The 132,072-nt window shown below is 42.4% G+C and overlaps 1 protein-coding gene and 1 non-coding gene across 2 annotated transcripts; both read left to right on the top strand.

The window, feature by feature from the left end:
• The first annotated feature begins 10,878 nt into the window (after positions 1–10,878).
• On the top strand, positions 10,879–130,810 carry ulk2 (unc-51 like autophagy activating kinase 2). Its single transcript, XM_034169020.1, has 27 exons — positions 10,879–11,626; positions 16,283–16,375; positions 16,495–16,536; positions 37,987–38,019; positions 40,271–40,307; positions 45,704–45,877; positions 49,213–49,286; positions 49,400–49,501; positions 50,007–50,065; positions 50,280–50,362; positions 50,440–50,487; positions 50,603–50,691; positions 57,779–57,947; positions 65,015–65,072; positions 105,951–106,103; positions 108,533–108,678; positions 108,754–108,834; positions 109,966–110,228; positions 110,299–110,477; positions 110,809–110,918; positions 117,187–117,324; positions 121,119–121,360; positions 122,314–122,492; positions 122,638–122,756; positions 122,837–122,994; positions 126,873–127,008; positions 129,889–130,810. The coding sequence occupies exons 1-27, from the start codon at positions 11,537–11,539 to the stop codon at positions 129,951–129,953; spliced, it is 3,120 nt and encodes a 1,039-aa protein (XP_034024911.1). The 5' UTR covers positions 10,879–11,536; the 3' UTR covers positions 129,954–130,810.
• LOC117509681 lies at positions 29,167–29,427 on the top strand. The gene has a single exon (XR_004560473.1).
• Positions 130,811–132,072: the final 1,262 nt, after the last annotated feature.

The raw sequence follows: 132,072 nt of genomic DNA, 5'->3' as shown, positions 1-132,072 counted from the left end.
CACGACAACAGTGCTAAAAAATAAAATAAAAATCCACTGGACAGGCTGTGGAGCAGCACAGGTAACGCACGACAACAGTGCTAAAAAATAAAATAAAAAACCACTGGACAGGCTGTGGAGCAGCACAGGTAACGCACGACAACAGTGCTAAAAAATAAAATAAAAATCCACTGGACAGGCTGTGGAGCAGCACAGGTAACGCACGACAACAGTGCTAAAAAATAAAATAAAAATCCACTGGACAGGCTGTGGAGCAGCACAGGTAACGCACGACAACAGTGCTAAAAAATAAAATAAAAATCCACTGAACAGGCTGTGGAGCAGCACAGGTAACGCACGACAACAGTGCTAAAAAATAAAATAAAAATCCACTGAACAGGCTGTGGAGCAGCACAGGTAACGCACGACAACAGTGCTAAAAAATAAAATAAAAATCCACTGAACAGGCTGTGGAGCAGCACAGGTAACGCACGACAACAGTGCTAAAAAATAAAATAAAAATCCACTGAACAGGCTGTGGAGCAGCACAGGTAACACACGACAACAGTGCTAAAAAATAAAATAAAAATCCACTGGACAGGCTGTGGAACAGCACAGGTAACACACGACAACAGTGGTAAAAAATAAAATAAAAATCCACTGGACAGGCTGTGGAGCAGCACAGGTAACACATGACAACAGTGGTAAAAAATAAAATAAAAATCCACTGAACAGGCTGTGGAGCAGCACAGGTAACGCACGACAACAGTGCTAAAAAATAAAATAAAAATCCACTGGACAGGCTGTGGAGCAGCACAGGTAACACATGACAACAGTGGTAAAAAATAAAATAAAAATCCACTGAACAGGCTGTGGAGCAGCACAGGTAACACACGACAACAGTGCTAAAAAAAAAAAAATCAAAATCAAAATCCACTGGATAGGCTGTGGAGCAGCACAGGTAAAAATCCACTGAACAGGCTGTGGAGCAGCACAGGTAACGCACGACAACAGTGCTAAAAAATAAAATAAAAATCCACTGAACAGGCTGTGGAGCAGCACAGGTAACACACGACAACAGTGCTAAAAAATAAAATAAAAATCCACTGAACAGGCTGTGGAGCAGCACAGGTAACGCACGACAACAGTGCTAAAAAATAAAATAAAAATCCACTGAACAGGCTGTGGAGCAGCACAGGTAACACACGACAACAGTGCTAAAAAATAAAATAAAAATCCACTGGACAGGCTGTGGAGCAGCACAGGTAACGCACGACAACAGTGCTAAAAAATAAAATAAAAATCCACTGGACAGGCTGTGGAGCAGCACAGGTAACACACGACAACAGTGCTAAAAAAAATAAAATCAAAATCAAAATCCACTGGACAGGCTGTGGAGCAGCACAGGTAACGCACGACAACAGTGGTAAAAAATAAAATAAAAATCCACTGGACAGGCTGTGGAGCAGCACAGGTAACGCACGACAACAGTGGTAAAAAATAAAATAAAAATCCACTGGACAGGCTGTGGAGCAGCACAGGTAACACACGACAACAGTGCTAAAAAATAAAATAAAAATCCACTGGACAGGCTGTGGAGCAGCACAGGTAACGCACGACAACAGTGCTAAAAAAAAATAAAAATCCACTGGACAGGCTGTGGAGCAGCACAGGTAACGCACGACAACAGTGCTAAAAAATAAAATAAAAATCCACTGGACAGGCTGTGGAGCAGCACAGGTAACGCACGACAACAGTGCTAAAAAATAAAATAAAAATCCACTGGACAGGCTGTGGAGCAGCACAGGTAACGCACGACAACAGTGCTAAAAAATAAAATAAAAATCCACTGGACAGGCTGTGGAGCAGCACAGGTAACGCACGACAACAGTGCTAAAAAATAAAATAAAAATCCACTGGACAGGCTGTGGAGCAGCACAGGTAACGCACGACAACAGTGCTAAAAAATAAAATAAAAATCCACTGAACAGGCTGTGGAGCAGCACAGGTAACGCACGACAACAGTGCTAAAAAATAAAATAAAAATCCACTGAACAGGCTGTGGAGCAGCACAGGTAACGCACGACAACAGTGCTAAAAAATAAAATAAAAATCCACTGAACAGGCTGTGGAGCAGCACAGGTAACGCACGACAACAGTGCTAAAAAATAAAATAAAAATCCACTGAACAGGCTGTGGAGCAGCACAGGTAACACACGATAACAGTGCTAAAAAATAAAATAAAAATCCACTGAACAGGCTGTGGAGCAGCACAGGTAACACACGACAACAGTGCTAAAAAATAAAATAAAAATAAAAACGAAAGCGTTAGCAAGCTAGTTAGCTTGCCAACGCTGATGAAGGTTAGCTGATAAAAGAGCTCCGTCGCGATGCTTCGACCGTTAGAGGTCTTCTTTAGGCGTTGGAGCACGGTGAAAAAGTAAAAAAAAGTAAAAAAGTCTTGAAAAAGACTGTTAATTCAAAGAACTCAAACAGCTCAGTTCAAACAGCTAACAGATACAGCAGAACACCGCTGTGCTCCGGAACAGGAAGTGTTCACCAAATCCCTCATTCAGACAAGCTTGATCTCCAAGCTTGTCTGAATGAGGGAGACGTGGGCCGCTGAAGAGGAGAGTACCTCCTCTTCAGCGGCCCACACAACAGGGGCAACTGTTTGTTGTGATTTGGTGCTATATAAATAAAATTGATTTGATTTTATTTTGATTTGGTGCTATATAAATGAAATAAATTGAAAAATGGAAAAAAAATCTCTGGGATCACTAGTGCCCCCTAACATGAGGCAGGAGAACTGCGTGCCTCACTTGGTGCCTTTTTGCAGCCGTTTTGTGATCACTCAGCACAGGAAAAACACTGTACATTATGAACATCAGCTAAACGATGGAATTTAAGTTCATATAACCAAAGTGTTTGATCATTTTAATGGTGACATACAGAGAGACAGTCTGACTGCACAGCATGTCAGCAGCTGCCTCACCCCACGTCTCTGCTCAGTATTTGAATGGCAAATGTGAGAATTCAGCTTTTTTTGAATAAAAACAATCATCTAAAACTGCTGAAGTTAAAAGGAAAATAACTTTATAGTACAAATCACTGGATAAATATAACCATTTAATTCATTTCTTCATTTTACATTTTTTCTTTCCATGATGACAGGTGAGGCACACATGCCACTCAGTAGGTGGAGGACCGCAGCGATCCGCTCATTCGCTGGCTATTGCCAGAGCGACACCATCTTGGTTAACGTCAGACACTCAAACATCAATAGAAATCAATGTGGACATGATCAGTGTTTTCAAGAGAGTTTCACCATAAATCTGCATTTTCCGTGCTGTTACATTTATTCAAACTCAGTCCCACATTTGTACAGATGTCAGTATGAAGTTAAGTTAAAGATGTGAAATAATCAGGGGTCAAAGTAAGAACTGCACACGAACACATCATATTAACGATATTAATATTAAAGACTGATCTTAACGGCGCTTTTACTGAACAAAAATATCAAATAATACAAATAAATTAATGAAAACAGCTACTGGCAGGGTGAAAGTCAGATTATTGATTGAATCATTTCTGGACCAAGTTGAAAGAAATCTGCACTACACTGTTTACATGAAGTATTTCAGAGAGAAATTAATCTCATTGGTGTTTATTCTTATATTAGTAGAATATATAATGTCAGAGTGACTGTCATGTGACCCACCAAACTGAGAGAAAAATCATTTCCATTTTGATCTTCAATGATAAAAATGAATGGTAAAGAAACGTTTTTTCTAATGTTTTAAAATATCTCTGAATAAAATATCAGTAAAATAATCAAAACATAATTGGGGTATTCAATGTCATACAACTGTTGTGATTTTTTTAAACAAAATGTAGTTGTCCCACACTATTGCCGTAATTTCCACCACAACACTGTAATGTCCCTTTAAACAGTTTGTATGAAAGATTGTTTGGGTAGTTTCTATGGAGATAAACAGTGACATAAGAGCACATGTATATAGTGCCAAATCACAACAAACAGTTGCCCCAAGGCGCTTTATATTGTAAAGCAATGGTGTGGTGGAAATTACATTTACAAGGCCAATAGTGCCCGTAGTTAAAGAATCACCCAATCACTAAACGAATGGTGAGATATTTATCACCACAAAACATTCAGGCAGTAAAACTGAAGTCACTACTTTACAGAAAACAGACCAACACTAAAAATAAATAAGTTTCTAACCTTTATTCAGCAATTAGTCATTTCTCCACATCATTAATATTACATAGAAGGGATCGCGATGACGTCACGCGCTGGGTGGGGCCACACCGGTAGGGAGCAGCCACCGAGTGTGTGCACGTGCTGACAGATCAGCGCGTGCATTAAAAACACACATCACAAGACGGATGACAATCCGTTTGAAACATTTTCACTTTGCAGCGTTTAGTCTGGAGGAGCAGATGTGGTTTGGCTCAGAATTGTGTCCAGTTCAGGTGGAAGATCACATGAGCTCAGCCTGTGTTCAAACTCATCACATTAAAAACAAACCTCCCCTTCTGGATCTTTTTGTTTTTTCTTTTATTCCTTTGGTTTTCTTTGTGCAGTTCCACATTTAGGCCATAAACTGTGACTGAAGTTATGAGGGCTGCAAACTAACAACCATCTGATTTTTGGTTCATTCTTTTGAAACACAATCAGGGTTGGTGGCCAAGTGGTTAATGTGCTTTCTTTCAGTGCAGAAGGTTCTGGGTTCAAATCCCACCCCTGCCACATTTTTCCATGTAATGTGGAGTTGTGTCAGGAAGGGCATGCGGCGTAAAACCTGTGCCAATTCAACATGCAGATCCACCTTGGATTTTGCTGTGGCGACCCCGAGTGCAAACAAGGGAGCAGCCGAAGGTACTTACTTCTTTTGAAATCAAACAGACAAACACAAAGTGTAAAGTTGGACTCACTGGCATCAAAAGGATGTAAGCCACAGAAGAAATAAAACCAGTGACAAGAAACACAGAGGAGACTGGAACCCAGGGTTCAGTTCTAGCTGGTCTGGTGGCTTTCAGGTTGTTAAAGTGAACAGAACTGCTGCATTTAATGACTCTGTAACACAGGTGAGCTGCAGCCTGACGCACGACACGCACACCGGCCGGACTCTGCCGGAGTGTGTTTTATGGACCATGTTTAAAAAGTTCCTCAACTTCAGAGCCTGTCCTGCTGCTGCCCTCAGCCCACAGAGACCAGACAGCAGAAAGACCTCAGACAGACATCAGCAGCAGCGATCCCTCACGAGGCCACTGATAAAATAATTGGACACCTCCAAAAACTTGATTAAACTTGAGTAAAAAATTAAATCTTGGAGACGATGACATTTAATTTTTCACAATATCGCTTTCGGTCTTTGGGATCAAGAGTTGTGACATGTCGTCTGAAGTCATCTTCCTGTGTGTTTTCTCACCACATCTGCTTGGAGTTTTCTACCTACCGTCTGTGTGTGCATGTTCGGGAAAGGCAGATGTAAATAACAACAGTGTCCCTTCTATATAATACACACTTATGAAAGTTCACTCCACAATTTATTATTTTATTTATTTAACCAGCTGATAATCCTTTTGTCAGCTGGTTGTAGCACCTGAATGCTGCACAAAACAGCATTTTCAGATCACTTTAACCCAAGTTTAAGTCAGCAAATAATCTATTTCTATTTAATCTAACAAAGTGTATATTTTGCCAGATACGGCAAACACGCACCTAGCGATATTTGACCGGATCTCCTTGCTGATTGGCTAGTTCAAATGACGTCATCCTAGAGGGTATTTCAATATGGCGGCGTCCTCCACATTGAGTGCTGGTGCTAATTTTTCATCTTTAAATGCCGTTTTGGATGCCATGAAGTCACTTGAATCGGAACAGAAACTCACCTACTGCTGGAGGGATTCTCGGACGCTAAAAGCAGCTCAAAAATGTGGCATAGCAGTTGTTAGATATTATCTGGTAATTATTTGTTTTATGTTAGCTATCAAGTATTTGTGTTATTTGTTTGGAAGTTCTGAGAAATATGTTTTTTACTCTATCATCTGTCCAAGTTTCAGACACAGGGAGAGCTCCCCCTGTTGGTGAGAGCCAGTAACATTAGAAATGTGAGACTAAACCAGGGCTGGATCCAGAGTGAAAATCTGACAAATGCATTTTTGCCCAATGATAAAATAAAAATCATACACATCTTGTTATTCAATAATCTTCATTCTTTTATTTGTGTGCAACATACACTGTCACACTTCTTTTAATATCTTTATTATACTTCATGGACCATAGTGAACACTTCTTATTTGAAAATATGTCCTAAAAAACAACACCATAACAAAAATTGACTGTAAACAGGATCAAATTTATTGCCAAAATCTTTCAATTATACCTGAATCTATATATGATTTTTTTCAGTTGATAAAATCAATAAAAAGATGACTGCATATATTCTTAATAATAACATATTGAGATACAGACAGTTCACAGAAGACATTTTCCATTGATACCAATCAAAATTAGAAACAGTCCAGCAGGTAACAATATTCATCATGTCCATGACTAAATATACTAAAACAAATACATCACAATGTGATTTTGTTTGTTATTTGGCACTTTATAAGCCGATTAAATTGAAATTGAACATTTTATTGAGTCTTAAAGTAAATAAATATGAAATTGGTCACTGGATCCTTAAACTTTGAACATAATAAACTCTACATGGTGGATCCTTGATCTCTGGAAATAAATAGGAATAAACAAAATCTGTAGTTTTTGTCAAAAGCATTTCCTTTCAGACATTATTGGCATGAATGTCTTTCCATATATCTGAGCTGAGCTCTTGCTTCACTTCAGGATGTAATTTGTAAAGAAATACAGCACGTCAAATTTTGGGAGGAAAAAAACGTTTTAGTCAGTTGTAGTTTCTTGTCTGTATTACAACATTTGTAAGGGGTGTCATTTTATTTAAAGCGGCGATTCGTTTTGAAGTTATTCCGACCGGACTCTGTCTCGGCAGAGAGCCGCGCAGCGTTTGGAGCTGTGTGAACAGAACGGAGGACGATTCTCGTTTCTTGACTGCAATTTTTCAATTTCAATTATTTTCATTTATATAGCGCCAAATCACAACAGAGTTGCCTCAAAGCGCTTCACACAGGTAAGGTCTAACCTTACTAACCCCCAGAGCAACAGTGGTAAGAAAAACTCCCTCTGAGGAAGAAACCTCAAGCAGACCAGACTCAAAGGGGTGACCCTCTGCTTGGGCCATGATACAGACACAAATTACAGAACAATTCACAGAACAATTCACGGACAAATATACAAGAAATGCTGTTGGTGCACAGGACAGGAGGGTTTTCAGCACAAATACCACACCCATCTCTGGATGGAGCTGCACCTTAAACAGAGAAAAAACAGAATCAGGCATCAGAAAGACAAAAAATAATGTATAATTTGTCAGCATTAAACAACAAGAAAACAGAGAAATGCTAAGGTGATCGCCGGCTGCTAGCCCTAAACTTCACTAAAAGACCCAGAATTTAGGTAAAGTTGAGGCCGCGGCACACTCCAATTACTAATAACATGAATTAAAAGAGTAAAAAGCGTAAAACAAAACTGCAACAAGACAAGAGTCCCAGTTAGTGACTTTAATACATGCAAAAGTGACTCATGATATTTTAATGGCTTTGAGAGGGGTTAAGAAGCTGACTTACCGCTTCTGAAGAGCAGCAAATCGAAGAACCAGCGAGCTAGTGGATCGAAGCATTGCTTCAATGGTTCATGCTTCAAAGTGGAGTCGCGCTGCAGAAATGGTTGATTACAGACCCGCTGCAGACCAAATCCTGAATATCCGACTTTATTTGTATGTCCGTATGACTCTGAAACTCTGAAAAATCTGTATAATTTACGGACTATAGGTTGACATGAAAACCAAAGCTGTGTTCACCGCGGGGACACGTTCGGTACTATTCGGGATTATTCAAGATCTTTTTTTAACCGATGACGAACGATGCGTAAAAAAATTTGACAGATGCAACTGCATTGGTCCAAACTGGTCTGGATCCAGGCCTGACTAAACCACACCCATGTTAACACCCACAAGGTACAAAAAGAGTTGTATGACTCATTTTAGGGGCCTTTCACAAGATGGACACTGTCTGTGAGGGTCCCAGGCCTGGTTTCTAACGTGACCTTGAATAAATTCAAAATGAGGAATACAATGGTTTGTTTTTTGGTAAGGGGCAGAATCTTACATAAAAGAACCAGGTAGAAATAACAACTGGTGCTGAAACCCGGGATGTAATCTGTTCCTGGTGAATGGCGACGGTCCATGTGAACTTTTTACAACCAACAGGCCCGAAATTATTTCCACCGTGCTCAAAATTATGTCCACCACCGCTTTTCGCCACACGATGGAAATAATTTCGGGCACGGTGATAATAATTTTCATTGCACGGTAGAAGTCATTTATGCAGTCTTGGTAATTTTCTGTGTAGGGCGGGGATGATAAACAAAACCTGCAAATTCAAGACATCATAAAAACAAAAATACAGAAGTCCATGTCGGCATGGGTGTTTATCCTGTTTTTTAGTGTCTGCAAAACCTTCGATCAGTCCACTCCTGAAAATAGTGAATGGTAAAATATGCCAATTTTCAATAATGAAAATCACCAATATCGAGCTATCATGAATGTGAAATAAGGAGCTCTTAAACTCTGATCGCCTTTCTAAGTTCCTGCCTGACCGCGGCTGTTCCGTTCCGTCGTGAATAAATTTAGACGGCTGGCAAAACAGCGCAACCTGCCATTTTGCCGGTGCCACTTACGGCGAAATATCGTTCAGTTCAACTTTGCCGAGGGCGCCGCCATGTTGAAATAAACTCTACGATGATGTCATTTAAACTAGCCAATCAGCAAGGAGATCCGGTCAAATATTGCTAGGCGCGTTTGCTGTATCCGGCAAAATATACTCAAAAATATAAACGCAACACTTTTGGTTTTGCTCCCATTTTGTATGAGATGAACTCAAAGATCTAAAACTTTTTCCACATACACAATATCACCATTTCCCTCAAATATTGTTCACAAACCAGTCTAAATCTGTGATAGTGAGCACTTCTCCTTTGTTGAGATAATCCATCCCACCTCACAGGTGTGCCATATCAAGATGCTGATTAGACACCATGATTAGTGCACAGGTGTGCCTTAGACTGCCCACAATAAAAGGCCACTCTGAAAGGTGCAGTTTTATCACACAGCACAATGCCACAGATGTCGCAAGATTTGAGGGAGCGTGCAATTGGCATGCTGACAGCAGGAATGTCAACCAGAGCTGTTGCTCGTGTATTGAATGTTCATTTCTCTACCATAAGCCGTCTCCAAAGGCGTTTCAGAGAATTCTGCAGTACATCCAACCAGCATCACAACCGCAGACCACGTGTAACCACACCAGCCCAGGACCTCCACATCCAGCATGTTCACCTCCAAGATCGTCTGAGACCAGCCACTCGGACAGCTGCTGAATCAATCGGTTTGCATAACCAAAGAATTTCTGCACAAACTGTCAGAAACCATCTCAGGGAAGCTCATCTGCATGCTCGTCGTCCTCATCGGGGTCTCGACCTGACTCCAGTTCGTCGTCGCAACTTCGCACAGCCATTGAAGAGGAGTGGACCAACATTCCACAGGCCACAATTGACAACCTGATCAACTCTATGCGAAGGAGATGTGTTGCACTGCATGAGGCAAATGGTGGTCACACCAGATACTGACTGGTATCCCCCCCCAGTAAAACAAAACTGCACCTTTCAGAGTGGCCTTTTATTGTGGGCAGTCTAAGGCACACCTGTGCACTAATCATGGTGTCTAATCAGCATCTTGATATGGCACACCTGTGAGGTGGGATGGATTATCTCAGCAAAGGAGAAGTGCTCACTATCACAGATTTAGACTGGTTTGTGAACAATATTTGAGGGAAATGGTGATATTGTGTATGTGGAAAAAGTTTTAGATCTTTGAGTTCATCTCATACAAAATGGGAGCAAAACCAAAAGTGTTGCGTTTATATTTTTGTTGAGTGTATAACCTGCCTCAATCTAAAACCTGACGACGCAAAATAACGCTAAGCAAGATGGCGGCGCTCTGGCAGCAGCTCACAGGGGGTGAGAGCAATGCACGGGTTGAGTGTGCAATGTGCAGTGTCGGCACAAACCATTTGGTAAATGGGGTGTCAGCCCTCGGTGGCGAGTATCCACACTCTCACGAGCGCTACTAGCTTAGCTTACGGCAAGCTAAAAATGGACACTCTCGTTTTGGCCGAACAACTATCCAGTTTCTGGGTATTCTGTGTTAGTACGTGCCCGCGGCCGATGTCCTTGATGAATTCCTGCGCAAAAAGTAGTTCCCAGATAACTGTCATATTTCCTGTGAGATAATAAGTAAATCTCATCTAAATTGATTCTAAAATTTACCAGTAATAAAATTATAAAGAGAACTTAAGTTTTAAGAGTGGCCGTAATAAATATTTAAGAAACTTAAAGTTTATGAGCAACTTCACCTGTTATTGCTCAACCACATTGTAAACATTGACACGATGGAGTTTGATGCGGAAAAGTTCAGAAAGATACGATTGGAATGTTTTGATGACCATTTACAGTTGGTGATGAAAGAGTTGGGCGTTGTGTTAAAGTCAGAACAAGAGGCTGCACTTAAAGAGATCAATCTGGGACAAAGAGACACATTCTGCACGCTGAGCAGGGCGCTCTAGTGGTACAGAGGGACTAATGCCTGTGGCGGAGGGTTTGGTGTACAGCGGCTGCTGGCGGAAGACTGGCCCCATTAAAAGGACACTCGGTACTTCTTTCGGTATTGTTGTTCAGAGCAGCGGGACGGATGGAGCTTCGGTTTTACTGAATAAGACTTTAAAAATGCTGATAAAGTAACCTGACCGGAAAGTCATTCAGATGAAATCTGCTGTTTTTATACAACAACGCCATTTTTCTTACCGGATTCAACAACGTCCTGGCCAGATAAACAGCGACATTTTGTGTGTCGTTCGGATGTAATTAATGAGCGCTGAGTGGATTAATGTCATTATTTTTGTCTAAGAGGAGGTAAATACTGTTTATTTCTCTGGACATCTGGGAACCGACAAGGACACAAAATACGGACTAAGTCATGTTAATCCTTTAAAAAAATCCCCAGATATTCGCATTTTGACGGTATCGTGGCTGTAAATGTTTAAGATAGACTGTTCTGTAGCGATGCTAGCTGTGTTACGTCACCGTCAGGCTAACAGATAGCTCGTTCCTGCTGACGGTTCCTGCAGCTTTGGCATCATGTAGACTGACCTGGGACCAGCCATTAGCGGACTGTGTTAGTAATGCGAAGCTGAACTGCAGCCTCCGGAGAGCGGCAGCTCGTTCTGGATCAGTGGAGTTCAGGACTCGGCGTCATGTCTTACCGGCCCGTCGGAAGAGCCTGAAAGGAAGTGAAACAGCAGCAGCAGGAACTCTTGTGACAGCATCATCAGGACCAGCACCATGGAACCTGTGGGAGACTTTGAGTACAGCAGGAAGGACCTGGTTGGACACGGAGCCTTCGCTGTGGTGTTCAAAGGAAGACACAGGAAGGTAAACAAAGGCCCCAGAAAAACTGTGAAACCCCCAAACAATTAATAACAAAATTAATTACCATCTGGCATTTTCCAGAGCAACAGACTGATTGAAAAAAAAAAAATCAGAAACTGTAATGTCACAGTACACAAAACAAAGCTCGACTAGACCGCAAACCTCCACCAACACTAGTTTCCAATTTCACAAATTGTTACCTTGAAAAAATTTTCAAGGTCAAAGTTCTGTTAGAAGCAAGTTTTAATAAGTTAAAATATAATACAAATTATAGTTTAAAAGGGCTTTTCAATCCGGCCTTCAAATAACTGATTCTGTAGCCGTTGAGAGCAGTATGTTATAATTCAGTGTGTGTAGGTGTATATATATAATATAATATACATCTCACAGCAACAGCCACCTCTCTGAGAGCTTGCAAGCTTTTGTGGGCTCACAATAGGGTTAACTGATTGCCGGCTACGGAGAGTTTTCTTCCACCTGCAAAGTATAGCGAAGATTCGTCCCATCCTGTCTATGGCTGATGCTGAGACCCTGATCCATGTGTTTATCTCTCCTAGATTGGACTACTGCAGTGTTCTATTTTCTGGTTTACTGCTGTCCAGCATTAGGGGTCTCCAATTGTTTCAAAATGCTGCAGCCAGACACGAAGCAGAAAGTTTGACTACATTACACCCATTTTGGCGTCTCTTCACTGGCTTCCTGTCCCAGTGAGATCAGATTTTAAGGTTCTGCTACTAGTCTATAAAATTATTCATGGACTGGCACCTCCCTACCTAGCTGATCTAATTAAACCCTACGTACCAGCCCGGGCTTTGTGTTCTCAGGGTGCAGGACTACTTTGTGTCCCTAGGGTGAATAAGAAGTCTGCAGGTCACAGAGCTTTCTCTTATAGTTCCCCTGTTCTGTGGAATGATCTCCCTGCATCATTAAAAGTCAGATTCTTTACAGACTTAAGTCCAGACTTAAGACGCACTTAGTTTCCCTTTCGTATGGCTAGCATACTGGCATAGTATGTTACTATGCTTTTTACTCTTTTAAATTCATTTTATTAGGAAATGGAGCGTGCCGCGGCCTCAACTTTATCAAAAGTTTGGGTCTTTTAGTGAAGTTTAGGGCTAGTGGTCGGCGATCACCTTAGTATTTCTTCTGTTTTTCTTGTTGTTTAATGCTGACAAATTATACTGTATTTCTTGTCTTTCTGATGTCTGATTCTGTTTGTTTCTCTCTGTTTGAGGTGCAGCTCCAGCCAGAGGTGGGTGTGGTGTCTATTTCTGTAACCCTCCTGTCCTGTGCACCAACAGCTTTTCCTGTATATTCGTTTTCTGAATTGTTCTGTAATTTATGTCTGTAGCATGGCCCAAGCAGAGGGTCACCCCTTTGAGTCTGGTCTGCTTGAGGTTTCTTCCTCAAATCATCAGAGGGAGTTTTTTCTTACCACTGTTGCCTGTGTTCTTGCTCTGGTGAATATCAGTGAAATAAATTAGAGGGACAATGGTGGTCGTATGGTTTGGATGTGTGCAGAGGAGGGACCCAGGTTATATAGGGAGAAGGATGCTGAGGATGGAGCCACCAGGCAGGAGGAGAAGAGGGAGGACAAAGAGGAGGTTGGATGTGCTCTGGGAGGACATGCAGGTGGTTGGTGAAACAGAAGAAGATCCAGGGGACAGATGGAGACTTGACTTGCTGTGGTGCCCCCTAATGGAGCAGCTGAAAGAAGATTATAGTTTTGACAATCCAATAATTAAAACATATTTAGTTGGTTTTTAACAGCCTGTCACAATAACTTTCCTCCATTTGACATTAAAGTCCAGTTTCTCATAAGATCACAGATAAAACAAACAGTCTAAACTAGAGCACCGCACTCATAGAATGCAAACCTCCGGCAACAGGAGTTTACAATTCCACAAATATTTACCTTGGAAAACATTTTCAAGGTCAAAGTCTTGTTAGAAGTGGGTTTTCATAAGCTACAATATAATACAAAATATAGATCAAAGGGGCTTTTCATGTTTATCAAATATCTGCTAAATCCACAATATGGACCAGATGTGGATCAAACTTATGTTTATTGAGAGTGACAGTTTGCTCCTCATCATCACAAATGAGTGATTGAGGTTTAATTGGAATGGGCTTTTCAATATTAAATTCAAATGTGCACGAAATCCACAATCCAGCTCAGGTCCGGATCAGACTGTGTCAGGCGATAGTGAGTGTCAGTCTGCACCTCACTGACAAATACGAGAGTGATTGGGGCACATTTGATTAACATTTAATGGAAAATATACATGAAATGGGGTTTTCAATGTTAAATTTAAATGACCACAAAATCTGTAATCTGGATCAGATCTGGTGTCGCAGACCGAACCCCTAAAAATTGGTCCTCCTGATGATGCGGTTCACCGATTAACACCTTGTTTCTGCTTCAAACTGCCTCCAGTCATCATCTGTCTCAGCAACAGATATCTGAAGCTTTTCTACAACAATCATTTCCACATAAATTCAGCATTATTTCATCATAAAAAGGTGGCGGAAGCGATCAGAGTGCTGTGGCTACATGAGCTGCTAGCTAATTTGTTCACTGTGCGTTGGACATTTCAGAGTGTCACAGATTTTCGCCTCGTTTTTGCTTAAAACTGACTTTAGAATGATTTAAGATGTATTACCTTTATCATTTGATGGTTAATAATCCCATTAATCCATTTGATTGCTTTGGGTGAAGAGACTCTGTCTCACACGTGCTGCTGTGGTCCGAAATGACGCATGCGCAGATGCAAAAGGCAGACTATTGGGGGCAGACCATTCGGTCTGTGACACCGGATCAAACTTTGTCAGTTGATAAAGGAAACTATCCTACATAACGCTCTCAAATATGAAAGAAATGTGATCTTTTTTTGACAGAGGTATGAATGTTTGAAAATTTGTTCAGTGTTAAAGATAGAGATTTTTTCCCGTTGGTACCCATTGACATATGATCTTCAGTAAAAATGTCAGAAAAATTGTGTTACAGGCTGTTAACAAACAGCTTTGTTGGCGGAGGCACTTATGTTTGAAACCTGATTATATCAGTTTATCATCAGTTTGTAAGTTTAAAAAAATGAAAACCAAATTATCAACATGGAAAAAATAAAGAATTGAACAAAAAATATCACCCCATATTTTTCATGATAAATTACATTTATCAAAGTAATTTTTCAGTTACTGTAATTTCTGAACTATAGAGTGCACCTGAATATTAGCCACACCCACCAATTGTAAAAAGAAAAAATAAATTGTACATGAATAGGCCGCACTTGTCTATAAGCTGCAGGTCTCCACGTTGTAACATGAGATATTTACACAGATTTTTTAAAACTTTTAATTAAATACATACCGTAAGGGGAGGCGATGGTCTCAAGACCAGAAGATCCTTGGATCAAATCCCAGCCTGACTGGAAAATGGCTAAGGGCGCTTGGGCAAGGTCTTTAATCCCCTGTTGCTCCCAGTGTCTAGTGAGTACCTTGTATGGCAGCACCCTCACATCGGGGTGAATGTGGGGCGTTATTGTAAAGCGCTTTGTGCGTCTGATGCAGATGGAAAAGCGCTATATAAATGCAGTTCATTTACCATTTTTTTCCCCCTGAAGTGTTACACGTGAATATTGACACCCACGTTATCCAGCGCGCGTGCACGGTGTCTCTGCTCCACATGGAGAACTGAGTAATTTTAACTTTTTCTAACTTTGATCATCTGCAGCCAGGATCGGATCGGAGTCTGTGGTAAATGAGATGTTATTGAGGCACTGACTTTTTTGACTTTTTGCGCCAAGGCAGAGACTCGGTGTGGAAGGGTGGGGGGGAGAAGGCTCCGCTCCGCTAACTGATCTGATGGTGCAAAGTGCCGGAGAGGAACTTCTCTTCACTAAAATGAACGGGTAAGACCTTATATTTTCAGTGTGTGTCAATTTACACCGCATGAGGAGCACAGCTTTCAGGAAATCAATTGACAGCATCAATTCACGTATTTTGACTTATGAAAAATCCTGTAAAAATCCATAAATTTGCCGCATCATTGTAAAAATTGCAGCGTTCAAAGTGAGCGCGGGAAAACGTAGCAGCTTATAGTCTGGAAATTACGGTGTATGAATCCACTAATCAAATTGCTTTATGATGATGATCATCATCACAATCAGGACGGTGGTGTGAGAGGTTAGGATGCTTACTTCCCCAAATAACTGGTCCTTGGCTCAAGGCCACTGCTGCCCCATTTTCCCTGTACAACTGGATCCATAGTGTATCTGCTGTGGCAACCCTGAGCACATAGGAACAGCCAGAAGAAGGATGTAGGATAGTGGTTTGTCACATGAGCACTCGAGCTTTGCTTGCTGCAGCAGGTCATGTGGAAACATGTCATCTGAGCTGGAAAATAGGTCTGTGTCCTCCTCACACTTGACTTTAAATTGGGCTGCTCCTCGGAGTGTCATGTGAGCATCTCATATTCAAGCAGCCAGTCATAGGTGGGGTGGGTAAAGTTTCATCCGTCCTTCCAGCCACCTCCCACGCTGCCATGCTGACTGAGGCATCTTATTCAAGTCATTAAAACCCACCACATCTGAAGTTTATGCATCTATCAGGTTCACATGTGTCACAATCTGTCCCTTTGCTTTACATCCATTTTTTCAGAAGACAGACTGGGAGGTGGCTATCAAGAGCATCAACAAGAAGAACCTGTCCAAGTCCCAGATCCTTCTTGGCAAAGAAATTAAAATCCTCAAGGTGAGCATGTCACTTCTCATAAATGCACACACGGACCTGGTGATCTTTGACAGACTTATCAGTAGAACGGCTCCTATCAGCTGAGTTCATCCGCCTTCTCATGCTTTGTTTTTGTGCAGGAACTACAGCATGAAAACATTGTGGCACTTTATGACGTTCAGGTAAGCGCTTCTCTTCACTGGAATGACATCATTACAATTGCACTGAAATAAGATTTTTCTGACAATTGGGGAACGTTATATTAACAGTATTAACAGGCCACCTCAATAGCAGGGTGTAGTGGCTGGGTTAAGGCATGCTGGGATATGTTTAACCTAATGTCTTCTATTTTCTTAAAGTAATCCAAGAAATCTTGTGCTGTAAAAGGAGAGCGAACGACAGGTGGTTGTCCATGAATAAGTGGCGATTTCTCCTCTTACACACCAGTTCCCCTGCCTTAGAAAAAACTCTTTCACAGGGTACAGATGAAGTTGGTGAGCATAAAAATTTCAGTGTGACTTGATAAAGGTGTGGATATGTTTTCTGGTTATTCTTTCAGTATTGTAAAGGAGTACAAACATATCTAATTGGAAAAATAACAGTAAACAATGCCGAAATGAGAAAAAGATTTATCTTATTTGGCATCAAAAGATCAAAATGATTCCAGACTGGGGAAACATCTTTGAACGTGCCATGAAGTCAGTGGAGCAAGGTGAGGGCAAGCAAAAATCTACCAGTAAAACTCCAACAAATCCGCAACATGTCGATACAGTTTGTTTCCTTATAAACACAATTTGGCGCGGCGCAGCTGAATGACACAGTTCCTGTATCGGTCACGTGATTTTTTTCTTATGCGCACCGATACGGGGTTTCACTCTTGTGTGCTCGGCACAGTGTTGACGCACCAGTGTTGTTCATCCCATCACTAGTTCCTGCTTATTTCAGCAAGACAATGCCAAGCCACATTCTGCACGTGTTACAACAGTGTGGCTTTGTAATAAAAGAGTGCGGGTACTAGACTGGCCTGCCTGCAGTCTAGACCTGTCACCCATTGAAAATGTGTGGCGCATTATGAAGTGCAAAATATGACAACGGAGACACCGAACTGTTGAACAACTGAAGTCGTACATCAAGCAAGAATGGGAAAGAATTCCACCTACAAAGCTTCAACAATTAGTGTCCTCAGTTCCCAAACGCTTATTGAGTGTTAGAAGCTTTTTTGAAACATGTTGCAGGCATCCATTTCAAAATGAGCAAATATTTGCACAAAAACAATAAATTCTATCAGTTTGAACTAGGGCTGCCACAACTAGTTGACTAGTCTCAATTCATAGTTTTTGGCAGCGAGCCGTCCTGCCATCATTTGAATGTTGAAACTTGGATAAGACGGTGTATTAAAACAGTGGCCATCTTGTTCAACGCTGTCTAAAATGCGCAGTTTACTGGAGGAGCCGTTGGTGTGTGTGTGTGTGTGTGTGTGGGTGTGTGGGTGGGTGCGCGCCCGCGCAGAGTCAACTCGCTGCAGAGTGCAAACGGCGGCACGGGACATTACATTCTGCTGAGGACCATCAGTGCACATGAGACAGCGAGTGCGGAGCAGAGAGAGAAGTGAACATGTTTAAAAAAAAAAAAAAAAGAAAAAAAAAGAAAAAAAGAAAAGTGGAACTGCTTTTACTTTTCTCTGCTCTTTCTCTACCGGTATTTTTCTAATAGCACCATCCTGTTTACACCATGTGTGCATCGTATACTGAATTTATGAGATCATGAGATGAAATCAGCGGTCAAATATCCTTAAAAAATGAGAATATATAAATGAACTGTGGAAAAATTATGCACACACGGGTTAAAAACCCTGTTGTGGCGAAGCTGATGTTCAGAGGCACAGATCACAAAAAGCAGGTGAGAACTCTGAACTTTAACAGCTGTTATTTTCCAAAGGTATTGATTTGTTCAATCTAAGCTTAATGTAGTGTTCAAGCACAAAACGTGACTGATAACGACAAAAAAAATGACTTCATCACTCTAAAATGAACTGGAGTCAGAATAAAAATACAAGCTGCTGATTTTTGTTATTAGGTTATAAGCTGTAGCTATATGTTTTATTCATTTCAAAGTGAGTTACGTCTTATTTTATTCTGATTTATTTATACACAATATATGGGGAGTCAAATCAGCCTGCATTGTTCTGTTCAGTTTATATCAAAGTTTTCCTGCACGTCTGTGTATTTTTTCCTTCTTTATAAGAGTTTGGTGTTTGCATTTGCTCCACAAAGTTTTAAAACACAATAAAATGTTCACACTTTTCTTTAAAGCAGTTCTGTAATTTCAGAAATGCAACAGAAACAACCACAAATCAGAAAAAGTTGGGAGTATAAGTAAAATGAAGATAAAAATTAAAATGTTGCACTATTCCCAGTTTCTCCACTCACAGAAGTCAAAAGTTCTTCCAGAGTTGTGTCTTGGTGGCTTCCCTCACTTGTCTCCTTCCAGAATGGACATTTAGTTTTTGAGAACTGTCTACCTGACACAGATTTACCATAAAGTACCACACTGTTTGTGTTTCTGAATGATTGATGTAAATGAAGTCTAAGAAACAGTCACTGATTTGGAAATGTTCATGTTTTCATCCCGGTGTTTCTCGGAAAATACTGCAGGCCTTAATTTAGGAAATTATGTATAATCCGACTAGTCGACTAATCGCAGAAATAATCATTGACTAGTCGACTATCAAAATAGTCGTTTGTGGCAGCCCTAGTTTGAACATTAAATATCTTGTCTTTGTGGTGTATTCAGTTAAATATAGGTTGAAGAGGATTTGCAAATCATTGTATTCTGTTTTTATTTACATTTTACACAACGTCCTAACTTCATTGGAATTGGGGTTGTAGTTTCATCTTGTTTCCTCAAAGGACATCAAGTTCTCGGAGTTGGACATAAATAAATCTTACATAGTCTTCAATCCCTTTGAGGCCCATTGTTGAAAAACATGGTCTGCCCTCCCTGGGATAAAGTATTGATTTCCCCGAATTGGACTATACGTACAATGACAGTTTACAGGGCTCTTTAACATATTTGCGCACCTTAAATCAGATTGTAATCGTATCATCAGCCCCACATAATGCAGAATTGCAGCAAAACTTAGGAATAAGGAGTAATACTGAATTAAAAAAATTAGTTGTTAAAATATTATTAGGAGTAGTAGTAGTATGCAAAAAAAAAAAAAAGTCTTCAAAAGTGGGCCTTTACTCTTAGTTTTTGCATTCTGTCCTCTTTCCCTCTGGGTAAGACTCTGGTCTGCACAGTAAGCAGGAAGAATGGCATCTGTTATTTATATGGAAAATTCTACTTAATTATCAGGTGAGAAGGTTTTACTTATGCTTTTATCTTGTGCTATCCTCAGAAAAGAGACTGTGTATTTGGGGAGGGAAAAAATGCAAAGTGTTAGGTTTTTTTTTTGTTTGTTTGTTTATTTGTTTGGTGCTGGTGTGGTACTTTTCTATTTTTGTCTGCTGTTAACGTTGTGCTAACACCACCAGCAGATGTGCACAGAAAAGCAAAGTGTAAATGTGTTTCTAAAACTCACATGGTTGTGCTGTTCTTGTTTCTTGCATCGCGACTGCGCTGTGACATGATGCAAACATTTTGAAAGCTCTTGGAATTGCTCCATAAAACAGCATGGCTCGCCACATCCAGTGCTGATGTATTGACCATATGGGGACGGGATTTCTGGTGTGCACACAGAATGTCTTACACTGGTGCATCGATAATCCTGTGACCTGATATAAAGCCCTTTTGACCAGACAGTAGATATCTGAGAAACTGAGCATTCAAGTCATGCAGCTTTTAATGAAGCAATTGGCCGGGAGGCTTGTGTTCTTCATTGCATATTGTTCATTAATATGAAACATTTGTCACAAATTCAGTCTGTTTGTTTAGTAAGTCTGCAGGTGTATGAGTTTTCCTTTTTTGGCTGTTGGAGAAGCATTCTGAAAATTCTGGAAGAAAGAGGAAAATGAAGTGACATTGTTCTGAGATGTAAACGTAAAATGTTTTATCATAAAGGTCTGTGTTGATGATGTGGAGAAAATAAAGACGTTAACAGCTTGAAGCTACAAATTTGAACATCTGACTTGGACAGCATCATTAAAGGAGCGCTCCTGTTGTCTGAACAGAGTTTCTATTTGCCCTGGACAGGGGTTCATGTCAAAGCCCGTAAGGCTCTAAATGGGTCAGTGTGTCCTTCAGTTTCCACCACTTCAACACCACAACATTCAAGATGAGAGGAACAACAGGAGGGAGGGAGAGAATCGAGGTTGATCCAAGAACCCCTGGATTAACAACAACAACAAAACAAATATTGCTTTAAACTGTTGTTGGCTTTTTCTGTCAGTAAATTGAGGTTTTAAGGCTGCAGTGTCCACATGTGGTTTTTCTCTGAGAAACGATGTTCCATTGTGGAGAAGCTACAGGAGGAGGTGGATTGTTTACAAAGTGTTTCAGCTGGTGAGGCAATCAGGACCTGCTGACATTCAGCCTGATAAACAGAGTTCTGTTCTGCTCTACAGCTGAGGGCAGAGCCACGTGGAAGTGGAGCAGAAGGGGCTGGCACGTGTTCTGGAGCTCCGTCCTGCTTCCTAGAAAATCCAGTGTGACTGTTTTCCTGCACAGTGCTGTGCTTTTGAGACACTTTCCTGATTTGCAGGCTCAGAAGAACACGTCTGTCCGTTCTGACTGATCAGCACCTGCTGTGAACATTAAAACAAACACACTGTGGATTTCACGAGAAATCTGAGTGAAATTTAAGACCAGCTCAGAACTGTCACCTTAATAACCCCACCATGTATAAGTGACGTGTTGGAGCTGTGTGCTAACAAAATATGCAGTGGTCACACATCGGAATGATAAACACAAAGTAAAGTAACCCTACCCAGTAGCCAGTCCACAGTCTGAGCCGGACCAGGAGCTGTGCCGAGCCTCCGCGCCGTGTAACAACTTTAAATCCCCGTCCTCAGCTGTTTCAGTCTTTGTGATCTCACCAGCATGTGATGGTTCACAGTTTGCTGGATCAGGCAGAAGAACTCTGGCACTGGAGATGTTTGACATCTCAGCAGGAGGGCCAGCCTGATAACAGCTGCTTACAGAAGCTGGTCCTCCATGACGGGACTGACCCGTCTTCCACCATGTCTGCAGTGGGATGAGGTGCAGTTCTGGAGAACAGTGTGTTTGATTCCTCTGTGAACAGGTCATGGGTCAGTAAGATGAACATAACCGCACAGGACAACACACATTTTTGTGTTGCCTCATTTCTGTGCTCATTTCCTCGTTGCCCCCTCCCCCGGATGATGCTTATATAACCCGTGACGTCATGACTGAACCGCTTGCTGCTTCACATGACCTATTTATTTATTTGTATGAATTTGTGTTTGAACACTAACCCTGTAGAATCTGTTGTGAGGTCTGGAAGCTCAGTTGACCCTCAGTGACCTCCTCAGTCTCCTTTCTGTATGTCCTCCAGAATGCTGCTGTACAGTTTGAACAAAGATGAGAAAATTCAATCACATTGCTCCAGATTTAGTGGCACTTTACTGGTTTTGTGCTGTCACCAGTTTAGATTAGAAGGTGGTGTTTTTAATTAAAATACAGACCGGCGCAATACCCCCACCCATTTGTCTCGCCCCGTCAGTCCTTATGTCCCGCCTTCTCCCCGCTGTTCTGAATATGTAGGCCTAGTTGGTATTCTTCAGGTAGCAGCATCCTCTTTGCACTGCTCCACAGAGGAGCTGTTTGTGACGTCAGTCTAAGGATGCACAATTATATTGCAAAATATCAGCATCTTTGAGAAAAGCTTAAAGTTAATTATCTGCAGATCTGAAAGAACTGATAATGTTCAGGATGCAGCTTGTGTGATTCTCTTTCAGAGCAGGTCCAACCTCGGAGGGTTGTCGTCCCTTCACTGGCCTCCGGGCTCTTTGAGATCGAATTTTAAAGTGCTGTTATTGACTTACAAAATTTTTTATGGACTGGCACCTTCCTACCTGGCCGACCTGGTGAAGCCCTATGTACCCGCTCGGAACCTGTGTTCACAGGGTGCAGGTCTATTGTGTGTCCCTAGGGTGAATAAAAAGTTGGCAGGTTACAGAGCCTTTTCTTCCTGTGCCCCGGCTCTATGGAATGATCTGCCTGCGCAGATCTGTCCTTCGGACTCTGTGGAGATTATTAAATCTAAACTGAAGACACATTTTTTCCCCCTGTTTTATTACTAGCATTTTATACAACTGCGTGTCTTCTTTTATTCTTTATTTGTTTTTATTATTTTGTGTTTTTAATCTTTACTTCATTTCATTTTGCTTTTTAAATGTTGTCTGTGAAGCACCTTGATGCGACTTGTCGTGATTTGGCGCTATATAAATGAAAACATTTGATTTGTCATTGTTTTAAAGACACGTGACCTGCAACCTGCATTGTGATTTGTAGGGGAAGGCAGATAGATACATGTTTCAGTTTTGTTTCAGACTGTGGCTGACGAGTGAGATGAGCCACTTCAAGCAGAGTCACAGTGGATTTAATCCAAGCTATTGTTTTTAAAATGTTTAAATGTATGAAATTAGGCTTGCAGTTTTAATTAACTTATTAGGGCCCTTACAAGGACCCTATTGTAATTGCGCTGTTTATTATTATTATTTTTATTTATTATTATTATTATTATTATTATTCTTTACACTTTTCAAATCCAAATTTCGGCTCTTTCCCATGCTCAAAAACTCACCAAACTTTGCAAAGTTGTCTGGTCACATTTAAAATTTGATATTTTGGGTCGAAGTGAAACCACAAAATAGCATTCCCTAGAAATAAAAAAAAAAAACCCTCCGCATTGTTTTTTTTTTTTTTTTTTTTTTTTTTTTTGGTCGCAGCCTCACGAAATTCGGTACACATATTTACCATGCTGGGATGCACAAAAAGTCTCAACATCATGGTGAAATGTCGACAGGAAGTCGGCCATTTCAATTTTAAGTTTCAATTTTAAGGTAATTTTTGCCATTTTTGGCCATTTCCACTACTTACATTTGAACGAACTCGTCGTAGGGATTTCATCCAATCGTCTTCAAATTTGGTCAACATCATCATGACCACATGCTGATCAAAAGTTATCAAAAGAATTTCTGTAGGTTAAAAGGTGTGGCTGCTAGGGGTCGTCAAACTTTGGTGAGCGTTTCGGAGCACGCCGTTTCACTTCAAATGGCTGTCACACCCACATACATCATCGTAGATCCTTCAAACTTGCTGGACATGATGAGGGCTCTGCCCTGAATGTCTGCATATATTAACTTCCCACCTCCACCATTGCACCCCCCAGTGGTAACAGGTAATGTCCTATTTTTACTTTAACAGGTCCTGATGTCACATACTTAACCCCATCAACTTCATTCCACTTCTAAAACATGCAGAACGAGTTGGTGAATGTAGGCGATGAACGCCGTGAAGTTACGAGTAACAGCGTCCGTGTGGTGGCATGCCGAATATTGCCTCTTCACCATAAAATTATGCTCTTCATTTTGACAACTTTAATTTTGTCATATCATCATGAAAATCGATACACAGATCAAGCACAACAACCTCTTACAATTCATTGGGGCGTCGCCCATGGGCGGGGCAAAATGCCTCAATAGCGCGCCCCTGAAGCTTTCAAAAAAACCCTCCTCATAGGGGTTTTTTTTGGAGTAGGGAGATGAAAATTTCTCTATGTTGAAGGGTGTGGCCGCTATCGTGCCGCCATTTTGAATCTTCGCTGTGGAACATCAAGTCATGATAACTCCTTCATGCTTTGCCTGATTGACTTGAAACTTTGCATGTGTAATGAGTGTCAGCCCCTTAACACACCCCTCTGTTTGTGCACTGAGCGCCCCCTAGTGGATGAACAATCATCTTCTCATAACTCCTTCATGCATTGATGATTTGCTTGAAACTTGAACTGTGTAATAAGGGTCAGCCCCTGTATGCACCTGCCCACATCCAGTCACAAGGTGATGCGATGGCGTGGGTAGACGGCCATGCGGCACGAGGGCCCGTATATTACTGCTTGCAGTCCTAGTTCCAATTGAATTGTAAAAGCAGTAGTTTTTTTTTTTAACTGTGTGTCCTTCTTTGAGTGAGTTTGTGTAAGATTCATGCTCAGATCACATCAGTGTCCTCTTGTCTCCTGTCTCCAGTCTGTCTCTTGTTGTAGTAGTTAGTGACCCCTATGTAGTGTGTTGTTGTATTGTAAGCTCCTGTGATGTTTGTGTGTTTTTACTGCAAATTGTTAATTTTTACAGTCTGTCAGGGACTACAGATGGAAATTAGCCCATGGCTATAATATTTACACTTTGTGTTCATCAATATGTGTTGTCCCTTTTAAATGAAATGGTCCAGATGTCTGTGTAGAATTGTAGATGAGTGGGAGATTTGATAGGAGTCTGATTGTTTCGTCTGTCAGTTTTCAGAGAGCTGCTAAAGTTCCACTCTGTAGAGTTGTTTGTTGCCAGGACTTGTGTGTTCAGGGTTGAATCGTGGTTCACAGCTGCAGTCGTGCCTTGACTGTGTCCAGATCAGGACCTCGGGAAGATAAAGTCCTTCCTCCAGCTGACCTGCCTGCAGATTGGGCGATTGTGAAACGGCTTACACATCACATGACTGTCTGTCTGGGTTACGATGACCACGAGGCTTTTTTATATCCCAGCTGTTTGGAATCTTTTGAGCTGCGAGGGAATGTTTATTTGGCTTGTAGCCCTGTTCCGGCTGTGAGCCGCTGACGTGTGGCATTAGTGTGAACGGGACGTTCCAGAAGGATGTAAACAGTCCTATTGATAAGTCATAGATTTGTGTACTCGTTCAGCAGCGTTCTTCTCACATATCAGAATGAGACAACTGTACAAAACGTGAACGTAACTGTTATCAGGGAAAATATGACAAAAACATGTCAGGAACATGGTTAATGATTTCCTTATGAGTGATAACAAATATCTGTTATTTGATTATGCGAGCTGCTCGTGATCGCACACAGTCCGCAACGTTCCAAAAATCTGAAATCAGTCCATTTCCAGACTTGTCAGCTGTTCTGAATCACAGCTGAGCACATTTGAACTTTTTCTGCTTTGACACGTGGCTGATCTCTGGTGGCCACTCAGTTTGTCTTTTTTTTTTTCCCCCTTCAACTGGATTATGTTTAAATTGCTGGTTTCACACCATTTCACATTCAGAGTGTGGCTGGATGGCGGTGGCTCCTCCCCCCCTCACATTCAGAGTGTGGCTGGATGGCGGTGGCTCCTCCCCCCCTCACATTCAGAGTGTGGCTGGATGGCGGTGGCTCCTCCCCCCCTCACATTCAGAGTGTGGCTGGATGGCGGTGGCTCCTCCCCCCCTCACATTCAGAGTGTGGATGGATGGCGGTGGCGCCTCCCCCCCTCACATTCTGATGTTGTGTTCCAGCTGGCAGTACTTTTTGAATGAGAGCAGTTATCTGACACTCCACCACAGTGAGCTGGTTATGTTTATGCACGTGGTGACATCACAGACTGAACGTGTTCACATGGGACTTTGTGATGTATCATCTTTTGTCATGTGTTTTGGATGCAGTCTTCATAATGATACATCTGTGGTTTGCGTGCTGTAGCACAGATTACTGGCTTGGACAGAAAAGCTCTGGGTGAGAGTTAATTTATCCCAGTCAGCTTGTGTCAGCAATCACTCAGAAACAGTAAATGCTGTCATCTTGTAACTCACCAAACTGGTGATGTCATTTAATGGAGGTGAACTTCAATCAATCAATCAAATCAATTTTATTTATATAGCACCAAATCACAACAAACAGTTGCCCCAAGGCGCTTTATATTGTAAGGCAAGGCCATACAGTAATTACGGAAAAACCCCAACGGTCAAAACGACCCCCTGTGAGCAAGCACTTGGCGACAGTGGGAAGGAAAAACTCCCTTTTAACAGGAAGAAACCTCCAGCAGAACCAGGCTCAGGGAGGGGCAGTCTTCTGCTGGGACTGGTTGGGGCTGAGGGAGAGAACCAGGAAAAAGACATGCTGTGGAGGGGAGCAGAGATCAATCACTAATGATTAAATGCAGAGTGGTGCATACAGAGCAAAAAGAGAAAGAAACACTCAGTGCATCATGGGAACCCCCCAGCAGTCTAAGTCTATAGCAGCATAACTAAGGGATGGTTCAGGGTCACCTGATCCAGCCCTAACTATAAGCTTTAGCAAAAAGGAAAGTTTTAAGCCTAATCTTAAAAGTAGAGAGGGTGTCTGTCTCCCTGATCTGAATTGGGAGCTGGTTCCACAGGAGAGGAGCCTGAAAGCTGAAGGCTGTGCCTCCCATTCTACTCTTACAAACCCTAGGAACTACAAGTAAGCCTGCAGTCTGAGAGCGAAGCGCTCTATTCAACTTTGATGAACCCAGTCACTGAAAACCATCTTTGTTGGAAAAACTGCCTCAAACCCCTGTCACACTTTAGATTAGGTTACAGCTTTATTGATCCCTTGGGAAGACTCCCTCAGTGAAATTGAGTTTCCAGCAGCATTGTATAGCAGGACACAGGGTAAGAAGCACACAGAGTATCAAAAGTGAAAGTAAAAAAGAAAAACAGTTTGCAAATATAAATGCATTATATAAATACCAGACATGCCATGACAATTTAGCCAGTGTATGCCGAGCATATTTAAAAATGCTGGCGTACCTCTAATAAGTTATAGGCAAGTTTTCTATAAGTTATGTATTTATGATGTACGTCGAAAAAGTTTGGCCATTCACAATATTTTTGACGTATGACTCGTACATCCCACATACACGGGACATAAGTTGTAGGTAAGTGGTGATTGTTGACACACGTTTCTTGTAAGTTACTTATCAGTCAAAATACATCCATTGATGCTGTTCATTGATTGGCTGAATCCCGCAGTCCTCATGTGAACAGTCCAGACTGTTTTAAATATGAAAACCATTCACATACAGAGTAAATACAGTTGTATGTAAAAGTTTGGGCCCCCTGATAATTTCCATGATTTTCCTTTATGAATCATTGGTTGTTTGGATCAGAAATTTCAGTTAAATTTATCATATAGCAGACAATCACTGATATTTGAGAAGTGAAACGACGTTTATAGGATTTACAGAAAGTGTGCAATAATTCTTTAAACAAAATTAGGCAGGTGCATAAATTTGGGCAACCCAACAGAAAAAAATACATCAATATTTAGTAGATCCTCCTTTTGCAGAAATAACAGCCTCTAAATGCTTCCTATAGCTTCCAATGAGAGTCTGGGTTCTGGTTGAAGGTATTTTGGACCATTCTTCTTTATAAAACATCTCTAGTTCAGTCAGGTTTGTTGGTTTCTGAGCATGGACAGCTTATGATATGATATAATTAACCGAAATCTCTGATCCAGACAACCAATGATTTATAAAAGAAAATCATGGAAATTATCCGGTGTCCAAACTTTTGCATAGAATTGTATATCATATAGCAGCAACATATTTCAGAAATGAAATGACGTTTGTAGTATTTACAGAAAGTGTACAATAATTATGTAAACTAAATTAGGCAGGTGCATAAATTTGGGCACCCTTGTCATTTTATTGATTTGAATACATTTAACACTAATTATTGGAACACAAAATTGGTTTGGTAAGTTCACTGACCCTTGACCTCCTTATACAGGTGAATCCAATCATGAGAAAGGATATTTAAGGTGGCCATTTGCAAATGTGTCCCCTCTTTGCATCTCTTCGAATGAGTGGCAACATGGGAGCCTCTAAACAACTCTCAAATGACCTGAAAACAAAGACTGTTCAACATCATGGTTTAGGGGAAGGATACAAAAAGCTATCTCAGAGATTTCAGCTGTCAGTTTCCACTGTGAGGAACATAGTGAGGAAATGGAAGACCGCAAGCACAGTAATAGTTAAGACCTGAAGTGGCAGGCCAAGAAAAATCTCAGATAAGCTGAAGTGAAGGATGGTGAGAACAGTCATAGTCAACCCACAGACTTGCTCCAAAGACCTACAACATGATCTTGCTGCAGATAGTGTCTCTGTGCATCGTTCAACTATACAGCACACTTTGCACAAAGAGAGATGCTGTATGATGCTGTAATGCAGAGGAAGCCTTTTCTGCATACATGCCACAAACGGAGTTGCTTAAGGTATGCTAAAGCACATTTGGACAAGTCAGCTTCATTTTGGAATACCCAGAAACCCAAAAAGTTGAGAAAACCCCCCCCCCCCCCACACCTGACAACACCACAGGAAGCTTTGATGAAGGTGCGTGAACTAAATGCATCCTCCTGACATTTGATCACATCTAAGGCAGGAGTGGTGGCCAAGTGTTGGGTGGACTTGGTTTCACTGTGGAAGGATCCCGGTTCAAACCCCACCCCTCTTACATTTTTCCATGTAATGTGGAGTTGCATCAGCAAGGGCATCCAGCGTAAAACTTGTGCCAATTCAACATGCAGGTCCACCTTGGATTTGCTGTGGCGACCCCGAGTGCAAACAAGGGACCAGCTGAAACTTAGCTTATGAAAAGCCACTTCGAACAGGACTTTGACCTTGAACGTTTTTTCCAAGGTAAAAATTTGTGGAATTGGAAGCTAGTGTTGGCGGATGTTTGTGCCCTCTGGGTGCAGTGGTCTACAACAATCTGTATTTGAATCACAGCCCAAAATAAGTTAAACGGTGAAGTTAAGAACCGGTCTTTGGCACGATGACGGTTTAAATGTGTACAGATCTTGGTGTGAAGCTTGCAGCTTACATTTAGGATGAGGTGATGAAGGTCAGTGATGAACAGTAAAAGGTCTGATTACCCAGAATGCTCCTCCAGCTGGCTCCCAGCAGCTCCTGTCACCAGCGTGCTGGAGTCATGCAGCGCTGGCCAGAGGGGCTGCTGACACACAGGATGTGACATCACAGCCTGAGCCACGATCCAGGTACTTCTGGCTCAGTGTGATGGAAATCCAACAGAGCCAATCAACATGGAGCATCAGGCTGTGGGAGGAGCTCAAAGAGCTGATCTCAAGTTTTCAAGCTGAGACCTTCACGTCAGACACATGAATTGGTAATAAAACAAGTTATCTGTTGATTTATTTTTTTTTGTTATTTACTGAAGAAGAAAAATTGCCAAATATTTAGATAATTATTCTTTAACTCAACTATCCAACTAAAAAAAAAATCTCAAATGTAAAATTGTTCTTCGGTGTGGTTTTAAAATGGACACTTTCAAACCAACTTCACAGCAGATAGTGATGGATTTTAAACCGCTTTCAATCAATCAACTTTTTTCTTATATAGCGCCAAATCACAACAAACAGTTGCCCCAAGGCGCTCTATATTGTAAGGCAAGGCCATACAATAATTATGAAAAACCCCAACGGTCAAAACGACCCCCTATGAGCAAGCACTTGGCTACAGTGGGAAGGAAAAACTCCCTTTTAACAGGAAGAAACCTCCAGCAGAACCAGGCTCAGGGAGGGGCAGTCTTCTGCTGAGACTGGTTGGGGCTGAGGGAAAGAACCAGGAAAAAGACATGCTGTGAAGGGGGGCAGAGATCGATCACTAATGATTAAATGCAGAGTGATGCATACGGAGCAAAAAGAGAAAGAAACAGTGCATCATGGGAACCCCCCCACAGTCTACGTCTAAAGCAGCATAACCAAGGGATGGTCCAGGGTCACCTGATCCAGCCCTAACTATAAGCCTTAGCGAAAAGGAAAGTTTTAAGCCTAATCTTAAAAGTAGAGAGGGTATCTGTCTCCCTGATCTGAATTGGGAGCTGGTTCCACAGGAGAGGAGCCTGAAAGCTGAAGGCTCTGCCTCCCATTCTACTCTTACAAACCCTAGGAACTACAAGTAAGCCTGCAGTCTGAGAGCGAAGCGCTCTAATGGGGTAATATGGTACTATGAGGTCCCTAAGATAAGATGGGACCTGATTTTTCAAAACCTTATAAGTAAGAAGAAGAATTTTAAATTCTATTCTAGAATTAACAGGAAGCCAATGAAGAGAGGCCAACACGGGTGAGATATGCTCTCTCCTGCTAGTCCCCGTCACTACTCTAGCTGCAGCATTCTGAACCAACTGAAGGCTTTTTAGGGAACTTTTAGGACAACCTGATAATAATGAATTACAATAGTCCAGCCTAGAGGAAATAAATGCATGAATTAATTTTTCAGCATCACTCTGAGACAAGACCTTTCTAATTTTAGAGATATTGCGTAAATGCAAAAAGGCAGTCCTACATATTTGTTTAATATGCGCTTTGAATGACATATCCTGATCAAAAATGACTCCAAGATTTCTCACAGTATTACTAGAGATCAGGGAAATGCCATCCAGAGTAACGATCTGGTTAGATACCATGCTTCTAAGATTTGTGGGGCCAAGTACAATAACTTCAGTTTTATCTGAGTTTAAGAGCAGGAAATTAGAGGTCATCCATGTCTTTATGTCTGTAAGACAATCCTGCAGTTTAGCTAATTGGTGAGTATCCTCTGGCTTCATGGATAGATAAAGCTGGGTATCATCTGCGTAACAATGAAAATTTAAGCAATACCGTCTAATAATACTGCCTAAGGGAAGCATGTATAAAGTGAATAAAATTGGTCCTAGCACAGAACCTTGTGGAACTCCATAATTAACTTTAGTCTGTGAAGAAGATTCCCCATTTACATGAACAAACTGTAATCTATTAGACAAATATGATTCAAACCACCGCAGCGCAGTGCCTTTAATACCTATGACATGCTCTAATCTCTGTAATAAAATTTTATGGTCAACAGTATCAAAAGCAGCACTGAGGTCCAACAAAACAAGCACAGAGATAAGTCCACTGTCCGAAGCCATAAGAAGATCATTTGTAACCTTCACTAATGCTGTTTCTGTACTATGATGAATTCTAAAACCTGACTGAAACTCTTCAAATAGACCATTCCTCTGCAGGTGATCAGTTAGCTGTTTTACAACTACCCTCTCAAGAATCTTTGAGAGAAAAGGAAGGTTGGAGATTGGCCTATAATTAGCTAAGATAGCTGGGTCAAGTGGTGGCTTTTTAAGTAATGGTTTAATTACTGCCACCTTAAAAGCCTGTGGTACATAACCAACTAACAAAGATAGATTGATCATATTTAAGATTGAAGCATTGAATAATGGTAGGACTTCCTTGAGCAGCCTGGCAGGAATGGGGTCTAATAAACATGTTGATGGTTTGGATGAAGTAACTAATGAAAATAACTCAGACAGAACAATCGGAGAGAAAGAGTCTAACCAAATACCGGCATCACTGAAAGCAGCCAAAGATAACGATACATCTTTGGGATGGTTATGAGTAATTTTTTCTCTAATAGTCAAAATTTTGTTAGCAAAGAAAGTCATGAAGTCATTACTAGTTAAAGTTAATGGAATACTCAGCTCAATAGAGCTCTGACTCTTTGTCAGCCTGGCTACAGTGCTGAAAAGAAACCTGGGGTTGTTCTTATTTTCTTCAATTAGTGATGAGTAGAAAGATGTCCTAGCTTTACGGAGGGCTTTTTTATAGAGCAACAAACTCTTTTTCCAGGCTAAGTGAAGATCTTCTAAATTAGTGATACGCCATTTCCTCTCCAACTTACGGGTTATCTGCTTTAAGCTACGAGTTTGTGAGTTATACCACGGAGTCAGACACTTCTGATTTAAAGCTCTCTTTTTCAGAGGAGCTACAGCATCCAAGGTTGTCTTCAATGAGGATGTAAAACTATTGACGAGATACTCTAACTCCCTTACAGAGTTTAGGTAGCTACTCTGCTCTGTGTTGGTATATGACATTAGAGAACATAAAGAAGGAATCATATCCTTAAACCTAGTTACAGCGCTTTCTGAAAGACTTCTAGTGTAATGAAACGTATTCCCCACTGCAGGGTAGTCCATCAGGGTAAATGTAAATGTTATTAAAAAATGATCAGACAGAAGGGAGTTTTCAGGGAATACTGTTAAGTCTTCTATTTCCATACCATAAGTCAGAACAAGATCTAAGATATGATTAAAGTGGTGGGTGGACTCATTTACATTTTGAGCAAAGCCAATAGAGTCTAATAATAGATTAAATGCAGTGTTGAGGCTGTCATTCTCAGCATCTGTGTGGATGTTAAAATCGCCCACTATAATTATCTTATCTGAGCTAAGCACTAAGTCAGACAAAAGGTCTGAAAATTCACAGAGAAACTCACAGTAACGACCAGGTGGACGATAGATAATAACAAATAAAACTGGTTTTTGAGACTTCCAATTTGGATGGACAAGACTAAGAGACAAGCTTTCAAATGAATTAAAGCTCTGTCTAGGTTTTTGATTAATTAATAAGCTGGAATGGAAGATTGCTGCTAATCCTCCGCCCCGGCCCGTGCTACGAGCATTCTGACAGTTAGTGTGACTCGGGGGTGTTGACTCATTTAAACTAACATATTCATCCTGCTGTAACCAGGTTTCTGTTAGGCAGAATAAATCAATACGTTGATCAATTATTATATCATTTACCAACAGGGACTTAGAAGAGAGAGACCTAATGTTTAATAGACCACATTTAACTGTTTTAGTCTGTGGTGCAGTTGAAGGTGCTATATTATTTTTTCTTTTTGAATTTTTATGCTTAAATAGATTTTTGCTAGTTATTGGTGGCCTGGGAGCAGGCACCGTCTCTACGGGGATGGGGCAACGAGGGGACGGCAGGGGGAGAGAAGCTGCAGAGAGGTGTATAAGACCACAGCTCTGCCTCCTGGTCCCAACGCTAGACAGTCACAGTTTGGAGGATCCAAGAAAATTGGCCAGATTTCTAGAAATGAGAGCTGCTCCATCCAAAGTGGGATGGATGCCGTCTCTCCTAACAAGACCAGGTTTTCCCCAGAAGCTTTGCCAATTATCAATGAAGCCCACCTCATTTTTTGGACACCACTCAGACAGCCAGCAATTCAAGGAGAACATGCGGCTAAACATGTCACTCCCGGTCTGATTGGGGAGGGGCCCAGAGAAAACTACAGAGTCCGACATTGTTTTTGCAAAGTTACACACCGATTTAATGTTAATTTTAGTGACCTCCGATTGGCGTAACCGAGTGTCATTACTGCCGACGTGAATTACAATCTTACCAAATTTACGCTTAGCCTTAGCCAGCAATTTCAAATGTCCTTCGATGTCGCCTGCTCTGGCCCCCGGAAGACAATTGACAATGGTTGCTGGTGTCGCTAACTTCACATTTCTCAAAACAGAGTCGCCAATAACCAGAGTTTGATCCTCGGCGAGTGTATCGTCGAGTGGGGAAAAACGGTTAGAGATGTGAACGGGTTGGCGGTGTACACGGGGCTTCTGTTTAGGGCTACGCTTCCTCCTCACAGTCACCCAGTCAGCCTGCTTTCCCGACTGCCCGGGATCTGCCAGGGGGGAACTAACGGCGGCTAAGCTACCTTGGTCCGCACCGACTACAGGGGCCTGGCTAGCTGTAGAATTTTCCACGGTGCGGAGCCGAGTCTCCAATTCGCCCAGCCTGGCCTCCAAAGCTACGAATAAGCTGCACTTATTACAAGTACCGTTACTGCTAAAGGAGGCCGAGGAATAACTAAACATTTCACACCCAGAGCAGAAAAGTACGGGAGAGACAGGAGAAGCCGCCATGCTAAATCGGCTAAGAGCTAGTAGCTACCCAACCTAGCGGATTCCTAAAAACACACAAAGTGAATAATGTGTAAATAATTTAGAGGTGATTCAGCAGAAGGAGTGCTTTAGTTAAGGCACCAGACAGGCCATGAAGCAGCACAGGTAACGCACAACAACAGCGCTAAAATAAAATAAAAATCGACTAAACACGCTGTGGAGCAGCACAGGTAACGCACGACAACAGTGCTAAAAAAAAAATAAATAAAAAAAATAAAAACGAAAGCGTTAGCAAGCTAGTTAGCTTGCCAACGCTGATGAAAGTTAGCTGATAAAAGTGCTCCGTCGCGATGTTTCGACCGTTAGAGGTCTTCCTTAGGCGTTGGAGCACAGTAAAAAAGTAAAAAAAGTAAAAAGGTAAAAAAGTCTTGAAAAAGACTGTTAGTTCAAAGTCCAAAGCAGCAGGTAGCAGTCTCTGTGTAAACAGTCCCAACAGAGAGCCAAAATTCTGATGCAATCTCACTCCGAAGACAGGAAGTACCTCCAGCTACCAATGGCTTTAATGATTAAAGATAGCATAGCATGTCTTGTAGAATAAGTCCCTTAGGCTGCTCCCTTGTTTGCACTCTGGGTCGCCACAGCAGATCCAAGGTGGACCTGCATGTTGAATTGGCGCAAGTTTTACGCTGGATGCCCTGGCTGATGCAACTCCACATTGCATGGAGAAATGTACTAGGGGTGGGGTTTGAACCGGGAACCTTTCACAGTGAAACAAAGTCCACCCAACACTTTTCCACCACCCCTGCCACATAAATGTCTTGTATAGGCTCTAACATTCTACACTCTGTGTTTGTTGGTGAAACTAACAAGTTTGAAGTCTTTGATATAGTTGTATGCAAACGTTTGGGCACACCTGATACTTTCCATGATTTTCCTTTTATAAATCATTGGTTGTCTGGATCAGAAATTTCAGTTAAATATATCATTTAGCAAACAAACAGTGATATTTGAGAAGTGAAATGAAGTTTCTAGTATTTACAGAGAGTGTGTATTAATTATTTAAACAAAATTAGGCAGGTGCATAAATTTGGGCACCCTTGTCATTTTATTGATTTGAATACATTTAGCAGTAATTATTGGAACACAAATTTGGTTTGGTAAGCTCATTGACCCTTGACCTCCTTACACAGGTGAATCCAGTCATGAGAAAGGGTATTTAAGGTGGCCATTTGCAAATGTTGCCCCTCTTTGCATCTCTTCTAATGAGTGGCAACATGGGAGCCTCAACAACTCTCAAATGACCTGAAAACAAAGATTGTTCAACACCATGGTTTAGGGGAAGGATACAAAAAGCTATCTCAGATTTCAGCCGTCACTTTCCACTGTGAGGAACATAGTGAGGAAATGGAAGACCACAGGCACAGTACTAGTTAAGGCCCGAAGTGGCAGGCCAAGAAAAATGTCAGATAAGCTGAAGAAAAGAATGGTGAAAACAGTCATAGTCAACCCACAGACCTGCTCCAAAGACCTACAACATGATCTTGCTGTAGATGGTGTCTCTCTGCATTGTTCATCTATGCAGCACACTCTTCTGCATACACGCCACAAACAGAGTAGCTTGAGGTATGCTAAAGCACATTTGGACAAGCCAGCTTCATTTTGGAATAAGGTGCTGTGGACTGATGAAACTAAAATTGAGTTATTTGGACATAAGGGGCGGTAGGCATGGCTGAAAAAGAACACAGCATTCCAAGCAAAACACTTGCTACCTACAGTAAAATTTGGAGGTGGTTCCATCATGCTGTGGGTCTGTGAGGCCAGTGCAGGTACTGGAAATCTTGTTAAAGTTGAGGGTCACATGGATTCCAGTCAATATCAGCAGATTCTTGAGAACAATGTTCATGAATCAGTGACAAAGTTGAAGTTGGGCCGGGGCTGGATCTTTCAACAAGACAACGACCCTAAACACTGCTCAAAATCTATTAAGGCATGCATGCAGAGGAACAAGTACAACGTTCTGGAATGGCCATCTTAGTCCCCAGACCTGAATATTATTGAAAATCTGGGGTGTGATTTTAAGTGGGCTGTCCATGCTCGGAAACCAACAAACCTGAGATGTTTTGTAAAGAAGAATGGTCCAAAATACCTTCAGCAAAATCCAGGCTCTTATTGGAAGCTATAGGAAGTGTTTAGAGGCTGTTATTTCTGCAAAAGGAGGATATACTTAATATTGACTTTTTTTTTTTTTTTCCTGTTGGGGTGCCCAAATTTATGCACCTGCCTAATAATGTCTAAAGAATTATTGCACACTTTCTGTAAATCCTATAAACGTCATTTCACTTCTTAAATATCGGTGTTTGTCTGCTATATGATATATTTGACTGAAATGTCTGATCCAAACAACCAATAACTCATAAAGGAAAATCATGGAAATCATCAGGGGGCCCAAACTTTTACATACAACTGTGTAAAGTGTCAGTCTGACCTGTTCGTTTCAGTCGGCTTCATCATCACAGCCTGACAATAACATCCACATAAAGTGTCCTAATTTTGGAAAATACTTTAGTTCCTTGTCGTGGCTGACAAAATGTAGCATTTTTAAAGAAGTTCCTCTGTGGTTTCAAATCAACTTTATAAAGCACTTTAAAAATCAGCTGCAGCTGAAACAAAGTACTCTACACAAGGGGACATATAAAAGGTAACAAACCACAAAGTACAAATAAAAACAAGCCCAAAAAAAATTAAACTAAAACAAGTAAAAACAGTTAAAACAGCCAAAACAGATCGAGAATCTCATTCTGGGTTAAAAGCCAGTACATAAAAGTGGGTTTTAAGATTAGTTTTAAAAACAAAGTGAAGAGGCCTGCCTGATGTGGAGCGGTAACTCATTCCACATCTTTGGAGCCACAACAGAAAAAGCTCGGTCCCCTCTGAGCATACGCTTGCGTGTTTGTGTGTTTCTCAGCCTGAACCAGAGAACGTTGGCTCTTTGTGCCACAACAAGAAAATTAAGTCATTTTGAAAGTTAAGAGTCACAGTGCCTCATTCATTCACATCAACATTTACCACAGACATCAGTCAAGCAGTCTGCATGTGGTGAAAATAAATCCTGATCCTGATCCACCAAGACTAAAATAACACTTCAAAAATGTTAAATTACTCTCTTTGGCTTCCATGTGGAGAAGACACGCTGTGCGACGGCATATGTGTGCTCGATGGCATACTTGTCAATATTTACATGTTCTGCCAACCAAAGAAAAGGGTTCTGCCAGCAGTGGAAACGCAAACCAAGCCAGACTTAACTGTTCTGACCCACACAACACCATGCAGTACCGACCCGAAACGCTCAGTAGAAACGGGGCTGTCAGCATACGCCTCCTAAATTGTTAAGGTGTGACAGGGCCCTCAGGGATTTGTCAGGAAGAAACCTCAAGCAGACCAGAAACAGGGGCAACCCACCGCTTCGACCAAACGAACAGAAACAAGAATCTGAAGAAGTAAATACATCAAAGAATTGTCAAACATGCAAAACAAAAATGAATCAATTTGAAGTCCTTGAAGTCCACCTGGCAAAGTGGCCCAGTCCCACGATGGTCCAGTTCCCTTATTTTCTTGATTACTTATCCATTGGTCCAAAAAATGTCAGAAAAATCTGAAAAATGTTGATCACTTTCCCCAAAATACAAGATGACATCGTCAAATGTGTCATTTTCACAAACCAGAAATATTCTGTTTAGGAGAGAGGAAGTAAAGAAACCAGAAAGTATTCACATTTAAGAACCTAAAATCTGAAAAGTTTGACATTTAAGAAAAGGGCCCAAAACACCAAAATATTTGGCAGTTAATTTAATAATTAGATATTTCAGGATGACAGCATGGAGCTGTGACTCAGTGATCGTATCCTCCTGAATCTTATTTAGCATAATGTCATTATTGTCACATTATCATTTCATCATTTTTATTTTATTTCTCTCTTCCAGGAAACGCCAAACTCTGTTTTCCTGGTCATGGAGGTATGTAAATTTCATGTCTCAGTCTTTAACGTCTTCACTGTCATCACTGCTCCTCAGACGTTATTGTTAAAGTGATACGTTTGTCAACTTGTATGACAAACATTGCCCGTTTATGCCAAAAACTGGATATATGCAAAAAAAAAAAAAAACAAAAAAAAAGCGATAAACCTTGGGTTACAAAGGGAGTCCAGAATACATGTAAAAAGAAACTTTTTGTACAAGCAGTTTAAGAAGATGAAAGAAAATATAAGACATACAAAAACAAATTAACGAACATTATGTGATTGTGTAAGAGGCAGTATTACTGTGATTTATTGGATAAAAATAAAACATTAAAGGCACTTGGAAGATTTTAAATGAAATCATCATTAAAAATAAAAATGTTGTTAAAGATTATCCATCTTATTTTTATACAGATTCTGACAAAACAGTAAAAGAAAATAGTTATTGCTGATCATTTCTACAACTGTTTTGTTATTTGTTATTAACTTCTCAAATTCAATTGTATCCTCTAAAATATGCTCTTTGGACAACAGCAAAACAATTAATACAACTCTGGATTCAATATATATTAAAGAAACGGATGAAAATGAAATTATCATAGTTCGTAAGCTAAAAGGGAAAAAAAATCAACTGACAGTGACAACCTTGATAGGTTTTTGGTTTTTAAAAAAATAATATCAATTGTATTGTTAAACTGTTAACTTATGTTTATAATTTGTCATTGATGACTGGGAAATTTCCTTTCAAAATGAAAATGGCTAAGGTGATACCACTATTCAAATCTGGTGACAAACAGTGCTTTTCAAACTACAGGCCAATCTCATTGTTACCACAGTTTTCAAAAATTCTGGAAAAGATATTTGTGAAGAGGTTCAACAATTTTATAACTAAACATCATACTCAGTGAACAGCACTGTGGTTTTAGAAAAATCATACTACTTCACTGGCTTTAATTGATTTTGTTGAACAAGTCACAAATGCAGTAAAGAAGAAATACACCATAGGAGTTTTCTTTGATTTGCAGAAAGCATTTGATACCATAGATCACACTTTACTATTGGACAAATTACAGAAGTACAGCATTAGAGGACTGGCCCTTGATTGGATATTGTGTAAATGGATATTGTCTCTGCTTGTCTTTCTTTCTTTCTTTTTTGGTATTTGTTGTTATGAGTGTACATATATAAGTATATAGCAGCTGGTAAAAGTGTGTGGCGGGGGGGTTTATAAGCTTTTGCTTCAGCCTACAACCTTTCGGCCGCACAGAATTGGGAAATTGTTTGTTTTTATTTTCTTTTGTTTTGTATTATGAGAGATTCTTTTGTTCAGTATGTGTGTGCGTGCCAAATAAAATTCATTCATTCAAAGTATTTTCTTATTTTTTTTCTTAAAGTTGTCTTTTATCATTATATATAAAAATAAGTGATATTTCTTCAGTTTATTGCGTAAATTTTTCAGTTCTTTAATGTGCAGACAAACAGTGCAGGTACACACAGGTGTTGTAAATTATAATGCTGTCAACACATTTTACACACACAATAAAAAAAAATAGTTGGTGTTGGTATATTCATACAGAATTCGGTCTCTGGGCTTCATGTGTTCATTAAGGACACTTCACTGTGGTCGAGATCAGGTTGTTTTCTGTTGCTGCCCTCTTGATTTGCTTTCTTTGACACTTTAAGCCTCACACATTTCTCCACGTGTTGTTGGACATCGCTACTGGCTGCAGGATAGCAAACAGATGGTGACGCTACTCAACTGCAAATCCACCTCTCCATTTTCCAGGAAACACATGCTGTCAGTGACATTTCACGACATCATGTTTTGGTCTCATTACACCTGAAAACTAAACTACCTGAAAGAAAAAGGACTGTAGCTTTCTGAAAACTTTGACTCAGTTCAGTCAGTGAGGGTTTTTTTTTTTTTTTTAAGTAAAAGCCACATGTTGCTGTACTTCCTGTTGAACAGAGTGTAGCTCAGGTCTGGATAAACGCTCACACTGCTGGTTCCAGCAGACACAACAATGATGCTGAGACTTTTCTCTGTATGCCAACAAACTCTCAGATCACATGGTCGGTTGGGGGGGGGGCTCTTTACTTATACATCAGGCGAAAAACAGATCAGCAGCCTAAAAATTTCACAGCAGGAGAAGGAGCTGCTCATCTGTGATTGAGCCTTGTGGACCTGTGGATTGAACCAAAGAATGCGTTGAAGCTGACTGTGTGATTTTGTCTCCTCTCACATCCAGTACTGTAACGGAGGTGACCTCGCTGACTATCTGCAAGGTACATGTCCAACACACACAGACTGTTTTTCAAAGAAAAGCTACTAAAGTTGAGGAGAAGACATAGAAACACGACTGAAGCCATTCTGTCTTACTGACCGTGTGGAAGGACTCGGACACGGTGAAATAATGTGAGTCTGTAGTGAAGGCGGTACTAAACGTTCCTTCTTCCAGTTTATTGGGCTGATAGCTGTGTTCCAGATGGAAGCAAAGATTGTTTAATGCCACCTGAAGAAATTCATCTCCACAAAATCCTGCACCACTACTGCTTTCACTGACTGGAGGGTCACCAGCACCCACCGGAACTCTTACACTGGAGCATCACCAGCAACCACCAGAACCCTGCCACTGGAGTATCAGCTGTAATCATGCAGCTTGAAGTAGCCCTCCCAAAACTTTAATTCTGAAGAATCACTGGTCAGAACCATGCCATTACTAACCATGACTGCCTTGAAGTATAAGTGTGGATGAGAGTAATGCTCATCTGCAAACAGGCTGAGGGTCACTAGACCGCGGTTGAGGTGTCACTGCCTCACATTTTGGCCTAATCCTAATCCTTTTCCACACTCGGTTTCTTTTCAGCTCTCTGTGCAGCCTGGACATGTTGCCGTGTCATGTGCTGACCCTCCTCTGGATGAGGTGTCTGCTCCTGTGAACATTGAAAACTTGATCTCAGTCCCTGGTTGCCTTCTGGGACTTGTTGAAGAATGTCCACAATCCATTGGTCATTTCCATGTTGCACAATCCTAAAACAGCCTGGTCTTGGAATCTTTCCATACCATACCAACTTTATTTCTAAGGCACCTTAAAACAGCCAGCGCTAACACAAGGTGCTATACACTACAAACACAATACAAATGAAAACACATCCATCCATCCATCCATTTTCTTCCGCTTTATCCGGAGTCAGGTTGCGGGGGCAGCAGCTCAAGCAAAGCCGCCCAGACCTCCCAATCCACACACACCTCCCCCAGCTCCTCCAGGGGAACCCCAAGGCGTTCCCAAACCAGCTGAGAGATGTAGTCCCACCAGCGTGTCCTGGGTCTTCCCCGGGGCCTCCTCCCAGTGGGACATGCCCGGAACACCTCTCCAGCGAGGCGCACAGGTGGCATCCGGAAAAGATGCCCGAGCCACCTCAGCTGACTCCTTTCGACGTGGAGGAGCAGCGGCTCGACTCAGAGCTCCTCCCGAGTGACCGAGCTCCTCACCCTATCTCTAAGGGAGCGCCCAGCCACCCTGCGGAGGAAACCCGTCTCGGCCGCTTGTACTCGCGATCTCGTTCTTTCGGTCATGAGCCAAATCTCATGACCATAGGTGAGGATTGGAACGTAGATCAATCGGTAAATCGAGAGCTTCGCCCCCCTACTTAGCTCTCTCTTCACCACGACGGTCTGATACAGCGACCGCATCACTGCAGATGCTGCACTGATCCGTCTATCGATCTCACGCTCCATCCGTCCCTCACTCGTGAACAAGACCCCGAGATACTTAAACTCCTCCACTTGAGGCAAGGACACTCCACCGACCTGAAGAGGGCAAAGCACCTTTTTCCGGTCGAGAACCATGGCCTCGGATTTGGAGGTGCTGATTTTCATCCCGGACGCTTCACACTCGGCTGCAAACTGCCCCAGTGCACGCTGAAGGTCCTGATTTGACGAAGCCAACAGAACCACATCGTCCGCAAACAGCAGAGACGAGATTCTGTGGTTCCCAAACCAGACCCCCTTTACACCCTGGCTGCGCCTAGAAATTCTGTCCATAAAAATAATGAACAGAACCGGTGACAAAGGGCAGCCCTGGCGGAGGCCAACGTGCACTGGGAACAGGTTTGACTTACTACCGGCAATGCGAACCAAGCTCCTGCTGCGGTCGTACAGGGACTCCCGGAGCACTCCCCACAGGGTGACCCGAGGGACACGGTCGAACGCCTTCTCCAGATCCACAAAACACATGTGGACTGGTTGGGCGAACTCCCATGAACCCTCGAGCACCCGATGGAGCGTTTAGAGCTGGTCCAGTGTGCCACGACCAGGACGAAAACCACACTGCTCCTCCTGAATCCAAGGTTCGACCATCGGTCTAATTCTCCTCTCCAGTACTCTGGAATAGACCTTACCAGGGAGGCTGAGGAGCGTGATCCCCCTATAGTTGGAACACACCCTCCAGTCCCCCTTCTTAAACAGAGGGACCACCACCCCGGTCTGCCAATCCAGAGGCACTGTCCCTGATTGCCACGCGATGTTGCAGAGGCGTGTCAGCCAAGACAGTCCCACAACATCCAGAGACTTAAGGTAATCAGGACGGATTTTATCCCCCCCAGGAGCCTTGCCACCGAGGAGCTTTCTAACCACCTCTGAGACTTCGGCCTGGGTAATGGATGAGTCCGCCTCTGAGTCCCCAGTCTCTGCTTCCTCTTCGGAAGACGTGACGATGGGATTGAGGAGATCCTCGAAGTACTCCTTCCACCGCCCGACAACATCCCCAGTCAGGGTCAACAGCTCCCCACACGCACCGTATCAGTGCTGGTGGAGAGCTGCTTCCACCTCCTGAGGCGTCAGACGGTTTGCCAGAATCTCTTCGAGGCCGACCGATAGTCCTCCTCCATAGCCTCCCCGAACTCCTCCCAGACCCGAGTTTTTGCCTCTGCGACCGCACGGGCTGCGGCACGCTTGGCCTGCCGGTACCTGTCAGCTGCCTCTGGGGTCCCACCTACCAACAAAGATAAGTAGGACTCCTTCTTCAGCTTGACGGCATCCCGTACTTCCGATGTCCACCACCGGGTTTGGGGATTGCCACCGTGACAGGCACCAGAGACCTTGCGACCACAGCTATGAGCAGCCGCATTGACAATGGAGGTGGAGAACATGGTCCACTCAGACTCCATGTCTCCATGTACCAGAGCCCAAGCTGTGCGTGGAGGTGAGCCCGACTATAATAATAATAATAATAATACATTTTATGTGTAATGCACTTTACATTCCATGGAATCTCAAAGTGCTAAAAAAAACTATCAAACTAACTAACTAGACTATCTCTAGTTGGTATCTCTCAATCTCCCGCACAAGCTCAGGCTCCTTCCCCCCTAGCGAGGTGACATTCCACGTCCCAACAGCCAGGAGCTGTGAGCATGGGCCGGGCCGCCGGGCCACGCTCCCTCGACCGCCACCCAATCCTCTCTGCACCCGACCCACATGGCTCCCTCTGCAGGTGGTGATCCCACAGGAGGGCGGGCCCACGTCGCTCTTTCGGGCTAAGCCCGGCCGGGCCCCATGGGCTAAGGCCCGACCACCAGGAGCGAGCCCCAACCCCAGGCCTGGCTCCAGGGTGGGACCCCGGCTCCGCCATACCGGGCGACGTCTCGGTCCTTGATCTTTTACCGGTCATGGAGATTCTGAACTGTCCTTAGTCTGACCCGTCACCTAGGACCTGTTTGCCTTGGGAGACCCTACAGGGAGCACAAAGGCCGCGACAACATAGCTCCTAGGATCATCTGGGTACGCAAACTCCCCCACCACGATAAGGTGGCAGCTAGAGGGGGAGGAAATTTTTTCAAAATTAAAACACAATAAATTAAAAATAAAAAGAACCACTAAAATGCAATTTAAAACATTATCAAACTAAGCCTTGTTTGTGTCAAAAGACAAGTAAAAAAGATAGGTTTTTAATTGAATGTTAATAATGACCAAAGAGGGTACCTCCCTAACACCCAAAGGCAAGCTGTTCCACAGTTTGAGAGCCACAACAGAAAAAGCCGGTGTCCCCTGAACTTTCTTTTCGACCTTGCACTTGCAGGAGCAGCTGGTCAGCTGACCTGAGCGACCGACAAGGTACATAAGGCTAAAGAAGCCCAGAGAGGTACAATGGAGCTAAACCATGGAGGGACTTAAAAACAAACCTAAAATTTTTAAAATGAAGCCTAAACTGAACCGGCGGCCAGGACAGGAGTCATATGCTCCCTCCCCCAAACCCCTGTCAAAGCTGCGCCACAGCATTCTAGACCAACTGCAGACGGGAGAGAAGTACCTGAGTTACTCCCACAGAGTGAATTGCAGTAACCCACACAATATGACACAAAAGCACGAATAATCAACTCGAAATGTTGTCTGGAAAGAAAAGGTTTCATTGTTGCCAAATGCCGCAAATGCTAAAAACCAGATTTCACCACTGCTGCAGTTTGACTGTCCAATTTAAGATCACCATCCATTTTAAAACCAAGATTAGGAATAACTGGTTTAAAATATGCTCCCAGGGATCCCAAATTGACAGAGGACTCACAAAGACTACTAGGTCCAAAAACTGTCACCTCTGTTTTCTTTTCATTAAAACTTAGATAATTCAGGGCAAGTCAGGCTTTAATATCTTCTAAACACGCCAGGAGCCATTTCAATGACTGACCATCCCTCTGAGCCACAGGCAAATAAATCTGGCAGTCATTTGCTTAGCAGTGGAATAAAATCCCATGCCTTCTAAAAATAGTCCAGAGAGGCAATAAATGTAGAGAGAACAGAGGCCCCAAGATAGAGCCCTGTGGAACACCGTATGACAAAGGTACTATAGAAGATTCAAAGCCACCGACATTCATAGAAAACATCCTGTCTGTCAGATAGGACTGGAACTACTCAAGCACAGTACCACCAGTGCCTGCCAAGTGACGTAGTCGAGATAGTAAAATACTGTGGTCCAGCGGTGTCAAATCCGGCTTCAGAAAGTAAAAACCCTCCCATGTGTTGCTTCTACCTGTGCACCTAAAACAGGTGATCTCAATAATTAGCTCATCCACCTGCCTGAAGAGCTGAACTAATTACAGTCAGCTGGTTTATTGGCAAGATGGAACAAATATATGGCTGGACTTTTACTTTCTGAAGCTGGATTTGACACCCCTGCGGTGGTCAAGCGTTTCGAAAACCAGCTGTTAAATTGAGCAAAACCAAGATAAGAGTCTCCAGCATCAGATGTGAGAAAAATGTCATTAATGATCTTAAACACACCTGGCTTGTGACCATGAGAGGAAACAGTATTCGCCAAATATTCCCTTCTTCCCTCCTTTACTGTGATTTTATAACAGTGCCAACAGTTTTTCAAGGTTTGAAAAGAGTCCTGTAAGCTGTCCTTTTTCCAGTTACGCTCGGCTTGGAGACATTTCCTCCTGGCCTCACGAGTTCTGTCATTTAACCACGGCTCAGAATTAGCCATGGATCGCCGAGTCTTAAATGGAGCCATCAAATCCAAAATGGTTTGGTCCAGATGACTCCCGGAACACTGAACAGTCGACAGCCTGCTGTTGTTGTTTTTTAGATAATTATTTTTTTGTGAATCTGGTTTCTCTGTGATGTTTGAATACTTCTAGTTGAAATCATGTTGGCTGGTAAATGTTGAGTGATCGATGTTTCTCTTCAGCTAAGGGGACCCTGAGAGAAGACACACTGAGGATTTTTCTCCAGCAGATGGCTGCTGCCATGCGTGTCCTCAACAGCAAAGGAGTCATTCACCGTGACCTCAAACCCCAGAACATCCTGCTGTCTTACGTGGGCCGCAAGAAGTCCGGCATTAGTGGGATTCGCATCAAAATAGGTAAGAAGAGGTGTCTAGTATTGTCTCAACTTTCGGGGTTTCTCTTTACTCACGCTCAGTAACACATATTTTGAATAGTGGTGTAATTACTGTCATGGCGTCAAACATCAACAGGTCCTGTCATTAAGTTATGTGGAAATGTTTAACATGTACAAGTGCTGGCCACTATATTAGGTACAGCTGTTACAGTTGTATGTAAACGTTTGGGCCCCCCTGATGATTTTTATGATTTTCCTTTTATAAATCATTGGTTGTTTGGATCAGCAATTTCAGTTAAATATATCATATACTAGATGAACGCAGTGATATTTGAGAAGTTTAATGAAGTTTATAGGATTTACAGAAAGTGTGCAATAATTCTTTAAACAAAATTAGGCAGGTGCATCAATTTGGGCACCCCAACAGAAAAAATACATCAATAGTAAGTAGATCCTCCTTTTGCAGAAATAACAGCCTCTAAAAGCATCCTATAGCTTCCAATGAGAGTCTGGATTCTGGTTGAAGGTATTTTGGACCATTCTTCTTTACAAAACATCTCAGGTTTGTTGGTTTCCAAGCACGGACAGCCCGCTTAAAATCACACCACAGATTTTCAATAATATTCAGGTCTGGGGACTGAGATGGTCATTCCAGAAGGTTGTACTTGTTCCTCTACATGAATGCCTTAGTAGATTTTGAGCAGTGTTTAGGGTCGTTGTCTTGTTGAAAGATCCAGCCCCGGCCCAACTTCAACTTTGTCACTGATTCGTGAACATTGTTCTCAAGAATCTGCTGATATTGACTGGAATCCATGTGACCCTCAACTTTAACAAGATTCCCAGTACCTGCACTGGCCACACAGCCCCACAGCATGATGGAACCACCTCCAAATTTTACTGTAGGTAGCAAGTGTTTTTTCTTGGAATGCTGTGTTCTTTTTCAGCCATGCATACTGCCCCTTGTTATGTCCGAATAACTCAGTTTTAGTTTCATCAGTCCACAGCGCCTTATTCCAAAATGAAGCTGGCTTGTCCAAATGTGCTTTAGCATATCTCAAGCCACTCTGTTTGTGGCATGTACGCAGAAAAGGCTTCCTCTACATTACAGCATCATACAGCATCTCTTTGTGCAAAGTGTGCTGTATCGTTGAACGATGCACAGAGATACTATCTGCAGCAAGATCATGTTGTAGGTCTTTGGAGCAGGTCTGTGGGTTGACTATGACTGTTCTCACCATCCTTCGCTTCAGCTTATGATATTTTTCTTGACCTGCCACTTCAGGCCTTAACTAGTACTGTGCCTCTGGTCTTCCATTTCCTCACTATGTTCCTCACAGTGGAAACTGACAGCTGAAATCTCTGAGATAGCTTTTTGTATCCTTCCCTTAAACAATGATGTTGAACAATGTTTTTCAGGTCATTTGAGAGTTGTTTAGAGGCTCTCATGTTGCCACTCATTAGAAGAGATGCAAAGAGGGAAACATTTGCAAATGGCCACCTTAAATACCCTTTCTCATGATTGGATTCACATGTGTAAGGAGGTCAAGGGTCAATGAGCCAAACCAATTTTGTGTTCCAGTAATTAGTGCTAAATGTATTCAAGTCAATAAAATGACAAGGGTGCCCAAATTTATGCACCTGCCTAATTTTGTTTAAATAATTATTGCACATTTTCTGTCAATACTAGAAACTTCATTTCACTTCTCAAATTTCAGTGTGTTCATCTGCTATATGATATATTTAACTGAAATTTCTGATCCAGACAACCAACGATTTATAAAGGAAAATCACGAAAACTATCAGCGGTGCCCAAACCTTTGCATACTACTGTATGTGACTGGAACATGATGCGTTTTTAGTTGTGTATAGTTGGTGAGGGAGATCTACTGAAGTTCAGAGCATCAGAATGTGGAACAAAATTGAAGTGACTTTGAACATGGCGAGATGGACATACTGCTGATCTGCAGGGGTCTTCACACACAGCCATGTCCAGGGTCTGCAGAGAACAGTACAAAAAAGAAGCACCTTCCAATGAGCGGCAGTTAAACGCCTTGTTGATGGTGGAGGTCGGAGAAGAACATCCAGACTGGGTCAAGCTAATAAAAGGCTCCAGCAGCTCAAATATCCACTGGGATACAGACCTTCATCTCTGAATGCACAACATGGGGAGGTGATGATCCAGTGGTTACGTGTTGGGCTTCAGACCAGAGGATCCTCTGTTCAAATCCCAACCTGATCGGGAAATCACCAAGTGCCCTTGGGCAAAGTCCTTAATCCCCAAGTTGCTCCCTGTGTGTGGCAAGTGCCTCGTATGGCAGCACCCTCACATCGGTGTGTGAGTGTGTTTGTGCAAATGGGTGAATGTGAGGCATCATTGTAAAGCGCTCTGAGCTTCTGATCTAGATGTAAAAGCGTGTTATAAATGCAGTCCATTTAACATGTGGAACCTTACAGCCGCAGACCACACCAGGTCTCCTCACTGCTAAGTACAGGAAACATAAGCTGCAGTGGGCGTGGCCTCACCAAACATAGACAATAGGGCAGTGCAGTCTTGTTTGAGTCCTGCGTGATATTGTGGGATTTGACCACTTATGAGGACCGCTGTGCAATATATACACAGCATAAGTTCACACGGAAAAATGGTGTGCTGTTTTGTTTTCGGCTGCAGTCACAGAAGGAGTCACTAAGACTGCAGTTTTTCGGTTCCCAGTGGAGAAGGGAAGACTAGGCGAATGGGAGACGTCGTGACGTAAGTGTTAGCTTACACAGCTAACCAGAGTAGCTGCATTCTCTCGCACGCAAAACCGCCTCGACACTTTTGTGCTCCGGGTCATAAACAAGCAGCAACACATTTCCACTTTTTTTCTTTGTATTTTCACTTTGTTCATGTGTAATTTGCCCAAAAACTCAGAGAAAATGCTGTGGTTTTTTTTTTCCCCCTGGAAATAGAGGAATGACATCATATGCGTCATTTTTTTTACCCTTTTAGCGCCCGCCCTCAAACGAGACTGCGGTGCCCAATAGATGACTGAAAAAATGTTGCCTGGACTTATGTGTTTGAATTTCTGCTGCCACGTTCAAGTTGTCAGAATTTGAAAACGTTGTGGTGTGATGGTTTACTTACTGTGTGACGTTACCGTGTCAGTGTGGACCAAAAATTGCCAGGAATGTCCCCTGCACTTCTGAAGGCTAAACATGTTCCATCCCAGTACTAACAAGGTGTACCTAATAAAGTGGCCAGGAAGTGTTTGAGTTTTGTGATCTAGTGTACGTCATAAGTTCTTGATCTTCAAAGCTTTTGTTGTTTGTAACAGTAAATCGTCTGTGCTGGTCGGTTTATTCTGTCTTGACTTGCAGCTGACTTTGGCTTTGCACGCTACCTCCAGAGCAACATGATGGCAGCCACACTCTGCGGGTCGCCAATGTACATGGTTAGTGTGTTTTTAATGTTTGGCTTCAGAGGTTTGCAGCTGAGGTCACTTCCTGCAGCAGCATTTTGCATATTTCAGTAATCTGACCTTTACTCATGACCTTTCCTCCTCAGGCCCCAGAGGTCATTATGTCCCAGAGCTACGATGCCAAGGCAGACCTGTGGAGCATAGGAACGGTCATCTACCAGTGTCTGGTTGGCAAGCCACCGTTCCAGGTTAGTATTCAGTTTCATAAGCAAGCCACAAAAAGTGCTGACAGAAAGATTTTTGAGCAGAGAGGTTCCCTGATTGTCCTCGTCTGTTTGTAGGAGATAATCTCATATTCTGATATTTTATTAGATACTTGAATAGACGTGGGGGAAAGCCTTCAGATCCTCTTTTTGGGGTTTGCCTGTAGATGTTGTACACGTCCTGCTTGGTTGGTTTGTGGACTCAACCACTTCCCATGAAACAGTTTACTCTTAAGATCCATCTTTTTCCTTTGATTTTTATGCCAAAAAAAAAAAATGGCAAACAAACTTTTTCTTCCTTCACTTTTGTAACATTGGGACCGTTTGTGTCCTCTGGTGTTGATTGGTGATGATAACAAATTCTTGTTTTTGTTACTGTAAGAGTTTGAAAGAACTTTGTCCCCACACAAAGCCCTCTGATAGAGATGATAAAAGGCTTTGTGCTCTCCAGTTTAATGTGCACAGCATTTCTGTATTTATATTTTTAAAGGCCAACAGTCCCCAAGACCTGAGGATGTTCTACGAGAAGAACAAGAATCTACAACCTGTGTAAGTCACGAATGCAAAGGACCATTAAGTGACTAAATTATGATGTTTAGGAAATAAACCTGATATATACTTTTAATAAATTGGTTTTATGTAAATTTACTGTTGTTTCAAATAACTTTTTTCTGTATTTGGGAACCCAAAGCTTTGTGCAAAGAGACACCAAAGGAACCAAAACTAGAAATAAAGTTCTCCTTGTGATGTTGTTGCTACCCAGAATCCCACGGGAGACATCGCCACAGCTCAGTGACCTTTTGCTTGGGCTGCTGCAGAGGAATCAGAAGGACAGAATAGACTTTGGTGAGTACAGACTGGATTTAAAAATGAAATATTTAATGGAGATGGGTCTTACTGTGTCCTGTTCCTCCTCACTGCAGATACGTTTTTCACTCATCCCTTCCTGGATTCGTCCGCTGTGAAAAAATGTAAGATTGTTAATGCATGAAATGTCTGCAGGCTTTATTTAATTTCTTTTATTTATTGATTTTGAATATCATCCAAATGGAAATGATGTCTGACTGATTGATTACCTTTACTCAGCCTGTCCGGTTCCAGTTCCCACCGCCTCCAATCCTGTGACAGAACGTTCCTGTGGCAGCTCACCATGTATCCGCTACAGTTCTCCTCCTGTGAGTTCAGTTTTTATCGCCTGCTGGCTGAAGGCCTGAAGGGGGATTCTGTCTGTCTGTCATGTTCTGAACTCAACTCATCTCACACATAGATAGAATTTCATGTAACTTGGTACAAATCCTTGTTATAGGTTGATAATAGGCATATTGTAAACAGCAAGACCACCTCATAGAGCAGCCATATATTGCAGGAATGCTGTCCAGCTGAAAAACTGTCCTCAGTTTATGATTGTATATGGAATTGAAGTATCAATATTCCATCTGACTGTGTGTTCTGTCTACAAACCCCCAGAGACACCACTCACTTCCCTTCTTCATGTTTTGCACACTGTGAATGAAGTGTCCATGCCTCAGTGTATTAGTCTTTTAGATTTTACCACCGACATTAGTGCACTAAACACAGGTGGGGGGTGTTTGCTGCAGCAGATGTCTGATTATGGTTTCCAGCAGCTTATTCAAATTCAGCCTAGTGATTAGGGGAGTACCATAGGTCACGTCTATGTCAGAACAAGTACAGCACAGATTCAAGTTGAGCTGGAACTCTGGAATGCCTCTTCTCAGACAACAAGCCACTGGTCCCATCAGTATTGTAGAACAGGTTGGATGTAGTGACGCAGTGCAGCCAAGGATGTTCACTTCGACTTCTGTAATATCACATTTGTGTTGGTGCATATATTCACTTACCTAGTCCACTCACATCTCTGTTGATTACATCATTTTATTTCCTTGATGTTGTAAACAAAATATGCATGACTTACCATTGCAGAGGTTTGATCCAGAACTGCCTCACAGTTTTTTACACACACACACACACACACACACACACACACACACACACACACACACACACACACACACACACACACACACACACACACACACACACACACACACACACACACACACACACACACACACACACACACACACACACACACACACACACAAAACTAAGGTGCATCGTGGAACATTCCTTTTCATTTATGTGTTTCAGTGCAGAGTCTGAATCAACAGGTTAGGGTTTGAGAAGTAATATATCTATTATTCTAACCTGTGATTCATGAGCAAGAAATGTTTCTCTTGATTTATGAAAGAACTTCACTAAAATTGACTCATTTTGCAGTTTTTGCTGGAAGTGCAAATGGCTGTGTGTTGACAAAACAAATGACATCAGAATGTAGCAAGCACTCGTACCAAAGCAGTGCGAGATATTCTACTCTGTTCATTTGGGGGTTTTATGCTAATTGCAGGGACATGTAAATGGTAAATGGGCTGCATTTATATAGCGCTTTTTCATCTGCATCAGATGCTCAAAGTGCTTTACAGTAATGCCTCACAGTCACCCCAATGTGCTGCCATACAAGGTACTCATACGAGGTCTGTCAATAAAGTAAGGTACCTTTTTATTTTTTTCAAAAACTATATGGATTTGAAACATGTGCGATTACATCAAACAAGCTTGAACCCTCGTGGGCATGCGTGAGTTTTTTCATGCCTGTCGGTTGCGTCATTCGCCTGTGGGCAGGCTTTGAGTGAGGAGTGGTCCATCCCTCCCGTCGCAATCTCTTTGTCTGAGAGCTTCCTGAAAGACTGGCGCTTTGCTTGATCAAATTTTTTTCAAAAACTGTGAAGCACATCGAAGTGGGCACCATTTGAGAAATTCAACTGCTTTTTGGTGAAAATTTTAACGGCTGATGAGAGATTATGGCGTGATGCTGTCACTTTAAGGACTGCCCATGGAGCGGGACGTCGCAACGTGCTCTGAGCCGCCGCCGGCTGCTTGTTTCGAGCTGAAAACTTCCAAATTTAAGCCTCTGTTGACCCAGGATGTCGTGAAAGAACAGAGAACTTTCAGGAGAGGTCGGGATCAGCAGTTTATCCGGACATTCCACTGTTAAAGGAGATTTTGTAATGAAAGATGCGCGGACGGGTCCTTTTTCCTGTGGCGCCGCGCTGCGCCGGCTGTGTCCCGACGTGCGGACCTGTCCGCACTTTCTGGTGTCATTTGAAAGGTCTCGTCGAGACGAATCCGTGGATAGTCGTATGACGTCTGTACGACCTTCCTGTGCGGAGTAGCGGCCCAAAACGCACACGTCAAAAGGCCTTTATGAAAATAGTGCAGTGTTGAGCGAAAATGAGGAAAAGGTGATTTTGCCTTGGAATCTGGCCTACCCCCAGTATATATATGTATATGTGTATATGTATGTGTATATACACTCAACAAAAATATAAACGCAACACTTTTGGTTTTGCTCCCATTTTGTATGAGATGAACTCAAAGATCTAAAACTTTTTCCACATACACAATATCACCATTTCCCTCAAATATTGTTCACAAACCAGTCTAAATCTGTGATAGTGAGCACTTCTCCTTTGCTGAGATAATCCATCCCACCTCACAGGTGTGCCATATCAAGATTCTGATTAGACACCATGATTAGTGCACAGGTGTGCCTTAGACTGCCCACAATAAAAGGCCACTTTGAAAGGTGCAGTTTTGTTTTATTGGGGGGTGATACCAGTCAGTATCTGGTGTGACCATTTGCCTCATGCAGTGCAACACATCTCCTTCGAATAGAGTTGATCAGGTTGTCAATTGTGGAATGTTGGTCAACTCCTCTTCAATGGCTGTGCGAAGTTGCTGGATATTGGCAGGAACTGGTACACGCTGTCGTATACGCCGGTCCAGAGCATCCCAAACATGCTCAATGGGTGACATGTCCGGTGAGTATGCCGGCCATGCAAGAACTGGGACATTTTCAGCTTCCAAGAATTGTGTACAGATCCTTGCAACATGGGGCCGTGCATTATCCTGCTGCAACATGAGGTGATGTTCTTGGATGTATGGCACAACAATGGGCCTCAGGATCTCGTCACGGTATCTCTGTGCATTCAAAATGCCATCAATAAAATGCACCTGTGTTCTTCGTCCATAACAGACGCCTGCCCATACCATAACCCCACCGCCACCATGGGCCACTCGATCCACAACATTGACATCAGAAAACCGCTCACCCACACGACGCCACACACGCTGTCTGCCATCTGCCCTGAACAGTGTGAACCGGGATTCATCCGTGAAGAGAACACCTTTCCAACGTGCCAAACGCCAGTGAATGTGAGCATTTGCCCACTCAAGTCAATTATGACAACGAACTGGAGTCAGGTCGAGACCCCGATGAGGACGACGAGCATGCAGATGAGCTTCCCTGAGACGGTTTCTGACAGTTTGTGCAGAAATTCTTTGGTTATGCAAACCGATTGTTTCAGCAGCTGTCCGAGTGGCTGGTCTCAGACGATCTTGGAGGTGAACATGCTGGATGTGGAGGTCCTGGGCTGGTGTGGTTACACGTGGTCTGCGGTTGTGAGGCTGGTTGGATGTACTGCCAAATTCTCTGAAACGCCTTTGGAGATGGCTTATGGTAGAGAAATGAACATTCAATACACGAGCAACAGCTCTGGTTGACATTCCTGCTGTCAGCATGCCAACTGCACGTTCCCTCAAATCTTGTGACATCTGTGGCATTGTGCTGTGTGATAAAACTGCACCTTTCAGAGTGGCCTTTTATTGTGGGCAGTCTAAGGCACACCTATGCACTAATCATGGTGTCTAATCAGCATCTTGATATGGCACACCTGTGAGGTGGGATGGATTATCTCAGCAAAGAAGAAGTGCTCACTATCACAGATTTAGACTGGTTTGTGAACAATATCTGAGGGAAATGGTGATATTGTGTATGTGGAAAAAGTTTTAGATCTTTGAGTTCATCTCATACAAAATGGGAGCAAAACCAAAAGTGTTGCGTTTATATTTTTGTTGAGTGTATGTGTGTATGTATGTATGTATATGTATGTGTGTGTGTGTGTGTATGTATATGTATGTGTGTGTTGGGATGTCCCGATCCGATTCCAAGTCATCTGATTTTGAGTATCTGCCGATACCGAGTCCCGATCCGATACTTATAATATTTTCATTTTAATCACCTTATTTTATTATTTATCACTTAAACAGTGCACTTCTCCTTGAGGTAGCTTGAACAATCAAGTAATAATCTTCCAGACTTAAAAAATGTACAAATTTCCATGTTATTTTGTCTAAAAATAAATGTCCAAGGTTCCTTATGTTAAACAAGAAATTATCTAATGTGAAATAACAGGTGGTTGTAATTTACAGATGAAAGGTTTCTAAAGAACCATTTATTGATTTAGCTCATTTAATTACAAGTGTTCTAAACTTTTTTTAAACAGTAATCAGAAATTTCGAAGTAACAAACAACAACAACAAAAAACATTTCCAAGGATTTTTCTTCAAAAAACTGCTCTATAAATGAGCAGTTACACGTTTGTTTTGTACAGATCAGTGGTTTCTGCCACTAGTCTTCCGTATTTTGGCCTGATGCATCGTTCCTGTTGGACAACACGAAGCTACGTTACAGCTCAGAACGTCAAAAGTTGGTTTGGGTTGTTATGTTTTTTCTTTTGTTCAATAAAAAAAAAAAAAAAAAAAAAAAAAAAAAAATATATATATATATATATATATATATATATATATATATATATATATAAAGATTAAAAATCTATATCGGATTCCTGATCGGGATGCAACGTCCGATTTTGATCAAGTCTGAAACCACGTGATCGGAATCGGATCGGGACATTCCTATATAAGGGTATGTGTGCCTGTGTGTGAATGTGCATGTGTATCAATCAATCAATTTTATTTATATAGCACCAAATCACAACAAACAGTTGCCCCAAGGCGCTTTATATTGTAAGGCAAGGCCATACAATAATTATGTAAAACCCCAACGGTCAAAACGACCCCCTGTGAGCAAGCACTTGGCTACAGTGGGAAGGAAAAACTCCCTTTTAACAGGAAGAAACCTCCAGCAGAACCAGGCTCAGGGAGGGCAGTCTTCTGCTGGGACTGGTTGGGGCTGAGGGAGAGAACCAGGAAAAAGACATGCTGTGGAGGGGAGCAGAGATCAATCACTAATGATTAAATGCAGAGTGGTGCATACAGAGCAAAAAGAGAAAGAAACAGTGCATCATGGGAACCCCCCAGCAGTCTACGTCTATAGCAGCATAACTAAGGGATGGTTCAGGGTCACCTGATCCAGCCCCAACTATAAGCTTTAGCAAAAAGGAAAGTTTTAAGCCTAATCATAAAAGTAGAGAGGGTGTCTGTCTCCCTGATCTGAATTGGGAGCTGGTTCCACAGGAGAGGAGCCTGAAAGCTGAAGGCTCTGCCTCCCATTCTACTCTTACAAACCCTAGGAACTACAAGTAAGCCTGCAGTCTGAGAGCGAAGCGCTCTATTGGGGTGATATGGTACTACGAGGTCCCTAAGATAAGATGGGACCTGATTATTCAAAACCTTATAAGTAAGAAGAAGAATTTTAAATTCTATTCTAGAATTAACAGGGAGCCAATGAAGAGAGGCCAATATGGGTGAGATATGCTCTCTCCTTCTAGTCCCACAATGAAAATTTAAGCAATGCCGTCTAATAATACTGCCTAAGGGAAGCATGTATAAAGTGAATAAAATTGGTCCTAGCACAGAACCTTGTGGAACTCCATAATTAACCTTAGTCTGTGAAGAAGATTCCCCATTTACATGAACAAATTGTAATCTATTAGACAAATATGATTCAAACCACCGCAGCGCAGTGCCTTTAATACCTATGGCATGCTCTAATCTCTGTAATAAAATTTTATGGTCAACAGTATCAAAAGCAGCACTGAGGTCTAACAGAACAAGCACAGAGATGAGTCCACTGTCTGAGGCCATAAGATCATTTGTAACCTTCACTAATGCTGTTTCTGTACTATGATGAATTCTAAAACCTGACTGAAACTCTTCAAATAGACCATTCCTCTGCAGATGATCAGTTAGCTGTTTTACAACTACCCTTTCAAGAATTTTTGAGAGAAAAGGAAGGTTGGAGATTGGCCTATAATTAGCTAAGATAGCTGGGTCAAGTGATGGCTTTTTAAGTAATGGTTTAATTACTGCCACCTTAAAAGCCTGTGGTACATAACCAACTAATATAGATTGATCATATTTAAGATCGAAGCATTAAATAATGGTAGGGCTTCCTTGAGCAGCCTGGTAGGAATGGGGTCTAATAGACATGTTAATGGTTGGTTTGGATGAAGTAACTAATGAAAATAACTCAGACAGAACAATCTGAGAGAAAGAGTCTAACCAAATACCGGCATCACTGAAAGCAGCCAAAGATAACGATACGTCTTTGGGATGGTTATGAGTAATTTTTTCTCTAATAGTTAAAATTTTATTAGCAAAGAAAGTCATGAAGTCATTACTAGTTAAAGTTAAAGGAATACTCAGCTCAATAGAGCTCTGACTCTTTGTCAGCCTGGCTACAGTGCTGAAAAGAAACCTGGGGTTGTTCTTATTTTCTTCAATTAGTGATGAGTAGTAAGATGTCCTAGCTTTATGGAGGGCTTTTTTTATAGAGCAACAGACTCTTTTTCCAGGCTAAGTGAAGATCTTCTAAATTAGTGAGACGCCATTTCCTCTCCAACTTACGGGTTATCTGCTTTAAGCTACGAGTTTGAGAGTTATACCACGGAGTCAGGCACTTCTGATTTAAAGCTCTCTTCTTCAGAGGAGCTACAGCATCCAAAGTTGTCTTCAATGAGGATGTAAAACTACTGACGAGATACTCTATCTCACTTACAGAGTTTAGGTAGCTACTCTGCACTGTGTTGGTATATGGCATTAGAGAACATAAAGAAGGAATCATATCCTTAAACCTAGTGTGTACAAGTAAGGTGTGTACTTTAACTTATCTGGTTTAATCTGGTTTTTTATCTGTTTTATTATGTTGTTTTAATTGTAAATTATATTATGGGAAATGTGCAATATGCTGATTAATGTTCCAGAGGCATGCAAGCAGTGTACTGTTTTGTTGTTGTATTTATTAATTTTTGAGACAGAAATATTTGCAGAACACTTGAAGTCCAAGACAAATTTTCCTTTGGGTACAATAAAGTGTATCGTATATTGAGCCACCATACAGAATAATAACTCTCATGTCTGTGTGTCTCTCTGAACATCCAGTCGCTGCCAGACATGCAGATGCTGACTGAAGATGGGTTATCATCTCCACCGCTCGGCCCACCAAACTTCCTGCAGCTTTCCAAAGAGTCTACAGGAAGCACCAGCAGTAAGAACTCATCCTGTGACACCGACGACTTCGTCCTGGTGCCTCACATCTCTGCTGAGAGCTGTAAGTGACAGTGCGCTGCACCACATCTCCCATATGAGTGACACATGGCTGCTTTAAGAAGTCAGAATGTACAGGTCAGCCTCAGCTGAAATATGTGGGAGTAGAAAATGAATGAATGAATTACGCAGTTAGGTCACATTGCTGTATTACTTTTAACAATATTAAAATGTCACAAAATGTCCAAATGCTTGCTTTACAATTTCAATTCATTTCACTTATATAGCGCCAAATCACAACAAAGTTGCCTCAAGATAAGATAAGATGCCTTTTATTGTCATTGAATAAAATTCAACAAAATTTAAGTTGCAGCTTCACCTTGTCTAGCATCAAACCTCATACGACAATTTAAGACAAAGGACAAAAATACACATTCAACTATATACACAGAGAAATCAGTAGGCAAAGAAATGCAGCAGGAGATTAAAAAAGTGCTGTGTGCATGACAGTTCTATAAACAAACTGCAATGTGCCAGGAGATGCAGACCCTGTAAATAAATAAATAAATAATTAAAACAGGCCAGATATACTGAATGCATGATTACAGTCCCTAAAAAGGTGTGTGTGTGTGTGTGTGTGTGTGTGTGTGTGTGTGTGTGTGTGTGTGTGTGTGTGTGCGCATATGTGTATAACTCCAGAGTGGTGGAGTGTATATGAAAAACTACAAGGGAGGGGGGCAAGGGTTAACAGCTCTGACAGCCCTAGGAAAAAAACTGTCTCTGTCTATTTGTAGTGACCTTTAATATTTCTGTACCGCTTGCCTGATGGAAGCGCTACAAGCACTCTGTGGCCTGGGTGACTGGGGTCCGCAGCGATAGATTTGGCCCTTTTCTTGACACGATCTCATAAATGGAGTCCAAGTCTGGGAGGGGGCAGCCAACAGTGCCCTGAGCTGTCCTCACCACCCACGCCAGACTCTTCTTCTCCTGGGCTGTACAGCTGCCGTACCACACAGTCACGCTGAGGCAGAGTTTCTGTGTAGGCTCTCAGTTGTCCAGGTGGTTTCCTTAGTAGAGAAGCTTGAATCTTCGACTGGACTGGTTGCTTGACGCGAGGACGTTTCGCTTCAAATCTCAGAAGCTTCCTCAGCTCAAATTCTTGCTGTGGTGGTCTGACTTCTGTCTTGACTCTTGTAGAGAAGAATAATCAAGAAGTCACAAAAGCTGGAGTTTTAAACCTAACCAGACCCCTCCTACCGAGAGGCAGACTGCTATAGGCTGGTGACTAAACAATAGCTCTAATTAGCACCTATTGTGCTCTAGTTAGCACCCTCCTAATGACAGGGCAGCTGTCCCTCTCCTGAAGGCTCCCTTGACGACTCTGCTGATGACGTGAATGACTCATTACCATGAACAAAAGACTGAAACTGCTTTGACCTGTGTACCGCATTGTAAACAGGGGATAAAGCGTGTCTCAGACCCCCTCCCCGGTTAAGGCTGGGTTTCAAACGTTTCACAAAGAATGCCTCCTTGACCCCTCTCTCAAACCATTTCTTCTCTCTGGCTAATATTTTAACTTCCTTGTCCTCAAACGTGTGGTTAGTGTCTTTACGGTGGAGATAAACTGCAGACTGAGGTCCACTGGCGCCCTCTCTGCGGTGCTGGAATAGCCTTTTGTGTAAAGGTTGCTTAGTCTCACCTATGTAGTGTTCGTTACAGTTTTCCTGACATCTGATAGAATACACTACATTGCTCTGTTTGTAACTAGGGATCCTGTCCTTAGGGTGAACTAATTTCTGTCTCAAGGTGTTAACCGGTTTAAAGTAAACTGGGATTTTGTGCTGTCTGAAGATCCTCTGTAGTTTTTCCCCTACTCCTGCTAAATTAGGGAGAGATACTCCTCTTCTTCTTGTCTCCGTCTCCTGTCTATGTGGTCTCTTTGAACTCTAGGACTTCTGCACTTTGTCCAGGGACCACCGTGGGTACCCACATACTGTGAAGGCTTTCCGGACAAGTTGTTGTTCTTTAGCCCTTAAAGTGCAGAAGTCCCACAGAACAAAGAGACCAGATAGACAGGAGATGGAGACAAGAAGAGTGTCTCTCCCTTATTTAGCAGGAGTAGGGGAAAAACTACAGAGGATCTTCAGACAGCACAAAATCCCAGTTTACTTTAAATCAAATCAAATCAATTTTATTTATATAGCGCCAAATCACAACAAACAGTTGCCCCAAGGTGCTTTATATTGTAAGGCAAAGCCATACAATAATTACTGAAAAACCCCAACGGTCAAAACGACCCCCTGTGAGCAAGCACTTGGCGACAGTGGGAAGGAAAAACTCCCTTTTAACAGGAAGAAACCTCCAGCAGAACCAGGCTCAGGGAGGGGCAGTCTTCTGCTGGGACTGGTTGGGGCTGAGGGGAGAGAACCAGGAAAAAGACATGCTGTGGAAGAGAGCAGAGATCAATCACTAATGATTAAATGCAGAGTGGTGCATACAGAGCAAAAAGAGAAAGAAACACTCAGTGCATCATGGGAACCCCCCAGCAGTCTAAGTCTATAGCAGCATAACTAAGGGATGGTTCAGGGTCACCTGATCCAGCCCTAACTATAAGCTTTAGCAAAAAGGAAAGTTTTAAGCCTAATCTTAAAAGTAGAGAGGGTGTCTGTCTCCCTGATCTGAATTGGGAGCTGGTTCCACAGGAGAGGAGCCTGAAAGCTGAAGGCTCTGCCTCCCATTCTACTCTTACAAACCCTAGGAACTACAAGTAAGCCTGCAGTCTGAGAGCGAAGCGCTCTATTGGGGTGATATGGTACTATGAGGTCCCTAAGATGAGATGGGACCTGATTATTCAAAACCTTATAAGTAAGAAGAAGAATTTTAAATTTTAACTTTATTTTAACTTTAAACTGGTTAACACCTTGAGACAGAAATTAGTTCACCCTAAGGACAGGATCCCTAGTTACAAACAAGTGCAATGTATTGTATTCTATCAGATGTCAGGAAAACTGTAACGAACACTACATAGGTGAGACTAAGCAACCTTTACACAAAAGGCTATACCAGCACCGCAGAGAGGGCGCCAGTGGACCTCAGTCTGCAGTTCATCTCCACCTTAAAGACACTAACCACACGTTTGAGGACAAGGAAGTTAAAATATTAGCCAGAGAGAAGAAATGGTTTGAGAGAGGGGTCAAGGAGGCCTTCTTTCTGAAACGTTTGAAGCAACCCAGTCCAGTCGAAGATTCAAGCTTCTCTACTACTGAGGCAGAGGATGCTCTCTATTGTGACCCTGTAAAAGTTTGCCAGCAGTCGGGAGGATGGTCCAGCGCGTTTCAGTTTCCTGAGGAAGAAGAGCCTTTGTTGCACCTTCTTCACCAGATTGGAGGTATTCATGGACAAAGACAGATCAGATGTAATATGGAGGCCCAGAAATTTGATGTTGTCCACACGCTCCACCACTTCTCTGCCTATGAGGAGGGGGACGTGGTCCGTTTTCTTGGCCATACTAAAATCTACAAGGACCTCCTTGGTCTTCCCTGTGTTCAGTGTCATATTGTTAACTGAACACCACTGAATTAGCCGCTGGACCTCCTCTCTGTAGTGGGTCTCATTATTATCTGAAATGAGACCCACTACTGTGGTGTCATCTGCAAACTTCACAACTGTGTTTGTGGGGTGGATGGCAGTACAATCGTGTGTGCACAGAGTGAAGAGGGCTGGGCTAAGCACACAGCCTTGCAGAGTGCCTGTGTTAAGGACCAGAGAAGACAATGTAAGGTCACCTATTCTCACCACCTGAGACCTTTTGGTGAGAAAGTCTCTGATCCAATAGCACAGCAGCACAGGCAAACCCAACTGGTGTAGCTTCAGTGTCAGCTTGTCTGGGATGACTGTGTTAAAAGCTGAGCTGAAGTCTACAAATAGCATCCTAACATATGTGTTGGGGTGCTGCAGATGAGTCAGGGCTGTGTGCAGAGTGATGGAAACAGCATCCTCTGTTGAACAGTTCCCTATATAAGTGAACTGAAGGCTGTCCAGGTCCGCAGGAATGAAGTCTCTGATATACCTTAGTAGAATCCGCTCAAAGCATTTCATGATTACTGGGGTCAGAGCAACAGGCCAGTAATCATTCAGGAGGTGATGGATGTCTTCTTTGGTATCGGTATTATGATGGAGGACTTGAGGCACCCAGGAACCTTGGCCAGGCACAAGGACAGATTGAAAATATCTGAAAACACTCCTGCTAATTGATTAGTACATGTTCTCAGAGTCCTACCCGACACCCCATCCGGTCCTGCAGCTTTGTGGACATTAATCCTCTGCAAGGTGGACATCACCTGATGGTGCTGCAGGACAAGGGGCTGATGCTGGTCCCCAAGTTGGGGTAAATGTACAGCCTCCCTGCTGTTTGAAGTCTTAAGACGGGCAAAGAAGTTGTTCAGAGTGTCAGGCAGGGTGAGGTCATGGCTGGCCAGTTGGTTCTTGCGCTTATAATCCGTCATGGTCCTGATGCCTCGCCGCATATTCTGCAGGTCCTTATTATTAAAATGCTCCTCTATGCGCTGTTTTGCCTGCTTAATTCCACTCCTCAGTTCAGATCGAGCCCTGCAGTAAGCCAGCCTGTCTCCAGCCCGGTACGCAGCATCTCGGGCCTTCAGCAGGGACCGTACTGTGCTATCCAACCATGGTTTCTGATTGGGAAACTCCTTAATGATCTTTACAGGGAGGATAGCATCAGTACAGAACTGGATGTAACCCAGGACAGGTGATGTATATTCTTCCAGGTCTGCCCCATCCCTAAACAAACTCCAGTCTGTGTGTTTAGGGGAGGTGATGGTCTAGTGGTTAAGGTGTTGGGCTTGAGTCCAGAAGATCATGGGTTCAGATCCCCACCTGACTGGAAAATCACTAAGGGCCCCCTGTTGCTCCCGGTGTGTAGTGAGCGCCTTGTATGGCAGCACCCTGACATCGGGGTGAATGTGAGGCATAATTGTAAAGTGCTTTGAGCGTCTGATGCAGATGGAAAAGCGCTATATAAATGCAGTCCATTTGCCATTTCCGTAACCTCAAACAGTCCTGTAGTGCGGAGGAGGCCTCATTAGACCAAACGTGAACTGTCTTGGTGGTTGGCTTTGATCTACATGCCAGAGGCTTATAAGCAGGAATCAGCTCCACTGAACTGTGGTCAGTGGAGCTGTGGTGATGTGGTGCTGCTACTGCCTTGTAAGCACCAGGAATATTACAATATACCTGATCCAAAATATTATTGTCTTTGGTGGGGAAGTTTATGTACTTAAGAAATTTAGGAAACACCGCCTTTAATTCAACGTGATTAAAATCTCCAGCCACAATCACAGCCGCCTCTGGGTTGACGTTCATCTGCCCATTAACCAGGCCGTACAGCGCCTCTAACACTACTTTAGCATTCACCCGTGGTGGTATATAGACAGTTCTGATCACCATAGACGGGAGCTCTCTCACCAGCTTAAAAGGTCTGCATTTCTCGGCCAAGTATTCCAAATCAGGAGAGCAGAATGTTGCAACAATATATGTGGCTGTGCACCAAAGATTGTTTACATACAGAGCGCCAGGCCCCCATCTCTGCTCTTAACCCAAAGCCACAGTCCTGTCCGCCCGGAAGAGAGAGCGTCCCTCTATCTCCACCGCTGTATCTGGGATGTTATCGTCCAGCCAGGTCTCTGTAACAGCGGCCACACAACTGTCCATTCTTCGCGAGATAACCCTGAGTCGGATCTCGTCAGTCTTGTTGGCAAGAGAACTGGGATTGGCAAGGAAGAGACTAGGAAGCGCCGGTCTGTACAGGCTAGCTTGTAGCCTAGCACGCAAGCCAGCTCTCTTACCCCTTTTCTGTTTACAAAAACGCCGTCTCCTGGGCAGCTGCGTGGAAAAAATCATAGGCTCAGTAGTCCTTCGCAATTCCAGTAAAATAAAGTCCAGTTTCGGGGATATGTGAAGCCTGCACTGTAGCCCAATATTCCATAATTCCGACCTACTGTACTGCACTAGTGCCTCCACTACCATTGTGTACATAGACATGAGTAAAAACAAACAAACAAACAAATGGACACAAGCATAGCCACGGGAGTTGCAAGCCGCAGCATATACACGTGCCGCCATTATTAAGGTGCAACTGAAAGAACAGGTAAGGTCTAACCTTACCAACCCCCAGAGCAATAGTGCTAAGGAAAAACTCCCTCTGAGGAAGAAACCTCAAGCAGACCTGCAGAAACAGACACCACACCCATCTTGGAGCTGCACCTCAAACAGAGAGAGAAAAAAAAAAACAGAATCAGGCATCAGAAAGACAACAAATACAGTATAATTTGTCAGCATTAAACAACAAGAAAAACAGAAGAAATACTAAAGTGATCGCCGGCCACTAGTCCTAAACTTCACTAAAAGACCCAGAATTTAGATAAAGTTGAGGCCGCAGCACACTCTGTTTACTAATAAAATGAATTTAAAAGAGTAAAAAAGCATAGTAACATACTATGTCAGTATGCTAGCCATACGAAAGGGAAAATAAGTACGTCTTAAGTCTGGACTTGAAAGTCTCCACAGAATCTGACTGTTTTATTGATGCAGGGAGATCATTCCACAGAACAGGGGCACGATAAGAGAAGGCTCTGTGACCCGCAGACTTCTTATTCACCCTAGGGACACAAAGTAGTCCTGCACCCTGAGAACACAAAGCCCAGGCCGGTACGTAACGTTTAATTAGGTCAGCTAGGTAGGGAGGTGCCAGGCCGTGAAAAATTTTATAGACTAGTAGTAGAACCTTTACAACTTTTACAATGAGGTTTGAAATTAATGAAGTCTCCAAATGTTCTTTTACACAAAAAAGATGAAAAAAGAACAAAGTGAATGAATATTAATCAATTCTTACCACTGATTAAAAATGTTCAGGATTAAATTTATTGTTTATTTGATAAATGCTGACGTGAGCCTGAATGAGCTGTAAATGTTCACATCATGACACACAGAACAGATGTGCACATGTTGTATGTAATGTGAACAGAGTCTGCACTCAAGCAAGGGTCCTCACATAATCTGATCATTACTGCAGCTTTGTAAATAAAAGGCTTTTTTTTTTTTTCTTTTTGTCAGATGACCAACCAGTGGCAGCAGGCCGCCGTCTGTCTAGCGAGTTCCTGATGTGTGGAGGGTAAGTGCTTTAGTTTCATAAAAGCAAACGTTCAAACAAGCAAAAAAACAAAGTTTTTATTCAACTGACTTTATCTACACGTGTTCTGCTTGAAAACATATTGGATCAAATTTAATGAAAAGTTTACACCTAGTAGTGGAGCAGATAACTGAAAGAATTGTTCATTTCTGGAAAGAAGCACCAAAGTTGGCACAAATACTCCTTAGACATTACTCTTTTGAAAAAACTGAGTAGCCACTGGAATTTTCAGTAGGCGGCCAGGTAGGGGTCAATTAAAGAATTACACAGGGGTCAGTGCTATATTGGGGTGATATGGTACTAAGAGGTCCCTAAGATAAGATGGGACCTGATTATTCAAAACCTTATAAGTAAGAAGAATAATTTTAAATTCTATTCTAGAATTAACAGGGAGCCAATGAAGAGAAGCCAATATGGGTGAAATATGCTCTCTCCTTCTAGTCCCCGTCAGTACTCTAGCTGCAGCATTTTGAATTAACTGAAGGCTTTTCAGGGAACTTTTAGGAAAACCTGATAACAATGAATTGCAATAGTCCAGCCTAGAGGAAATAAATGCATGAATTAGTTTTTCAGCATCACTCTGAGACAAGACCTTTCTAATTTTAGAGATATTGTGCAAATGCAAAAAAGCAGTCCTACATATTTGTTTAATAGATTTCTCACAGTATTACTAGAGGTCAGGGTAATGCCATCCAGAGTAAGGATCTGGTTAGACACCATGTTTCTAAGATTTGTGGGGCCAAGTACAATAACTTCAGTTATATCTGAATTTAAAAGCAGGAAATTAGAGGTCATCATCTAGGTCACTAGAAGTCTTTCAGAAAGCGCTGTAACTAGGTTTAAGGATATGATTCCTTCTTTATGTTCTCTAATGCCATATAACAACACAGTGCAGAGTAGCTACCTAAACTCTGTAAGGGAGATAGAGTATCTCGTCAATAGTTTTTCATCCTCATTGAAGACAGCTTTGGATGCTGTAGCTCCTCTGAAAAAGAGAGCTTTAAATCAGAAGTGTCTGACTCCATGGTATAACTCTCAAACTCGTAGCTTAAAGCAGATAACCCGTAAGTTGGAGAGGAAATGGCGTCTCACTAATTTAGAAGATCTTCACTTAGCCTGGAAAAAGAGTCTGTTGCTCTATAAAAAAGCCCTCCGTAAAGCTAGGACATCTTTCTACTCATCACTAATTGAAGAAAATAAGAACAACCCCAGGTTTCTTTTCAGCACTGTAGCCAGGCTGACAAAGAGTCAGAGCTCTATTGAGCTGAGTATTCCATTAACTTTAACTAGTAATGAGTTCATGACTTTCTTTGCTAACAAAATTTTAACTATTAGAGAAAAAATTACTCATAACCATCCCAAAGACGTATCGTTATCTTTGGCTGCTTTCAGTGATGCCGGTATTTGGTTAGACTCTTTCTCTCCGATTGTTCTGTCTGAGTTATTTTCATTAGTTACTTCATCCAAACCATCAACATGTTTATTAGACCCCATTCCTACCAGGCTGCTCAAGGAAGCCCTACCATTATTTAATGCTTCGATCTTAAATATGATCAATCTATCTTTGTTAGTTGGCTATGTACCACAGGCTTTTAAGGTGGCAGTAATTAAACCATTACTTAAAAAGCCATCACTTGACCCAGCTATCTTAGCTAATTATAGGCCAATCTCCAACCTTCCTTTTCTCTCAAAAATTCTTGAAAGGGTAGTTGTAAAACAGCTAACTGATCATCTGCAGAGGAATGGTCTATTTGAAGAGTTTCAGTCAGGTTTTAGAATTCATCATAGTACAGAAACAGCATTAGTGAAGGTTACAAATGATCTTCTTATGGCCTCGGACAGTGGACTCATCTCTGTGCTTGTTCTGTTAGACCTCAGTGCTGCTTTTGATACTGTTAACCATAAAATTTTATTACAGAGATTAGAGCATGCCATAGGTATTAAAGGCACTGCGCTGCGGTGGTTTGAATCATATTTGTCTAATAGATTACAATTTGTTCATGTAAATGGGGAATCTTCTTCACAGACTAAGGTTAATTATGGAGTTCCACAAGGTTCTGTGCTAGGACCAATTTTATTCACTTTATATATGCTTCCCTTAGGCAGTATTATTAGACGGTATTGCTTAAATTTTCATTGTTACGCAGATGATACCCAGCTTTATCTATCCATGAAGCCAGACGACACACACCAATTAGTTAAACTGCAGGATTGTCTTACAGACATAAAGACATGGATGACCTCTAATTTCCTGCTTTTAAACTCAGATAAAACTGAAGTTATTGTACTTGGCCCCACAAATCTTAGAAACATGGTGTCTAACCAGATCCTTACTCTGGATGGCATTACCCTGACCTCTAGTAATACTGTGAGAAATCTTGGAGTCATTTTTGATCAGGATATGTCATTCAAAGCGCATATTAAACAAATATGTAGGACTGCTTTTTTGCATTTACGCAATATCTCTAAAATCAGAAAGGTCTTGTCTCAGAGTGATGCTGAAAAACTAATTCATGCATTTATTTCCTCTAGGCTGGACTATTGTAATTCATTATTATCAGGTTGTCCTAAAAGTTCCCTAAAAAGCCTTCAGTTAATTCAAAATGCTGCAGCTAGAGTGCTGACGGGGACTAGAAGGAGAGAGCATATCTCACCCATATTGGCCTCTCTTCATTGGCTTCCTGTTAATTCTAGAATAGAATTTAAAATTCTTCTTCTTACTTATAAGGTTTTGAATAATCAGGTCCCATCTTATCTTAGGGACCTCGTAGTACCATATCACCCCAATAGAGCGCTTCGCTCTCAGACTGCAGGCTTACTTGTAGTTCCTAGGGTTTGTAAGAGTAGAATGGGAGGCAGAGCCTTCAGCTTTCAGGCTCCTCTCCTGTGGAACCAGCTCCCAATTCAGATCAGGGAGACAGATACCCTCTCTACTTTTAAGATTAGGCTTAAAACTTTCCTTTTTGCTAAAGCTTATAGTTAGGGCTGGATCAGGTGACCCTGAACCATCCCTTAGTTATGCTGCTATAGACGTAGACTGCTGGGGGGTTCCCATGATGCACTGTTTCTTTCTCTTTTTGCTCTGTATGCACCACTCTGCATTTAATCATTAGTGATCGATCTCTGCTCCCCTCCACAGCATGTCTTTTTCCTGGTTCTCTCCCTCAGCCCCAACCAGTCCCAGCAGAAGACTGCCCCTCCCTGAGCCTGGTTCTGCTGGAGGTTTCTTCCTGTTAAAAGGGAGTTTTTCCTTCCCACTGTAGCCAATGCTTGCTCACAGGGGGTCGTTTTGACCGTTGGGGTTTTACATCATTATTGTATGGCCTTGCCTTACAATATAAAGCGCCTTGGGGCAACTGTTTGTTGTGATTTGGCGCTATATAAAAAAAAATTGATTGATTGATTGATTGATCCATGTCTTTATGTCTGTAAGACATTCCTGCAGTTTAACTAATTCGTGTGTGTCCTCTGGCTTCATGGATAGATAAAGCTGGGTATCATCTGCGTAACGATGAAAATTTAAGCAATGCTTTCTAATAACACTGCCTAAGGGAAGCATGTATAAAGTGAATAAAATCGGTCCTAGCACAGAACCTTGTGGAACTCCATAATTAACCTTAGTCTGTGAAGAAGATTCCCCATTTACATGAACAAAGTGAAATCTATTAGATAAATATGATTCAAACCACTGCAGCGCAGTGCCTTTAATACCTATGGCATGCTCTAATCTCTGTAATAAAATTTTATGGTCAACAGTATCAAAAGCAGCACTGAGGTCTAACAGGACAAGCACAGAGATGAGTCCACTGTCTGAGGCCATAAGATCATTTGTAACCTTCACTAATGCTGTTTCTGTACTACGATGAATTCTAAAACCTGACTGAAACTCTTCAAATAGACCATTCCTCTGCAGATGATCAGTTAGCTGTTTTACAACTACCCTTTCAAGAATTTTTGAGAGAAAAGGAAGGTTGGAGATTGGCCTATAATTAGCTAAGATAGCTGGGTCAAGTGATGGCTTTTTAAGTAATGGTTTAATTACTTTAATTAACCAACTAATAAAGATAGATTGATCATATTTAAGATCGAAGCATTAACTAATGGTAGGGCTTCCTTGAGCAGCCTGGTAGGAATGGGGTCTAATAGACATGTTGATGGTTTGGAGGAAGTAACTAATGAAAATAACTCAGACAAAACAATCGGAGAGAGAGTCTAGCCAAATACCAGCATTACTGAAAGCAGCCAAAGATAACGATATGTCTTTGGGATGGTTATGAATAATTTTTTCTCTAATAGTTAAAATTTTATTTGCAAAGAAAGTCATGAAGTCATTACTAGTTAAAGTTAAAGGAATACTCGGCTCAATAGAGCTCTGACTCTTTGTCAGCCTGGCTACAGTGCTGAAAAGAAACCTGGGGTTGTTCTTATTTTTTTCAATTAGTGATGAATAGTAAGATGTCCTAGCTTTACAGAGGGCTTTTTTTATAGAGCAACAGACTCTTTTTCCAGGCTAAATGAAGATCTTCTAAATTAGTGAGACGCCATTTCCTCTCCAGCTTATGGGTTATCTGCTTTAAGCTGCAAGTTTCTGAGTTATACCACGGAGTCAGGCACTTCTGATTTAAGGCTCCCTTTTTCAGAGGAGCTACAGCATCCAGAGTTGTGCTCAGTGAGGTTGTAAAGCTATTGACGAGATAATCTATCTCACTCACAGAGTTTAGGTAGCTACTCTGCACTGTGTTGGTATATGGCATTGGAGAACATAACAAAGAAGGAATCATATCCTTAAACCTAGTTACTGCGCTTTCAGAAAGACTTCTACTGTAATGAAACTTATTCCCCACTGCTGGGTAGGCCATTAAAGTAAATGTAAATGTTATTAAGAAATGATCAGACAGAAGGGGGTTTTCAGGGAATACTGTTAAGTCTTCAATTTCTATGCCATATGTCAGAACAAGATCTATAGTGCAATTAAAGTGGTGGGTGGGCTCATTTACATTTTGAGCGAAGCCAACTGAGTCTAATAATAGATTAAATGCAGTGTTGAGGCTGTCATTCTCAGCATCTATGTGGATGTTAAAATCGCTCACTGTAATTATCTTATCTGAGCTAAGCACTAAGTCAGACAAATGGTCTGAAAATTCACAGAGAAACTCACAGTAACGACCAGGTGGACAATAGATAACAACAAATAAAACTGGTTTTTGAGACTTCCAATTTGGATGGACAAGACTAAGAGTCAAGCTTTCAAATGAATTAAAGCTCTGTCTGTGTTTTTGATTAATAAGCTGGAGTGGAAGATTGCTGCTAATCCTCCGCCTCGGCCCGTGCTTCGAGCATTCTGGCAGTTAGAGTGACTCGGGGGTGTTGACTCATTTAAACTAACATATTCATCCTGCTGTAACCAGGTTTCTGTTAGGCAGAATAAATCAATATGTTGATCAATTATTATATCATTTACTAACAGGGACTTAGAAGAGAGAGACCTAATGTTTAATAAACCACATTTAACTGTTTTAGTCTGTGGTGCAGTTGAAGGTGCTATATTATTTTTTTCTTTTTGAATTTTTATGCTTAAATAGATTTTTACTGGTTATTGGTGGTCTGGGAGCAGGCACCGTCTCTACGGGGATGGGGTATTGGGGGGATGGCAGGGGGAGAGAAGCTGCAGAGAGGTGTGTAAGACTACAACTCTGCTTCCTGGTCCTAACCCTGGATAGTCACGGTTTGGAGGGTTTAATAAAATTGGCCAGATTTCTAGAGATGAGAGCTGCTCCATCCAAAGTGGGATGGATGCCGTCTCTCCTAACAAGACCAGGTTTTCCCCAGAAGTTTTGCCAATTATCTGTGAAGCCCACCTCATTTCTTGGACACCACTCAGACATCCAGCAATTCAAGGTGAACATGTGGCTAAACATGTCACTCCCCGTCCGATTGGGGAGGGGCCCAGAGAAAACTACAGAGTCCGACATTGTTTTTGCAAAGTTACACACCGATTCAATATTAATTTTAGTAACCTCCGATTGGCGTAACCGGGTGTCATTACTGCCGACGTGAATTACAATCTTACCAAATTTACGCTTAGCCTTAGCCAGCAGTTTCAAATTTCCTTCAGTGTCGCCTGCTCTGGCCCCCGGAAGACATTTGACTATGGTTGCTGGTGTCGCTAACTTCACATTTCTCAAAACGGAGTCGCCAATAACCAGAGTTTGATCCTCTGTGGGTGTGTCGCCAAGTGGGGAAAAATGGTTAGAGATGTGAACTGGTTGGTGGTGTACAGGGGGCTTCTGTTTGGGACTACGCTTCCTCCTCACAGTCACCCAGCCGGCCTGCTTTTCCGGCTGCTCGGGATCTGCTGGGGGACAGCTATCGGCGGCTAAGCTACCTTGGGCCGCACCAACTACAGGGGCCTGGCTAGCTGTAGGATTTTCCAAGGTGCAGAGCCGAATCTCCAATTCGCCCAGCCTGGCCTCCAAAGCTACGAACAAGCTACACTTATTACAAGTACCGTTACTGCTAAAGGAGGCAGAGGAATAACTAAACAAAGCATGCCACATAGTGCAAACTATTCCTTTTTAAAACCCTATTAACTCAACCAATAATTTGCATCACATTTTACAATATTTAGACCAACTTTAACATCTGACCCCTGTACAAACTGTTGCTGACCTTTGTTACCATTCTTGCTGTTTTTACCCCATAAGTCCATAACATTCAATCATAGATAGTCAAAACTATACCTTTTTGGTATCGTTGTGATCAGACAAATAATGTGGTATAGCTTTCAATATGACTGAAACATTTTTAAATTTTGACCCCTGTGTAATTCTTCAATTGACCCCTACCTGGCCGCCTACTGAAAATTCAACTGGCTACTCAGTTTTTTGAAAAGAGTAATGTCTAAGGAGTGTTTGTGCCAACTTTGGTGCTTCTTTCCAGATTTGAAGGATTCCTCTGTAAATATTCTGTTATCTGCTGCACTATAGCCATCAGGCCTTACGCTGAGCTAGCACACGTCAATCATACAATGTATTCTATAAAGCCGCTAATTCACTAAAATAAGGAAACAGTGCTGCAGCTCGTGCTACAGTGTTTACAGATTATCATCTGAAACTGGATTATAATTTAGACAGACCTGCAGCATACTTCTCAGCATTTTTTTAATAATTGCTCAACGGAGGGACTAATGATTCAACAAATTACAGATGAATTGGCTGTGATCATAAAGTATTTCTTTAATTATTCTTCTTCTTTGTCTTTCGGCTGTTCCCGTTAGGGGTCGCTACAGCAGATCAATCGTTTCCATCTCACCCTGTCCTCTGTATCTTCCTCTGTCACACCAACCACCTGCATGTCCTCCCTCAGCACATCCATGAACCTCCTCTTTGCTTCTCCTCCTGCCTGGTGGATCCATCCTCAGCATCCTTCTCCCTATATACCCTGGGTCCCTCCTCTGCACATGTCCAAACCATCTCAGTCTCGCCTCTCTGACTTTGTCTTCAAACCGTCCCACCTGAGCTGTCCCTCTGATATGTTCATTCCTAATCTTGTCCATTCTTGTCACTCCCAAAGAGAATCTCAACATCTTCAGCTCTGCCACCTCCAGCTCTGCCTCCTGTCTTTTTGTTAGTGCCACTGTCTCTAAACCGTACAACATAGCTGGTCTCACTACTGTCTTGTAAACTTTCTCCTTCACTCTTGCTGATATTCTTCGGTCACAAATCACTCCTGCCACCTTTCTCCACCCACTCCACCCTGCCTGCACTCTCTTCTTCACCTCTCTACCACTCTCTCCATTACTTTGAACAGTTGACCCCAAATATTTAAACTCATCTACTTTCACCACTTCTACTCCTTGTAACTGCACTATTCCACTGGGCTCCCTCTCATTCACACACATGTACTCAGTCTTGCTTCTACTGACTTTCATTCCCCTTCTCTCCAAAGCATATCTCCACTTCTCCAGACTAGACTCAACTTGCTCTCTACTCTCACTACAGATCACAATGTCATCTGCAAACATCATAGTCCATGGGGACTCCTGTCTGATCTCATCCGTCAACCTGTCCATCACCACTGCAAACAAGAAAGGACTCAGAGCTGATCCTTGGTGTAATCCCACCTCCACCTTGAATGAGTCTGTCATTCCGACTGCGCATCTCACCGCTGTCACACTATTCTTGTACATGTCCTGCACTACCCTAACATACTTCTCTGCCACTCCAGACATCCTCATACAATGCCACAACTCTTCTCTTGGCACCCTATCATAAGCTTTTTCTAAGTCCACAAACACACAATGTAACTCTTTCTGTCCTTCTCTGTACTTTTCCAACAGTATTCTCAGAGCAAACATTGCATCAGTAGTGCTCTTTCTCGGCATGAAACCATATTGCTGCTCACAGATCTTAACCTGTTTTCTAAGCCTAGCTTCTACTACTCTTTCCCATAACTCCATGCTGTGGCTGATCAGCTTTATGCCTCTGTAGTTACTGCAGCTCTGCACACCACCCTTGTTCTTGAAAATAGGAACCAGCACACTTCGTCTCCACTCCTCAGGCATGCTCTCACTTTCCAAGATTTTATTAAACAATCTGGTTAGAAACTCTACTGCCATCTCTCCTAGACATGTCCATGTCTCCACTGGAATGTCATCTGGACCAAATGCCTTTCCACTCTTCATCCTCTTCATAGCAGCCCTCACTTCTTCCTTGCTAATCTCTTCTACTTCCTGATTTACTCTCACCACATCATCCAGCCTTTTCTCTCGCTCATTTTCTTTATTCATCAGCTCTTCAAAATATTCCCTCCACCTTCTCAGCACACACTCCTCACTTGTCAGCACATTACCATGTGCATCTTTTACCACCCTAACCTGCTGCACATCCTTTCCAGCTCTGTCCCTTTGTGTGGCCAATCGGTACAAGTCCTTTTCTCCTTCCTTACTATTCAACTTCTTGTACAGCTCGCAATATGCCTTTTCCTTCGCTTTTGCCACTTCTCTTCTCGCCTTACGCCGCATCTCCTTGTACTCCTGTCTACTTTCTTCATCTCTCCGACTATCCCAAAACGTTTTCGCCAGCCTCTTTCTCCTTATGAGGTGGGCTTCATAGATAATTGGCAAAGCTTCTGGGGAAAACCTGGTCTTGTTAGGAGAGACGGCATCCATCCCACTTTGGATGGAGCAGCTCTCATTTCTAGAAATCTGGCCAATTTTCTTAAATCCTCCAAACCGTGACTATCCAGGGTTGGGACCAGGAAGCAGAGTTGTAGTCTTACACACCTCTCTGCAGCTTCTCTCCCCCTGCCATCCCCTCATTACCCCATCCCCGTAGAGACGGTGCCTGCTCCCAGACTACCAATAACCAGCAAAAATCTATTTAATCATAAAAATTCAAAAAGAAAAAATAATATAGCACCTTCAACTGCACCACAGACTAAAACAGTTAAATGTGGTCTATTAAACATTAGGTCTCTCTCTTCTAAGTCCCTGTTGGTAAATGATATAATAATTGATCAACATATTGATTTATTCTGCCTAACAGAAACCTGGTTACAGCAGGATGAATATGTTAGTTTAAATGAGTCAACACCCCAGAGTCACACAAACTGTCAGAATGCTCGTAGCACGGGCCGGGGCGGAGGATTAGCAGCAATCTTCCATTCCAGCTTATTAATTAATCAAAAACCCAGACAGAGCTTTAATTCATTTGAAAGCTTGTCTCTTAGTCTTGTCCATCCAAATTGGAAGTCCCAAAAACCAGTTTTATTTGTTATTATCTATCGTCCACCTGGTCGTTACTGTGAGTTTCTCTGTGAGTTTTCAGACCTTTTGTCTGACTTAGTGCTTAGCTCAGATAAGATAATTATAGTGGGCGATTTTAACATCCACACAGATGCTGAGAATGACAGCCTCAACACTGCATTTAATCTATTATTAGACTCTATTGGCTTTGCTCAAAAAGTAAATGAGTCCACCCACCACTTTAATCATATCTTAGATCTTGTTCTGACTTATGGTATGGAAATAGAAGACTTAACAGTATTCCCTGAAAACTCCCTTCTGTCTGATCATTTCTTAATAACATTTACATTTACTCTGATGGACTACCCAGCAGTAGGGAATAAGTTTCATTACACTAGAAGTCTTTCAGAAAGCGCTGTAACTAGGTTTAAGGATATGATTCCTTCTTTATGTTCTCTAATGCCATATAACAACACAGTGCAGAGTAGCTACCTAAACTCTGTAAGGGAGATAGAGTATCTCGTCAATAGTTTTACATCCTCATTGAAGACAACTTTGGATGCTGTAGCTCCTCTGAAATAGAGAGCTTTAAATCAGAAGTGTCTGACTCCGTGGTATAACTCACAAACTCGTAGCTTAAAGCAGATAACCCGTAAGTTGGAGAGGAAATGGCGTCTCACTAATTTAGAAGATCTTCACTTAGCCTGGAAAAAGAGTCTGTTGCTCTATAAAAAAGCCCTCCGTAAAGCTAGGACATCTTTCTACTCATCACTAATTGAAGAAAATAAGAACAACCCCAGGTTTCTTTTCAGCACTGTAGCCAGGCTGACAAAGAGTCAGAGCTCTATTGAGCTGAGTATTCCATTAACTTTAACTAGTAATGACTTCATGACTTTCTTTGCTAACAAAATTTTAACTATTAGAGAAAAAATTACTCATAACCATCCCAAAGACGTATCGTTATCTTTGGCTGCTTTCAGTGATGCCGGTATTTGGTTAGACTCTTTCTCTCCGATTGTTCTGTCTGAGTTATTTTCATTAGTTACTTCATCCAAACCATCAACATGTTTATTAGACCCCATTCCTACCAGGCTGCTCAAGGAAGCCCTACCATTATTTAATGCTTCGATCTTAAATATGATCAATCTATCTTTGTTAGTTGGTTATGTACCACAGGCTTTTAAGGTGGCAGTAATTAAACCATTACTTAAAAAGCCATCACTTGACCCAGCTATCTTAGCTAATTATAGGCCAATCTCCAACCTTCCTTTTCTCTCAAAAATTCTTGAAAGGGTAGTTGTAAAACAGCTAACTGATCATCTGCAGAGGAATGGTCTATTTGAAGAGTTTCAGTCAGGTTTTAGAATTCATCATAGTACAGAAACAGCATTAGTGAAGGTTACAAATGATCTTCTTATGGCCTTGGACAGTGGACTCATCTCTGTGCTTGTTCTGTTAGACCTCAGTGCTGCTTTTGATACTGTTGACCATAAAATTTTATTACAGAGATTAGAGCATGCCATAGGTATTAAAGGCACTGCGCTGCGGTGGTTTGAATCATATTTGTCTAATAGATTACAATTTGTTCATGTAAATGGGGAATCTTCTTCACAGACTAAAGTTAATTATGGAGTTCCACAAGGTTCTGTGCTAGGACCAATTTTATTCACTTTATATATGCTTCCCTTAGGCAGTATTATTAGACGGTATTGCTTAAATTTTCATTGTTACGCAGATGATACCCAGCTTTATCTATCCATGAAGCCAGAGGACACACACCAATTAGCTAAACTGCAGGATTGTCTTACAGACATAAAGACATGGATGACCTCTAATTTCCTGCTTTTAAACTCAGATAAAACTGAAGTTATTGTACTTGGCCCCACAAATCTTAGAAACATGGTGTCTAACCAGATCCTTACTCTGGATGGCATTACCCTGACCTCTAGTAATACTGTGAGAAATCTTGGAGTCATTTTTGATCAGGATATGTCATTCAAAGCGCATATTAAACAAATATGTAGGACTGCTTTTTTGCATTTACGCAATATCTCTAAAATCAGAAAGGTCTTGTCTCAGAGTGATGCTGAAAAACTAATTCATGCATTTATTTCCTCTAGGCTGGACTATTGTAATTCATTATTATCAGGTTGTCCTAAAAGTTCCCTAAAAAGCCTTCAGTTAATTCAAAATGCTGCAGCTAGAGTACTGACGGGGACTAGAAGGAGAGAGCATATCTCACCTATATTGGCCTCTCTTCATTGGCTTCCTGTTAATTCTAGAATAGAATTTAAAATTCTTCTTCTTACTTATAAGGTTTTGAATAATCAGGTCCCATCTTATCTTAGGGACCTCGTAGTACCATATCACCCCAATAGAGCGCTTCGCTCTCAGACTGCAGGCTTACTTGTAGTTCCTAGGGTTTGTAAGAGTAGAATGGGAGGCAGAGCCTTCAGCTTTCAGGCTCCTCTCCTGTGGAACCAGCTCCCAGTTCAGATCAGGGAGACAGACACCCTCTCTACTTTTAAGATTAGGCTTAAAACTTTCCTTTTTGCTAAAGCTTATAGTTAGGGCTGGATCAGGTGACCCTGAACCATCCCTTAGTTATGCTGCTATAGACGTAGACTGCTGGGGGGTTCCCATGATGCACTGTTTCTTTCTCTTTTTGCTCTATATGCACCACTCTGCATTTAATCATTAGTGATCGATCTCTGCTCCCCTCCACAGCATGTCTTTTTCCTGGTTCTCTCCCTCAGCCCCAACCAGTCCCAGCAGAAGACTGCCCCTCCCTGAGCCTGGTTCTGCTGGAGGTTTCTTCCTGTTAAAAGGGAGTTTTTCCTTCCCACTGTAGCCAAGTGCTTGCTCACAGGGGGTCGTTTTGACCGTTGGGGTTTTACATAATTATTGTATGGCCTTGCCTTACAATATAAAGCGCCTTGGGGCAACTGTTTGTTGTGATTTGGCGCTATATAAAAAAAATTGATTGATTGATTGATTGATTATGCTTTCCTGGACCTCTTCATTCCACCACCAAGTCTCCTTGTCTTCCTTCCACTGTCCAGATGTCATACCCAGTACTGTCCTAGCTGTCTCCCTCACCACATCTGCAGTACTTTTCCAGTTGTCCAAAATTGCTTCCCCTGCAACCAGTGCTTCTCTCACCTGGTCACTAAATTTCACACAACAGTCTTCCTCCTTCAGCTTCCACCATCTGATCCTTTGTTGAGCTCTCACTCTCTTCTTCTTCTTTACCTCTAAAGTCATCCTACAAACAGCCATCCTATGCTGTCTAGTGACACTCTCTCCTGCTACCACCTTACAGTCTGTGATTTCTTTTAGCTTGCATCTCCTATAAAGAATGTAGTCCACCTGTGTGCACCTTCTTCCACTCTTATGTTACCCTGTGCTCCTCCCTTTTCTTAAAGTAGGTTTTCACCACAGCCATTTCCATCCTTTTTTCAAAATCAACTACGATCTGTCCTTCCCCATTCCTATCCTTGATACCATATCTACCCATTACTTCCTCATCACCTCTGTTCCCTTCACCAACATGCCCATTGAAGTCTGCTCCTATCACCACTCTTTCATGCTTGGGCACGCTCTCCACCACCTCATCTAACACATTCCAGAAATCTTCTTTCTCCTTCATCTCACAACCTACCTGTGGGGCATATGCACTGATGATATTCATCATCACCCCTTCAATTTCCAATTTCACACTCATCACCCTGTCAGACACCCGCTTAACCTCCAACACACTTTTAACATACTCTTCCTTTAAAATGACCCCCACACCATTTCTCTTCCTGTCCTCACCATGGTACAACAACTTGTACCCACTGCCGATGCTCCTGCTCTTACTTCCCTTCCACTTGGTCTCTTGCACACACAATATGTCTACCTTTCTCCTCTCCATCATATCAGCCAGCTCTCTCCCTTTACCAGTCATACTACCAACATTCAAAGTCCCCACTCTCATTTCCACCCTTCTAGTTTTCTTCTTCTCCCGCTTTTCATGGCAACGTTTTCCTCCTCTTCTTCGTCGTCTTCGCCCAGCAGTAGCCCAATTTCCACCGGCACCCTGTTGGGCAATAGCCCCGGTGGCGGACATTGTTAACCCGGGCCGCGACCGATCCGGTATGGGAATTCGATTCTGCCCTTCCTGACGCAACCCTCCTCATTTATCCAGGCTTGGGACCGGCACTCAGAATGTACTGGCTGCACGCCCCATGTGGCTGAGTTATAAAGTATTTCTTTAATACATATACTAAAATTTATATGAAGGATTTTTATTTTGGGGAATTTAAGATGGATTAAATTGGCTTTATCCACAGGGATTGTACATACGGTTGTGGCGCCAGGCCTGAAACACACTGCCTGGATTGTGTGCGCATGATATCAGAGCTGCTGCCGTCCAGTCCACCCTACCTGTGTGTGTGCACATGCGTGCATGTACACCGGGCTGCGTTTCTGTTGTTGCTGTTCAGTCTTTCCACTTCCTTTGTCTCTGATAATTGTTTTCTCTCATGCTCTGTCATTTGGATGTTTTTTGTAACATTTTTTTTTTTGGGCCACAAACAAGTAGCATGAGCGGGATTTGAACCCATGTCTATATATTGGCAGGTCAGCTCCTTTATCTACTGAGCACACATGCACACAGTAAAACAAAGACAACATGGAGCAGACACTAAGCCAAACACACTAGTGCCAACTTGCTCTCTTCATACAGCTGGAGGAGGCGTTTGAGCCTCGAGGCTGCTGCTCTCTGTGTATGAGCCTCGAGGCTGCTGCTCTCGGCGTTTGAGGCCCGAGGCTGCTGCAGCACTGGTGTTCTGTCTTAATGAGCTCCCATAGCATAAATGGGCAGTTAGTGTGTTTGCTTTAAAGACAGCATCTTCATGCAAAGCTTTACTTTTTTTTAAAGTGAAAAGACACTTATTGCTGTATTTTTATGTAAAGACCAAACTGACATGGGTTTTCTTCAGTGGGGAGACTCGACGTGACGGGTGAGGTGTAGATTTTACCAGTGGCATTGAGCACAACACAAGTGAGGCGTTCCTGTGTTATATAAAGATGAACTGTGACTATTAATACTGTGATTTACTGCTTTTGATAAAGATGACAGTGTTTGGGGATTTATTTATTTATTTTTGATGTATTTGTTTTGTGTCTGTGATCCTGGGAATTTACCCAGCAGCCCCTGCTGACTTATCAGTAGCTGACAGTGTAATCTGATGTGGCTACAAGTCAATACTAAAAGTTGGCAGTTAGTGGTAACTTCCACTACATTTTTTTTTTAGTGGTTTATCAGTTTAGCGTTATAAAAGTAAAATTTTCATTTAACGTATTAATGGTTATTAAAGCTAACTTTCTGGTTAGCTGTGCCCACCACTGGTAAAGTGTGGTGTGTTTGATGACTTCCACCATTGTTTCTGTTGCTGTATGTAAAAGTAATGCCACCTCCTTGTGGCAGAGGGCAGAAAAGACTTAAGCGGTAGCTCAGTCGATATGATACATTTTATTGTCCCCAAAGGGAAATTTGTCTTGGAATTCAAGTGCTCTGCAAATATTTGTCTCAAAAATCAATAAATACAACAACAACAAAACTCTTTGTGTGTGTGCGTGCATGTGTGTGCACATACAAATGTCCATGCACAAAGCCCTTAACGCTGCTCCCCCTGCAGCATTCAGGAGTTTGACTGAGGTAGGAACAAAGAGTTCTTGTATGTGTTCAGTTTGCACTCGGGGACTCTGTATCGTCTCCCAGATGGTAAAAATTCAGACTCCTGATGGAGGATGTGGGACGGATCACAGAGTATTTTCTGTGCTTGACTATAGACAGACTGCTCATAGATGAGCTGAAGGTGAAGGGTTCCAGTCCTCCGCATAACCTTCATAGCAGTGTGCACCAGATGAGAAAACTTTGATTTTAGCTGAAGTGATAACTTCCTGTACTGTGCTGCCATCCCATATCTAATGATGCTCTCCAACACCGCCTGATAAAATAAAAACATAACTTCCTGGTCAACACCGTACACTGAGTCGACGTAAAAATACAGTCTTTGCTGTAAGCGTGAACACAAATGATCAGTTATGGGTTTCTCAGTTAAATGTGAACACCTGGATATCTATAAGCGCTTCATTCTTCCATGCAGCTCGCCACACTATTATTGTCATTATTTAATAGGATTTGCTATGCAGTTAAATCAATATGGGCTTGTATTTATTTCATATTAAAAGGTAAATATTATTAACTAGCTTTAGTATAAGAACAGTGAAAGCTGACTTTATTTTTTTCTCTTATTCGTGGCACCAACCAGATGGTGTGTGTGTGATAACCTTCATGCAGAGGTGTGTTGCGTTGTCTTTGGGTTTGACGGTTGACACTGGCTATGTTCAGGAAGTGGGCGAGCCTTTCTGAGCAGACGGCCGCATCATTTGCTTGCTGCAGTTGTGACCTTTGTCTTTGCAGTTTCATGAACTATCTGTGTTTTTGTTTTTTTGACGTTCAGAATGTGTTTATGGAGCTCTGTTCCCAGCAGGACTCAGTCAATGATCCACACGTAGAATAACAACATGTCACTGTGGGCGTTTGTCTGTGTGGAAACAAACAGCTCAGGAAGAACACTGTGTGACCACCATAGTGTCCTGATGTCTGCTTTATGGATGAGGGAGTGTTCTGGTTCAGGCTGTGTGTTTGTCCAACACACACACACACACGCCTCATCCTGGGAGCATGTGGAGGTAAGAATGGTCTGCACACAACAACAGAATGTGTGTCAGCCGGTTATTAAAAGATCTCGCTCACTGTCAGCATTTAAACGTCTCTAAATACTGTCATTAGAGGGCGTTTTAAAAATGCCTCATCACTTTTTTTTTATTCTGTGGTCTCTTTGTACCAGACTGTGCACTCTGATTTTCTCTGTGCAGCGGAGGACCTGCAGGCTGCATCCTCACCTCCTCTTTGTCCCCCTGCTGTGAGCACCTGACGCAGACATTCCTGCGTCATCATGATGCCACGTGAAGCAGCTCGAAGCAGCCCCAGTGTTAAAGGGGTTTTAGTTACAATAGTAACAGACTCTGAACTTAATTTAGTACCTCCCTTTCTGAAATACAAAACTCAGCTTCCCTCATTTTAGATTTAGCAAAGTCAGATTTTTCACAAAACCTGTGTTCTGAATAGTCATGGGCCGGTATGAGATTTTGACGGTATGATAACGTGGGCAAAAATACCGCAGTTTCACGGTATTATGTATAGCTTTAAAATGTGCTTTAACAACATTATGGCTATTTGCATATGAAGGAGGCGTGATTCAGGCACACTAATTGACACGATGTCTACCGCTACGAGCACTATACCACTGATAACTTTAGAGAAAATACCAAAATAATAGTCTCTGTTTTAGACATGTAGCATCTGCCCCATGGGGAAACACGACTTACTTGCTTAGGGAGAAACGTGGCTGGAATAAGGTCCGGAACTCCGGATGCTCAACATTGGCCCAGCTTCACCAACAAAGTGCTTGGAATAGATGTATTTGTCCTTCTTGACATGTTTGTGGGAGAAATTCCATTGACCACAAGCATGACTCGAGTCCACTGCTTGTACTTCTCAGTGCTTTCAAAGATGGGATAAAGTTTACTCCTTCCATGTAATCCTTTGTGGGTATCTTGAATCACTCTGAGTCTGACACAGGCCAACATGTCCGCCCGCATGTTTTGCATTTTGGACGACCTCCTTCCTCCAATTCGTGGAGTCTGCCTTTTTATGGTAGCCACCGTAATCCCATACAGCCGACTTGGTCCTTTTAGATGGAGGGAAAAGTTCAGTGCAGGCTTCGCCTCCTTCAGCCATGATGCAGAGCTAGCTAACGTTAGCTGCCTGTTTGTAAACAGAGACAGAGGTGCGCGGCAGGGGGAAGGGCAGCAGTGGCCGCCTCCGCTCTGCCTGTCAAGAATAACCCGCTCATACTGTTGGGAAAGTGTAGTGACACGGACCCACAACGGGGCGTAAATGAACGGACAATGAAAGAGTCGAATATGAACGCTTTACTGTCGTGAATGAGCACAACCACAATACAGAGGAATATAAAATTTTGCAAACAGTCAATCACAAAGGTGACGTGTGGGCAGGCTCGAGGATATAAGTCGTCTGTCCTGAGAAGAGTGTTAGTGAGTACTTATCAAAGTTTGGCGTGGGGAGCGAAGACGTCAGCCCTCCACGTACCACAAACCCAGCCTCCAGCTGCAGGCACTCACAGAACCGACGGCAAACAACACAAAAGCAAAAACTGTCTGTGAAAGACAAAACAAACGGCTGAGCAGTTTACCTTCACAGGTCGAAGATATCTCGGCAACGAGGTGGAGATGACGTCTGGGTTTTATGGAGTAGCATGATGAAGTGTAGATGGGTGACAGCTGTCATGAGATGAGTGACAGCTGTCACCCCCGGCTGTGTCTGTGGCGGCAGCGCCCTCTCGTGCCTGAAGCCCACACTTCAGGCAGGGCGCCCTCTGGCGGTGGGCCAGCAGTACCTCCTCTTCTGCGGCCCACACAACACATACCATAGAGACAGGAAAATTTTAGTGGTTTTGATACCGTGGCTTTTTCATACCACGGTATACCATGAAACCGGTTATCAGCCCATGTCTAGTTTTGAACCAGGTTTCTGGACTAAAGGACGTTCAGGTCTTGAGACTTTGATGTCTCAGGGTTCAGATGGTTGTTGGTTCCTGATTGTGGATCCTCTTTGTTTTTGTGGTTTTGGACTCACTGAGTTGTTTGTGCTGAACAACTTCTTTCTCTTTGTTTGTATTTGCTGAACATATGCAGCCTCCATGTGCTGGTGGGCGGAGCTTCCACTTGCTGCACACCCAGCTTGAGTCCTATTGGCTGTGTCCGTCTCTGTCTGTCTGTCTCTCTCTCTCTCTCTCTCTCTCTCTCCAACAGGACAGAGCTTTTGTTAGGGCCTTTGGGGACTTTTAGGAGCAGTGGAGACTTACAAAAGAGGACTTTGGAAGCATCTTGAAATGGTGGGAGGTGAGGAAGAGCCAAATTAGACAGTTTGTTCAGCAGTTTTCTATAAACACAAAAGCGAGAGAGGGAGTGAGTGGTTAGACCAGTGGTGTCCAAACTATTCCAGAAAGGGCCGACGGGGTGCAGGTTTTCTTTGCAGCCACTGACTCCAGCAGGTGATTTCACTGAATAATATCACTTTGAGCAGATGGAATCAGTTAATCAGTGAAATCAGTCTGATTTTTTTTTTTTTTTTTAGCTTGCATCTCCTATAAAGAATGTAGTCCGCCTGTGTGCAACTTGTAAAATTTATTCAAATTTAAGTTTTTTTTTTTTTTTTTTTTTTTTTTTTATGCCTCTTTCTCTGCAATTCAGCAGATGCATTTCAGCTGGAGGCTGAACATGCAGCCTCGCAGTCAGTTTTTTTTATTATTATTTTATTTAAGTTGCCGTGTTTCTGAAGCGTTGTGTGTTGCCCAAAAAAGCAAAAATTAAAAAGCGAAACACTCAGTCCGAGTCTGAGGGAAACACAGAAGCAAGAGTGGACTTGTGCTGTTTGTCAGTGTAGCCGGGGATGGAGCTGTGACTCGCCTGGTCTGACAGCCCCTCACACCGAGCACAGAGGGACATCAGCTGGCCACCGGGTCAATAGTCAGTCCCCACGTCGAGTGGACCGTGTGTTTTTTAAAAATAGACAAACACACTGCTTCACTTTAAATGCACAGTCAGTCTATTTCAGATGATCAGTGTGGACCCTCTTTCTGTTAAGTCTTTATTTTACTCTGTGTGCCGCATTGGAAACCTGTAGCTATCATTGCTAATTTGATTAGCCACTGAGTGCTGGTCCCAAGCCCGGATAAATGAGGGTTGCGTCAGGAAGGGCATCCGGCGTAAAACAAGCCAACCGAACTATGCAGACTCAGAATCAAATTCCCATACCGGATCGGTCGCGGCCCGGGTTAACAACGTCCGCCACCGGTGCTATTGCCCAACAGGGTGCCGGTGGAAATTGGGCTACTGCTGGGCGAAGACGACGAAGAAGAGGAGGAAAACGTTGCCACGAACAGCGGGAGAAGAAGAAAACTAGAAGGGTGGAAATGAGAGTGGGGACTTTGAATGTTGGTAGTATGACTGGTAAAGGGAGAGAGCTGGCTGATATGATGGAGAGGAGAAAGGTAGACATATTGTGTGTGTGCAAGAGACCAAGTGGAAGGGAAGTAAGAGCAGGAGCATCGGCGGTGGGTACAAGTTGTTGTACCATGGTGAGAACAGGAAGAGAAATGGTGTTGGGGTCATTTTAAAGGAAGAGTATGTTAAAAGTGTGTTGGAGGATAAGCGAGTGTCTGACAGGGTGATGAGTGTGAAGTTGGAAATTGAAAGGGTGATGATGAATATCATCAGTGCATATGCCCCACAGGTAGGTTGTGAGATGAAGGAGAAAGAAGATTTCTGGAGTGTGGTAGATGAGGTGGTGGAGAGTGTGCCCAAGCATGAATGAGTGGTGATAGGAGCAGACTTAAATGGGCATGTTGGTGAAGGGAACAGAGGTGATGAGGAAGTAATGGGTAGATATGGTATCAAGGATAGGAATGGGGAAGGACAGATGGTAGTTGATTTTGCAAAAAGGATGGAAATGGCTGTGGTGAATACCTACTTTAAGAAAAGGGAGGAGCACAGGGTAACATATAAAAGTGGAGGAAGGTGCACACAGGTGGACTACATTCTTTATAGGAGATGCAAGCTAAAAGAAATCACAGACTGTAAGGTGGTAGCAGGAGAGAGTGTCACTAGACAGCACAGGATGGTTGTTTGTAGGATGACTTTAGAGGTAAAGAAGAAGAGAGTGAGAGCTCAACAAAGGATCAGATGGTGGAAGCTGAAGGAGGAAGACTGTTGTATGAAATTTAGCGAGCAGGTGAGAGAAGCACTGGTTGGAGGGGAAGCAATTTTGGACAACTGGAAAAGTACTGCAGATGTGGTGAGGGAGACAGCTAGGACAGTACTGGGTATGACATCTGGACAGTGGAAGGAAGACAAGGAGACTTGGTGGTGGAATGAAGAGGTCCAGGAAAGCATAAGAAGGAGAAAGAGGTTGGCGAAAAAGTTTTGGGATAGTCGGAGAGATGAAGAAAGTAGACAGGAGTACAAGGAGATGCGGCATAAGGTGAAAAGAGAAGTGGCAAAAGCAAAGGAAAAGGCATATTGCGAGCTGTACAAGAAGTTGAATAGTAAGGAAGGAGAAAAGGACTTGTACCGATTGGCCAGACAAAGGGACAGAGCTGGAAAGGATGTGCAGCAGGTTAGGGTGGTAAAAGATGCACATGGTAATGTGCTGACAAGTGAGGAGTGTGTGCTGAGAAGGTGGAGGGAATATTTTGCAGAGTTGATGAATAAAGAAAATGAGCGAGAGAAAAGGCTGGATGATGTGGTGAGAGTAAATCAGGAAGTACAAGAGATTAGCAAGGAAGAAGTGAGGGCTGCTATGAAGAGGATGAAGAGTGGAAAGGCATGTGGTCCAGATGACATTCCAGTGGAGGCATGGAAATGTCTAGGAGAGATGGCAGTAGAATTTCTAACCAGATTGTTTAATAAAATCTTGGAAAGTGAGAGCATCCCTGAGGAGTGGAGACGAAGTGTGCTGGTTCCTATTTTCAAGAACAAGGGTGATGTGCAGAGCTGCAGTAACTACAGAGGCATAAAGCTGATCAGCCACAGCATGAAGTTATGGGAAAGAGTAGTAGAAGCTAGGCTTAGAAAACAGGTGAAGATCTGTGAGCAGCAATATGGTTTCATGCCAAGAAAGAGCACTACAGATGCAATGTTTGCTCTGAGAATACTGTTGGAAAAGTACAGAGAAGGACAGAAAGTTACATTGTGTGTTTGTGGACTTAGAAAAAGCTTATGATAGGGTGCCAAGAGAAGAGTTGTGGTATTGTATGAGGAAGTCTGGAGTGGCAGAGAAGTATGTTAGGGTAGTGCAGGACATGTACAAGAATAGTGTGACAGCGGTGAGATGCGCAGTCGGAATGACAGACTCATTCAAGGTGGAGGTGGGATTACACCAAGGATCAGCTCTGAGTCCTTTCTTGTTTGCAGTGGTGATGGACAGGTTGACGGATGAGATCAGACAGGAGTCCCCATGGACTATGATGTTTGCAGATGACATTGTGATCTGTAGTGAGAGTAGAGAGCAAGTTGAGTCTAGTCTGGAGAAGTGGAGATATGCTTTGGAGAGAAGGGGAATGAAAGTCAGTAGAAGCAAGACTGAGTACATGTGTGTGAATGAGAGGGAGCCCAGTGGAATAGTGCAGTTACAAGGAGTAGAAGTGGTGAAAGTAGATGAGTTTAAATATTTGGGGTCAACTGTTCAAAGTAATGGAGAGTGTGGTAGAGAGGGGAAGAAGAGAGTGCAGGCAGGGTGGAGTGGGTGGAGAAAGGTGGCAGGAGTGATTTGTGACCAAACAATATCAGCAAGGGTGAAGGGGAAAGCTTACAAAACAGTAAGACCAGCTATGTTCTATGTTTTAGAGACAGTGGCACTAACAAAAAGACAGGAGGCAGAGCTGGAGGTGGCAGAGCTGAAGATGTTGAGATTCTCTTTGGGAGTGACAAGAATGGACAAGATTAGGAATGAACATATCAGAGGGACAGCTCAGGTGGGACGGTTTGGAGACAGTCAGAGAGGCGAGATTGAGATGGTTTGGACATGTGCAGAGGAGGGACCCAGGGTATATAGGGAGAAGGATGCTGAGGATGGAGCCACCAGGCAGGAGGAGAAGAGGGAGACCAAAGAGGAGGTTCATGGATGTGCTGAGAGAGGACATGCAGGTGGTTGGTGTGACAGAGGAAGATACAGAGGACAGGGTGAGATGGAAACGATTGATCTGCTGTAGCGATCCCTAACGGGAACAGCCGAAAGACAAAGAAGAAGCTCTGGTCTTCTTCTGTTTTTTTTTTTTCCTGGGGATGTTGCAGTGCCACACACAGGCCTGGCGTATGTACTACAACGTTAAACAGAGCTTCAAGGCACAGAATTTGCCTCGAGCATTTTTTGTAATCGAATATTCAAGTTACTCGACTAATCGTTTCAGCCCTAGTGAGGACCAGGGTGACGAACATCACAAACATTGATGCACCAACAAGGTACTTCTTTAATTGAGAGAAGGGGACTCAGGCAAACACTGACCTCATGCGTCTGAGACTTGCTAATGGAGAGGTCACAGCCGACCCTTCACTCCTGAGACAGGAGACCATTAACTTCTACACTGAACTGTTTGGGGCCAGAGATTGTGATGCAGACTGTCAGTGACAGATTCTGGACAGCCTTCCAGAGCTGGAGGAGTCTGAAGCAGCCGCCCATGGGATCAATGGGCTTCCACTGGATTTTTATAAGACGTTTGGACTTTGTTAGGGCCTGACATGCGCAGGGTCTTCACTACAGCATTGCAGCTGGGCCAGCTCCCTGGCAGCTGCTCCAGAGCAGTTTTGGCCCTTCTGCCAAAGAAAGGGGATTTAACAGATTTAAAGAACTGGAGGCCAGTCTCTCTAAGTGCAGATTATAAAATCCTTGCGAAAGCACTTTCCAACAGGCTGAAGAACTGTTTAGATTTAGTAATCCACCACACACAGACTTACTCTATACCTGGTCGTACAATTACGGACAGCATTTTTGTAGTTCAGGATGTTGTTGGAGTAGCGAAATTCAATAAATTGGACTCTTATCAGTCAATCAAGAGAAAGCTTTTAGCAGAGTGGACAATCTGTACCTTTTTAACACCATGAGGGCATTCGGATTCCCCAGAGTCTTTACATCATGGATTGGTGCTCTCTATGCAGGGGCCACGGCGCTCCTCAGAGTGGGGGGGTGCTGAGCCAACCCGTGGAGGTGCAAAGTGGCATCAGCCAGGGGTGTCATCTGTCTGAGATGTTCTCTGTGCTGACCATTGAGCCACTCCTACACCAGCTCAGGAGGGGGCTCAGGGGCCTAGTGGTGGAGCAGATCTTGGAGCCCATTCACATTTCAGCGTATGCAGATGATATCACAGCGTGCATCTCGTCACAGGAAGACTTGGACACTTTAGGACAAAAGCTGTCTCTGTATGAACAGGCCTCGTCTGCACGGGTGAACTGGGCCAAGTGTGAGGGTTTCCTCCTTGGTCAGTGGGACCATCAGGCAAGACTGACCTTTCTAGTAGGACTGCAATGGAGCACAGAGGGGCTCAAGTACCTCCATGTGTTCTTGGGGAGCAACCAATTCCAAACAACTGGGAACATTCCAAACAACAATTCCAAAACTGGGAAGGCCTTGTGTGAAATATGAGTGCCCGATTGTCTTGTTGGACCTGGGTCCAGCCCCAGCTGTCTACAGGGAGAGGACTCTGGTGGTCAATACCCTGGCTGCCTCCTGTTTGTGGCATCGTTTCACCATCATGCAACCTCCAGACTCTGTGGTGGTGAATATACAGAGGAAGCTGGTGGATTTTTTTCTGGGGCGATTTCCACTGGCTACAGGCAGCTGTTCTGCACCTGCCGGTGAACGAAGGTGAGCAGGTGCTGATAGACGTCACCGGCTGAGTGGTGGTCCTTCATTTGCAAACTGTGCAGCAGCTGCTCTACGGCCCACAGCAGTTGTGGACAGAGGCAGCTGTCCTGCTTCAGAGTTGGAGGACGGCTATTACAGACATTTGTTTCTGATGGACCTGACTGGTTTGGAGCTCGTGGGAACAACAGGTTTTTACCGTTCTGTATTGAAAGCCTGGAGTTCGGTGTTGTCGTTCTCACGAGAGGAGCCATATGGATGCGAAGGAGAAGAGCCACTTTTTCACAATCCTGTAATTTGCAGTGGCCTGTTGTAATCCCCCAGCTGATACAAGCCTTTGTAGCGGCAGGGCTGACCAGGCTGGCCGACCTGAGGGCAGAGGACAGTTGGAAAAGTGCTGCCCAGCTGAGTAAGGAGACTGGAATCAGGTCTTATGGTGCGTTTACACATAGGGAAGACGCGTTACGAATGTCATATTCGCATAATTCTTGGCACATTCCTGACATTCTTAACGTGACTTAACGCATCTGAATAGGTTTCTTAATAGCACGTGTTGGTGCGTGATATTCGTGATTTTCATGAAGCATGTTTTTAGCTGTCAAAAAATCTTCCACGAATGTCACGCACCACCCTCATTTCGCCTCATGTCGTGAAGGTCGCAACTGAGCGTGTTGATCCGTCTTGATTAGTGATGATCCTTAATAGAGCATGATGCATTCTTCTCTGACGTGCGCGCAATTAAACTCTGCTGCACCGCATTCAGTTTCATTGCTGCAATATGCTGAAGAGGGACAGTGACTCCAAGTCAACTAAAAGTCCCGTTCCAGTGCTCCTCAGCGCGCTCCTGCAGGTGTTCCACCTGCTGCATGTGGCTGATGTTTGGGAAAACAAGCAAGACGAGAGCCACATGGAGCCAAACATCTGGCTCTCTCTGTCTCCTCCTCCTCTCTGCACTGCACCACAGCACAGAGCCCAACTAAGCATGCAGTCACAAAGTTCCTCTGCTGTGGAGCAAACTGGAGCCATCTGAATTGTTCAGCAGCTGATGTATGAATATGTGTGTGTGTGTGTGTGTGTGTGTGTGTGTGTGGAGACAATTCGCCTCATTCACAACGTGGCAGAACTTAACGATGTGCTGTTACGTGCGACAGCACCTAAACTTATTCTTGACCGTGTGCAGTGATGCTGGTAAAGCGTTACTTAGTAACGCGTTACTCTAATCTAACCACTTTTTTTATAACGAGTAATCTAACGCGTTAATCTTTCCAAATCAGTAATCAGATTAAAGTTACTTCTCCAAGTCACTGTGCGTTACTATTATTTTTACATGGTGGGTCGACAGCAGCATTAAACTTGGTCCGTGGGCAGGAGGTCGGGGTTTGACTGACTGAATTGTAGTCTTACACACCTCTCTGCAGCTTCTCTCCCCCTGCCATCCCCTCATTACCCCATCCCCGTAGAGACGGTGCCTGCTCCCAGACTACCAATAACCAGCAAAAATCTATTTAAGCATAAAAATTCAAAAAGAAAAAAAAATATAGCACCTTCAAGTGCACCACAGACTAAAACAGTTAAATGTGGTCTATTAAACATTAGGTCTCTCTCTTCTAAGTCCCTGTTGGTAAATGATATAATAATTGATCAACATATTGATTTATTCTGCCTTACAGAAACCTGGTTACAGCAGGATGAATATGTTAGTTTAAATGAGTCAACACCCCCGAGTCACACTAACTGTCAGAATGCTCGTAGCACGGGCCGGGGCGGAGGATTAGCAGCAATCTTCCATTCCAGCTTATTAATTAATCAAAAACCCAGACAGAGCTTTAATTCATTTGAAAGCTTGACTCTTAGTCTTGTCCATCCAAATTGGAAGTCCCAAAAACCAGTTTTATTTGTTATTATCTATCGTCCACCTGGTCGTTACTGTGAGTTTCTCTGTGAATTTTCAGACCTTTTGTCTGACTTAGTGCTTAGCTCAGATAAGATAATTATAGTGGGCGATTTTAACATCCACACAGATGCTGAGAATGACAGCCTCAACACTGCATTTAATCTATTATTAGACTCTATTGGCTTTGCTCAAAAAGTAAATGAGTCCACCCACCACTTTAATCATATCTTAGATCTTGTTCTGACTTATGGTATGGAAATAGAAGACTTAACAGTATTCCCTGAAAACTCCCTTCTGTCTGATCATTTCTTAATAACATTTACATTTACTCTGATGGACTACCCAGCAGTGGGGAATAAGTTTCATTACACTAGAAGTCTTTCAGAAAGCGCTGTAACTAGGTTTAAGGATATGATTCCTTCTTTATGTTCTCTAATGCCATATACCAACACAGTGCAGAGTAGCTACCTAAACTCTGTAAGTGAGATAGAGTATCTCGTCAATAGTTTTACATCCTCATTGAAGACAACTTTGGATGCTGTAGCTCCTCTAAAAAAGAGAGCTTTAAATCAGAAGTGCCTGACTCCGTGGTATAACTCACAAACTCATAGCTTAAAGCAGATAACCCGTAAGTTGGAGAGGAAATGGCGTCTCACTAATTTAGAAGATCTTCACTTAGCCTGGAAAAAGAGTCTGTTGCTCTATAAAAAAGCCCTCCGTAAAGCTAGGACATCTTTCTACTCATCACTAATTGAAGAAAATAAGAACAACCCCAGGTTTCTTTTCAGCACTGTAGCCAGGCTGACAAAGAGTCAGAGCTCTATTGAGCTGAGTATTCCATTAACTTTAACTAGTAATGACTTCATGACTTTCTTTGCTAACAAAATTTTAACTATTAGAGAAAAAATTACTCATAACCATCCCAAAGACGTATCGTTATCTTTGGCTGCTTTCAGTGATGCCTGTATTTGGTTAGACTCTTTCTCTCCGATTGTTCTGTCTGAGTTATTTTCATTAGTTACTTCATCCAAACCATCAACATGTTTATTAGACCCCATTCCTACCAGGCTGCTCAAGGAAGCCCTACCATTATTTAATGCTTCGATCTTAAATATGATCAATCTATCTTAGTTGGCTATGTACCACAGGCTTTTAAGGTGGCAGTAATTAAACCATTACTTAAAAAGCCATCACTTGACCCAGCTATCTTAGCTAATTATAGGCCAATCTCCAACCTTCCTTTTCTCTCAAAAATTCTTGAAAGGGTAGTTGTAAAACAGCTAACTGATCATCTGCAGAGGAATGGTCTATTTGAAGAGTTTCAGTCAGGTTTTAGAATTCATCATAGTACAGAAACAGCATTAGTGAAGGTTACAAATGATCTTCTTATGGCCTCGGACAGTGGACTCATCTCTGTGCTTGTTCTGTTAGACCTCAGTGCTGCTTTTGATACTGTTGACCATAAAATTTTATTACAGAGATTAGAGCATGCCATAGGTATTAAAGGCACTGCGCTGCGGTGGTTTGAATTATATTTGTCTAATAGATTACAATTTGTTCATGTAAATGGGGAATCTTCTTCACAGACTAAAGTTAATTATGGAGTTCCACAAGGTTCTGTGCTAGGACCAATTTTATTCACTTTATACATGCTTCCCTTAGGCAGTATTATTAGACGGTATTGCTTAAATTTTCATTGTTACGCAGATGATACCCAGCTTTATCTATCCATGAAGCCAGAGGACACACACCAATTAGCTAAACTGCAGGATTGTCTTACAGACATAAAGACATGGATGACCTCTAATTTCCTGCTTTTAAACTCAGATAAAACTGAAGTTATTGTACTTGGCCCCACAAATCTTAGAAACATGGTGTCTAACCAGATCCTTACTGTGGATGGCATTACCCTGACCTCTAGTAATACTGTGAGAAATCTTGGAGTCATTTTTGATCAGGATATGTCATTCAAAGCGCATATTAAACAAATATGTAGGACTGCTTTTTTGCATTTACGCAATATCTCTAAAATCAGAAAGGTCTTGTCTCAGAGTGATGCTGAAAAACTAATTCATGCATTTATTTCCTCTAGGCTGGACTATTGTAATTCATTATTATCAGGTTGTCCTAAAAGTTCCCTAAAAAGCCTTCAGTTAATTCAAAATGCTGCAGCTAGAGTACTGACGGGGACTAGAAGGAGAGAGCATATCTCACCCATATTGGCCTCTCTTCATTGGCTTCCTGTTAATTCTAGAATAGAATTTAAAATTCTTCTTCTTACTTATAAGGTTTTGAATAATCAGGTCCCATCTTATCTTAGGGACCTCGTAGTACCATATCACCCCAATAGAGCGCTTCGCTCTCAGACTGCAGGCTTACTTGTAGTTCCTAGGGTTTGTAAGAGTAGAATGGGAGGCAGAGCCTTCAGCTTTCAGTCTCCTCTCCTGTGGAACCAGCTCCCAATTCAGATCAGGGAGACAGACACCCTCTCTACTTTTAAGATTAGGCTTAAAACTTTCCTTTTTGCTAAAGCTTATAGTTAGGGCTGGATCAGGTGACCCTGAACCATCCCTTAGTTATGCTGCTATAGACGTAGACTGCTGGGGGGTTCCCATGATACACTGTTTCTTTCTCTTTTTGCTCTGTATGCACCACTCTGCATTTAATCATTAGTGATCGATCTCTGCTCCCCTCCACAGCATGTCTTTTTCCTGGTTCTCTCCCTCAGCCCCAACCAGTCCCAGCAGAAGACTGCCCCTCCCTGAGCCTGGTTCTGCTGGAGGTTTCTTCCTGTTAAAAGGGAGTTTTTCCTTCCCACTGTAGCCAAGTGCTTGCTCACAGGGGGTCGTTTTGACCGTTGGGGTTTTACATAATTATTGTATGGCCTTGCCTTACAATATAAAGCGCCTTGGGGCAACTGTTTGTTGTGATTTGGCGCTATATAAAAAAATTGATTGATTGATTGATTGAACTGCCCACTTTAGCTGTGAGCTTTTCATACGACTTGTCCTCACCTCTTAAAGCACGGTGAAAACAGCACATCTGCACTGAGCTTTACAAAGTCATTTTTATGCTTTATTTTTCTCCTTTATTTAGAATTCTGAGCTGAGCCGCTCCGTATCATCTCGTTAAAAACAGCTGAGCCTCCTCGACGTGTCAACAACTAACACTATTTTCCACTCAAATGTACCTAAACTCTCTTTCTGAGGACCACATGATGTGAAAACACAATAAAACCTTCTTACCTGTAAATCTGGTCATGTTTTATGCATAAATAAATGTTATCCATTCTTTGTGCTCAAACGCCAAAGCAGGGGCGAATCCAGATGGGATGGGGGCGTGGGGCAAGGATGTGCCCCCCTCCCCCACAACATCCCTAGATTGAAGGTCCAGTTTTGAAGCCGTTTTTTTTTTTTTACTACAATTACTAATACTACTTAAAATAATAATAATTTTGACAAGTAAAATGTTTATAGAGAATTTAAATGTTAGAAAAATGTTAGAATTTAATAGTTACATTTATAAACAATGTAGGTTAGAAATTGCAAGTTTTACTGTTACAGTGCTGTCAACAGTTAAATATGAGGTCAAGAAAGATTATTTTACTTTTTATAAAACAAGTATTTATTTTCATTGAAGTCAAGAAAGGGTGACTATAAAGTGAGTTTTGGCAAAACAGGTATCATTGTCATGTTGAGGTGGCAGAGGGTTGTTGTCGGCAGCTGGGGAAAGTAACTAAAAAAGTAACTAGTAATCTAACTTAGTTACTTTTACAATTGAGTAATCAGTAAAGTAACTAAGTTACTTTTTCAAGGGGTAATCAGTAATTGGATTACTTTTTCAAAGTAACTGTGGCAACACTGACCGTGTGTAATGTTCCTGATAATTCTCCAGCAATGCGTGCCATTAATCGTAACACATGGTAACAGGTTGCAGCGGTTCCTGAGGACACCTGACTCCTCTGCCCCAAATCATCACATTCGTGATCAGCGGCCAAGATTGTGTACTTCGTGGCATTTGTGACTTGTCGTTATGTGTAAATGCACCTTTAGCGAGTGATGGAATGGCTTTTGTGGGATGTACAGAGCCAGCTCCCGCCACACTTCAGAGAAGCCCTGGAAATTCACAGACTCCGTCCACTGGTCCACCCTGTGCCATTTCCTTCATTGTGCCATTTTCTCTGGGCCCCTCCCCAATCAGACCGGGAGTGACATGTTTAGTCGCATGTTCTCCTTGAATTGCTGGCTGTCTGAGTGGTGTCCAAAAATGAGGTGGGCTTCATAGATAATTGGCAAAGCTTCTGGGGAAAACCTGGTCTTGTTAGGAGAGACGGCATCCATCCCACTTTGGATGGAGCAGCTCTCATTTCTAGAAATCTGGCCAATTTTATTAAACCCTCCAAACTGTGACTATCCAGGGTTGGGACCAGGAAGCAGAGTTGTAGTCTTACACACCTCTCTGCAGCTTCTCTCCCCCTGCCATCCCCCCAATACCCCATCCCCGTAGAGACGGTGCCTGCTCACAGACCACCAACAACCAGCAAAAATCTATTTAAGCATAAAAATTCAAAAAGAAAAAATATAGCACCTTCAACTGCACCACAGACTAAAACAGTTAAATGTGGTTTATTAAACATTAGGTCTCTCTCTTCTAAGTCCCTGTTGGTAAATGATATAATAATTGATCAACATATTGATTTATTCTGCCTTACAGAAACCTGGTTACAGCAGGATGAATATGTTAGTTTAAATGAGTCAACACCCCCGAGTCACACTAACTGTCAGAACACTCGTAGCACGGGCCGAGGGGGAGGATTAGCAGCAATCTTCCGCTCCAGCTTATTAATTAATCAAAAACCCAGACAGAGCTTTAATTCATTTGAAAGCTTGACTCTTAGTCTTGTCCATCCAAATTGGAAGTCCCAAAAACCAGTTTTATTTGTTGTTATCTATTGTCCACCTGGTCGTTATTGTGAGTTTCTTTGTGAATTTTCAGACCTTTTGTCTGACTTAGTGCTTAGCTCAGATAAGATAATTATAGTGGGTGATTTTAACATCCACATAGATGCTGAGAATGACAGCCTCAACACTGCATTTAATCTATTATTAGACTCAATTGGCTTCGCTCAAAATGTAAATGAGTCCACTCACCACTTTAACCATACTTTAGATCTTGTTCTGACTTATGGTATGGAAATTGGAAAGGGTAGTTGTAAAACAGCTAACTGATCATCTGCAGAGGAATGGTCTATTTGAAGAGTTTCAGTCTGGTTTCAGAATTCATCATAGTACAGAAACAGCATTAGTGAAAGTTACAAATAATCTTCTTATGGCCTCAGACAGTGGACTCATCTCTGTGCTTGTCCTGTTAGAACTCAGTGCTGCTTTTGATACTGTTGACCATTAAAATTTTATTACAGAGATTAGAGCATGCCATAGGTATTAAAGGCACTGCGCTGCTGTGGTTTGAATCATATTTATCTAATAGATTACAATTTGTTCATGTAAATGGGGAGTCTTCTTCACAGACTAAGGTTAATTATGGAGTTCCACAAGGTTCTGTGGTAGGACCAATTTTATTCAGTTTATACATGCTTCCTTTAGGCAGCATCATTAGAAAGCATTGCTTAAATTTTCATTGTTACGCAGATGATACCCAGCTTTATCTATCCATGAAGCCAGAGGACACACACCAATTAGTTAAACTGCAGGAATGTCTTACAGACATAAAGACATGGATGACCTCTAATTTCCTGCTTTTAAATTCAGATAAAACTGAAGTTATTGTACAACTCCTGGCAAAAATGATGGAATCACCGGCCTCGGAGGATGTTTATTCAGTTGTTTAATTTTGTAGAAAAAAAAGCAGGTCACAGACATGACACAAAACTAAAGTCATTTCAAATGGCAACTTTCTGGCTTTAAGAAACACTATAAGAAATCAGGAAAAAAAATTGTGGCAGTCAGTAACGGTTACTTTTTTAGACCAAGCAGAGGGAAAAAAATATGCAATCACTCAATTCTGAGGAAAAAAATGATGGAATCATGAAAAACAAAAGAACGCTCCAACACATCACTAGTATTTTGTTGCACCACCTCTGGCTTTTATAACAGCTTGCAGTCTCTGAGGCATGGACTTAATGAGTGACAAACAGTACTCCTCATCAATCTGGCTCCAACTTTCTCTGATTGCTGTTGCCAGATCAGCTTTGCAGGTTGGAGCCTTGTCATGGACCATTTTCTTCAACTTCCACCAAAGATTTTCAATTGGATTAAGATCCGGACTATTTGCAGGCCATGACATTGACCCTATGTGTCTTTTTGCAAGGAATGTTTTCACAGTTTTTGCTCTATGGCAAGATGCATTATCATCTTGAAAAATGATTTCATCATCCCCAAACATCCTTTCAATTGATGGGATAAGAAAAGTGTCCAAAATATCAACGTAAACTTGTGCATTTATTGATGATGTAATGACAGCCATCTCCCCAGTGCCTTTACCTGACATGCAGCCCCATATCATCAATGACTGTGGAAATTTACATGTTCTCTTCAGGCAGTCATCTTTATAAATCTCATTGGAACGGCACCAAACAGTTCCAGCATCATCACCTTGCCCAATGCAGATTCCAGATTCATCACTGAATATGACTTTCATCCAGTCATCCACAGTCCAAGATTGCTTTTCCTTAGCCCATTGTAACCTTGTTTTTTTCTGTTTAGGTGTTAATGATGGCTTTCGTTTAGCTTTTCTGTATGTAAATCCCATTTCCTTTAGGCGGTTTCTTACAGTTCGGTCACAGACTTTGACTCCAGTTTCCTCCCATTTGTTCCTCATTTGTTTTGTTGTGCATTTTCGATTTTTGAGACATATTGCTTTGTTTTCTGTCTTGATGCTTTGATGTCTTCCTTGGTCTACCAGTATGTTTGCCTTTAACAACCTTCCCATGTTGTTTGTATTTGGTCCAGAGTTTAGACACAGCTGACTGTGAACAACCAACATCTTTTGCAACATTGCATGATGATTTACCCTCTTTTAAGAGTTTGATAATCCTCTCCTTTGTTTCAATTGACATCTCTCGTGTTGGAGCCATGATTCATGTCAGTCCACTTTGTGCAACAGCTCTCCAAGGTGTGATCACTCCTTTTTAGATGCAGACTAATGAGTAGATCTGATTTGATGCAGGTGTTAGTTTTGGGGATGAAAATTTACAGGGTGATTCCATAATTTATTCCTCAGAATTGAGTGAGTCCATATTTTTTTCCCTCTGCTTGATCTAAAAAAGTAACTGTTACTGACTGCCACAATTTTTTTTTCCTGATTTCTTATAGTGTTTCTTAAAGCCAGAAAGTTGCCATTTGAAATGACTTTAGTTTTGTGTCATGTCTGTGATCTGCTTTTTTTTCTACAAAATTAAATGACTGAACATCCTCTGAGGCCGGTGATTCCATAATTATTGCCAGGGGTTGTAGAAGGAGAGAGCATATTTCACCCATATTGGCCTCTCTTCATTGGCTCCCTGTTAATTCTAGAATAGAATTTAAAATTCTTCTTCTTACTTATAAGGTTTTGAATAATCAGGTCCCATCTTATCTTAGAGACCTCATAGTACCATATCACCCCAATAGAGCGCTTTGCTCTCAGACTGCAGGGTTACTTGTAGTTCCTAGGGTTTGTAAGAGTAGAATGGGAGGCAGAGTCTTCAGCTTTCAGGCTCCTCTCCTGTGGAACCAGCTCCCAATTCAGATCAGGGAGACAGACACCCTCTCTACTTTTAAGATTAGGCTTAAAACTTTCCTTTTTGCTAAAGCTTATAGTTAGGGCTGGATCAGGTGACCCTGAACCATCCCTTAGTTATGCTGCTATAGACGTAGACTGCTGGGGGGTTCCCATGATGCACTGTTTCTTTCTCTTTTTGCTCTGTATGCACCACTCTGCATTTAATCATTAGTGATCGATCTCTGCTCCCCTCCACAGCATGTCTTTTTCCTGGTTCTCTCCCTCAGCCCCAACCAGTCCCAGCAGAAGACTGCCCCTCCCTGAGCCTGGTTCTGCTGGAGGTTTCTTCCTGTTAAAAGGGAGTTTTTCCTTCCCACTGTAGCCAAGTGCTTGCTCACAGGGGGTCGTTTTGACCGTTGGGGTTTTACATAATTATTGTATGGCCTTGCCTTACAATATAAAGCGCCTTGGGGCAACTGTTTGTTGTGATTTGGCGCTATATAAAAAAATTGATTGATTGATTAATTGAACTGCCCACTTTAGCTGTGAGCTTTTCATACGACTTGTCCTCACCTCTAAAAGCGCGGTGAAAACAGCACATCTGCACTGAGCTTTACAAAGTCATTTTTATGCTTTATTTTTCTCCTTTATTTAGAATTCTGAGCTGAGCCGCTCCGTATCATCTCGTTAAAAACAGCTGAGCCTCCTCGACGTGTCAACAACTAACACTATTTTCCACTCAAATGTACCTAAACTCTCTTTCTGAGGACCACATGATGTGAAAACACAATAAAACCTTCTTACCTGTAAATCTGGTCATGTTTTATGCATAAATAAATGTTATCCATTCTTTGTGCTCAAACGCCAAAGCAGGGGCGAATCCAGATGGGATGGGGGCGTGGGTCAAGGATGTGCCCCCCTCCCCCACAACATCCCTAGATTAAAGGTCCAGTTTTGAAGCCGTTTTTTTTTTTTACTACAATTACTAATACTACTTAAAATAATAATAATTTTGACAAGTAAAATGTTTACAGAGAATTTAAATGTTAGAAAAATGTTAGAATTTAATAGTTACATTTATAAACAATGTAGGTTAGAAATTGCAAGTTTTACTGTTACAGTGCTGTCAACAGTTAAATATGAGGTCAAGAAAGATTATTTTACTTTTTATAAAACAAGTATTTATTTTCATTGAAGTCAAGAAAGGGTGACTATAAAGTGAGTTTTGGCAAAACAGGTATCATTGTCATGTTGAGGTGGCAGAGGGTTGTTGTCGGCAGCTGGGGAAAGTAACTAAAAAAGTAACTAGTAATCTAACTTAGTTACTTTTACAATTGAGTAATCAGTAAAGTAACTAAGTTACTTTTTCAAGGAGTAATCAGTAATTGGATTACTTTTTCAAAGTAACTGTGGCAACACTGACCGTGTGTAATGTTCCTGATAATTCTCCAGCAATGCGTGCCATTAATCGTAACACATGGTAACAGGTTGCAGCGGTTCCTGAGGACACCTGACTCCTCTGCCCCAAATCATCACATTCGTGATCAGCGGCCAAGATTGTGTACTTCGTGGCATTTGTGACTTGTCGTTATGTGTAAATGCACCTTTAGCGAGTGATGGAATGGCTTTTGTGGGATGTACAGAGTCAGCTCCCGCCACACTTCAGAGAAGCCCTGGAAATTCACAGACTCCGTCCACTGGTCCACCCTGTGCCATTTCCTTCATTGTGCCATTTTCTCTGGGCCCCTCCCCAATCAGACCGGGAGTGACATGTTTAGCCGCATGTTCTCCTTGAATTGCTGGCTGTCTGAGTGGTGTCCAAAAATGAGGTGGGCTTCATAGATAATTGGCAAAGCTTCTGGGGAAAACCTGGTCTTGTTAGGAGAGACGGCATCCATCCCACTTTGGATGGAGCAGCTCTCATTTCTAGAAATCTGGCCAATTTTATTAAACCCTCCAAACTGTGACTATCCAGGGTTGGGACCAGGAAGCAGAGTTGTAGTCTTACACACCTCTCTGCAGCTTCTCTCCCCCTGCCATCCCCCCAATACCCCATCCCCGTAGAGACGGTGCCTGCTCACAGACCACCAACAACCAGTAAAAATCTATTTAAGCATAAAAATTCAAAAAGAAAAAATATAGCACCTTCAACTGCACCACAGACTAAAACAGTTAAATGTGGTTTATTAAACATTAGGTCTCTCTCTTCTAAGTCCCTGTTGGTAAATGATATAATAATTGATCAACATATTGATTTATTCTGCCTTACAGAAACCTGGTTACAGCAGGATGAATATGTTAGTTTAAATGAGTCAACACCCCCGAGTCACACTAACTGTCAGAACACTCGTAGCACGGGCCGAGGGGGAGGATTAGCAGCAATCTTCCGCTCCAGCTTATTAATTAATCAAAAACCCAGACAGAGCTTTAATTCATTTGAAAGCTTGACTCTTAGTCTTGTCCATCCAAATTGGAAGTCCCAAAAACCAGTTTTATTTGTTGTTATCTATTGTCCACCTGGTCGTTATTGTGAGTTTCTTTGTGAATTTTCAGACCTTTTGTCTGACTTAGTGCTTAGCTCAGATAAGATAATTATAGTGGGTGATTTTAACATCCACATAGATGCTGAGAATGACAGCCTCAACACTGCATTTAATCTATTATTAGACTCAATTGGCTTCGCTCAAAATGTAAATGAGTCCACTCACCACTTTAACCATACTTTAGATCTTGTTCTGACTTATGGTATGGAAATTGGAAAGGGTAGTTGTAAAACAGCTAACTGATCATCTGCAGAGGAATGGTCTATTTGAAGAGTTTCAGTCTGGTTTCAGAATTCATCATAGTACAGAAACAGCATTAGTGAAAGTTACAAATAATCTTCTTATGGCCTCAGACAGTGGACTCATCTCTGTGCTTGTCCTGTTAGAACTCAGTGCTGCTTTTGATACTGTTGACCATTAAAATTTTATTACAGAGATTAGAGCATGCCATAGGTATTAAAGGCACTGCGCTGCTGTGGTTTGAATCATATTTATCTAATAGATTACAATTTGTTCATGTAAATGGGGAGTCTTCTTCACAGACTAAGGTTAATTATGGAGTTCCACAAGGTTCTGTGGTAGGACCAATTTTATTCAGTTTATACATGCTTCCTTTAGGCAGCATCATTAGAAAGCATTGCTTAAATTTTCATTGTTACGCAGATGATACCCAGCTTTATCTATCCATGAAGCCAGAGGACACACACCAATTAGTTAAACTGCAGGAATGTCTTACAGACATAAAGACATGGATGACCTCTAATTTCCTGCTTTTAAATTCAGATAAAACTGAAGTTATTGTACAACTCCTGGCAAAAATGATGGAATCACCGGCCTCGGAGGATGTTTATTCAGTTGTTTAATTTTGTAGAAAAAAAAGCAGATCACAGACATGACACAAAACTAAAGTCATTTCAAATGGCAACTTTCTGGCTTTAAGAAACACTATAAGAAATCAGGAAAAAAAATTGTGGCAGTCAGTAACGGTTACTTTTTTAGACCAAGCAGAGGGAAAAAAATATGCAATCACTCAATTCTGAGGAAAAAAATGATGGAATCATGAAAAACAAAAGAACGCTCCAACACATCACTAGTATTTTGTTGCACCACCTCTGGCTTTTATAACAGCTTGCAGTCTCTGAGGCATGGACTTAATGAGTGACAAACAGTACTCCTCATCAATCTGGCTCCAACTTTCTCTGATTGCTGTTGCCAGATCAGCTTTGCAGGTTGGAGCCTTGTCATGGACCATTTTCTTCAACTTCCACCAAAGATTTTCAATTGGATTAAGATCCGGACTATTTGCAGGCCATGACATTGACCCTATGTGTCTTTTTGCAAGGAATGTTTTCACAGTTTTTGCTCTATGGCAAGATGCATTATCATCTTGAAAAATGATTTCATCATCCCCAAACATCCTTTCAATTGATGGGATAAGAAAAGTGTCCAAAATATCAACGTAAACTTGTGCATTTATTGATGATGTAATGACAGCCATCTCCCCAGTGCCTTTACCTGACATGCAGCCCCATATCATCAATGACTGTGGAAATTTACATGTTCTCTTCAGGCAGTCATCTTTATAAATCTCATTGGAACGGCACCAAACAGTTCCAGCATCATCACCTTGCCCAATGCAGATTCCAGATTCATCACTGAATATGACTTTCATCCAGTCATCCACAGTCCAAGATTGCTTTTCCTTAGCCCATTGTAACCTTGTTTTTTTCTGTTTAGGTGTTAATGATGGCTTTCGTTTAGCTTTTCTGTATGTAAATCCCATTTCCTTTAGGCGGTTTCTTACAGTTCGGTCACAGACTTTGACTCCAGTTTCCTCCCATTTGTTCCTCATTTGTTTTGTTGTGCATTTTCGATTTTTGAGACATATTGCTTTGTTTTCTGTCTTGATGCTTTGATGTCTTCCTTGGTCTACCAGTATGTTTGCCTTTAACAACCTTCCCATGTTGTTTGTATTTGGTACAGAGTTTAGACACAGCTGACTGTGAACAACCAACATCTTTTGCAACATTGCATGATGATTTACCCTCTTTTAAGAGTTTGATAATCCTCTCCTTTGTTTCAATTGACATCTCTCGTGTTGGAGCCATGATTCATGTCAGTCCACTTGGTGCAACAGCTCTCCAAGGTGTGATCACTCCTTTTTAGATGCAGACTAATGAGTAGATCTGATTTGATGCAGGTGTTAGTTTTGGGGATGAAAATTTACAGGGTGATTCCATAATTTATTCCTCAGAATTGAGTGAGTCCATATTTTTTTCCCTCTGCTTGATCTAAAAAAGTAACTGTTACTGACTGCCACAATTTTTTTTTCCTGATTTCTTATAGTGTTTCTTAAAGCCAGAAAGTTGCCATTTGAAATGACTTTAGTTTTGTGTCATGTCTGTGATCTGCTTTTTTTTTCTACAAAATTAAACGACTGAACATCCTCTGAGGCCGGTGATTCCATAATTATTGCCAGGGGTTGTAGAAGGAGAGAGCATATTTCACCCATATTGGCCTCTCTTCATTGGCTCCCTGTTAATTCTAGAATAGAATTTAAAATTCTTCTTCTTACTTATAAGGTTTTGAATAATCAGGTCCCATCTTATCTTAGAGACCTCATAGTACTATATCACCCCAATAGAGCGCTTCGCTCTCAGACTGCAGGGTTACTTGTAGTTCCTAGGGTTTGTAAGAGTAGAATGGGAGGCAGAGTCTTCAGCTTTCAGGCTCCTCTCCTGTGGAACCAGCTCCCAATTCAGATCAGGGAGACAGACACCCTCTCTACTTTTAAGATTAGGCTTAAAACTTTCCTTTTTGCTAAAGCTTATAGTTAGGGCTGGATTAGGTGACCCTGAACCATCCCTTTGTTATGCTGCTATAGACTTAGACTGCTGGGGGGGTTCCCATGATGCACTGAGTGTTTCTTTCTCTTTTTGCTCTGTATGCACCACTCTGCATTTAATCATTAGTGATTGATCTCTGCTCCCCTCCACAGCATGTCTTTTTCCTGATTCTCTCCCCTCAGCCCCAACCAGTCCGAGCAGAAGACTGCCCCTCCCTGAGCCTGGTTCTGCTGGAGGTTTCTTCCTGTTACATGGGAGTTTTTCCTTCCCACTGTCGCCAAGTGCTTGCTCATAGGGGGTCGTTTTGACCGTTGGGGTTCTTCTGTAATTATTGTATGGCTTTTGCCTTACAATATAAAGCGCCTTGGGGCAACTGTTGTTGTGATTTGGCGCTATATAAATAAAATTGATTTGATTTGTGTGGGCTGTAGGAGCACAGCCAGAGCCAACAGGAATATTGTTGTCTTTTCCAGTCCTGTCGGACATGGCTACAGTGGAAAAGAAAGGCGTATACATGCCATAGAGCTGAGTTGGGTGCCACTACATAGTCCGGGTGGTTGGGTGTGTTGGCCCCGGGGACGTCTCCCAGAGGCAGTTGGAGGTCCCTGTATTGCCCTCCTGTTGAGAAATGCTGTGCTGATCTCCAGTGGAGGGTGGTGCACGGGGCCGTGGCTACTAACTGTGGCCCACTCTGACCCAGGCTCAAGCAGTCAGTGCGACTTCTGCTTGGCAGAGGAGACCCTGGAGCACCTGTGGCTGACCTGCCCTCATCTGGCATCTCTTTTTAATGTCCTGGGACAATGGTTTCAGAGACTCGGATGAGACTTTATCGGAGAACTCTTTGTGCTTGGACCAAAATTCCCGGGAGCGCAGCGCAGGAATACAGTAGTGACCAATTTCATCTTGGGACAGGCCAAGATGAGTATTTGGAGGCTGCACAGACCCTGAACTCCTGTTGAAGAGACTGATAAGAGCACGCCTCAGGCTGGAGTTCATTGGTGGGGGAACTGGAAGAGTTTGAGGCCGTGTGGACGGTAGGGGGGCACTCTGTGAACTGAGAGGGGGGCAGCTGTTCATGGACGACTAGGATCTGTAGTTTCTAGTGTTGTTGTGGTGCTTGATTTTATGTCACTCTTTTAATTAGTAATTGGCAGAAATAAATGTATTTTAAAAGTCAAAGTCTCTCTCTCTGTGTGTGTGTGTCAGTCAGTCTCTCTCTCTCTCTCTCTGTGTCTCTGTCAGAGTCTCTCTCTCTCTCTCTCTCTCTCTCTGTGTGTGTCTCTCTCTCTCTGTCTCTCTCTCTCTCTCTCTCTCTCTCTCTCTGTGTGTCTCTGTCTCTCTCTGTGTCTGTCTCTCTCGCTCTCTGTGTGTGTCTCTGTCTCTCTCTCTCTCTCAGGATGAACTTAAGTTCTTGAACTTTCCTCTCACTGCAGTAAACAGTTCTGGTTTTTAGAAACACGTCTCCGTTTCAGCAGCAGGACTTTAGACCGGCCGAGTTTTGGACTCTGTCCTTGTAGAGCTCAGACTCACTAACTGCTCTCCATTGTTTTCCCCAACAGGCAGCCCCAGCCCCCACCAGGACAGACTCCCATGGTGTCCCCCCGGGCCGAGACCACCCCGATCCCCGTCCCGACGCAGGTTCGAAACTACCAGCGAATGAAGCAGAACCTGTCCAGCAGTCCCACCGCCGCCGTGCTGTGCAGCTCTCCCAGGTAACCTCACGCTGCCGTCACACCTTCTATCCATCCTCCCAAATTTAAACCTTTGTGGGTGTTTTTTCTTTGATTATTGATTATTCAGTTGTTGTGAACCTGAAACCTACAGAACAGAGTCCAAACCTGAACTTGGTGACTTCAAAATAAAACAAACAGTCTTATTCCATTAAAATAACTCATCTATTATTTGCAGTTTAAATATTTGGAAGTTCAGTTTATTGTGATGTTTGACAGCAAACATTTAAAAGGTGTTTGTCAGGAGAAACTTTGACTTATTGTACTTAATTTCTCCGTGTGTCTTGTTTGTCTGTGAATCATGACCCTGGCAGGATGATAATGTTTTCAACATGTTGACGTTCTCTCATCAGCTGCACGTTTGTTCACACCTATAACCACTGACCTGCAGGGGACGCTCTGTTGATGGTTTCATCAGTCACACCTGGCATGTTGTTGTCATGGTTACTTATAAGGAGCTGTAATTTATTGCTAATGTTGTTTTATTTTGAAAGGCTGTGTCCTTCCTGTGGAATCAGGACTTCTAAGTGAGTTCTGATAAATGAACTCACCAACAGAGACCCCTTAAAATATTAATATTCTTAATATTTTAGAAGTGCCCCTGAAATTGAAATTGACCTCATAAGACTGCAGACTACAGTATAGCTCTTAAAACATCCATGAGTTGCAAATTTTAATAAACACGCCCTTAGATGGTAAATGTCTGTCATTAGACACTTTATTATTCTGTCTTTTAGGGAGGAACAATTAGCTCTTTTATTAAGGTGCATATTTGTTTCAGCATTTAGCTAAATATTTAGCTTGATGTTTGGGAATATTGGGAATAGGCTAAATGTGTAAATACTTAGCATTAACTAATCTGCTAAGGTTTTAGGTTTCACAGAAATTTGATAATGTAGTTTTAGCCTTTTTTTTTGCTCTTTTTTTGCTCTTCATCTGTGGGTCAAAAGAAATTCTAAATTGAAATGTTAGTAGCATTCCCATGCCAATGAAATCAAATGTGATTCTTTTTCTCCCTCAAATAAACCAGGTAATTATGAAGATAAGATTTATTTTAAATGTTGTTATTATGAAGTGAAGTGAGGAGAGATCTGTGTAGGGGGGCAAAGCTCTCCATTTACCGATCAATCTACGTTTCGATCCTCACCTATGGTCATGAGATTTGGCTCATGACCGAAAGAACGAGATCGCAGGTACAAGCGGCCGAGATGAGTTTCCTCCGCAGGGTGGCTGGGCGCTCCCTTAGAGATAGGGTGAGGAGCTCGGTCACTCGGGAGGAGCTCGGAGTCGAGCCGCTGCTCCTCCACGTCGAAAGGAGTCAGTTGAGGTGGCTCGGGCATCTTTTCCGGATGCCCCCTGGATGCCTCGCTGGAGAGGTGTTCCGGGCACGTCCCATTGGGAGGAGGCCCCGGGGAAGACCCAGGACACGCTGGAAGGATTACATCTCTCGGCTGGCTTGGGAACGCCTTGGGGTTCCCCCGGAGGAGCTGGGGGAGGTGTGTGTGGATCGGGAGGTCTGGGCAGCTTTGCTTGAGCTGCTGCCCCCACGACCCGACTCCGGATAAAGCGGAAGAAAATGGATGGATGGATGGATGATGTTATTATTATGATTATTATTATTATTTTGTCAGTGTACATAACAAAAAAGTGTTTCCAGCTGCTGGAAAATTTTGGTAAAAACACACACTCTTGCAGGCACTTAAAAAAGGGTCAGATTCAGTCACTTCAGCTGGTAATGTGAACACAGCATCAGTTCTAAGCCGTCTTTACAAACAGGCAGACTGTCCTTTCTACAAACTTTTTTTTCCACAAGTGGGCAGTTTGTTCACTCTGGTGACATTCAAACCCCTTCTTACACCGCGTCTGTCTGCTTTCAAAGGCTGCCTGTCTCGTTTGCTGGATGATCCGTGGACCGCACTGGATTCAAATCCTCTCCGTGTGTGGCAGGACATCTCACACAATTCAGAAAAATCTGCGGGAATCATTGACCTGTATTCATAATATTATGAATGCCATTACAAAGAGGTGAACTATCCACTGCGCGCCCCTCCCCTTTCTTTCACCTTCTCACTGCTTCTGTGAACTCTGACAGCAAGCAGGGGCAACTGCAGCTGCCTACTGGGGGCGCCAATTTTCCACTTTAACACACAGTGACAAGAAAACCATTTTGTGGTGAAGTTGTTTTGTTTTTTCCCCCTCACTGCTCGTGGCCACGATGCCGCCCCACCACAAATGTCCATGGCCCGTACTGAAAACCACCACTGCTCACCAGAACACAGTTTGCGGTTCTTATGAGAGTCACGTCATGTTTTTGTTCCACACTGAACAGTTTTATTTCCTGTTCGCTTTTTGAAGTCAGTCCAGATTTTTGGTGATAAATGCTTATTCTTCATTGGTGATTTGTTTTGCAGGTCAGGCACAGTGAGGCGCTCCAACACCAGTCCTGTGGCATTTCCTAAAATGGGGTCAGGGTCTCCATGTGCCGCAGACGTCCCTCAGCTGGTGTGCCGGCGCCTCTCCACAGGCAGCTCCCGGCCCTACTCCCCGTCTCCTCTGGGTAAGAAGACCAGTTTGCGTTGTGGCGTTTAAAGTGGCGTGCGGTGATGGTGACTGACAGTCTGTGTGTCTGTAGTGGGATCCATCCCAGAGCAGCTGGGTCACTGCTGCTGTCACCTTCAGCATCAGGAACCTCGCAGCCGCAGCTCGTCAGGAGGTCAGTGCACGGTGTCCACATGTGACCTGGGTTCTGTCTCGGGTCACAGTCTGGTTGTTGTTGTGTTGTTAGTGTTTTACTCTGTAATCGTGATCGTCACTGAGTTTTTAAAATGTCTCTTTTTTTTTTTTTTTACAACATTGTGCACGTTTTATAAGTCTGCAGACACTAATCTGTGTGTTACAGATACAAATCAGTGTCCTCGGATCCGCAGAGAAAAAAGCCTGGCTGTTTGCGACAGTTGTCGTAAAGCAGGACTGGTTGGTTGCTGCGACACTTAAACTAAACGTAGCATGTGGACATCGCAAACTTTTAGAACTCTACACATTTGAAAGATGAAACGGGAAAAGTGAACTGTGTCATCAGGAAAGACGTTTTCTCTCTGGAAAATTAACATTCTGCTGTTCAAACAGGATTTTAGGCAAGATTATGTGACTTTTTTCATTAATCTAGACTTTGTTTCATTGGGAAAAAAGACTGGCTTTAATGGATTTACATGAATTTACACACGAATGTAACTGAGTTTTTATTAATGTAGACTTTTTCATGGTGAAAAGACACTGTGGCTTTGAATGGATTTACAGAAATTTACACAAGAATATGTGGCTTTTTTACTCTAAGTTATGTTATTGATATTTTACCTTGAGTTTAAAAATATTCTACAAGCTTTAGCTGTGGTTTTGAAATACTTTAACAGTCTTTTCAGTCTTCATGAATTTCATGTAGTTTAATTGTTTTGAGTTGATGCATAATTTGGTTTACAATTAAAAGGAAAATCATTCCAGGTCCAACTTCCATGTCATATTCTGTTATTTCAACATGATCATTGATGGTTCAAATGAAAGGTTGAATACAGGGTCATTTAAATACGCACTAATTTTGATATTTTTTTGTTCCAGGAGATGCTGAAAATGTATCAGTAGATAAAAAATGAATTTGGTTTCTGGGATCCCACGGGGCCCGAGACCCCGGCTCCTGGGGGCCTATGCCCCCCAGACCCCCTGCAAATTTTCCTCAGATTTCACAATTTTCATTTCACAGCCCTGGTTTAAAATCAGCTGGGATATCTGACCCACATCTAAAATGGTCTGTGTTGGAATGAGACTGATCCAGATCTTCCTCCTCCCCCAGGCTCCCCTGTTCCATCCTCACAGCTCCTTGGGGCCCGGCTCCAGAGCGCCCCCATCCTCACTGACGTTTACCAGAGCAGACAGAAGCTCCAGAAGCAGCTGTCCGATCCCGTGCAGCCGTCCTCCTCTTGCAGTTACTCCCCTCAGCTGGGCCGACCGGCCAACTTTGGCTCCTCCCCCACCAAGTTGCTGGGCTCTTCCCCCCGTTCCTCCGACTGGCTGCAGAAGTCCCCTCTGCCCACCATCATTGGCTCTCCCACCAAAGTCAGTGTTGGTAAACTGTTTTCTGCAATCTTCTTTCTCCTCAAATTTAATGTTGTTTGTTTTCTCTTAGACCATTTCAGTGCCCTTCAAAATCCCCAAAACACAGGCGTCCTGCAACCTGATGGCGCTGGCAGACAGCCCCGTGCCCACCAAGATGCTCACAGATACACGGGATGTCTGCACCCACCACGGTAATCCCTACCCCAGCGGGCGCCAGGCCCCACCTGAATCCAGCAGGACCTTTGGCAGGTACCACCCCCCAAAAATTAAAACAAAAAAGAAAAAATGTGTGTGTGTGTGTCTTAATCCATGCAGACAACACTGCTTTTTTTCAGAGAAAGTGATCACAGTTTTACATCCAACACCTTGACTTTTACCTGCAAAAATCCTCTGATATATTGACCTAAAATATGGACTATTTTGCATGAATCAGGCCTTTTGTTGCTGCATTTGCAAAAGATGACTTGATGTATTAATTTACTCCAACAAACCATCAGGAAGCTGCGTCTGTGTGTCTTTTTTTTTTTTAAGGCCGGTGGACACAGAGGTAACTGAAACATGGAATTCTGTGTGTCAACAGGTCTGTTAGCGCGGGCCGTCTGTCTGAGCAGCCAGTTAGAATCACTCTGGGAGGACAGCCGTATCAGGGCAGCACCGACAGTCTGAACGCAGAGCGGCCCATGGACACCGGTACGCTGTCAGCAAGTTGGTATTTGGTGCAGTGATCTTGATCCTTTAATTCCAGAGCGAGTGACTGAAGCACAAATACAGCTTTGAAGATTTTACTTTATATTAAATTCATTTGAATGAGATATTAAACCTCTGAGGTCGCTGGACGCGCCAATGCATCCAAATCATGTTGCTATTAACAAACAGCTAATAGAACATTAGGGATGGGTATTGATAAGATTTTATCGATATCGATGCCATTATCAATTCCACTTATTGATCTGATTCCTTATCGATTCCCTTATCAATACCTCTTATGAATTTTCTGTACTAAAAGTAGGCTTTACAGGTTTTCTATGTCAACAACATTTTAAATTGGTCACTGGATCCTTGATCTCTGGACTTAAATAAAAATAAATAAAATCTGTAGTTTTTGTCAAAAGCATTTCCTTTCAGACATTTTGGCATGAATGTCTCTCCGTACCTCTGAGCTGAGCTCAGCCGGCTGCTGCACGTTTGCGCAGGACGTCTCATTTTGGGAGGAAAAAACGTTTTGATCTATTGTAGTTTGTTTGTACGAGGCCTGTCAATAAAGTATAGGTCTTTTTTATTTTTTTCAAAAACTATATGGATTTCATTCATATGTTTTTACGTCAGACATGCTTGAACCCTCGTGTGCATGCGTGAGTTTTTCCACGCCTGTCGGTGACGTCATTCGCCTGTGAGCACTCCTTGTGGGAGGAGTCGTCCAGCCCCTCGTCGGAATTCCTTTGTCTGAGAAGTTGCTGAGAGACTGGCGCTTTGTTTGATCAAAATTTTTTCTAAACCTGTGAGACACATCGAAGTGGACACGGTTCGAAAAATTAAGCTGGTTTTCGGTGAAAATTTTAACGGCTGATGAGAGATTTTGAGGTGATACTGTCGCTTTAAGGACTTCCCACGATGTGAGACGTTGTGCAGCGCTCTCAGGCGCCGTCGTCAGCCTGTTTTAAGCTGAAAACCTCCACATTTCAGGCTCTATTGATCCAGGACGTCGTGAGAGAACAGAGAAGTTTCAGAAGAAGTCGGTTTCAGCATTTTATCCGGATATTCCACTGTTAAAGGAGATTTTTTTTTTTTTAATGAAATATGTGCGGACGGGTCCGCGTCGGGACGCAGCCGGCGCGGTGCGGCGGCACAGGAAAAACACCTCCGTGTTGATAACCATTTGTAAAATCCAGGCGACTTTTTATGGCTTTCAGTGGAGTGAGTATATGAGAAATTGTTTAACAGCTGGACATGTTCCAACTTGTCCTTAAGGCTTCCAACAGAGGTGTTTTTCCTGTGGTGGAGCGTCGCGGCGGCTGCGAGCCGACGCTGCAATCCGCCCGCACATCTTTCATTAAAGAAATCTCCTTTAACAGTAGAATATCCGGATAAAAAGCTGAAACCGACTTCTTCTGAAACTTCTCTGTTCTCTCACGACGTCCTGGATCAATAGAGCCTGAAATGTGGAGGTTTTCAGCTTGAAACAGGCTGACGACGGCGCCTGAGAGCGCTGCACGACGTCTCGCTCCGTGGGAAATCCTTAAAGCGACAGTATCACCTCAAAATCTCTCATCAGCTGTTAAAATTTTCACTGAAAACCAGCTTAATTTTTCGAACCGTGTCCACTTCGATGTGTCTCACAGGTTTAGAAAAAATTTTGATCAAACAAAGCGCCAGTCTCTCAGCAACTTCTCAGACAAAGGAATTCCGACGAGGGGCTGGACGACTCCTCCCACAAGGAGTGCTCACAGGCGAATGACGTCACCGACAGGCGTGGAAAAACTCTCGCATGCGCACGAGGGTTCAAGCATGTCTGACGTAAAAACATATGAATGAAATCCATATAGTTTTTGAAAAAAATAAAAAGGACGTATACTTTGACAGACCTCGTATTACAACATTTGGAAAGAGGCGTCATTTGATTTAAACGGTATTTTGCTTTGAAGTTATTAATTCTGACTGGACTCTATCGTTCTAACTTGACTTGGCAGAAAGCCGCGCAACGTTTGGAGCTGTGTGAACAGAACGGAGGACGATTCTCTTTTCTTTCTCCAACAAGACACGAGTCCCAGTTAGTGACTTTAATCTGCACAAAAGTGACTCACGATTGACATATTCAGGGATGAAAGTGGTGAAAAACAAAAAAAGCTGAAACCCAAAATTACCCCCAACACCACCCACATGAAAATGTTTGAGTTCTAGAAGCTGTGAAATGCAATCTGGGACTATTCCAGACAATAAACTGCAGTGAGTGCAGCATCCATTTAGTGAGGAAAAAAACCCAACTTTCCTTATTCAAATTCATTCCAGTAGTATTCCACTCTTACTAGGATGCAGCAGTTTTCTAGTTTGGCAGATAGTTCTGGAGGAAATCACGGAAGAAATTAACAAATTGAAAATACGGTTTGACCAAAACAAACTGTCATTAAACTTAAGGTGTAAGAGTCACTAGGTGTTCACAGGAAACACTTATTTCTATATTTATTTATATATGTTCATTGTTAGTTGGTTTTATCTTTTCTGTTTTGTTTTATTAGGTTCTTTTTGTCTCTTTCTCTAAAATTGTATATAATAATCATTAGATTATTAATCTATTAAACAAAAATAAATTCAAAAAAATATTACAATTTGTAATACATTTTACTCTTTTACGACAACAAACGCTGAGCCATTAATTATTATACAGAAAACAGATGCACACAAACGTGCTGAGATGCGAACAGCTTAATGCTAACTTTAACACTGAAAATGCCATAAAAATGCTAATGCGTTTGCATCGGTCCCGTTTTTAAGTTATAAAATACATCTATCAACTGTTTCAGAAGACCATAACAGGTCGGTTTAATATAAAAAAGGTAAATATTACTCAGACATGTTTCTGTGTAGGCTCTCAGTTGTCCAGGTGGTTTCCATAGTAGAGAAGCTTGAATCTTCGACTGGACTGGGTTGCTTGACGCGAGGACATTTCGCTTCAAATCGCAGAAGCTTCCTCAGCTAAAATTCTTGCTCTGGTGGTCTGACTTCTGTCTTGACTCTTGTCGAGAAGAATGATCCGAAGTCACAAAAGCTGGAGTTTTAAACCTAAACAGACCCCTCCTGCCGAGAGGCAGACTGCTAAGGCTAGTGACTAAACAGTAGCTCTAATTAGCAACTATTGTGCTCTAGTTAGCACCCTCCTAATGACAGGGCAGCTGTGGCTCCCTTGATGACTCTGCTGATGACGTGAATGACTCATTACCGTGAACAAAAGACTGAAACTGCTTTGACCTGAGTACCCCATTGTAAACAAGGCATAAAGCGTGTCTCAGACCCCCTCTCCGGTTAAGGTTTCTCTCCGATTGTTCTGAGTTATTTTCATTAGTTACTTCCTCCAAACCATCAACATGTCTATTAGACCCCATTCCTACCAGGCTGCTCAAGGAAGCCCTACCATTAATTAATGCTTCGATCTTAAATATGATCAATCTATCTTTATTAGTTGGCTATGTACCACAGGCTTTTAAGGTGGCAGTAATTAAACCATTACTTAAAAAGCCATCACTTGACCCAGCTATCTTAGCTAATTATAGGCCAATCTCCAACCTTCCTTTTTTCTCAAAAATTCTTGAAAGGGTAGTTGTAAAACAGCTAACTGATCATCTGCAGAGGAATGGTCTATTTGAAGAATTTCAGTCAGGTTTTAGAATTCATCATAGTACAGAAACAGCGTTAGTGAAGGTTACAAATGATCTTCTTATGGCCTCGGACAGTGGACTCATCTCTGTGCTTGTTCTGTTAGACCTCAGTGCTGCTTTTGATACTGTTGACCATAAAATTTTATTACAGAGATTAGAGCATGTCATAGGTATTAAAGGCACTGCGCTGCGGTGGTTTGAATCATATTTATCTAATAAATTACAATTTGTTCATGTAAATGGGGAATCTTCTTCACAGACTAAGGTTAATTATGGAGTTCCACAAGGTTCTGTGCTAGGACCAATTTTATTTACTTTATACATGCTTCCCTTAGGCAGTATTATTAGACGGCATTGCTTAAATTTTCATTGTTACGTAGATGATACCCAGCTTTATCTATCCATGAAGCCAGTGGACACACACCAATTAGCTAAACTGCAGGATTGTCTTACAGACATAAAGACATGGATGACCTCTAATTTCCTGCTTTTAAACTCAGATAACACTGAAGTTATTGTACTTGGCCCCACAAATCTTAGAAACATGGTGTCTAACCAGATCCTTACTCTGGATGGCATTACCCTGACCTCTAGTAATACTGTGAGAAATCTTGGAGTCATTTTTGATCAGGATATGTCATTCAAAGCGCATATTAAACAAATATGTAGGACTGCTTTTTTGCATTTGTGCAATATCTCTAAAATTAGAAAGGTCTCAGAGTGATGCTGAAAAACTAATTCATGCATTTATTTCCTCTAGGCTGGACTATTGTAATTCATTATTATCAGGTTGTCCTAAAAGTTCCCTAAAAAGCCTTCAGTTAATTCAAAATGCCGCAGCTAGAGTACTGACGGGGACTAGAAGGAGAGAGCATATCTCACCCATATTGGCCTCTCTTCATTGGCTTCCTGTTAATTCTAGAATAGAATTTAAAATTCTTCTTCTTACTTATAAGGTTTTGAATAATCAGGTCCCATCTTATCTTAGGGACCTCATAGTACCATATCACCCCAATAGAGCGCTTCGCTCTCAGACTGCAGGCTTACTTGTAGTTCCTAGGGTTTGTAAGAGTAGAATGGGAGGCAGAGCCTTCAGCTTTCAGGCTCCTCTCCTGTGGAACCAGCTCCCAATTCAGATCAGGGAGACAGACACCCTCTCTACTTTTAAGATTAGGCTTAAAACTTTCCTTTTTGCTAAAGCTTATAGTTAGGGCTGGATCAGGTGACCCTGAACCATCCCTTAGTTATGCTGCTATAGACTTAGACTGCTGGGGGGTTCCCATGATGCACTGAGTGTTTCTTTCTCTTTTTGCTCTGTATGCACCACTCTGCATTTAATCATTAGTGATTGATCTCTGCTCCCCTCCACAGCATGTCTTTTTCCTGGTTCTCTCCCTCAGCCCAAACTAGTCCCAGCAGAAAACTGCTCCTCCCTGAGCCTGGTTCTGCTGGAGGTTTCTTCCTGTTAAAAGGGAGTTTTTCCTTCCCACTGTCGCCAAGTGCTTGCTCACAGGGGGTCGTTTCGACCGTTGGGGTTTTTCTGTAATTATTGTATGGCTTTGCCTTGCAATATAAAGCGCCTTGGGGCAACTGTTTGTTGTGATTTGGTGCTATATAAATGAAATTGATTTGATTGATTTGATGTCGGTGGATTGGCGGCACGGTGGATTAGTGGTTAGCACTGTTGCCTCACAGCGAGAAGGTCGTGGTTTCAATTCCCGTGGCCTTTCTGTGTGGAGTTTGCATGTTCTCCCCGTGTTTGCGTGGGTTTCCTCCGGGTGCTCCGGTTTCCTCCCACATCCAAAGACATGCGGGTTAGGTGGATTGGTCTCTTTAAAATTGTCCGAAGGTGTGTGTGTGTGGGTGTGTCTGCCTGCTGCTTCAACAGGCTCATTCAGAGTCACTTTATTCAGGAGGCAGACAAATTCATGCTGCCACTAAACCCTGATAAATGCTTAAAAAGAAAAAAAATGGTCCTGACGACCTGAAAACAATGTTTAGTCCTACAGGCAAAGCATATCATCATACAAAATGTGGACGGGCTGCTTCCTTTGTCCAGGATCTACAAGCCCCCCATGGAGCAAATTGCCTTTTTTTGTGAGGGACTTTCCACTATTCATCCACTGACAGATATTTATGGACAATTTTGGATAGACTGAACACAGAAATCATCCAGCTTGAAATAATGAGTTATTATTTTATTTTACACTGATATACAATTTCCTTCATATATTACTCTACTTTGGTGAACCAGACTTTGGTGAACCCATTAACAGGCACCAAAACAGTTCATCCACATGAATAAAGATGCATTTTTAATGAAAATTTGAAGAATATTCTAAAACTGCATTTCATTTTTATTTTTTCAGATTTCAAACCAAAGTGTTTCTACGTAGTGATCCAGACAAATATGTGACACATATTCTGAAAACTGAAATTGTTATGAACATTCTGATATGCAACACATGAAAATTATACCAAAAAAAAAAAAGAACACCTGAAAATGGGGAATTACTGAAAGTATGGTAAAATCTAGAAAATACTCCTTGACCTCAGAACGTTAAAGTCCACTTTTTCTTTCCCACAAGCCCCAGCAGGTCCCAGTGGGCTGGTACAGGGAGGATCAGGAAGTGCTCGTACCGTCATTTTCACAGTGGGTTCGCCATCCAACAGTAGCACGCCTTCCATCTGCAGCCATCTTGGTCCACGACCCCGCACCACCTCAGGTGAGAGTGTTCGGCTGTATCTAAGGTGTAAAGGGACAGAACGTCTTAGTGTCGTCTGTCTCACGATGATGTTCTTTGATTGTCTGGATCAGCTTAACCAGAGACGAGAGAGAGACTGATCCTGTCCTCATGATGTCATCCTAGGACAGTTTTCAGTGCTGTGTCCATCTGGCTTTAAGATGAGTGTTGGGTGAATTAACTGGTCTGGACTCCAGTATCTTTTTTTCCGTCATGCATAAGTTAAAAGTGGGGAAGGTGGGCGGAGTTTAGTTGTCCAGGTAGAAGAGATGGACGTGTGAAATACCGTGAACTGCCTCATTAATACTCGGCCTTACATACGGATGCGTTGATTTTGTTTCAGGTTTTTGCACGTTTTCTGAAAGCTTTTGGGGACAGACAAGACGGGGCCGTCCCGCTGGAAATCACAGGGGCAGTGTGGCCAAGTGTGACATGACAGATGACCCGACACTAACCTTTAACTCTGCTGCTGGAGACTCTTATAGAGACAGACTTAAGAAGTATTTAAAGGCCTCACAGACCAACTTTATCACCCAAGTCACCAGTTTCCAGTGACTACAGTCAATAGACACTCACTTGAGAAGCTGAGTGAGAAATCAGAGTCTCTGGGTTTGTGATGGTCCTGGATCCAGACTAAGATCCAGGCTTTCAATGTCTTCCTGGACTCGTCCATCAGACGTGTCTCTGTATGTGGTGAAAGTGTTGAACTCGCAGAGACTTTCATGTCTCTGGGTCCTTGGCCTTGGAGATCCAGAAACATTTGAGAAGAGTTTATGGAGTCATGAGGTCAAAGGTCAGAGGAGTTTGGTGATGCTGATAATTTTACAGGGAACCAAAGTCTTTAGGGACCTGCTTCCTGTCTGGTTGTCAGACTTGGACTCTAAACAGTGACCTAAGGTGAGGACTGGGTGTCTTTGATCTCTTTGGGTCCTGCTGGAATGATTTTGTGTCCATTGAATGATTACTTAGTGAGACTCAGATGAGGAGGATCACTGACACTGTGAGGGAACATCAGACACCACATTTGGTCCATGTGGGGAGTTTCTCTCGACATGATCCAGGACACAGGTGTCTGAGTGTGGAGGACCCCAGAGACTGGAGAAGGACAAGGACACGCCCACGTTTCACCTGAATGCAGCAGATGATACTTATTTTTGAGATGTGGGGATGGACCAGTTGTCTGGGTGGTTGCCACCCAGGAACCAGAGTGATTCTGTGGTGTCATGGAAGCAGCAAACTGTATTCTGTCTTTTGTGGTAAAAAATATTATCACACCATCTTAACATTTGAGCCTGTGCAGTGCCCTCTAGTGGATGTCTTGTTGAATTCCACGGTGCAGGTTGTGTGGAGGTTGTGTGGGCAGTGACGGTTACATCCTTTGAAACGCTGATTTTCATACAAAAACTGTGCAGAAACGATCGCTTTGTGTCAGATATTTTTATTCATGGTCCTTCTTAACACTAGAACTACCAGCCTTTTCTCAGCCAGACTGAGAGCACTTGAGATGACGTCTTTAAATTGTAACTGTTTTTGTTAATCTTTTTAATTTTAATTCTGAATTTAATTAGAATTGTAATGTAACTTTTTTCTGCCTCTTAGCCAGGACTCCCTTGCAAAATAAATTTTTAATCTCAGTGAGACTTTCCTGGTTAAATAAATGTTAATAATAATAATAATTTACTTTGATGTCCACAAATGTATGAACTGCTTTTTAATATATAGAAGTGCATCTCACAAAATTAGAATATTGTGAAAAAGTTCAATACTTTTTCTCTGATATTTTAGAAAGTGACATATAAACATTACATATAAACTAAAATGTTTCTGTAAGGGTTGTGAGTGGGACCCCAAAGCAGGAACAAGGTTGGTGTTGAAAAAACAGCAAAAAAAAAAAAACCAAACAAAAAAACACCGGTTTATTGTGCAAAACAACACACCGGAAATAAAAAAAGGATCCAAAAAACAGTCAACAAAAGCACAAACAAAACATAATGGCAGACTGGATCAAGGTCAAGAGCAAAAGCAAATGCAAGGTCAGTACACTTGAGAGCAGTCCATAGAGCAACAGTCTTTTTGGAGGGGAAAGCAAAAGGGTGATCCAAATAAACACAGGTCAAGCACAAAAAACAGTAGTCATGCCATGCAACAATTATACAACTCAGGAGAAACGTGGGGCTCAAAAAGCAGCATGAAGTTCACCGACAAGGATGCAGTATCCAGATCAGACAGGAGATAATATACCTCTGGAAATATAATGTTCTGGCTTGCTAAAAATTAAATTCAACTGTCTGAACAAATAATAAAATTCTGTTCTGCTTCTGACCAAACAGAGCTTTGCTGTAGGTTGCTTATTCACAACAAAATTTATGTAGTATGTTGTCAAAGTAATTTAAAAAGTCAACTTAAACACCATGACTTCAAATTCCCACTGCTCCTGTTGCGGTTCACACTTCTGGTGCTTAATTTATGATATCTGGGTTTATATTTCTAGTGTCATCTCTCATCTCTTTATATTATCTGGCACCCCTCATCCATGTTAATTAGTCAAGTTTTCCTGTTTATTATTTCACTCATCTTCAACCGCTTACTCCAAATAAGGGTCGTGGGTCGTGCGAAAGTACACTGTACATTCAGGAACATGGCGTTGGCCAGTCGCTGTGTTTTACAACTTGATTGACGTTGCAGCACTGAATGCACATGTGGTTTATCAGGCATGCACTGGGGTCAGAGAGATGGATGAACTTCTTGGTGGAGCTTGCAAGAGAGCTTGCACAGTCTCATATGGCAGCCAAGGAAGTGGATAAGGAAAACCTTCAGCAGCAACCACCCACACCCGACACAGGGAGGCATTGTGCCAGGTTAAGTGTTGCTGCAAGAAAAACCATGCCACTAAGTGTTGTGTTTATTATAACAAGTTCACATGTGGCAAATGCAGAAAGGAGATGTTGTGGCAGTGCCAGGTGTGTTCAGACAATCTGTAAGCAATACATTTCACCAAGAATGCAAACATAAACTGTCTACCTTTTACTATTACTGTTCCATATCTTTACCTGTTTGTGCCCAGATTGTTGCCAGTAGTCACACAGCTTGTCACTAGGTCAAATGTCACCTAGTAATGATAGAAATAATAAATCTGCATTAGTACCATTGAGATTTTTTTTTTAGTCAAAAATGACAGTGATATACTTTGGCAACAGTTATTGCCAGTGGGGCAAAATGGGTTAAAAATTATAATAAACTATATACCATAAACCAAATCAAACCATAATAATTAACAAGCATAATAATGAGCAGGAGTTACATAGAAGTCCCTCTGGGGTCCTTTTGGAGACCAATTTGTTTCTTGAATATCTTTGTTACTAAACATCTGTTTTTTATATACTTGGTTCTGTCTTGAGTTACTTCTCACAAATGTAACTGAAACTATTTATTAACTTTTTTTATTTAAAGGGAAAAAAAAAATCTTGACCAAACAATTACCAAAAAATATAAAAACATTTATTCTCAACATGGCTCAGACTATCTGGTCCTGTTGAGGAGTGGGTCTTTTTCACTGTAAAGCACTTTGGCATTTCTGTCCTTCTCCCTAACCCCCGCTGAGTGGAGTGCAACAGCCTCATTTACATAACACTGGTGACAAGCTGGGCTGTTCACAGCCGCCATTTGACACCACCTTGGGATTTAAAGGAATAAGTGCCATTTGGCACCACTCTGGTAGTTCTGGTGTTCGTCAGAGTAAAAAGTTTCAAAATGACACAATTCTGCATCTTCATCAGTGGGCTCCAACAGTTCAGCTGGATCCCTGTGCTCCACCAGTGGTCGGGTCCACACTGGCTCTCCGCCCAGCATGGTCATGGGTTCCTCTCCTCCGGGAGGCTCTGGGGGAGGACACCTCGTCCCCGGGGTAGATGGGCCGCCCGGCAGTCTGCGCTGCGTCCCCTACGGGACATCCCCTCCCAGTCTGGATGGATTCATCACCTTTGAGGCCCCTGAGCTGCCAGAGGAGACCCTGATGGAGGTGAGAGACCGATGGTGTTTGAGTCCACTCAAACCATCTAACACAGTGGTTGTTTGAAACGAGGGATCTGTGTCACTTATTCCAGTGAGTAGAACAGAACAGAGCCTTTAATGTACATACATACAACTAAACGTGTCCTCTGCACTTAACAGTCCTAATTACAGTTAGACACAATCCAACCACTAGGGGCAGTGTGCAGCCACAGTCCAGCACCCGGGGACCAACCTTCCTCAGGGGCATTTAGAACTTACCGGAACACCTCGGGGATCCGACACTCGTCCATTTAGGATTTCATGTTAATAACGGATTAACATCTGACCTCGCACAAATAGGAAGCCAAAACCGGATCATGTGGTCAGACTTTCTTCTCCTGGTTAGAACTCCAGCAGCATTTTGAACCTTTTGAAGAGCTCTGATTTTTAGTGTGTGACAAACCAGAGAATAAGACATCACTCAGAAAGAAAGACAGAGAGAACGGTTACACAGAAAAACGGCATCGTCAGAAAGCACAAAAACATAAGAACCAGATATTATAAGACTTAAAATGCAAAAGGCCTTTTTGTTGATGTCTTATCTGAGGGCGCCTGATTTTGGTCATTTTTTTGATTCCCCAAAAAAATAATAATTTAAACTAAATATCAAACTGAAAGCTCTGGTAATACCCACTGTGCCCTGCAGAGGGAAGCACTGTTTGGCATCTGAACCACTTGGCTCTCTGATTCATGTCTCGGCCTCAGGACTGTCCAAGAAAACCGTAGAACTCGGACTGTAAGGACGACGGAGACACCGATGAGCGCATTCGTTCTTTGCTGGCAAACAGCCGATTCTTTGAGTGAGAACATTTGTCTTGTTTGAATTTGCCCATAAACTGAAGGGTTTAATTTGTGTTTTTCCGGGATGTTGCTGATGTCGGCGCTGTTGGATCTGCTGGAACCTTTTGTGTGCGGACACAGCGCGAGCACACAGACACCCTGATGCACCTCCGGATGATGTTGTCCTTCACTGACTGTGTTCTGGAGATGGCAGCAGTCCGAGCTGGGGGTCCAGAGATCGGTCTTTCATCTGCCTCCCTCTATCCGCCTCAGGACAGTGTAGTTGTGGACCAGATCAGCCAGCTCAGCAAAGAATGGGGGTAAGGACTAAAACCAGAACCTTGCACTGTTGTTTCAGGATGTTAATTAAATAAATACTTGACTCCATGTCCAGACTTCCTGGATCTGTCTGAGTTTTTGGGTCTTCAGGCTGACCTGTGTAAATGTCTGCACTGCCCCCTGCAGGCAGGTGGAGCAGCTGGTGCTGTACATGAAGGCGGCTCAGCTGCAGGCGTCATCCCTCCACATGGCCAAAGCTCAGATCAAATCTGCCAAACTCAATCCTTCCACTGCCGTCAAACAGGGTGAGAGTCCTTCAGTCCGGCGGCTTCACTCGAGTCACGTTGGACTTGTTGTTAAACGTTCTGCTCGTCTTCTCTCACAGTGGTGAAAAGTCTGAACGAACGTTACAAAAGCTGCATCGCTCTGTGCCGCCAGCTCACCGACAAACTCAACCATTTCTTCTCCGACAAGCAACGATTTGTCGACGAGATCAACAGTGTCACCGCCGAGAAGCTCATCTACAACCACGCCGTGGAGATGGTGAGTTCGAGGCGGGTTCAGAGGGACATATACAGTGAGGAAAATAAATATTTGAACACCCTGCGGTTTTGCAAGTTCTCCCACTTAGAAATCATGGAGGGGTCTGAAATTTTCATCTTAGGTGCATGTCCACTGTGAGAGACACAATCTAAAAAAAAAAAATCTGGAAATCACAATGTATGATTTTTTTTTTTTTTTAATAATTTATTTGTATGTTACTGCTGCAAATAAGTATTTGAACACCTACCAACCAGCAAGAATTCTGTCTCACACAGACCTGTTACCGTATTTTCCGGACTATAAGTCGCACTTTTTTACATGTTTTGGCCGGGGGTGCGACCTATACTCCGGTGCGACTTATAAATGAAAAATATACCGGTAGGATCTCAATTAATTTACTGTAACAAAACAATTTTACGTGACAGAGTCGATCTATGTTTTAAAATGGCCACCGGAAAAGGAAATGCAATGCATCATGGGCACTGTATTATGACGGCCATCCTATAGTTCACTCTGGTCGCGATAACCAATCAGAGAACAGAACTTTGGATGCGTATTCCTCACCTCACCCACAGCGTGTGAAGCTGACGAACTCGGTGCTTGCTGTTATTCCGGCTTGGCGAACAGAACAGCTTCAACCCTTGGATATCAATGTGAGCAGAGTGTTTAAGTTGACGCTGAGAGCTGCATGGGAGCATTGGGTGAGCGACGGCGGAGGATTAGCGTGTGCACTTGGAAGGAGCTGGCGTCGATGATTGTGAAAAGCGTTTGAAGCAGACGAACATGGTGTTTATTCCGGGACGGCTAACAAGACAGCTTCAACCCTTGGATATCAGTGTGAGCAGAGTTGACGCTGAGAGCTGCATGGGAGCACTGAGCGACGGCGGAGGATTAGCGTCTGCACTTGGAAGGAGCTGGATCGACACCGCTGGGCGGTCATGAGCTGCGCAGGTAGGCGCTGCATGGTTCGGCTCGCAATGTGGTCCGCAAAATACAAACATATCCGTAGGTAAAATGCAGCTCACGAGAGGGCACTCGAGGCTTGTGTGACTGTTCCTGCGACTTCTGACTACCATAGAAAAATAAAAATTTTAACGTTACTGATGATAAGACAACGGAGAAGGCCCGAAAAAATGCCACCAAAAAGAAAATCATACTCTGCAGATTACAAGTTGCGACTGGTGAAATATGCATCCGAAAACGGTAGCCGTCACAATATTATCATCTGAACTTTTCATGTTAACATACCTGTATGTCCATGGGACTTATAGTCCAGTGGACCTTATTTATGGTTTATTTTTCTTTATAATGGATAAAGTGGCTGGTGCGACTTATACTCCGGTGCGACTTATTTATGGTTTGTTTTTCTTTATAATGGATAAAGTGGCTGGTGCGACTTATACTCCGGTGCGACTTATAGTCCGCAAAATATGGTAATTTTTCTTTAAGAAGCCCTCTTATTCTGCACTCTTTACCTGTATTAATTGCACCTGTTTGAACTTGTTACCTGTATAAAAGACACCTGTTCACACACACAGTCAATCACACTCCAACCTGTCCACCATAGCCAAGACCAAAGAGCTGTCTAAGGACACCAGGGACAAAACTGTAGACCTGCACAAGGCTGGGATGGACTACAGGACAACAAGCAAGCAGCTTGGTAGAAGACAACAACTGTTATGATCATTTATGGATGGATGGATGGATATCTTTTATTATCATTGTCATTACAACGAGATTTCCGCACTCACATTCCACAGACAAACAGCAATTAATCCACAATTATTGTTTACCGTAATAATGGCACACATCAGAATTAGGACAACACATATACATTTGACATTGTTTATGTGCACTAAACTTGAAACAGTCCGTTTCCCAAATTGAGGCGATGTGAGTGTTAGTAGCCGCTGCAACTGGAGTCGCGCCGCTTGCCAGCTTGGGAAGAGCGGGGGCCTGCCGCGGGGGGGCAGGAAGGGAGGTAAAAGGAGAAGCTGGAGCATGCTTCAGTCCATGTGTAAGTCAATTATTGTCTTTGTGGGTTGAGATAAGAATGGAGCTGAATAATCTCACCAAAGTCTGAATAAATTCCTCTGGAGGTAAATAGTGGGCAATTGACCTTGAGGCTAGATAAGTCTGCAGTGTTGTAGCTGAGCATTGATAAACACTTTTTAACAGTTCCACTTGAACAACCAAATCCCAATTATGAATTAAGAATATTCACCGGCCTCTGAAAGCTTCAGCTTCAACTGCAAGGCACGCATCAGCTCCAAGGTGTCATCCAATTTCCGTCTGAGTTCAAGAGTCAACGCATTCTGAGAATGCACTGCCTTGCCAACCTCGTTAATCATGACGGACAAGCGAGGGCCCGTGGTTCTTGATGCCGCCGTCTTGACAATTATCTGGTAGATCAGGGCAGCACATAAGCCAAAAAGTACCAGCCCTGCTGCCATGAGACCAAAAATGAATAAATCCTCGACATCCTCAAAGGAGAAAGGCGCCAAGCATGCAACACGCCTGACCTTCTTGTAGAAAAAATGGTGTCAGTAGCGTTCAGAGACCAGCTGATCAGTTCCATGGTTAATCCAATAGTAGTCCAATAGATCCAGAATCCAATATAGTTTTGAGGAATTCACAGTCTGGTGAAGTAAGGACTTGAAGGTTAAAGGCAGAGAAATAAGGGAGAGTGGAGGAGATGCGACCGCCCTCGTCGGAGTCCCAAGCTGCTTATTAGAAAGTAGAAGAAACACAAGATGACTGTCAGTCTCCCTCGGTCTGGGATTCCATGCAAGAGCTCACTTTGTGGGGTAAGGATGATTCTGAGAAAGCTCAGAACTACACAGGAGGACCTGGTCAATGACCTGAAGAGAGCTGGGACCACAGTCACAAAGATTACATTAGTAACACATGATGCTGTCATGGTTTAAAATCCTGCAGGGCAGCAAGGTCCCCCTGCTCAAGACAGCACATGTCCAGGCCCGTTTGAAGTTCACCAGTGACCATCTGGGTGATCCAGAGGAGGCATGGGAGAAGGTCATGTGGTCAAATGAGACCAGAATAGAGCTTTTTGGAATCAACTCCACTTACCATGTTTAGAGGATGAGAACAACCCCAAGAAAACCATCCCAACCGTGAAGCATGGGGGTGGAAACATCATACTCTGGGGGTGCTCTTCTGCAAAGGGGACAGGACGACTGCACCATATTGAAGGGAGGATGGATGGGGTCATGTATTGCGAGATTTTTGCAAACAACCTCCTTCCCTCAGTAAGAGCATTGAAGATGGGTCATGGCTGGGTCTTCCAGCATGACAGTGACCCCAAACACACAGCCAGGACAATTAAGGAGGGGCTCCGTAAGAAGCATTTCAAGGTCCTGGAGTGGCCTGGCCAGTCTCCAGACCTGAACTCAATAGAAAATCTTTGGAGGGAGCTGAAACTCCAAACCTGAAAGATCTAGAGAAGATCTGTATGGAGGAGTGGACCAAAATCCCTGCTGCAGTGTGTGAAAACCTGGTGAAAAACTACAGGAAACGTTTGACCTCTGTAATTGCATACAAAGACTACTGTACCAAATATTAACATTGATTTTCACAGGTGTTCAAATACTTATTTGCAGCAGTAACATACAAGTAAATTATTAAAAAATCATACATTGTGATTTCCGGATTCTTTTTTTAGATTGTCTCTCACAGTGGACATGCACCTAAGATGAAAATTTCAGACCCCTCCATGACTTCTAAGTGGGAGAACTTGCAAAATCGCAGGGTGTTCAAATACTTATTTTACCCACTGTAGAAGTACACATGAACTCTGACCAGGCCTGATGTCATAAAGCCATGAAAGGTGTAAACACCGTGATGTGGTTTATGTGTTTCAGGTTCAGTCAGCAGCTTTGGATGAGATGTTCAAACAGACTGAGGATATCGCGTACCGCTACAGCAAGGCCGCCATGCTGCTGGATGGACTGTCCAAGGTCCTCCAAGACCCGACGGATGTGGAAAACGTCCTCAAGTGTAAGTTCAGCTGCACGGATCACATGAAAAACCCTCAGTTATCAGATTAGATTCATCCAGAAAACCTGTGAGGGGATGATGAGTATCAGAGCAACTTTAAGTTTCATCTGTTCAGTTCAATTTATTCATATATACAGCACCAAATCGGATCATAAATCACCCCCAAGCTGCTTCACAGGAGTAAAGTCGAACCTCAGCATCTGCACGGAGGCAGCGGTGGTCAGGAAAAACTCAAGCAGACCAGACTGAGGGGCTATGCACTGATTAGACCAAACGAACGACGACAAACATCAAGCGGAATTCTCAAACATTCAAAACATAAAGCATCCACAATTTACATATATGATTTTGCAGAGGGGATCAGAAGGCTTATTTATATGAACGTTAAAGTCACCAATGATCAGAATGTTATCTGCACTAGTTGACAAGTTAGACATAAACGCACCAAATTGATCTAAGAATTCAGAATATGGGCCAGGAGGCCTGTATACAGTGACAAAGTAATACGGCTAATTTTTATTCCTCTGACCTTGGCAATGCGTAATATCCTAAGCAGAGCGGCGAATCAGATGCTCAAACGAGTTATATTTGTGACCCCCAACAGCTAATAAGCTAAACCTGGATTTATACATGAGACCAACGCCCCACCTTGCTTCACATCATGACGGACGTGACTAAATGTATATGCTGGTGGGCAGGCTTCATTTAAGGGGAGGACAGCTGTAGGTTTAAGCCAGGTTTCACATAACTCAATCATATCTAAGTGATGATCAATAATTAGATCATTAATCAACAATGATTTTGAGGACAGTGATCTTATGTTAATGAGACCCAGACTAAGGACCTCAGTGGGGTTGACAGTTGAATTGTTTGGGTTTAGGGGTGGTTCCAGAGTGGCATATATAAGATGCCTGGAAGTAGGTTTAGGTTTGAGACATTCCACTCGCTTTGTTGGTAGCAGACACGAAATCTTTGATATTGCTGGAACAACCAACGGGCCATCCTCAATTTCAACATCATCTAATGTAGTAATGGATATTAATTTTGCAAAGCATATCCCTCTATGATTTTTATGGACATGTCTACGGAAGTAGGCCACAGTCTCAACTTGTTGAATTTCCCTCCCTGGCAGATAAACTGCACTATCATCATAGTGGATTTTCTGTACTAATTTCCCGCTAAGCTAATGGATTCCACACCCACATGTGTCATAAACCTTGCAGGGTCTGTAATCACCTGCTCCGTGGCCTGCTGTAAATTCCTATGTTACCCTCCCTGTAGAGCTCTATGTATGTTCACAGACAAGATGGCAGCGCCTTCCCCAGTAGGGTGGAGGCTGTCTGGCATCAGCAAGCCACGGCGGCCCCAGAACGAAGGCCAATTATCAATAAAGATAAAGCCTTGCTGTCAAAATTGTGCCAGCCACCTATTTAATGATGTCAGATTGCTAAACGCCTCATCAGTACCCTGGGAGGGGAGGGGGCCAGAGACTATTAATCAATGCCGACACTTCTTTCTGGCAAGGTCACAATTCCTCGCTATGTCCATTTTTGTGACGTCTGAGTGCTTCATCCTGACATCATTGGTGCTGATGTGAATAACTATGTGACTGTTTCATGGCATGTTCCTTAGTCTGTCTTCCCTTCTGCAGAGTCAGCACCCTAAGATGGGATGCAGTGTCGGGAGCTCTGGCCCCAGGAATACATTTAACGTCAGCCGGCATCTGTAACCTGACTTTGCGGGTGATAGAATCCCATATCACTAAAGTGAAGAGAACCGATTCACAGTTTGCAGAGTGTGATCGGGGTACCGCAACCGGGCACCAAGCCCTACGGGGCAGCCTCCGCCTAGCCACAGTCCGAAAGCCGTCCTCCACAGCCGGTATTTCTAGGCTGATTCTAATGGGCTCGCTAGCCGGCCCAACACTAACCTCATCTGGAGTGCCCATAACATCTAACTCCACTGAGCTAAGAAGCTGCTCTAACTTACAGACACGGCTCTATAAGAGAGCCAACCTATCTTCCAACATCACGCAGGATTTACGGATGGTGTAAAGTAGTGTACTTTGTGCACTAAGACATTCAAGAGTACAGCCAAGCAAGCATGAGCTAACCAATAATGAATAAGCTTACCACTCCTAAGGCTCACACAGGATGCACACGGACATAAATAAATGAATTAAAATTCACAGCAGTTACACTGAAAAAGTAGCAGAAGTATTAGACTTGTAGGAACAGTAAAAAAAAAAACTCCAAGTAAACCACTCCTAAGATTAACACAAGAGTGAAGTACTAAGCTAAAATTGAACTAGCATTAGCTAGTCGAGCTAGCTAATGCAAGCTAACTGCTAGCAAAAATGCTAACCACTCCTAAGATTTACACAGCAGTAAAATAATGACCTAAAATTCACAGCAGTTACACTGAAAAAGTAACAGAAATATTAAAAGGGTAAAAAAAAAAAAAAAAAGCTATAAAAGTAACGGCGGGGGCGGGGGTCGACCTAGGTAGTGAATGCTAACCGCTAGCAATTCACAACAGGACTATAGTTCAATAAGGTTCAGAATAGATACACTTAATAACCAGAAGAGTGTTAAACAGAAACAAAAGAAACGTATACAACTGTGTAAAGTTCAGAAGAGCGTCAACACAGCAAACAATCCACTGGAAATCACTGGTACGGTGGCTGGGAAGTGCTTCTAGGGCTGTATGATGTATCAAAGATTAAAGGTCAGCCCGTTATTGTTAACGAGGTCAAAGGTCACCCCTGAAACACATGTTCCATTGTTTCTTCATCGTAACGTCCTGAAAACACTTGTCTTCTATGAGCTGTGATGTGTTGGTTGGTTTGTTGACCGCGTGCTGTTATTGTTGTTGTTGCAGATAAGGCCAGTGTGGAGCGGCGCATCTCTGCACTTTGTTACTGCACCGTCACGCTCTACGAGTAGGACAGACGCTCCACCTGGTCACAAACCGCTGCCACACCTCCCACCTGAACTCAAAAACCCACTGATGCACAAAGTCACAACCAAAGACGAGAACAAATCCAGAACCAGACTGAGACCAGATTCTTTTTTCTTCTTAACAAAATGCATAAAAACCTGATGGCTGTCATTCAGGATGTTTCCTTTCAGTACACCATGTGACTTCATCCCTCCAGGATCAGTTCATCTTTTTATTGACTTCATTTGTTTTTCTATTTATTGGTTGTCGATTGTGGACTTTAGACTTTTCTGCCTGTCTTGAAAACCTTCAGTATTAAAGTGGAGCAGTTAAGAAACATGATGGTTGCTGACTCGGCAAACCTCGTTTCCACCAGCACACAGTGAGGAACCGGACTACCTGCGTTACAGGGACAATTTTACCCATAATCCACCATTATTTGGTATGATGTTATACTTATGTTCCCCAGATGTTTCTGGTTTTTGTTTCCAGCTGTAAGACTAACACTGCATTTGATCTCACCAACGGTTTTCTTTATGATGTCACAGCAGTAGCATCTCCATTAGTTATAGCTAAGCTAAGTGTTAGCATGCTGCAAATGTTAAATGTGGATTGGTGGGTGGACCTGTCAATCATGAGTTTGTCAGCAGGCTGTGTGGATCCAGTCGTCACAACGATAAAGTATTTATTAAACTCACACATGCAGAGACATCATCAGTGTACACTAGCACATTATCATCAGCGTACATGATCATTAGGTTTAGTTAAAAGTGTACATTATCACAGTCTGAGTACTTCATCACATAAGACATGCTCAACATACATTATCACACTCAGACATTATCAGTGTACACTAGCACATTATCTCATTCACAATACATTATCATAATAGATTATCAAGGTTTGCTATCATGAAGCATTATTATATTATGTTGACACATTATCATAAAACATGATGAAACATTATTTGCTTGCAAATGAACTGAACAGACTTTTTTTTTTTGTAATTAAAACAAGTCAAGGATGACATCAGTTTCATATCCGGTCTTGTGATAATCGTGATTTTTGTTTTGTTTGTGACTCAAATACACCAACAGAATTTCAAAATATACGATATTTGATTTTGTCCAGCTAAAATCCGGTGGCATGAAAAAGTTTGAACACCCCTGTGCTTTTTCCACATTTGACTTATTTATGTCAGTAAATAATAAAATAAAATAAAAAAAAACCTATTAAAATTGCTGCCCTTTAAACTCAGAGTGAGAATAAAACTCTGACATGACACAAATTAAATTCAAATATTGGAATGCATAAATGTGTCCACGCAAATAAATCATCACTTTCACAGCCAGTTTTCCGCAGAGCGGCCAGGACAGAAATTAAGCTGGTTTAGACTCAGAAATCAGACTCAGAAATGAAAGTGGTTTAGAATCTGTCAAAATCAGAATTCGTCACAGTATTTGTTTTGGATGATGTTCTTTTTTTTATTTTTTTGATCAATGTCTTTTTATTGTTTTTGCAAGTTTAGAAAATGACAAGCACAAACAAAACTGTACAAGGAAAAAAAGACATCCCTCCCCTCCCGCCCCATAATATATCAGTTCAAGAAACATACCATATTTCCATCTGGAACAAAAATGTAATAAAAGGATTTGCATACAAAATACAGAATTGAGCAATTTAGATCAGATTGTTAGCAGACATGCTGTCAAAATAAAAAATAAAAGGCAGCCATTGAGCATGTCATTTCCTAGAAGAACCTTTAAGTGTATATCTTATCTTTTCCAAATGTATAGGTGCCATAACATCTTTCATCCAATGAGCGAATGTTGGAGGGCACACCTTCCATTTGAACAAAATTAGTCTACGAGCCAATAAAGAACAAAAAGCAATCATTTTTTCTTGGTTTCTGTTCAAAATACTGTAGATTTCAGGGATACTACCCCAAACAAAGCAATCCGAGGACAGGAGTACATAGTTTTTCCACAGGTGTTTGTTTGCAACGATTGCATGATGGGTCCAGATCTGGTTTGATCTTGGACAACTTGTCTTTAGACCAGTGCAGACGGTGCACAACTTTGAACTGGACCACCGTCTGTCTGAGTGAGACCCAGTGGTGGGCAC

The sequence above is a fragment of the Thalassophryne amazonica genome, chromosome 4 (assembly GCF_902500255.1).
Source record: "Thalassophryne amazonica chromosome 4, fThaAma1.1, whole genome shotgun sequence".
Lineage (NCBI taxonomy): Eukaryota > Metazoa > Chordata > Actinopteri > Batrachoidiformes > Batrachoididae > Thalassophryne > Thalassophryne amazonica.
Note: the sequence above shows the minus strand (reverse complement) of the source record. Positions and strands in the feature narration are given on the sequence as shown.

Coding starts and splice junctions, on each gene's coding strand:
- ulk2 (XM_034169020.1), top strand. CDS start 11,537: ATGGAACCTGTGGGAGACTTTGAGTACAGCAGGAAGGACCTGGTTGGA. Junction 50,363..50,439: donor GAAGGACAGAATAGACTTTG/GTGAGTACAGAC, acceptor TCCTCACTGCAG/ATACGTTTTTCACTCATCCC. Junction 108,679..108,753: donor CTACTCCCCGTCTCCTCTGG/GTAAGAAGACCA, acceptor GTGTGTCTGTAG/TGGGATCCATCCCAGAGCAG.